Genomic DNA, 144,179 nt, shown 5'->3' with positions numbered 1-144,179 from the left:
AAACAAAAATCAAAACAAACGTGTATCCAATGAGCAGAAAGGGGCAGGGCTTGTCAATATGGGCGGAGAGTATTCAGTGCGCATGTGTGACATTAGCAGAAAGTGGTTTTAACATTGACATGGAGGATAAAAACAAAGAAAGCGAAAAAAGGCTTATGATAAGGCAAGAAGTAGGACGTGTTAATATAAGATCAGCTTTCCAGCACTGGAGAGAACTGAAGGAGCAGGAATTTGGCCACATATTCACAGACTGGAGTTTCCCGAGTCAATAACTCTCGAGCTAAACGCTGTTACGTATGTATGTGTGGGTGGGGCTATCAATACAGGGGTGGGACCCATTTGGGTTAGGGGAGTGTTTGTTTTGGTGATTTCAAATGTCAACATTGGCTTTCAAGAATCAGAGACCCTACCTTTAATGCAATGTACTAAATGTCTAGCCAGAACCTTTAATCTGAATTCAGAAATGTTAAATATAAGATCTCTTGCACTTGATCTTTGTGCAATTCTTTGACAACATGGACCATGCTATTCTACTTGATATTGTAGAGGGCCGAGAAATAAATGTAAAGAAAAATAGACACCCCACAAAATAAAATTGTAGAGACATTTTTTTGATATGTACCTGATGATGTTCTGCGTATTATGGACTCATTAATATACTGTTGGACTTATCTTTAATTGTCATTATCCTTGTACCCTGTAGAGGGCGTATAGCGCTTCTGAGAAATTAGAGGTTGCAGAGCTCAGGTCAGAGTTCATTAAACATTGCAAGAGCTCGCAGCATAAACGTGTCTTTGTTATTTCTCTGCAGGGGAGCAAAAATATGGTTTGTCAATCACTTAAAATGACATTAAATGAGTCAGGATGTTGTTGTTATGTATGATATTGCCGAAAAATGCAATTACTTTGGTTTAAAAAAGTTATTTTGTTAGTTTATCCATAATTAAATTGTTAAATCCATGAATGAATGTGCAAAGAAACAGCAAAAGATAAGCTAGTATGGACACAAAGTGAGTTTGTAAATGTGTTTAAAGAGTTTTATATATGGATTGTGAGTTTGGAAAGAATTATATGTGAGTTTAATGTGAATTTGGTTCAGAGCCAAAATGGCGGCATGTGACAAATAGTGAAACACAATGGCATGTTTAAAGCCTGTTTAATAAAAAGAGGTAATAGGCACTTATGCTTTGTTCATGATTATGAGAACTGTGAATATGTGAGTAAAGTAAATGGAAACAGTTGTGATTTAAATTACAATTCATAATATGAATATTATATGATGTGATTACATTTATTTAGAATATATGATGCAGTGTATTGTTCACATTGAGGATTTATTGAGTTACTGGTACAAATATGGACTTTATTTGCAAAGAGAGGATTTATTTGAACATATGGACTTTTGAATACATAGTTGATTAGAAATGTATTTTCCTATTGTGTTTTTTTTTCTGAAACTGAATAGTTTATCTGAGAGAAAAGAGAAATAAAGGTCAAAGTTCATTAAACATTGCAAGAGCTCGCAGCATAAACATGTCTCTGTTATTTCTCTGCAGTGTTAGACATTCAACTTGCCCCTCTGGGGTTCTCTGGCCTAGAGCGGGTAACAATATTCTAAAAAATGTTGGTGTTAAAGGGACAGCCCTTTCCTGGCCCAGGTCTTATTTGTAGATTCAATTCAATATTTATTTGTATATCACTTTTTACAATTGACAATGTCTCAAATCAGCTTTACAGAACATAAACATAGAAAAAAATATTAATATAAAGAATAATATAAAGAATAATATAATACAAAATTCAAGATTAATATTAGATATATTTAAATGTGTATGTGTTTATCCCCAATGAGCAAGTCTGAGGTGACTCAGGTGACTGTGGGGAGGAAAAACTGCCTTAGATGGTAATAGAAGAAACCTTAAGAAGAACCAGACTCAAAGGGGAACCTCATCCTCATCTGGGTGACACTGAAGGGTGTCATTATAAATATACAGTCTGATAAATGTTCTATTGATGAGGAAATTCTTGTCCTCGAAGATCACATGGAGTTCACATCTCCTCTATAGTATTGCAGAATCCAAGTGGAGCTGGTAGGTCTCTAGATGTCACAGGATCCTCACAGAGTTGGCCTCATCTCAGTGGAGGTCCAAAATGTTCATGGCACGGAAGACAATTGGAGCAATTCGGATGAGTAGAAAGAGAGAAGCAGTGGAGAGCAATTAAGTAGCTCTCTCTCTCTCTCTCTCTCTCTCTCTCTGTCAAGCTACTGCATACACACCACTCCTCAGCTACAGGTTTTCTGAGATCCCTGTGTAACCACTTCTTTTTTTTGGATCTTCCTGATCCATCTTGATGCCCTAGCCCTGGTTGGAGTCTTGTAACTTGGTAGTGCAATCTGCTGGGGATAGAACTACATGGACAGCTTGTGACATATCGGACTACAATGGATAGAACCACTTGGAGACTTGTATAATGGTTACCTTTGCGCTCAGTTCTTCATCTGTAAAAATTTGAAGACATTTTCAGGAATTAATAAGTTTATTATAAGTCTATAATGAACTCAGAAATGACCCAGACCTATTAGTTTCTCAGTTGGATGATTGCACTGTGCACATATGCACTTTCCTAGGAGGATGCAGAACCTCATCAGCCTCTCATTCATTGTAGTGGGTGATTAATTGAAGCTGGGTAGAAGTCCCCTAGCTAAGGGTGACTAGCCTTTGTCTCCGAAGGCTTACCTAGCAGGGTAGCAGGGCTGTGGCTGGCCATAAACCCTACCAAGATACCCTACCAAATGTAGCCTTGTGTAGGTTAAAATGTAGCCAAATGTAGGGGAAAACTTTAGAATGAGAGCGTGAACCACAACTTCAGCATTAAAGCATATACAGTACAGTGAAATGAATAGGTGATGATGAGGTGACATAGCTGCAAAGCTAATGCTAAGGCTCACTTCACTGAAAATGAGAGACTCAAAGCAGTTTCATCAGTACCTTGCCCCATACACAAAATGAGCTCCATAGACACTCAAATTCTTTCACTCAACCTTATCACAGCGTGTCTTCTTAGAGCTCACTTTGTGCACAGGGACATTGCCGTGCTAGAACAGTGTGAAAGTATGGTGTGAGTGGGTAAGCTAGCATGGTTTGGTTGCTAAATATTTTTCACATGCTCCACTATTAGATTAGATTAGATTAGATTAGATTCAACTTTGTCATTACACATGTACAAGTACAGGGCAACGAAATGCAGTTTAGTTCTAACCAGAGTGCAATAGTAGCAAGTGCAGGATATACAGTTTGTACAAGATTTAAATAAGTTAAGTGGTGATATCAAGGAATTTACAGTTGTGTTCATACTATGAACAATATACAGATTTACAGAAGGATATGTGCTGTAATAAAATATATGGCCATTACTATAAACAGTAATTTACAGATTTGTATGTTCTATGAATATAATATACAAATGAGTATATATGTGTTATGAACATAATATACAGATGTCTATTACTATAAACTAAAATTTACAGAGGGAATGTGCTATAAACAAAATATATTAATACGATAAACCGAAATATACAGGAGGATATGCACTATGGTCATAATATAATATATTGCTGTTATTATGAACAGAAATTAGGTGTGTATATATACAATGGTAAGGCAATGGTTAGCAGCAATGCAAAAAAGGAGAGCAAGTGTGCAAATGAGCATGATTTTATGTAACAGTCCATTAGTGCAATAACGAATTGTGGGGTGTGATTGATCAAATGTACAAGTGATCAGAAGTTTAGTTTAGACAGTCCATTAGCACAATAGCATAGTTTAAGGTGTGTGTGTGTGGCAGTAGAGTGAAGGACAGTAGGATCAGCGAGTGGCAGAGTTCAATAAAGAGACAGCTCTAGGAAAAAAGCTGTTCTTTAATCGGCTAGTCCTGGTCTGGAGGCACCTAAAACGCCTGCCGGAGGGCAGAAGTGAAAATAGTCTATGGGCAGGATGAGAGGAGTCCCTAAGAATGCTGCAAGCTCGACGCAGACAGCGTTTCTTGTGGATGTCCTCCATGCCTGGAAGTGGAGTTCCTGTGATGCGCTGGGCGGTTTTCACCACCCGCTGCAATGCCCTGGGCTCTGCAACAGAACAGCTTCCATACCAGACTGTGACACAGCTGGTCAGGATCCTTTCTATTGCACAGCGGTAGAAGTTCACCAGGATATCCGAGGAAAGCTGATTTTTCTTTAGTGTCCTCAGGAAAAAGAGGCACTGGTGAGCCTTCTTGACAAGCTGGAGGTGTTGGTAGTCCAGGACAGGTTCGCCGAGATGTGGGTTCCCAGGAACTTGAAACTGGAGACGCGCTCAACAGCCATCCCATTGATGTAGATGTTGTCATGTGTGCCTCTTGTCTCTTTCCTGAAGTCCACAATGAAGTTCACTGGAACAATGGAAGTGCATTTAAAGCAAGTAGGAACAGCTGCTTGGGCAAGAGACAGGTTGAAGATATCCGTGAAGACCCCAGCAAGCTGTTCAGCACATGCCCTGAGTATGCGTCCAGGGATGTTGTTTGGTCCAGCGGCGTTGTGTGCGCTGATCTGGCTCAGTGTGTTGCAGACATCTGTGGAGGAGAGTATGAATGGAGGGTGGTCAGCCGAAGGTTTGAGCTTGGTGGCAGTTTCTCTGTTGTCTCTCTCAAAGCAAGCATAAAAGTCAAACTCATTCAAGAAGAGGACATCAGTGGCAGCTGGGGTGGAGTGGGGGATTTGTAATCACTGATGGCATGGATGCCTTGCCACATGCGTCGAGGGTCAGACATGGAAAAATGCTCCTCAATCTTCCGCTTGTAGCAGTGCTTGGCCTCTTTGCTGCCCCTCCGCAGGTTAGCCCTGGATGTGCTGTAGGCCTGTGCGTCGCCTGATCTGAAGGCAGTATTGCATGCCTTCAAGAGGAGGCGCACCTCCTTGTTCATCCATGGCTTCTGATTTGGGTATGTGATGATGTGTTTCTGAGTCGTAACACTGTCTTTGGTGGTATTGATGTAATCCAGTACAGAGGAGGTGTAACAGTCAATGTCCGTGTGAGTGTCACTGGTGGCCTGAGATGCAAATGTACTCCAGTCTGTGTGTTGAAACTTTTCCTGGAGTGTGAAATCTGCTTCTGTGGGCTAGACCTTGATGGTTCTTACTGATGGCTTCACTCGATTGATGAGCGGTGCATATTTGGGGGTGAGGAACAAAGAAAGGTGATCTGACTGTCCTAGGTGTGGGAGGGGGGTCACAACATAAGCCCCAGCCATGTTTGTGTATACATGGTCTAAGGTTTTGTTCCCTCTGGTGTGACAGGAAACATGCTGGTGAAATTTGTGACAATAAACGCAGCTTCCTGATGAACAGTTTGTTGGCCGCATAAGGTTCTTTCATAGCAAGCTTAGTATCAGCATCGGGGGGAATGTAAGCTGCAGTTACAAAGGTGGAAGTGAACTCCTGTGGTAGATAAAACGGTCTGCATTTAACCATGAGAAACTCCACTTTAGCTGAACAATGTTTCCCAACAATAACAGAGTTCATGCACCAAGCTTTGTTAACATAAATGCACAATCCACGGCCTCTGGTCTTACAGGAGCCATCAAATGTCCTATCCGCCCGGAGTGTGTGTCATCCCGCTAAATCAATAGCGTTGTCCGGAATGTCGCTCGCAGCCATGTTTCCATGAAAATCATCACATTGCAAATTAACAGTTTCATGTTGAGAGTGATGCTGAGTCGTATCTCCACCATTTTGTTCATCAGTGACCGAACATTGGCAAGAAAGATGCTGGGTAAAGAGAGCCGGTGTGGTGTTAGCTTTAGCTTAGCTTTCACTCCACCGCACTTCCCCGCTTTTGTTTATGGTCTCGACGACGCCTGCGAGCACTTCCACCCGGCCGCGTAGAGTGAGTGGAATCGGGTGTTCTGGCTATCTCAGGAAGGAGTTGAAGATTGCCAATAAAACAGTCGGAAAGTCGCAAACCAAGCTTAGGTTTCTATTTTTGTGCTGTGACACTGGAGACAACAAAATGTTAACCATTTCTACAGAATATAAAGGTTGCATTGGTATTTAAGCAAAACTCGCACACAAACTGTTGCTGAACTTTAACAACTGTGACATGGTAAAAAAAAAAAAACACACATTGTCATCATGCTGGTGTTTAGTTTGAGATCATCTCACACTAGACGATACATGGGAAAGTTAATGGAAACAACAAACCTGCTTAAATTGTTTCAAAATGTGTTTTGTGCTTAAAATAGAAAGCATGAACTAATGATTGGAAGGTCATGAGTTCGAACCCCTAGTCCACTACGCTGCCACTGCAGGGCCCCTGGGCAAGGCCCTTAACCCTCAGTTATATAAAATGAAGTACAATTGTAAGTCACTCTGGATAAGGATGTGTGCTAGATGATGTAAATGTAAACTGATATTTTAATATAATTAGTGAAGTCCTTTAGAAAAATCTCTGGCAATTAACATGTTATGTGTTAATGTTTTTAAATAGAAACACATAAAAAAGGTCACTGTCATATTTGTGGAACTTGTTAGTATTCTAAAAATCATTTAAAATAAAGGACTTCTTCAAACCTTTTTAATCTGATCTAATGCTCAGTGTCTGAAATTTAATTTCAGGTTAAACAGCCACATCTCATCAGTAATGTTGGAATTTTTATATTCAGCCCTCTTTCACTTACAGGCTCTTAATATTTCTAGAAAAGTTCATGTTTTATTAATCTGAAATAACTTTAAAATGGACCAAAACAGTGATCCACAAAAAGAAAAGCCTAATTAAAAATCTTCAATATCAAAAACAATAATATATTTTTTTTTAATTTTAGAAATCATCTGCACTATTTCAAGAAAAAATGCTGCAAAAAACTGAAGGCTTCAGTAAAAAAATATAATTTCTCTATTTTATTTTAACTTGAGCGTAAATGTCTTCATGGCTCTTGTCTCTGGACGTTCTGGAGGATGAAGGTTTTTTTTAGCAAAACTCACAGCTGCATAGTTCAAGACATCATCAGCAGCAGCAGTCTGATGAAGAACAAGAGCCGTTTATTAATCGGAGAAGATTAAAAGACTAAAATAATGACTACACTGATATTTAGGTGAATAGATGTCTATTAAAATTCTCTGTGCATTCAGATGTGGATTTATGTAACAGAACAGAATCCCAGTTAATAGAAGACTGGATTACCTGATTGGTGGGAATTTGATGGTTGCTTAATGAAGCATCTGAACAATAAGACACACAAGTAAAGATGAAATTCACATCATACAACAACTTTATACAATAACTCTATAAATAACAACAAATAAAAATAAACAAACCTTTTCTGTGTTTTTTTTTATAAAACTCCAAGCAGAAGTGTGATTACGATAACAGAGAATATATTGGAGGCTATTAAGGGAAGAATCCAGTTGTGTTCAGAGGTTGAGAGGTTGTTACTATGGAACATTTTGTTATAGACAGTGAAAGGAAACCAAATTATTACTTGTTTCTGGGCTACTGGATGAATCTCCTTGTGTAGTTCCAGATGTATTACTGTATGTCGTCTCTTTATCTTTACAGATAAATCAGAAAAGCAGCAAATAAACAGAAATGATACTAAATATAAATAAAGTGAAATATTAAACATTTAAATCATTTGTAGACATAATTCTGTTTAAAGTGTTGATCTGGAATTAGCAGGTTATCAGAGTAAAACTGTTTACCTTTAAATTGATGTGAACTTCACTACAGTTCCTTCCATTTCTCCACAGAAATATTCTCCTTCATCATTTTCTCTTGTTTTTTTAATACTGAGATCAAATTAATTGTCATTTACACTAATACTGAAACGAGCATCATTGAATCCTTCAACAAATTTGTAGCCCGAATTGTTCTTGTGTGGTTTTGCAAAAAACTGAGGTAATTTTCCTGAAATCTGTCTGTACCAAACTAACTGTCAGTAAATGAGTTAAATATGAAATATTATTGTTTTACTTTAAAGTTTCAGAAAGTTACTCACCAGCTGTGAAGAGAGAAAAAAAGCACAAAGAGCGACAAAGAGTCTGATCATCGTTCCTGTTCACACCAAGTGATCTAATGAGCTTGTGTGTTCAGTACAAAACCAGGTCCAGACTCAAATCATTGCCATGTTGCTCGATTAATTCCAAGTCTGAAGTCTTGTGTTAAACGCTGCTGACATGTCGAGTAGGATGAGGACAGATGACAACTTGGCTGATCTAGCAGCATGTAGTTTCTCAGTAACAGTTTACACTCGACCACTAGAGAGTCAGCGATGTTCATAGTGGACTTCTACTGGAATGCCTACAAATCAGATCACGCTTCCTTCCTGCTCGTGCAAACTTAAACCCGCTCTCAGAACCAAACAATGCTGGTGGTACAGTTTAGATTGCGTGGACTAGGACATGTCTGGGTCTGACTTTGGTGATGGAGCTTTACTCAGATACCACAAAGTTCCATTAGGAAAGTGTTTTTTTCACCTTGTTCTCTTTTGTTCTTTCTTTTCCTCTGGCTGATATTTGTTGTTTTTATTGCTGACTGTTGACTCGGTTTTTATAATTACTGCAAATTCATTTTAAAAAGCCTTCATTTTGACCTTTGACCATTTTTTTGCCACTTAATATGTCAGTGTTACAGAACTGTTGTCTTGTTGTGTTCTACCACATCAGTAGTCTTTCTAAAGTCAGATGTGGTTTCTGACACACACACACACACACACACACACACACACACACACACACACACACACACACACTGATGGAACACAAACAACTCAAACTAACAGCAACCTGAGGCCATTAAGGTGTGAAACTGTCAAACCCATAGACTCATGCCGCTATATATGTTTGAAATGACAGTAAAAGCTTCTCATTTACCACATAAAGTTGCTGTTAAAGCTAAATTTCTGACAGAAAGTTACTGTTAAAGCTAAATTTCCGACAGAAAGTTACTGTTAAAGCTAAATTTACCAAAGAAAGTTATTGTACAAGCTTAATTTACCACAGAAAGTTACTGTTAAAGCTAAATTTACCACAGAAAGTTACTGTTAAAGCTAAATTTACCACAGAACGTTACTGTTAAAGCTAAATTTACCACAGAAAGTTTTGTTAAAGCTAAATTTACCACAGAAACTAATTGCTACAGCTAAATGTACCACGGGCGGTTATTGTAAAAGCTAAATTTACCACAGAAAATTATTGCTAAATTTAAATTTACCACAGAAAGTTATTGTAGAAACTTAATTTACCACAGAAAGTTATTGTTAAAGCTAAATTTACCACAGAAAGTTACTGTTAAAGCTAAATTTACCATAGAAAGTTAATGTTAAAGCTAAATTTACCACAGAAAGTTACTGTTAAAGCTGAATGTACAACAGAAAGTTATTGTAGAAGCTTAATTTACCACAGAAAGTTAACATTAAAGCTAAATTTATGACAGAAAGTAATTGTTAAAGCTAAATGTGCCACAGTTTATTGCTAAAGCTAAATGTACCACGGGCGGTTATTGTTAAAGCTAAATTTACCACAGAAAGTTACTGTTAAAGCTAAATTTACGACAGAAAGTTATTGTAGAAGCTTAATTTACCACAGAAAGTTATTGTAGAAGCTTAATTTACCACAGAAAGTTACTGTTAAAGGTAAATTTACCACAGAAAGTAATTGCACCACAGTTTATTGCTCAAACTAAATGTACCATGGGCGCCCACATGGAAAGAATCTATATGTGGATATATGCGCATATATGAAACCTATATGTGGCATATATGCACATATATGCTGCATAAATGCACATATATGGCAATATATATGCTGCATATATGCGTATATATACTGCATATATGCTGCATATATGCGTATATATGCCACATATAGGTTTCATATATGCTGCATATATGCACATATATGCTGCATATATGCGTATATATATTGCATATATGCATATATATGCCACATATAGGCAAAAGTGAGGTGCATATGCTTCACATATATCCACATATAAGCCCTATACATACAAGATATGTCTTCTATATAGCTAATGGCAGGATCATTTTGTAGCTCATATCTCATTTTGGCAACTGTGGATCCATACTAATGCTTTTCTTGCGTCTTATTTCTATAACGTTATTTATACTGGCAAGCTCAGATCGACCGCTACAGCGTCGCGTAGTTGATGACGTTATCCGCATGCGGCCCATTTTTGGCGCCGAAAGATAGTGGCTGGGAGTAAAATGGCGATAAAAGCGGAGAGCCGCTATGTCCTACTTGAATGGACTAAGGGTGAGGATAGAGGGGTCCATAGTATCTTTGCCCCTCGACTGTGTCCGGAATTTTTCAGTTAGAGACTTTTTTGAAAGGACTGATAAAACCAAGAAGCTGGAATGGCGAAAAGGCCGCCAACCGGCCGGTGCACCGAGCCAGAATTATTCCCGTGGCAAGTAAGTTACACACAAACTTTACCTGACGTTATGTAGTTAAATACCACATTAAATGGTTTTGCTCATACTTAAAGATGTATAAAATGAATTTTGCTAGGTACCTGAATATAGCTTAGCTTTCATGTTAGCCGTATGCTAATTTGCTTTAGTCCATGTTAGATTTGGTAAACATGATTAGACAAACGTTTGCAGTTCAAGATAACATTTAAATTTTATTGCACCAGAACTTGAAAAAACTCTCCAAATTAAACTGATCGAGATGGAGAAAGATGGCACACAATGGCAAATAAAACGTCCTCACATCCCAAACAAATTACAGTGAGCAGCGACAGAGAAGGCTTCAAAGAAAAAGGTAACTGACTTGGTTATCTCTCTCTCTCTTGTTTCTTAATGTGTAGGCATGTGTGTAGATTTGTAATTGTGTCATCTATGATGATTGTATGTGCTTTGTTGACAAGATCTATATGCAAGGTGGTGTAAAATAAGTTAATAAGAGTTGGGCTAATCAGTTTGTTTCTCTCTCAAGGTTGACAATAAAAAGGGAGGGGGGCTTCCAAATACAAGCACCAGGAGGAGGGTCATGACAGACTTTCAAAGAATAAGGTACACTACCAGTCTGCATCCTGTGTGTGTTGTTATATTACAATACATTCATAATGAGTAAGATTTTTAATGGGGATAGGGGAATCTTATTTGTATAGTGTTTTTTATAAGACACAAGTCCTGATGAAACCTATAGTATAATAATAATAATAATAATAATAATAATAATAATAATAATAATAATAATAATAATAATAATGTCTTATTATTTTGTCTTCTCTAGATGGAACGCCTCGGTATTCCCCCGGAAGAGCTGGAGGAAGTGCCTGGGGAGAGGGAAGTCTGGGCATCCCTGCTTAGACTGCTGCCCCCGCGACCCGGCCCCGGATAAGCGGTAGAAAATGGATGGATGGATGGATGGATGGATAGATGCTACGTTGAAGAAGTGGCCGGCAGCCAGCCGAGGGCAGATAGGCACATCTATTAATTTGAAGCTCACGGAGCTGAGAAGAGCAAAAAGATAATTTTTTTTTCTGTTCAGTTTTTTGTCTTATTTTTGTTATTGTACTATTTGATTGTTCTTGTAAATACATAATGTACAGTACATTTCTATATTTTGGACTTTTATTTATGGTGCCTGGCAGGGTTTTTTTTTCTTATTTTTGTTCTTGTACTATATTTTTTGTTTTGTACTATTTGATTGATCTGACGTAAATAAATAATGTACATTTCTACATTTTGGACTTTTATTTATGTTGCCTAGCGGCTATGGATTTTAATTTTACTATTATATAGGTGAACATATAGGTGCATAATATACGTGCATATATGTACCTATATAGGTATATGTATGCACGCATCCCAGTCAGCAAATTTCCTTTGGCCCAGATTTGGGCCAGATAAACAGCTGAGCTGTGGCCCAGATTAGTTTGTGTTTGTCGGCCCATATATGGCCCACATCTCCTTTGCCAAAACTGAACCAAAGCAGAGCCATTAGTTTACTAAGCATGAGCCAAATGTAATTTAAGTGGCCCAAATATGGCACACCTCTTTTTTGTCAAAACTGAACCAAAGCAGTGCCACAAGTCCACCAAAAATGAGCCAAATTTAATTTTATGTGGCCCAAATATGGCACACCTCTTCTTTGAAAGAACTGAACCAAAGGAGTGCCATAACTCCACCAAACATGAGACAAATAATACAATTTAATGTGGCCCAAATATGAGCCTTATATGCAATTTTAGTATGGTTGAGTTCTGTTAAAATCTATTGGCCCATATGTGCCACACATGCATCTGACAGTATGTAAAAGTCTTATTAACTTAAAAGTAAATGAAACACTCAACAACAAATGTACTCAAAACAATTTACTTCAAAACAATTGTTTAAATAATTACAGCTTTAAGAGTAAACATAAGAATACATTTAAGAATGTACTTAAATTGAGAACTTAAATTGAGAAATTGAGTTTTGATGTGCCTAATGAGGATTGGCATTGTCTTGTTGGGCCTCGTGTTTCTTCATTCGCTCCCTCCTACCCCCTTCTCGGTCTCTGCAATAAAGATGAATTTAAATAATGCTAGCAGCAATACAATATGGAAGTTAAAAAAGACATGCATGACTTTCAGTGCATAAGAGAGATTCCAAGGGACCGTCTGCAAAGTGCAAATCCCGAAAAGCGAATACTGTACTGTCACCAAATTCAGCTCACACATCACTGATGTCCTGATAGTTTTACTACAACACTTACTTGGGGGAAATATTTTCATATAAAAAAAAACACAAAAATGATAAAAAAAAAAAGACATTTCTCCCAAGTTGACTGTTTTTAGTATTCGCTTTTCGGGTTTTGCACTTTGCAGACGGTCCCTTGGTTCGCACATAGAGACTTGTATTTTGTCCACCTCGGATGAAAGCTGATTTTTAGGAAAATTGGATTGTAGCTGCCTCTCTACATTACTACGATAGAAAAGAGGTGTTATTTGTGTAGTAACAGTGTTTAGCTCAGGAGTTATTGACTTGGGAAACTCCAATCTGTGAATATGCGGCCAACTTTACTTAAGTACACAAATATGGCCACAATTTGGCCCATATCTGTATAGCCACGCCACATCTAGGCCATATGTGCCAGATAATACCCACATGTGGCCCAAATGTAATTGCTATATGGGATATATGTGGGCATATATGAGCGCATATATGTACATGTATGCGCGCATACATGTACATATATGCGCGCATATATGTACATATAATATAGGGAAACGGCCAATTTTATATATGTCACATATATCAAAAACCTATATCAAAACCTATATTGAAACATATATGTTTACATAGGTTCTTTCCATGTGGGCGGTTATTGTTAAAGCTAAATTTTCCACAGAAAGATGTTGTAGAAGCTTAATTTACCACATAAAGTTACTGTTAAAGCTAAATTTACCACAGAAAGTTACTGTTAAAGCTAAATTTACCACAGAAAGCTTATTGTTAAAGCTAAATTTGCGACAGAAAATTGTTGCTAAATTTAAATTTACCACAGAAAGTTACTGTAGAAGCTTAATTTACCACATAAAGTTACTGTTAAAGCTAAATTTACCACAGAAAGTTATTGTTAAAGCTAAATGTGCCACAGTTTATTGCTAAAGCTAAAAGTACCATGGGCGGTTATTGTTAAAGCTAAATTTACCACAGAAAGTTACGGTTAAAGCTAAATTTACCACAGAAAATTATTGTAGAAGCTTACATTACCACAGAAACTTACTGTTAAAGCTAAATTTACCACAGAAAGTTATTGTAGAAGCTTAATTTACCAAATAAAGTTACTGTTAAAGCTAAATTTACCACAGACAGTAATTGCTAAAGCTAAATGTACCACAGTTTATTGCTAAAGATAAAAGTACCATGGGCGGTTTTGTTAAAGCTAAATTTACCACAGAAAGTTATTATAGAAGCTTAATTTACCACATAAAGTTACTGTTAAAGCTAAATTTACCACAGAAAGTTACTGTTAAAGCTAAATTTACCACAGAAAGCTTATTGTTAAAGCTAAATTTACGACTGAAAATTGTTGCTAAATTTAAATTTACCACAGAAAGTTACTGTAGAAGCTTAATTTACCACATAGTTACTGTTAAAGCTAAATTTACCACAGAAAGTTACTATTAAAGCTAAATTTACCACAGAAAAACGTTTTGTGAAGATACGGCATCACGTCCGTTTTGGCGTGCTCGCCACCATGTATGTTGCCACGGTATACGAGAAGGCATTGGTCTATCAAAAAACTTTTGATAACTTTTTGTCTCGGGTGTCTCTAGATGCTAGATACCAAAGGACATGCAAATTAGACAAACGGTCTAGGAGGAGTTCGACAAGGTAGGTTTTACGGAAAATTCAAAATGGCGGAAAGGTATCCATGATGGAAATGATGTCATATGGTGCATTCGAATCGGCATGAGCAAAGGATCCAAAATATGCAAGAACTGTGTCTCTAGGCCTTACCAGTCAGCAGTTATGAACATGAACATAATTGGATGTTTGGACTGTTGGTGGCGCTAAAGGGTTTGAGCTAGACACACCGAATAACTTCTAAGACTGGTCTCTACATGTGTGCCAAATTACATAACTTTCCTACATACGGTTCTATGGGCTGCCATTGACTTCAATGGAAGAAGAGGAATAATAATAATAATAATAATAATAATAATAATAATAATAATAATAATAATAATAAATATAGCTGCAAGCAGCCATTCCGGGGTCAAGCCGATCATATGCGCTCAGAACATGTCGCTGATGAACCATACCAAGTTTCGTAGCGATATGGCATTGTTTTTAAAATCTCGTTGCCACTAGGTGGCGCTGTCACAAAACGTTGCATGCACACTCAGGTCATGACTATAATGACATATACCAAGTTTCGTGTCGACATGCATAAGTTTTGCGAACATACAGCCTCACGTCTGTTTTGGCGTGCTCGCCGCCATGTATGTTGTGACGGTTTGGTATCGTTTGACTCAGCATGCCTCAAGGAGTCTAACAACACCTACTTCATGATTTTAGACTAAAGTTTGCAGTAGTTATAAGCAAAAATATCTGTTTTAAAAATCTCGTGACCACTAGGTGGTGCTCTCACGAAACGTTGCATGCACCCTCAGGTCCTGACTATAATGACATATTCCAAGTTTCGTGTCGACACGCATAAGTTTTGCGAAGATACAGCCTCACGTCTGTTTTGGTGTGCTCGCCATCACACAAAATGGCCGTCTGAAAACTATTTGGTATCCTTTGACTCAGCATGCCTCAAGGAGTCTAACAACACCTACTTCATGATTTTAGACTAAAGTTTGCAGTAGTTATAAGCAACAATATCTGTTTTTCAAATCTCGTGGCCACTAGGTGGCGCCATCACGAAACATTGCTTGCGCCCTCAGGTCATGACTATAATGACATATACCAAGTTTTGTGTCAACACGCATAAGTTTTGCGAAGATAAGGCCTCACGTCTGTTTTGGCGTGCTCGCCACCATGTATGTTGCCATGGTATACGAGAAGGCATTGGTCTATCAAAAAGCTTTTGATAACCTTTTGTCACGGGTGTCTCTAGATGCTACATACCAAAGGACATGCAAATCAGACAAACGGTCTAGTAGGAGTTCGAAAAAGTAGGTATTACAGAAAATTCAAAATGGCGGAAAGGTATTCATGAGAGAAATGATGTGATGTGGTGCATTCGATTCGGCATGAGAAAAGGATCCAAAATATGCAAGAACTGTGTCTCTAGGCCTTACGAGTCAGCAGTTATGAACATGAACATAATTGGATGTTTGGACTGTTGGTGGCGATAAAGGGTTTAAGCTAGACACACCAAAGTTGCTAGAATAACTTCTAAGACTGGCCTTTACATGTGTGCCAAATTACATAACTTTCCTATGTACGGTTCTATGGGCTGCCATTGACTTCAATGGAAGAAGAGGAATAATAATAATAATAATAATAATAATAATAATAATAATAATAATAATAATAATAATAGAAATAATAATGATAATAATAATAATAAGAAAACCGACAATAACAATAGGTGTCTACGCCCCTTCGGGGCTTGACCCCTAATAATAATAAGAAGAAGAAAACCGACAATAACAATAGGTGTCTACGTCCCTTTGGGGCTTGACCCCTAATAATAATAATAAGAAGAAAACCGACAATAACAATAGGTGTCTACGCCCCTTTGGGGCTTGACCCCTAATAATAATAATAATAAGAAGAAGAAGAAGAAGAAGAAGAAGAAGAAGAAGAAGAAGAAGAAAACCGACAATAACAATAGGTGTCTACGCCCCTTCGGGGCTTGACCCCTAATAAGAAAACCGACAATAACAATAGGTGTCTACGCCCCTTCTGGGCTTGACCCCTAATAATAATAATAATAAAACCGACAATAACAACAGGTGTCTACGCCCCTTCTGGGCTTGACCCCTAATAATAATAATAATAAAACCGACAATAACAATAGGTGTCTACGCCCCTTCGGGGCTTGACAACTAATAAGAAAACCGACAATAACAATAGGTGTCTACGCCCCTTCGGGGCTTGACCCCTAAATATAGCTGCAAGCAGCCATTCCGGGGTCAAGCCGATCACATGTGCTCAGAACATGTCGCTGATGAACCATAGGGTTTGAGGTAGACACACCAAAGTTGCTAGAGTAACTTCTAAGACTGGCCTCTACATGTGTGCCAAACTTTCCTACATACGGTTCTATGGGCTGCCATTGACTTCAATGGAAGGAGAGGAATAAGAAGAAGAAGAAGAAGAAGAAGGAGAAGAAGAAGAAGAAGAAAACCGACAATAACAACAGGTGTCTACGCCCCTTCGGGGCTTGACCCCTAACAATAAGAAAACCGACAATAACAATACGTGTCTACGCCCCTTCGGGGCTTGACCCCTAATAATAATAATAAGAAGAAAACCGACAATAACAATAGGTGTCTATGCCCCTTCAGGGCTTGACCCCTAATAAGAAGAAAACCGACAATAACAATAGGTGTCTACGACCCTTCGGGGCTTGACCCCTAATAAGGGGAATGCATATAATATCAGGGAATTATCCAACACAGAAATAAATAGTCGCAAAAAAATAAATCCCACCAAAATGTCAGAAAAATAGGACTGATCCACAAACGAAATAAGCAGAAATACAAAAAAGGGTCTCTGGCCGACAAAGACAAAAATGAGTAATCCAAAAAAATAACAAAAGGGAAAATCCACGATTTGACACACACCCGGCTGAAATGCAACACGGGAAATGAAAGTGAAACTTACAGGCAGGAAAGGCATACACGAGCGGTAACACGATGAGACAATCTGGCAAGGAGACAATCTGCCAACCAAAGAGCAGGCCTGAACGGGCTTGAGGCGAGACACATGGAAAGTAGGATGTATATGTAAGCTGCTAGGAAGCTTGAGACGTACGGCTACTGGGTTGGGTATCTTGGCGATGGGGAATGATCCGACAAAGCGAGGAGTGAGCTTGCGACAAGACCCCTTGATAGGAAGGTCCTTGGTGCATAGCCATACCCTTTGGCCGACACGGTACTTAGGTGCCTGACGCCGGTTGCTGTTAGCCCACCGGGCATAGTTCTGTGAGGACTTAAGAAGCACCTCACGAGCTCTTCTCCAGGTGTGACGGCAACGTTTGGCTAGGGCGAGAGCAGAGGGGACAGAAGCCTTGAATTCTTGGGATGAAAAAAGAGGTGGTTGGTATCCATAAGCAGCTTGGAACGGAGACATGCCTGTGGCTGAGGATGGCAAGCAGTTGTGGGCGTACTCCACCCATACTAACTTTGTGGACCAGGACTCAGGTTGCTCAGCACATAAGATGTGAAGACCTGCCTCCAAATCTTGATTACAACGCTTAACCTGACCATTGGTCTGGGGGTGGAATCCAGATGACAGGCTGACTGAGGCCCGCAGTAGTCGACAGAACTCTCGCCAGAATCCTGATGTGAACTGAGGTCCTCGATCAGAAACAATGTCCCTAGGCAAGCCATGCAGTCGAAAGACGTGCTGGAGGAGGAGCAGAGCAGTCTCCTTGGCAGAAGGGAGCTTGGGCAATGATACAAAGTGCACCATCTTCGAGAACCGATCCATTACAGAGAGGATGGTGGTCTGGCCAGCCGAGGGAAGTAATCCAGTAATAAAATCCACAGCAATGTGAGACCACGGTCGACGAGGGACAGGAAGATGACGAAGGAACCCAGCAGGTGGAGTATGAGAGCTCTTATGTTGAGCACAGGTGGTACATGCCCCCACAAACTGGCGAACGTCCCGGCAGAGGGTGGGCCACCAGAAACTCTGTTGAACGGTTCAATTCAATTCAATTCAATTCAAGTTTATTTGTATAGCGCTTTTTACAATAGACATTGTCTCAAAGCAGCTTTACAGAACATAAACACAGAGCAGAAGGTAAACATAATTAATGATAAAGGAAATAACGAATAATAAAAGAAATAAGAATTAACAGAATAAAAATAGACAGAACGGTTGCCAAGGTGCGGGACACACCGGGGTGACAGAACAAAGGAGAGCAATGACACCCCTGGAGAACCTGGGAGCGTAGACTATTGGGGACAAAAAGTCTGTTTGCAGGACAATTGCTGGGAGTGGCTTGCCCAGAGGTGGCCTGACGGACCTTCCTCTCGATATCCAGTTGAAGAATCCGGACGGTCACTGAAGTGGGAAGGACACTTTCGGTGCTACAATCCTCCTCTTCTGGGGAGTATAAGCGTGAAAGGGCATCAGGTTTACCGTTCTTGGATCCTGGACGATAAGACAGGGTGAAGTTAAACCGGCCAAAGAAGAGACCCCAGCGAGCTTGCCGTGCGTTCAGACGTTTGGCCGTTCTGAGATATTCCCAGTTGTGGTGGTCGGTCCAAACAATGAAAGGTTGATTTGCCCCCTCCAACCAGTGATGCCACTCCTCAAGGGTTTAACAGCCAGAAGCTCCCGGTCCCCAATGGCATAGGTCCGTTCTGCTGGGGTGAGACGGCGAGAGAAGAAGGCACAAGGGTGGACCCGATTGTCCTTGGATGACTTCTGAGAGAGACCAGCTCCTACTCCCTGATTAGATGCATCGACTAAACGATAAACTGGAGGGCTGGATCAGGTAGAGTCAATATGGGGGCAGAGGTGAAGAGCTCCTTGAGCCTATTAAAGGCCAGCTCGGCCTCCGAGTTCCAGGTGAAGGTCTGAAGAGTGGAGGTGAGCCGAAGGAGGGGGGCGGCAACCGCACTGAATCCCCTTATAAATCGCAGATAAAAGTTGGCAAATCCTAAGAACCTTTGAAGCTCCTTGCGAGACCTAGGGAGCGGCCAATCCTTGACTGCCGTAATACGAACTGGATCCATCTGGATGCTGCCTACTGAGAGAACAAACCCCAGGAAGGTGGTCTGTTTGACATGAAACTCGAATTTGTCAGCCTTTACAAACAAATGATTCTTCAGCAAGTGTTGCAACACGGTCCGGACATGCACTTGATGTTCCTCCAGAGAACGGGAAAAGATGAGTATATCGTCGAGATAGACAAAGACGTACTGGTTCAGCATCTCCCGCAGCACATCATTTACCAGCGCCTGAAACACCGCCGGGGCATTAGTGAGGCCGAACGGCATGACAAGATATTCATAGTGACCAGTGGGAGTGTTAAAAGCAGTCTTCCACTCATCACCCTCCCTGATGCGCACCAGATGATAGGCGTTCCGGAGATCGAGTTTGGAAAAGATAGTGGCCCCCTGGAGAAGTTCAAAAGCAGAGGGTATCGGTTCTTAATTGTTATGGCATTAAGTGCCCGATAGTCGATGCAGGGTTGCAGTGAACCATCCTTCTTACCGACAAAGAAGAACCTGGGGAGGAGGACGGACGAATAAGACCAGCAGCCAGTGATTCCTGAATGTATGTAGTCATGGCCTTCCTTTCTGGCCCTGTGAGGCTGAATAGACGACCACGTGGAGGAGAAGTCCCGGGAAGGAGATCAATGGCACAATCGAATGGTCGGTGGGGGGGTAAGGAGGAGGCCTGTGCTTTACTGAAAACCCTCTTGAAGTCATGCTAAACAGGCGGCACTGAACTGAGGTCCGGAGAATCATTGGGGTCAGAGGAGGAACTGGGTGCAGGAGGCTGGAGACAGTGAGATTGACAATGGGTACCCCACTTAAGGACACACCCACTGCTCCAGTCCAGATGAGGATTGTGTTGGCAAAGCCACGGGAAGCCCAACATGACAGGTGTCTGAGGGGAAGCAATGACCGGAAATGACAGCCTCTCATGATGATGTTCTGCTATGGTGACTTGGAGCAGCTTGGTGCGATGAGTGACCTGATGGAGGATATGACCATCCAGGGCACGAACAATGAGTGAACAAGGCAAACGTTCAGTCTCAATACCCAGTTGATGTACCAGTTCACGGTCCATGAATTGTGAATCAGCTCCTGAATCTAAAAAGGCCGCCAAGTCGTGGGTCTGGCTGTCAAGCGTGATCTGAAGCTTTATTTAGAAGAGGCTTAGAGGGGACTGAATGCTGTTGGCTCACCACTGCCCCCTTGCTCAATGGCGAGCCCGACCTTTTGCCGGGAAGAGAAGGCCATATGCCCAGCCTGTCCACAGTATAGGCATAGTCCGTTGACCATGCGCCTCTCCTTCTCACTGGCTGGAATGTGCCACCGACCAATTTCCATTGGTATGGCAGAGGATGAGGGTTGTGGGGAATTTGGCAGAGGAGAAAAGCTGGGGCGAGGGGTAGTTCTCCAGACGTGCTGAGGAGTTCTCTCAGCCCTTCACTCCTAGATCCTTCGGTCGACTCGAGTGGCTAGAGAAATGAGATCATCCAATCCATGGGGTAGCTCCCGGCCAGCGAGTTCGTCCTTACGCTCAGGAGAGAGTCCCCGATAGAAGGCGTCATAGAGGGCCGGGGGATTCCATCCACTATCAGCCGCGGCTGTGCGGAACCCTGCATACTCTGCCACCGAACAGCTTCCCTGTTCAGTCTTGAACAGTGTCCGGGCCGCATCTTGCTGCGGGAGCGTGGTGTCAAAAACCCTCCGTAATTCAGAGGAGAGAGCTTCGACTGAGGAGCAGATGGGTGACTGCCGTTCTCATTCTGCAGTGGCCAACAACTTTGCCTTGCCAGACAGGAGGGAGATAATGTAGGAGCGCTCTGGAGGGCTCTGAGGGAAAAGAGGAGGGTTTGAGCTCAAAGACAACCGCACATTGCATGAGGAAGGCTCGCACAATCCTTGTTCACCATTGGAGCGTTCAGGAGGTAGCAGATGTGGCTCTCGGACCGGGGGCATGACTGAAGGAGTTTCGGGCGGTGTGGGGCTGAGGCAGCAGGACTGGAGAGAGAGCCAACACGTCGTATGAGTTCGTGAGTGGCTTTGGTGAGATCCTCTGTTTCTCATGGGCTGCAGAAGATTGTGATAGGTTCGAGAGAATAGTGGGCAAGTCTGGTGCTTCTGCTGTGTCAAAAATGCAGAACACATACAACTTCCACAAAAATAGATTTAATAAGGGGAATGTATATAATATCAGGGAATAATCCAACACAGAAATAAATAGTCGCAAAAAAATAAATTCCACCAAAATGTCAGAAAAATAGGACTGATCCACAAACGAAATAAGCAGAAATACAAAAAAGGGTATCTGGCCGACAAAGGCAAAAATGAGTAATCCAAAAAATAACAAAAGGGAAAATCCACGATTTGACACACACCCGGCTGAAATCCAACACGGGAAATGAAAGTGAAACTTACAGACCGGAAAGGCATACACGAGCGGTAACGCGATGAGACAATCTGGCAAGGAGTTTTTGCAGACCGCGTGCTTATATAGTGTGGCGGATTAAAAAATGGTGTAACCCGGAAGTGCCACAGCCATGCCATGTTTGGGATTTAGTGGAGCTATGCAGTGAATCTTATTATTTTGCCCATTTGCGTACTCATTTGAGGAATAATGAAAGTGCAATGATAAAGAAAACGTAGTCTTTATTGTATAGTCTGTGTATGATCGTTAACCTCATTCTCTGTTTTTCATAGTCATCTGATGTAACTTGTGTGCGCACTACAGTACTTCATGGCCTTCCAATCCTCCTGGGGGATGATTCTATGGAATTTTTCAGGACATGCTTTGTAAGTATATGTTGGTGTTTACTTCTTTGTTATTTGTGCTAATGCTAAATTGTGTATTAGGGTCAATTAGAATATAGATCAGATGAAGAGTACACAGTAGTTATTTGTCTCTTGACCTAGCCAGCATCTCAGCGATCACTTTCAATGTGCAGAAATGTAGGGAAGACATTACTAAAATAGTCTTTGTGATCATAGCCATTCAAATGTAGTTTGATGAAGTGACAATAATACTAACAGTGGAGGCTAACACAGAAGAGGATAACTTGTTGAATAAAGTTTGTTTTTCTGCAAGCAAAGTATTCCTGTGACTTCAATTCCTGGACAGTTTTAGCAATGTCTTTACTATATTTCCGGATGATGGAAGTGAAAATGATGTCCAAAACTGGGCAGGGAAGCTCAAGATATCATAATTGGTATCTTGTGTAAAACAACATAAAGGTAATTAATGCCAGAATTTACATTTTACAATCAACTTTCCCTTTAAAACAAGATCACACTTTCTTATGCTTCATGTGTACACAGGACACTGTTCCAAGGTATGGAGAAATTACCACTTTTACTTTTCTCTGTTTAGGATTCAGATGTGAATGTAGACCTGAGTGCAGCTGATGTTGGCCTGCTCACAGTTTTACCAGAAGACATGCCTGCCCAAACTCCACATGCTCTTAATGTCATTCTCGAGGGAAAAATTGTGGTTGGTGATATCCCAAACTAGCCACATGCTGTATGTCTTCTCTTTGCTTTGATCTATGCTTTAAATTTAGACTACCCAAAGACAATGAGAAGCACATTTGATGCTATTCAGAGAGTATTTCTGTCATTTGGAAGTAAGAATCTCAAGCCCAAACCTCAAACTCTTAACCCTAGGGTTAGATAACCCCAGGATATCTTGTTTTGTGTTCCGCAGAAAAAGATTTAATAGGTTTGAAATGACAACAGAACGAGTAAATGATGACAGAATTTTCATTTTGGGGTGACCTATCACTTGAATGTGTTTTTCTGCATGTTGCCTTTTTTGAAAAAGTGTTTTTGCCGTTATTTGATGTCAAGTATCAGTTATTGATTAGGGCCCCATGCTATTTGGGTAGAAGTATATATTTATATATTTAGGATTTCTTCTGCATTGTTCTTAAAACTCTGTTTATTGCTTATTAAAAAAATTCAGAGTTTTAGATTTGTGATTGGTGTCTTTTGTCTTTTCTGTTAGCAGTACTTAAAAAAAATTGTTCACTTTACCTTAAAAAACTTTGGAAACTGATTGCACATAGTTTTTTATGTTGTCATTATTTAAAATGGAATATTAACTTAACCTCTTCAGGACCTCGCCCCCTTTTTGCAGGTTTTTCGCCTACATGACCTACCCAACAAAAAGTGGTACAGCTCCCACATACTTTGACACACAGGGGTGGTCTCATTGGAAAGAAGAGATTCTCTAGTTTCAGAAACTAGTTTGATTGATTCTAGGCCTTACTAGCACAAAGTTACAGAGGCTAGAATGGAAGGTTTTCATTTCCGCCTGGGTTGTTTACCTGATAAACATTAATCTTTCTGGAACATGTTAGGGACCAAATAACAACTGAGGGTCATAGCCACATGTCTTGGCTTTCACCAAAAACAAATTCAAGTCAAAAGACTCAAAAATGGCTTCAATAAAAATATTTTTCTACAGACATGTTCGTCTGGTCCAGCGTTTTTGTGTACTTGTTTACTGTATAACTTTGAATTAATAGACTGCATGCTCAGTTTAAAAGGCCTAAAACATACAGGGCCTCTCTGTCTACAAGTCTGGTGTGAAAACAGGCCTGTAACTTGACACCCTGAGCTGTGAGAGTGACAAAAGTTCAAGGATTACGCAAGAATTCTTGTGCGCAGCTTTTTCACGCAGAACCAGGGAGCAAAGAGGGGGGTTGCAGCATATCGTTGGAATCGTCTGCTTATTGGCTAAAGAGCTGTATAGGTCCCGGCCTATTTCATTGCTATTGGAAGGAGTAATTGTCAGTCAAAGGCGGGTTCCCAAAAATGATGTCATGACATCATTGGCTTCCCAGCCGTCTATCTCTGCAATACAAGCACCGATTGGCTCAAGTGAGGGCTTGTTTGATTCGTTAGGTCCTGGGCTATAAATGTAAATTTAGAATTTTTGAATACCCCAATGAGAAGTTAGAGCGGCAAAACAAGATGATGGCGCACTACTGTTTCCAGTTTTCGGAACACAAACGGAATATTTGCGGCGCGACCAAAGCGTTTTGGATTAAAAGGCTTACAGATTCCAGTTCCTTGGACCTGTGTGGATTTTTGTGGAATATTTGTTTTGGAATATATTACCCCAGGGAAGAAAGGGAAGCGTCTAAAGGTAAGGGAAAAACCGGTCTAGCGCCACCTAGGTCAGTTTTCTCCAAAAAATTTTTCTAATAGTATGAAGGCTGTGAATCATATTATGCTTTGTGTGTGGGCTTAAAAAAATATTGAGAGTATAAACTTTACTAGGTAAATAGGTTTTTTTTGTGTTTTTAGAGGATTTGATGCTTTAAAGATGAAATGAAGCTTGTTTCTGGGTCATCCCCTAGTGGTCACTTTGCGGCCCGTATTAATCAGTATTATATATTAAATATTAATAAACATTTAGAAGTATATTAACTTAAATTTACTTATTATACTTACTTGATATTTATTAATAAATTTATTCAGAAATAATAAATTGAGCTTACCTGCAGCTAATTATTAACCTAACTTAGATTTTTGCCTTAAGTTTCCTTTGAAAAAATAAGGCAATCGGGTTTCCAAAGTTTTTTTTAAGTAAACTGAACTAATTCGAATTTACAGTGATATTTGTTTGGCTGAAGAAGTTGTGATTTTCAGCAAAAGTGCCTTTTGTATAAACTTTGCACTGACTAAAGAATTTTCCTTAAGAATTTTCTTTCTTTTTCACCTATGAAAGTTCTGGAGAGAGTTTCAGTTGAAAAGTTTTATGACCAACTGTCTGTTGTAGACATAATTGACTAAAGCAAAATCAAATTACTTTAACCACTCATCACTTCTGCTAACAGAACTTCTTGAAATGAATCTTAAACCACACCAATCTACTAACAGCAGTTCAAGTGGTAATGGAATATATGTTGGTGTTAATTCCTGTTTTCTATTTAGAAGCAGTAGTTCCCTCTCACTTTCTCTTGAAGTTAATGAAAACAGGAAATATAGCTTGTTACCAAGGAACCAACAAGAGTCTGTCCTGAGAAGTTTCCTGTTTCTGCTCACATAAAGCAGCAGCTTTAGATAAGAATGTTATAAAGGAGCCTCCTTTTAAAATATGAAATAAATGTTGTGTTTTTTCTATGGAAAGCTATATAACAATGCTAATTAGATTACTTACAACGTGCCATACAACGTGCCTCTCTCTGAATTATATGTTACTATAGCAACACTTCCATAATAGCACATTAATATTAATGCTGCAGTTGGACCTGCTGATATAAAGTTGAACTGCTGTTCTAGAGCTGAATCCCACACTGACAAGACATTGGTGACTGTTTTTCTAGAGCTTATTGAATCCTTTGTAAAATTCTCATTGCCTTTTTAAACGTTAAACAGTAAAAGCACTGGTGATGGTTGTAAATATTTGTAGCAGTCTAGCTTCGTTGTCAGATTTATTTACTAAGCAGGTGCTTACGAAAGCAAACTCCATTCTGTGTGACTCTCAACTCATCCCAGTCATGACGCATTCCAGACTTTGCCTTCAGGGTCTTTGTATGAATTTATAGATTTAGTTCATTACATAGCTTAGTGCAATTTGTGTGTTTTTTTTATTTATTTTTTTTTTACATTTGTTTGTGATGTTTTCTTTTAATGTTTATTACATGTTTAATACCTAATTGGTACGTTTGTCATTGTTCCTTTTCTGCAAAACAAATTGCCCCTAAGGGGGACAAGAAAAGGTTAGGTTAATTTAGTCAACCCTGTCAGACCAGTCGAGAGTTCCACAGCGCAGTGCTTATAATCCCAGTTCAAATTTAAAAAGCTGTTGGATGCAAAACCTCGTCAATAATTTGAGTAAAAGAGTCACTGATGCCATATGGATAGTTTATTGCACCTTTAACTATCCTCATGTGCAAGGTTACTCCAAACATGAATATATATTTGGAGTCTTTCTTGTTTCTCTTTAACTTCTTTATTTGTTGAAAACAAAGCACGCATCCAGAAGTATTAAGTAAATATATAAACTGGTGACCGTGGACAGTGTGGATTGTTTAGAGTGTCGATTTCTTGACTTCTGATTAATTTGCATCATTTTAAGTGTATTTGAATTTTGTTGCTGCTTGTAGAATTGCAGCTGAAGTTGTGCACATCAACTAACCATTAAAAAGCTTGATATATGTACATGTATATGTATGCTTTAAATTGCAATGAGTATTAGCAGTATGCTGATAATATTTTTATAGGTCAGTGATTGGTCAGTTTTCTGTAGTAGTCTGAGTTATTTTACTTCACTAATAATAATAATAATAATAATAATAATAATAATAATAATAATAATAATAATAATAATAATAATAATTGAATTATTTTTTATTTAACAAAGAACAAAGTTTTCTGTAAGAAGAAATATTTCATACTTTTGCTAACAGTGTGTTTCTGGCATGGGAGATTTTATATTGCTCATTAATAAAACTGCTGTTGTGTAAATCAGTCTGATCACAGGAATGAACACAAAATCAACAAACAACAATATTCAGAAGCGATTGCAATTTATCAAGACGACAAAAGAATTCCAAAATACGCTTTCAGCCAAAGGCCTCTTGAATTTGCATCCATCAAATCTGAGTACTTATCATAGAAAGTAGTTACATGTGTCTTTTTACTGGTGGTAGTTTAATAGAAGAATCATGTGCTTGTAATTTTACCAATTCAAGTAGTTTTCTTAAAAAAAAAAAAACAAAAAAAAAACCACAACTTACAAAATACATCACAGATTTTGCAAAAGCTGCAGCAAAATCAAGCCGTATATGAATAAAATACTTCAGGATATTTTGTTATTGGAAAAGAATAATTTTTTGGGTATCAACTAACACCAGGGATCTTACCATAAATGGCACAGGAGGAAGACAACAGGACAAAAACAAAGGATTCCACGCTGCTCAAGGCAACGCGGCTTGACTAAATACTAAATAATAATTAGACACATGAGGAACAGGTGTGGAGATGCAGGGCGGGGCAGACACGTGAACACGGAACGTAAACAAAAGGCTGAGTCCGGACAGTGTGTGTCTGTTGTAGACAGTTATACAAACAACATCCAACATGCAGAACAGTAGAATAACCAGTAAAACAAATGGAAAAACTGCAAAGTTTACTCTGAGATCGCAACACGGCCACCATGCTTGGCGCCATCTTGTATCATAGTGTTTACTTCAAAGAATGCAAAATGCCATTAACAAGTATCAGAAGTGTGTTTTTAAATGCTTGTCACTGGGATGGATCCACTGGGATGGAACCGTTTTTTTATATTTAGTTACAAAAATATTAAAGTAAATAAATATTTAAGATCATTGAAGGTGAAAAACTGGAGCTTAAGATTAAGTTTTGGAAGCTCTAAAGTAAAGTTGCGTTCTTTGACTCATAGTTTAAGCTAAACTTGTTTATAAAATAAATTTTTTGATCTTCATTAAACTTTGTTTATCAGAGAGATTTCAGCACACAGGACTGATAAAGCTCCAATGTATCATATCTGTAAAGTCATGTGACTCTTTGTAGCAGAGCCACATAAAGTGACACAATGTATAGGTGCATAACCATTGTTTATTACCTAATTGTGGGTACTATGTTCAGTTTCGTTTTGTGTGGCCTCCCTTTCTCGCTCTCACTAGACCACTCCAATGATGTCATGCGAGATCACTTTCCTTCCGTTTTTTTTTGTTCATATAGGGAAGTGGCTCTCTGGCATTCTGGGTGGTGAGGTAAATGGCGATAGGTGCACCAGCTGTTTGTTGTAAGGATTGTTCGTGTTTTTAGTGTGGATTTTCAGTGGTGATTTTGTGTCTTTGGCTCACTGTGGAATATTCTTCACTGACATTTTACTCACCGAGGACTCGGAGGACACTTCACACACGCAAACACAATTCACATATTTAGGGTATTTTTGTATATATTTGTAACTAGGATTCTTGTATAATACACTTTGATTTGTTTATATTTGTGGTGTGTCTTTCTGTTTCTTGGTGGAGTACTTTTAAATGGAGTGGTCACCCCATTTAGTGTACGGTTTGGCGTAAAATATACGTGGAACGTTACATCGTCACACCAGACAAGAATTCACTGTGAGCCTCACACCTCATTACAGATAATGAACCAAATGAGTTCACAGCTTCAAATAATCCAATCAGGTGTGAGTCTGGACCTGGATTTCTACTGAAGACACAAGTTCATTAGATCACTTGGTGTGAACAGGAACGATGATCAGACTCTTTGTCGCTCTTTGTGCTCTTTTTTCTCTCTTCACAGCTGGTGAGTAACTTTCTGAAACTTTAATGTAAAACAATAATATTTTATATTTAACTCATTTACTGACATTAAATATTAAACATTTTTACAGTGAAAACTTCTGACATCAAGGAGATTCACATGATAACAATAAAGCGTGGAGAAGATATAACTATTCAGTGTAACACTAACAGTGTCACAAAGAAAGATGATGTAGTTTGGTACAGACAGATTTCAGGAAAATTACCTCAGTTTTTTGCAAAACCATACAAGAACGAATTGGGATACAAATTTGTTGATGGATTTAATGATGATCGTTTCATTATTAGTGTAAATGACAGTAAATTTGATCTCAATATTAAAAAAACAAGAGAAGATGATGAAGGAGAATATTTCTGTGGAGAAATGGAAGGAAGTCTACTGAAGTTCACATCTGGAACACATCTGCAATTTTCAGGTAAACAGTTTTACTCTGATAAAGTGCTAATTCCAGATCAACACTTTAACCAGAATTATGTCTATATATGTATTAAATGTTGAATATTTCACTTTATTTATATTTAGTATTATATCTGTTTATTTGCTGCTTTTCTGATTTATCTGTAAAGATAAAGAGATGACACACCGTAATACATCTAAAACTACACAAAGCCGCAGAGAAACATGTAATAAATTGGCTTCCTTTCACTGTCTATAACAGAATGTTCCATAGTGACAACCTCTCACTGTTCATAAATCATACAATATTTATACAAGGTGTAGATTTATACATTGTGTGTATTTTCATCATTCCAGGTGAACACAACTGGATTCTTCCCTTAATAGCCTCCAATATATTCTCTGTTATCATAATCACACTTCTGCTTGGAGTTTTATATAAAAATCACAGAAAAGGTTTGTTTATTTGTATTTGTTGTTATTTATAAAGTTATTGTATAAAGTTGTTGTATGATGTGAATTTCATTTTTACTTGTGTGTCTTATTGTTCAGATGCTTCATCAAGCAACCATCAAATTCCCACCAATCAGGTAATCCAGTCTTCTATTAACTGGGATTCTGTTCTGTTAAATAAATCTACATCTGAATGCACAGAGAATTTTAATAGACATCTATTCACCTAAATATCAGTGAAGACATTATTTTAGTCTTTTAATCCACTCTGATTAATAAACGCCTCTTGTTCTTCATCAGACTGCGGTTGCTGCTGCTGATGACGATGATGTCTTGAACTATGCAGCTGTGAGTTTTGCTAAAAAACCATCCTCCAGAACATCCAGAGCCAAGAGCCATGAAGACGTTTACATTCATGTTAAAATAAAATAGAAATTATATTTTACTGAAGCGTTCTTCAGTTTTTCTCAGAATTTTTTCTTGAAATAGTGCAGAAGATTTCTAAACTGTAAAAAAAAAAAATATTATTGTTTTTGATATTGAAAGTTTTTAATTAAGTTTTTTTTTTTTTTTTTTTTTTTATGCACCACTGTTTTTGTGCTGCTCCGGGTGTGTGTTCATGTCTGTGTGTTCACTTTGGATGGGTTAAATGTAGAGAACGAATTCTGAATATGGGTCACCGCACTTAGCTGCATTTCACGTCACTTAACTTCTAAAATGTAAAAGAAAAAAAATAATTATTGTTTTTGATATTGAAGGTTTTTAAATAAGCTTTTGTTTTCTTGGATCACAGTTTTGGTCCAATTTTAAGTTATTTCAGATTAATAAAACATCATCTTTTCCAGAAATATTAAGAGCCTGTAAGTGAAAGAGAGCTGAATATAAAGATTCCAACATTACTGATGAGATGTGGCTGTTTAACCTGAAATTAAATTTCAGACACTGAACATTAAATCAGATTAAAAATGTATGATGAGACCGATGATGTGCAAGAAGTGCTTTATTTTAAATGTTTTCAGACTATTTACATTAACAAATTTCACAAATACCACAGTGTATTTTTTGTGTTCCTATTTAAGCTAATTTTAGCAACATGTCCATTGCCACAGATGTCTCTAAATGACATCACTGGTTGTATTAAAATTTCTGTTAAGTAGAGAATTAATAAACACATCTTACAGTTCAGCCCACAGTTGCCTTGTGTCATCATTTATAGCCCCAAAAAACACAGAATAAGTGCTGGTTTCCATTTTAAGCACTATACAATTTTCAGAAGGTTTGTTGTTTCCCTTAACTTTCCCATGTATCATCTAGTGTGAGAAAACTTTTTCAGAAATATTAAGAGCCTGTAAGTGAAAGAGGGCTGGATATAAAGATTACAACATTACTGATGATGTGTGGTGTAATGATACACACACTACTGACCAAGGTAAACAAAACAAATTGAGGCTTATTGAAGTCCGTGAACATATATATATCAGGAAAGAAAGTACAAAGTGCCAAAAGGTTGCAGCACACACAAACACACACAGGGGATATCACAGGAATCAGAGTAACTGAATCCTTAACTTGAGGAAGTAGATATAGGAGCGAATCTTGTCGGTCTGAAAGCGAGGATGAAGGAATAGTAGCTGACTGCTGTGAGACAATTGGGAGACTGGAGCTTGAATTACTGCAGAGAAAATCACTTTAGTACATACGAGCCTGTAGTTTCCATTGCTGTGGGGAGGTCTTTGAGGGGGATTATCCTTATGGACTTAGAAAAATGGCCGACCACAATGAAAATGCAGGTCTTACCCTCAGAGGCCGGCACATCTGTGACGAAATCAACCCCTAAGTGTGGCCATGGATGGGTAAGAATGGGAAGAGGATGAAGTTTTCCAGTGGGCAGATGATGAGGTATCTTGGTGGTGGCACAGACTGAGCATCCTGAAACGAACCTCCTGACATCTTGGGCCATCTCAGGCCACCAGAACTTCCCCTGGAGTAGTGAGAGGGTTTGACTGATGCCAGGGTGACCAGTGCCAACAGAGGTATGTTTTTGGTTGATGAGGGGCATGCATTGAGATGAAGGTATGAACTAAACATTGTGTGGACATTCCAGTGATGGATGGATGGTATTTTTCTCTTCAGGTACCCATTGAATGGGACTGACGATCGTGGAGGATGGAAGGATGGTCTCTGGTTGCTCAAATTCCTCGTCAAGCATGTGGAAGTGGGATAAAGCATCAGCTTTCTTGTTCTTCACTCCTGGATGGTAGGTGAAGTTGAAGCAAGTGAAGAACAAAGCCCAACGAGCCTGACGGGGGTTCAACCTATTAGCGTCTCAGAGATATAGTAAATTCTTGTGATCCGTGAAAACTGTAAATGGGGATTGGGTGCCCTTTAACCAGTGTCTCCATTCTTCCAGAGGAAGTTTTATAGTTAGGAGTTCGCGGTTACCTATGTCATAATTGACCTCTGCGGGGGTGAAGTTGCGGGAGAAGACAGGTGGGTTGTGACAGATCTGCCTCGACACCTGTTGTAATGGAGACTGACTTGGTGGTAGGGGCTTGCCACACGGAAGCTGTCTGAGTGTCTTCGCCGTTGCACAATCCCGGCAGCCCTGGACAAAACGGTTCACATCCTGCCTCATATTGGGCCACCAGTAGTGCTGCTGCAGCACGTGAGAGTCTGGTTCACAACGGGATGCCCCGTGTCTGGAGACGAGTGACACTTTTCAATCAATGTGGTCCTGAGTGAATGAGGGACGAACTTACGTCCAGGCGGACACTCTGGAGGAGGTGATGGAGTGTCTGGGATCTCATCCTCCTCGCTCCATTCAATTGGGCATGCGAAGATTTTATCCGCTAGGATGGGCTCGGGAGCTTTTCTTCTTGGTCTTTGGTGTTTCTCGAATAGATGAGGTTGTATGCACTACGAAGGTCAAGTTTAGAATATATGGTTGCGGCCCGGAGTTTTTTTAAGGCTGCGGGCACTAGAGGAAGTGGATAACGGAACTTCTTGGATATGTTGTTGAGTACCCTGTAATCAATACATGGGCGCAGGCCCCCATCCTTTTTGGAGACGAAGAAAAATGGAGATGCGACAGGAGAGGTGGAAGGCCGAATGTAGCCCTGAGCGAGAGCTTCCTGAATGTATTTTTCCATCGCCTCTTATTCTGGGATAGTGAGCGAGTAGATCTTTCCCTTCGGCAGTGGTGCATCCGGGAGGGGTTCAATGGCGCAATCCCAGGGACGATGAGGTGGATCTTTGATGCTCTCTTTGGACAGAAAACGTCACGAAAGTGATCATAATCCTTAGGCACAGAAACGGAGACGTTATCTGTGGGGCTCTCAATGGAGGTGCTGAAGACAGGAAGACTTGACGACTCTGGTTTCAATTTGGGGATTCCTGAGAAGCACTGTGGAAAACACCCATCGCCCCATTGTTTTATCTCACTATTTTCCCAGGAGAGTTCGGGACAGTGTTTATTCATTCAGTGAACTTTATTCATTCATGATGAACAACGCCCACCGTTAGTGTCACCTCGCTAGTACTCTGTGTCACTGGAGCTCGGTTAAGTGGTTTGCCGGTCAGTGCATGTACCTGTAGTCTGCGCGGGAGACTCTCGCGTGTCAGCTTCAGTTGGTTAGCGAGTGACGATGATATGAAGTTTCCTTCCGAACCTGAGTCGATCATAGCGGTGACAGAAATGGAGACATGAGGAAGAGAAATCTGCACTGGGGTGGTGAGAGGTGAAGAAACTGAGGGTTCGGTCTGAACCGTACTCACCAGGGCTCGAGTTGGACGGACTGGACATGTACAGATGAGATGATCTTTGCTTGCATAGTAGAGGCATAATCCAGCATTGAGGCGACGCTGTCGCTCTGGAAACGAAATCTGCGATGAGCCCAGCTGCATCGGTTCGGGTCTGGGCTGAGGCGTCTGGGCTGAGCTTTACCAGTGAGTAGTGAGATGATAAATGATACCTTGCTTCGCTCGGTGGGGAAACGAGAGGGTTGCATCTCGAAGATTAGAGAACACTGTAGCAGGAACCCTTTGCAGTCTTCCACGTTGCCGGAATAGGGCGCTGGATGGGCCATGGGAACCGTGACTACAGTGGTGTTGCTAGCCTGGTTGCTAGCTGGTAGCGCCGGTGGTGCCGGCACTCTCTGCAGCTCTTGCCTGAGCACATCAACTAATCCTTGGAGGACTTCCGTGGGTTGAGTTGACATGATGTTTGGTTGGTTTTAACGAACAGATGAAATCAAAACCAGTGTTTATTGATAGTTCAGGTCTGAGGTAAAGCTGCAAAGCTTGGAGACGTGGTGAAGGACGCTTCACCCGTGCTCCGATAAACACATGCTCGATAAGGAGTTGAATCTAGTAACGTGCAGATCAGGATCTGGAAACGCTACTTAGAAGAAGAATGAGAGAGTCGAGTTAGTAAGCATAGCATACGAGACTGGATGGTGAATGAAGGTGAGAGCGTGGCTTAAATGGTCTGTGAGCAGTTAGTGTAGAGTGACGGCAGGTGATGATTATCAGAACTCCGGTAATTGAGATCTGAAGGAAGTGTCGTGAGAACCTGGCGTATCCGTGATAGTAGATATAGACAATCACAAACAGATTCAGGAAGTCCCGGAACACATGGTCCATAATGTCTTGGAAGACAGATGGCGTGTTCACTAAACCATATGGCATCACCAAATATTCGTAGTGGCTTGTCGGGGTCACGAACACCGTCTTCCACTCATCCCTAGAGCAGATTCTTTTTAGATCAAGCTTCGTGAAGATCTTGCAGTCACATAGTTGTTCCAGGGCAGCTGGGATGAGGGGAAAGGGATAAAGGAACTTGGTGGTGATACTGTAGAGTGACAGTTGAGCCTCTGTCCTTCTTAGATATGAAGAAGAAGGTGGAAGCAGCTGGAGAGGTATATGGACAGATATAGCCTTGTGCAAGAGCTTCTCGAATGTACTCCTCCATGGACTTTTGTTTGTGCATAAATAGCGGGTAGATCCTTCCCCTGGGCACTGGTTTACCTGGTAGAAGATCAATCACGTAATCCCATGGCTTATGAGGTGGTAGCTGCGAATACGTCGGCATACTCCTGATATTGGACTGGAATCCTGATGGGAATATTATGGTGTAGTGGTACACACTCGTACTCTGGATATCGATGTACTACGTCGTAAAGGCAGTTGAGGGAAACAGGTCAACAAACAGTGAAAACTCCACCTCTTCCCTCCCTGGTTTCCAAAGAGAGCTCCAGGTGGTGTTGTATTAGCCATGGATGCCTGAGGATGATATCTGAGGTGGAATTCTCCAGAACCAGATGCGTGATATCCTCCACATGCAGCGCTCCCACTGTCAGCATCATGGGTCCTTCACTATGGTGTATGTGTAACTGGTGTAGAAAGGAAATTTGTTAATTTAACCTGACCTGTCTTTTTTTTCTCTGTTTCTTTAAAAAAAAAGAATGGTTTAGTGAACTCCACAAAATGTTGTATATAATTATTGTTCATAGGATGTAATATTAAAGTAGTGGAACCTTTCCTTGGGAATTTGTTTGGGAGGGGATGTTATTGGTGAGACACTTTGGTGGGGCTTCCTCGTGTGTGCCATGCGGTTGCCTCAGTCCGTTTCCGGATGAGGCCGATGACGCATGTCCTTCTCGCTTCTCCCTTCAATATACAAATATTGTGGTAATATTTCTTCTCTAAAATGCTTTGCCGTTAGGAGAATGTGATTTAATACCATAATGATTGATTTGCATTAGTTATGTTAAGGATGTTTTGGGTAATGTGTTTTTTTTCTTTTTATTATTTAACGAAATATACCACGTTGCTAACTGTTTAGCATTGTGTGTACTAGTGTGTACTGGTGAAGGAGAAGCTGACGCCCCGTGTCTCATCTTTTATTTCTTTTCTTACAGGTATGTTTAACAATAAGTTCTGGTTCAGTAGAAAAGATGTTTAGCTCATTGATCATTAATACTAGATGTGCATTGATTAGAGTGTGTTATAGAAGTGTTGGACTAAATGTATGTTGTCTGTGAGGCACGTGAAGCAGACTGCACATGGTACGGTATCGAATACATACATATATATATAATGTGTATTCTGTTTTATTCCATTCTGATATGTAATGTTTGGAAATATGGGTTACACATTATTATTATCATTATTATTATAAATACAGTATTATTATTATTTGTTCCATTTTGTGACATATAAGTGCTTGAATTGATGTCTGTTAATATAACATAGATATTAATGTGCTGTATTAGAGAATGTCAGATTTATATACCATAAGTTGTATACTTTATTTACATTTATATCATCCATCTCTGTTATTGTATAATGGTCAGTCCGTTTCCGGATGAGGCCGATGACGCATGTCCTTCTCGCTTCTCCCTTCAATATACAAATATTGTGTGTGTACTGGTGAAGGAGAAGCTGACGCCCCGTGTCTCATCTTTTATTTCTTTTCTTACAGTAAAAAAAGAGCTGAGTTTCATTGATTGGTGGTGTGGTCTTTGTATGTGTGTGAGAGTGACCGGTCCAGACACGTTACATATGTTGGCACTGTTTAATGGTTTGCCGGTGATGGAGTGGGCTTGGAGTGCCTTTGGAACTCTGATCTTTGGGATCTGAAGGGAGTTACATAGTTTCGAAGAGATGAAGTTACTGGCTGAACCGGAGTTGAGGAGAGCTGAAATAAAAATAGAGTGATGGAGAAAAGATATAACACTTGAGTTTGTAATGGTGAGTGAAGGGATAGCTCAGACTGGATAACACTCACCAGGTGTCGTGGTTGGCGAATGGAGCATGAGGTGATAATATGCTCTGAAGCTCCACAGTAAAGATACAATCTTCGATTAATTCTCCGCTAATGCTCTGACAGTGAGAGATGAGTGGAGTCCACCTGCATGTGTGTAGATTATGGAGGATTGAACTCTGGTCGGCTGGGAGAAACTGGTGGTAATGAAGGATTCAATCCGTTACAATATGCTGTAATCAATGCCACTTCATTCCACCCACTCACAGCAGCTTGGGTGCAAAACTTCAAGGCATTGTCAGTCACATTCATGTTTCTTTTTGTAAGTGATACAATTTGTCACTTGCCAAGGAATCAGCATCAGAAATATGAAAAACATCCTTGAATGTAGAGAGAAATAACGAATATAACTGTACCATTGGGGAGTTTTGTTGCCACAACGAATCTTCCCATTGGAGAGACTTCCCTCGGAAATGTGAAATGATTAAAGGTATTTTGGTGGGGTATTGCTACGGCTGCATCTCGAACACAGTGAACATTGAAGCAGAAATCTGGTGCAATTCTCCACCGAACCAAAGTAGGGCTGGCCATGGGGGATGCGCCTATGGTTGCAGAGGAAAACAGTGCTGTGACAGGTGTGGTGGTGCTGGATTGTAGCAATGAGCGAAGAACATCCACTAGTTCGCGAATAGGATTTGATGCTGGAATGTTCATCTTGCTTCCGGTATTAGGTTTGGTCTTCTTAGGTTTGGTCTGTTAGGTAATGATACACAAACTATGGACCAAGGTAAGCAAAACAGAGTGAGGCTTATTGAAGTCCGTAAACATATATATGTTTGAACGAAGAAAGAGTAGCCGATTGCTGTGAGACAAATGTGAGTAAATGATTTTTAGAGTATTTTTTCATTTATTAACAAATTTAAAAAGCTGTAGCTTTTTGAACTTGAGGTACTACCAAATAGCCTGCACCTTTTGATTAAAGTAGGCATGATGGATCATTAAAAAAACACTCAGGTACTGTGGCATGTGACCCTTAAGTGTGTTATAGGTTAGTAATAGTGTTTAATAATCAATATGATATTTGACTGGGGGCCAATGCAATTTCGATAAAATAGGGACTGCACTCTGTCTTTTCAGAGTTAAGCTGGAGGAAGTTAGTAAGCCTCCACTATCTTATGTCCTTCACACAATCTTCAATTTTGTTAAGCTGGTGTCTCACATCTGACTTGGCTGAAACATATAGCTGCGTGTCATCAGTATAACAGTGGAAGCCAATACCATGTTTAGGATTAGTTGCACCAACGGGTAGCATACTGTATATAGGAAGAAAAGCATTGGGCCTAAAAGAGAACTTTACCTTAGTTTGCTTTGAGTAGTCACCAATAGCTGTCCCTTTAGCACCAACAACATAGTGTGCTTTAACTCTCTCTATTTGAATATATTGTTTTCTGGTAAAGTTCCTGACTTTTGTGTACTATCTGTTTAACTCCCTTTGTTCTAGAGTAGTGTGATTTGAATTTTGTTACATTACATTTGTTACCCTTGGCCACAGAGACCTTCCTCATTATCATCTGTATGGACTGCACAGACCTACACCAAACTCACACACTGACACAAACTGTTAAATGCTGCTTACATGCATCATACTCTTTATATGCTGTTTTGCACAGTTTTTTGCTCTTTTGCACAAACTGTCCATCATTCCAGTCTTTTTGCACATACTATGAAATATTTCAGCCGTTTTGCACATATTGTACAATATTCCAGTCATTTTGCACATTCTATATGTGGCAGGAGGAGTGACTCTGATTACATCATGGTGCAGGTGCAGCATTAGCTTATTGGCAGCTCCACGGAGCTATAAAAACAGGAGTATGCACGGTTACCTGGGATGCGTCACTTGGTTACTTGCCGCGTCGCTAACGCGCTTCCGTCACTTCCCGGAACTAGATGCGAGTGCTTGAGATGGTAAGGAGAACGTGCTGTTGGTTGTTTTCTTGGCCATTGCATGTGTTTGAGTACGAGAAGTGCACTGTTTTAATGTGTTTAAGAGACGGCAATATGTTTGAAGAGCACTTCTGTCTTGACCCTACGAGTCGCGCTGCAATGTCTGTTTAGTATAGTCACAAAAATTGGGCATAGATTTTGGAGAAGCTGTGAGAACCTGACGCAGTGCTGGATCACTGTTGTACCAGCGTTTGCCATGAAAGATTCCGTTGGCTTTCTATAAAACGTTGATATCTGCGATTGGTACGTGCACATGCATTAGAATGGGAGAACATATCTAACAGAGTAACAGTCTCACTTTGTTTATTGGTGTCGTGACGACCTGTAATTATTCCAGTCGGCGTGCTCCGCGTTTGTATGACTGAAGTGCTGTCCTGTTTCCAGATCTGTTTCCAGATCTGTCTCCAACCGTGTTTCCAAACGTGTTTTCAACCGGGATCCAAACGGGTTTTCAGATCTGTTTCCAAATCTGCTTTCAAGTTTATCTTTTGTTTATTTTCCTTTTGTGGTTGTTCCATATTGTTTTGTCTGCTTTTAGTTCTACAATATATTATTTTTGAAGTATTTCATTTGAAATTTTGATTTGATTCTTTGGTTTGCTGTTGTTCTTCAGTTGCATTTGATTTTGTATTGCTTCTGGGGTTTGAACAGTTAATTTGGATTTTGTGATTCCTTATTTAAGTTACTTTCTATCCAACTGTATTGGATTTAGTTTCTATTTATATAATTTGGTTATAAAGTCTATTTCCTTTTATCTCTTTTACATTTTAATTTGTATTTTGTAGAAATTGATTTATTAGAGCAACTATTTATTCTTGTGAATTTAATTAATTATTTACCTTTTTTTTAGTTGACTCAGTCTTCAATGTGTCTGTGGTTGATAAGTTATCTTTTTCTTGGCAGGGCCTGAGCACTAGGGGCGAAGGACTGGTTTTTGGTGGTGGTATTTCCTCATGTGTGCTGTGACCATCTCACTGTGTATGTGGGTGTGTGTAAACAGTGAAGTGCAGTGATTCACCTATGAGCGTGGTCTTTTTATCTGCTTTCCTGTACTGATAAGCTCTAGTCCCTGTCCCTCAATTCGTTCAAGAAAGAGATCTGTAGCTCGTTTGGCTGAAGAAGGTTTCTTTATTTATTTTAATGTTTTAATGACGATGTCAATAAAGAGAACTTTGTATCATGACCTATGTCTCTGACTCTAATTGGTGATACGAACTTGCGCATGCCAGTTGTAGGTGTCCCTTTCAAATTCTTTGGGTGAAATTCCCAAGGTGGCATAGTCGAAACTGATATATCTCTTATTTGTATTTTAGTAATAAATGTTCTAGCACCTTCATACACCCCCCCCCCCTTACCGCCAAATATGCAATATTTCAGTCGTTTGCTGTTTTTGCACAATTCTATACATTATCTCAAGGACCTGCTGCTAAGAAACTATGTTCATTCTAGTAATATTGTTTGAACATTCTGTAATTCACATACAGTATTTACACTGGTTGGTGCTGTTTCTGTTTACTGTTTATTGTCTTATGAGTATTGTATTTTTTGTACTTTTTGAATGGTCTTGTAACTTTTTGTCTGCACTGTCTTGTCTGTCTTGTCCTGCACTGTTTGCACCAGGTTGCACAGTTGCACTTTATGTGCCTAGGACTAACTTACAAGTCCTTAGGCCTGTCTTTGTTTTACTGTATGTAGCACCCTGATCCTGGAGAAATGTTGTTTCATTTCACTATATACTGCATCAGCTATATAGCCTATGGTTTAAATGACCATAAAAGATTCTTGACTTGACCTGACTTGACTTGACTCTCATCTCTTCCCTTAACCATGGACGTTTTCTACCCAAGAAAACTTGTTCTGCTCCTTGGCTTTCAGATATGCTGTGCAGCAATCAAAGAGAGCTAATATCATCCGAGAGAAAGTGGAAGAAATCACAACTTGATGCAGATCTTGATTCTTACTATACACTCCTGGCCAAATTTTCCTGAGATGTGACTTAAGCCAAGACTACCTTCTACAAGGAAAAGCTTGAAGCTTTGGCACAAGACTATCAGAAGCTCCACAACATCATATCTTCTCTACTCAACCTTCCTGCTCCACCTTCTTCATCCTCCCTGACTGCAGAAGACTTCTTTCTACCATGAGAAGATTGAGGAAATCTGCCGGACCTTCACTTCAGCCCCGACTGCACTTTCATCTCACAGCCTGGATTCCCCCACTCCTTCGTTGTCTCATTTCTCAACTGTAGTAGCAGAAAATATTTTACATCGCATCCAGTCTTGCAATTCTAACACCTGCCAATTGGATCCACTCCCTTCCACTATGCTCCAGACCATCTCGCAAGACCTTTTGCCCTTCATTACCACTATCATCAATAGATCCATAGCATCTGGTCAGGTACCAACTACTTTCAAGAGAGCAAGGGTTATTCCCATCCTAAAGAAACCTGCTTTGGATCCATCAGACATCAGTAACTACAGACCGGTATCACTTCTCTCGTTTCTTTCAAAAATTCTTGAACGCATTGTCTATAATCAACTGTCTGTCTATCTCTCATAGAACAACCTTCAAGATCCCAACCAGTCTGGCTTTAAAGCATCTCATTCCACAAATTCAGCCCTTTTGGATGTGTCAGAGAGACTACATGCTGCTAGATCAGCCAAACTGTCATCAGTCCTTATCCTCCTTGACCTTTCAGCAGCATTTGATACAGTCAGCCACAAGACTCTCTTATCCACCCTCAAGAGTCTTGGGATTTGTGAATCAGCTTGGGAATGGTTTGGACGCTCATATCAGACAACATGGAGGAGTGTGACATCTGCTCCGTGCAGACTCTCCACTGGTGTCCCACAAGGCTCAGTATTGGTCCTCTTCTTTTCTCCCCATACATTCTCTTGGTGAAGTTATTTCCTCACATGGGTTCTCTTACCACTGCTATGCTGATGATACACCACTGCTATGCTGATGATAAACAGCTTCTGATTGGCTCTCAGCATGTCTGGCAGAAATATCTTCATGGATGACTGCTCATCAGTTAAAGCTCAATCCTAGCAAAACAGAACTGCTGTTCATCCCAGGTGATTCATCCCCAGGTCAGGACCTTGCTATATCCCTGCACAACATTCTGATCTCCGCTTCAGCCACAGCTCGCAACCTTGGGGTAACCATGGACAATCAACTTTCCTTTTCCTCTCATGTTGCTAATGTGCCTGGCTCATGTCGGTCCCTTCTCTACAACATTAGAAGAATTTGGCCATTTTTGTCCACACAGGCTGCTCAAGTACTTGTTCAGGCTCTTGTCATTTCAAGACTGGATTATTGCGATGCACTGCTGGCAGGTCTACCTATGAACGCAATTCGTACTCTGCAAATGATCCAAAATGCTGCTGCACAGCTTGATTTCAACCTGCCAAAGTTCTCACATACCACTCCACGGCTGCAATCCCTCCACTGGCTTCCAGTAGCTGCACGCATCAGATTCAAAACACTGATGCTGACCTACAAATCCAAAAACGGACCAGCTCCCTCTTACCTCCAATCTACCAGCACTGCTCAAATGGTTCCACCATCTCTCAGGGTAAGAGATACCACAAGACTCTTTTCTGTTCACCCAGTTTGAGCCCAATTTAGAGTAGTTGGTGATTACCATCAGCTTCTGTATTCAGACTCATGAATATATTATTCTGAATAATAATATGAATATTAATTCTGAACAATATTGAAGGTCATACCATTGTGTGTGTATATACATATATTCACTGGCTGTTTTCAAACGTGGTTGAAGACCTACTTATTCAGGAAACACTTCAACTAGCACTTCTTTCCCTATCTTTTGCATATATATATATATATATATATATATATATATATATATATATATATATATATATATATATATATAATATAAACAATCACAAAATGAGAACAAAATTAGACAGTTTTTCAAAACATACCATGATATCAGAAAATAATCAATGGAGCTTGTAATAAAAAATGGAGATCAGATGAGAATTACGAGAGCCGATCATGTACCATTAGCAGAGGTCAAAGGTCAGTAGTCCCCTGTCTGTCAGAAGATAAATGGATCAAGCACTTACATACTTAGTGATGCAATGGAGCACAGCACAGTTATTGTTACTGGCTGCAACAACTCTCTCTCACACCATGCAGTAGTTTCAGTTTACAGAAATAGCATTGTGGTTTCTGTGTTTCAGAGGCTGAATGTTGTTAGACAACAGCTCACATTCACTTATATTGGTCACATTACTAATATAAATGTCTTTATTTTATATTTAATATAAATGTCTTTATATTTTATCTTAGGTTAGAACCTGAAACTTGGACTAAGTTCATAACAATGTCTTTAATACATATCATGTAGAATGTAGAATGTAAAAAGCACTATTTAGACACAAAAGCACTTAACAACAGAGAAAGAGTTGGAATTATTTGAAGTATGAACTAAAACTGTTTTGGAAATATGAATCATTAAATGTTATAAAACATTAAAAATTATCTAGCAGAATGTTTAGACAAAGTGCTGCTGCAGTCTATGAGTCCTGTAGTTTCAGTACCTTTGATGTGGTCAAAACTTAATGGCCCCATGCCGCTGTTTGTTTGAGATGTTTGTGCTGTAGTTTCCATCACAACAGAGAGTGTGTGAGAGTTGAAAAAACTTGGAGTGTGAGAGTGTGTGTGTGTGTGTGTGGGGGGGGGTTTATTAATAACAGTTCTGTGGTTTAAAGTGAGAGATGCAAACAGAAGATAGAAAGATTTTAGACTTTTTTAAAGCCAGTAATTAAAGCATTAAAACAGAAGGTGAAGCCCAGCGACACATTTCATTATTGAGAAGCTTCAGTAATGAGTACAGAGAGAATACTTTCTACTAAAATTCTTTATTAAAAAGCACTTACAGTTTAGAAAGGCTACTGATGTGGTAATAAAAAAGGCATTATTTCTGTAACACTGATATTTTAAGTGCCAAAAAACATTAAAACTTAAACAAGTTTTAATTATAATAGTCTGCGACTAAACATACTCCTGTACTCCTGAATCTATCCATAACATCACCAGCCTTATGGATAGGTTTGTGCAGTCTGTTGGAATCAGCTACCTTTGGTCCACTGCCTCAGCATCCAACAGCAAAAAAGATAGCACTGGCTACCACAGACTCATAGATAATCTTCAGCATCGTCCTGCAGATAGATGAAACTCATTTAAACCCGCAGACGCTGCCTCTTGGCTGATGTTACTGGAACGCTTCATTTAGGAAGTTTCCATTTATTTTCTATTTAAGAATATTAGAAAGGTGTTCACAAATGTATTCAAATGGCCTCGCTGATTATATTCAGAAACGTAAATGAATGATATGTCCATGTTTATTCAAAATTAATTTTTATTTATTACAATTTCTGCTTAGTTTAGAATTAATAAACAAATCTTACAGGTGAGTCCAGGGTTGACTTGTGCCAACACTTACAGCCCCAATGAACAAATAAACTATGGTTATTATTTTAACAACTAAACACTTCCTCAGTTTTGAAACAGTTTAAGCAGGTGTGATGTTTCCATTAACTTTCACATGTATTGTCTAGTGTGAGATGTTCTTAAACCAAACACCAGCATGAGGACGGCGTGTGGTTTATACCACATAAAAGGTGTTAAAATGCAGCAGCAGTTTGTGTGCAAGTTTTGCATGAATAAGAATGTAACCCTTATCTTTTGTAGAAATTGTTAACATTGTTGTCTCCAGGGTCCCAGGAATAATAATAGAAATATCAGGCTATAATAGTGAAAAGGATTTATGTAGTGACCAAACCATGAGATGCTAGATTACCCACTCACACCATACTTTGACATCTTCCTCTAGAAACAGTTAAAGGTGAAAGTCTAGAAATGTCTAGAATGTCTTTGAATGATGTAGATTCCACTTAATTGGAACATAGACATAGTGTGTGAAGTTTAAGCGAAAGAACTCAAGCGTCCATGGAGCTTTGACCACAGTAACTTTCATGGTTTTTTACTAATCTTCTCATTTGCAGCCTGCTTCTGCTGGCTCGCCCTTGCTTTGAATTGGGAAACAGACTTGTGTGTAAGCCTCCCCTTCCCAGTGCATAATATCTTCACCAAGATGCCCGCCAAACCTCTCGGATTCCACACATGGTAACTGGGTGCAGTGGCATACAGCATGGAACCAGGAGGAAACATGAAATTCTATCATATGCTAATAGAAAACACATAACAGTTTAAAAAAAAAAAAAAAAAGATTTATTTAGCCAGCCTCCCATCTCCTCATTCCTACCCAAGCCCCGGGAAACATAATTCTGCACTCAACATAGTAAACAAACTCAATCTTGACCATGTCAAATATTTTACACTTGTTTGTGATCATTTTTCCATAAATTCTTCTGGAGCAGGTGGAATGGGAATTACACACCTGTTCACACCTCTAGTGGAGACCTCATCTGTCATGGTGAGGCAAAGGCGAGTGTTCACAGCAGGGCAAGACAGCAGACAGAAACATGGCAAAACATAGACAGACTCATTACATCATCACTCTTTGTATTTTTCACATTTATTTGTATTCATTGCTTTAAAGTCAGTTAGAATATCTGCTGAGTTCAGCTTTGCAGGTCATATTGGACCATATCTGGGTATTAACTCCACCATCGGTTCTCATTACAGCCACTGGACCAATCAAATCAGACCACAGCTTCAAATCATCCAATCAGGGGTTGACTCTAAACTTGGTTTTCTACTGAACTGTCTAAGTTCCTAACATCACTATCACTTTGTTTGAACAAGAACGATGATCACACTCTTTGTTGCTCTTTGTCTCTTAACATCAGGTGAGTTACATTTTTATATTTTTATATAAAACAATCTTATACAATTATAAAGTATAAATTCATGACATATTTGACTTTATTACTAAAAATTATTAAACAGTGTGTGTTTTTTTTCCCCAGTGAAACCTTCTAACATCAAGGAGCTTCAAGTTAAAAAAATAAAGTGTGGAGAAGATGTTACTATAAAATGTGGCGTATCCAGGGACAAAGCTATTGTTTGGTTCAAACAGAGTTTTGGAAAGGTTCCTCAGTTGGTAGGGAGAACAGTGGGGAAAGATATCAGACTTGTTGCAGAATTTAATGATGGACGCTTCAGTGTTAGTGATGTAAAATTATTTAATCTCAACATTAAAAATGTGACAGAAGAGGATACAGGAACATACTTCTGTGTAGAAATGCTAAACACTTCACCAGACTTTACATCTGGAACCCTTTTGGTTGTTGAAGGTAAACAATTTTACTCTGATAACCTGCTAACTATAACTAATAACTAGCTCCAGATCAAGACTTTATGCAGAATTCTTATGTAATTTTACAACACACATTATTTATAGTAATATTTTTGCTAAATTAAAGATGAGGAGACAAAACAAATTCCTCGAGCTGTAACGGTGTTGGAGAACGGAGAGTCGCTCACACTCCAGTGTTCAGTACAAGCCATTACTTCAAGCTGTGAAGAACCGAGCGTGTACTGGTTCAGACACGGCTCAGGAGAATCTGATGCAGGAATCATTTACACTCATGGAAACGCCAGTGATGAGTGTAAGAAGAGCTCTGAGGCTGGTTCTCCTCCACAAAGCTGTGTCTACACTCTCCCCAAGAGGAAGCTCACAACCTCTGGTAAAGAAACGCTCTACTGTGCTGTGGCTGAGTGTGGACACATCCTCTTCGGGAATGGAATTAAAGCTGCAGAGACAAGTAAGACTTGGAGAACATTTATGTTCCTTTTGATTAGTCAGGGACACTTACAGTGATACTGATTCAAATTTCTTTTGCTTTTAATCTTCTCAGCAAATATGCAGTGGATTGTTGTCTTAGCATTCTCCAACGCAATATGTGTTATCGTGATCATTGCTCTGCTTGGACGTTTACTTAAACTACAAAAAGGTTTGTTTACTTTTATTATGTTTTTAAAATTAATTTATCAGTATCACAAACAATTATGGCAATTAAACCTTACTGATGTTTATTACTGTTGTATAAAGGGGCTTCAAACGACCAACCAAATAACAAAAATCAGGTAATCCCGTGTTTTATCATCAATTTTAACATTTTGTCACATTTTAGACACATTTTACACACACACATGCACGCGCACACACACACACACACACACACACACACACACACACACACACACACACACACACACACACACACACATACACACAATCACATACATTATGGCATGCTGTGAAATGCTTTGACTGTCAATGTAAAAAAAACTAATAATAAAAATATTTAATAAATATTAAAAAGAAAAATAGCAATCGAATCACTTTTACAGTAGCAAAGGAAAGAAAATTTTAATATGAAAAAGTATTATAAATATGGATCAGTGGCAAAAAAATGTACACTGATGTCTCCTTAGAAAATACAGCATATAACTTTTTTGTAAATAAAAGAAATTTTATGAACAGTTCTTGTTCTTTATCAGGTCGCTGCTGAAGAGGTCTTGAACTATGCAGCTGTGAGTTTTGCTAAAAAACCTTCATCCTCTAGAACATCCAGAGCCAAGAGCCATGAAGATGTTTACGCTCAAGTTAAAATAAAATAGAGAAAGAGAAATTAATTCAGAATTAAAACACAACCAATTTTTAATTCTTAACTAAGACTAGTTAAGTAGTTAAGATTGTTAAATAATGAATGTACTAGTTTGCTGTAATTGTTTAAGACTAAAGCTTCTTATTTGTGGACTAAAGTTCTGTTTTTTCACCATTACAGACTATGTAATCTTCTCATTTGTATTTATTAGGATTTAATCAGTTGGTCTTTAAATTATATTCTGCATTTTTTCTGAAATTTATAAAAGCCTTACATTTGGAATGTTTTCTTAGCATTTTCTCTTAAAATAGTGAACCTGATTTCTAGAATTGCAATAAAACCCATAGTTTGATTTTAAAAGCTACCTTCATGACGGTTCAGGTCTCACATCAGGTCTTTATTCTTCTTTAAAACATGTCAGATGTGAGAGGATAAATAAATCTGTGGATAATGTAATTACTGTAAATGAGCTAAATCACATTTCCCAGCTGTAGGCAGTTTATAAGTAAATATAATGCACATTATGATGTTTAACCCACACAGATTTTCATAAATATGACATTAAAGTGAAATAAATCTAAATATTAATGTTAGTGATATTAGTGTTTACTGTGTTACTTATTACTGCTGAACCTGTAATTCAATTCCAGATACAACATTTTACAGTTTTTTTTAATCGCTAACAAGTGCTTACCTATACTTAAGATAATTTTTATAAACTCTTAACACAGACTTACACCTACAAAACACAATTGGCCAAATTGATAATTTTCCTCTCAAAAACACATTTTGTTAAATATATACTAACTCTCCATTTCAAAACAGAACACATCTTTCTCTGCACACACTAACTTTCCCGAAACACTGGAAATCTGACTCAAAATGAAATTATTATTTCAAAGAATAACACTTGTTTTCACTTCACAAGGTATATGCAGTCAATCAAAGTACACCAGGTTTTAAAATACTGGCTATTGTTGACATTAGAAAAACTGCATAGACTTTTATGTGTCAGGTAACATGCAATCCACCTTTTACACAAAATGTCTTAGTTGGGAACTGTATGTCCACATGTATAGTAATGTTCACATTCAAACGCATTCCAGTAAAAAGCAAATCAATTATTTTTTTCTTTACTGTTTACTTAAGGAGGTACAGTAGAAACACAATATAATAGAACAGAAAAAGTTTTACAGTATTGCTTACAGTGAACAAAATATCATATATAAGAGCATTCTGAAAAACAAAAAACAAAACAAAAAACAAAACAGCAAAAAGCCCAGATAAGAAGGGGGGAACTAAAAATAGCACAAAATTAATGTATCTAATCCCTGCGATCTTCAGGGTTAGGCCACATGTTTTCGTCAACATCACATCTGATATCATCCAAGGCGATGCACCTGGGTTAAAACCGCTTGGTACAGTATGTCGGATGCACCCTTGGCAATCTTGAACTGTGATGTCCCTGCAGCCAGCATCCATGGCTTCAAGGAGGGACATCTGGTCATGTGGCTGATGGTCATAAACCTTCCACCTCCATGCAGAAAAAAATGCAATACTTACCTGTTGGTTTGTTGAAAGATGCTAGTAATGGAGGCAACCGTTGACCGCCTCAGATTGGGTTGCACTCTTTCACCAGCCTCTCTTAGTGAGAGACCGTGGTTGATTACATGGTCAATGATAGTGGCACGAATTTCATCACTGACTACTGTTCTTGCAGCCCTTGGAATGCCACCACCAAGCATTCTTACACCTCTACGTTGCCCTCTCCTTGGGCCTGCTCCTGTTCCTGCACCTGCACCTCTCACTGCACCTCTTACTGCACCTCTCACTGTACCTCTCACTGCACCTGCACCTCTCACTGCACCTCCTACTGCACCTCTCACTGCACCTCTCACTGCACCTGCACCTCCTACTGCACCTCTCACTGCACCTCCTACTGCACCTCTCACTGCACCTCTCACTGCACCTGCACCTCCTACTGCACCTCTCACTGCACCTCTCACTGCACCTCTCCCTGGCCCTGCATCTTTCACTGGAGCTGGTCTTCTCCCTGGGCCACTTGCTCTTCCTCTTCCATGTCCAGACATTACAGTGTTTGTCTTTTTCTGTTTCTGTTTCCAAAAACATCACTCCTCAAAGTCCTCTATAGTAATAGAAAAAAATAACCCCTGGCACAGAGTCTAAGCCAGACTGGAATCAGCTGTGGTTGGCCCAATTCACCCAACATTCACCCAATTCACCCAACCCAATCAGCTGTGTGTCAATTATTCAATTGTTTGTTTATTATCAGCTGAGATATATTGTTTTTGAACTGATATCATTGCAGAAGCAGAGGTTTTTATACTGTATCTAAGGTTTGGAATATTGTTTTTGCTATTGTGGGATGTTGTGTGTTAACATTCGTGAATACTACAAAAACAATCCATAATTTTGTTGGGAGGTATAGCTTGTCTGTTAAGAAAATGTAAGCATTGTGGAAATGTGTTCACTGATTGCATATTGTGTGAAAACGACATGAAATGTCGTTTTCACACAATATGCAATCGGTGTGTGAAAACGACATGAAATGTGTGAATGGTATGGCCACAAAAGACTGATGCTGTGCTAATTGTGTTTAGAGTTTTGAAAATGTGACAACTGTTTGGACAAACACTTGTTAGCGAATGAAAAAAAACTGTAATACAGATTTTACTTTCATGACATTTATATTAAATCTATTAAATATTGCACGGTGCGATGAGTTAAGTCTCAGATTTAAATAGTATATAGATCATTAGGAACATAATAATTATCATTGTATCTAAAACACTTCCCTGAAATCTCACTGAAGAATTAAGTGTGAATGTGTTAAACATGTGATGATGTAATGTGGGGAAATATGTGGGGAGTCATTTAAATTATCGAACAGTAATTTTACTCAAACCAATAAATATTAGAATTATTCCATTTCTATTGTAATCATGTCCTGGTTAGATTCAGTAAAAATGTTTTAGTGAATCCTCAGAAGCTTCAGAGCCTCAGACATGTACTCTGTATCGTCATATATATTACTGTGTACTTTCAACAATTTTTAAAAATAAAGCATGTTAAAAAGAAATGAGTCTGTGACTGCATGTGAGAACAGAAAACAAAAAACTATAATTATTTTAACTCACTATGCAACTGAAACTGTATTCCTGATGTAACAGAATGTGACTTAATAGTGCCCCTGAAAGACTAGTTTAAATTGAGCCACAGCGCCACCCGCTGTCGGGAAAGAGGAAGTTGCTCAGCTGCTTTAAAATCTGCTTTGATGCATTTCTGAGAAAATCAAGACGAGAAAATCAAAATTTTGTATTTGTTCAAATATTTGTAGTATAGATGACACTTTTCCCCTTATATTGTCTGTTGTATTTGCAAATTGTTTTCTGTTTATTTGAGAATCAACTTTTCCTTTATAAAGAAGATTGCGTTTGCAAAATAGTTTCTTTAGTTTTGGCACAAATTTATCAATCTAAATGTCCCATGATCATTTTTTTTGTTACAATTTTTTATCTGTAATATTTAATATTGTAGGAATTATAATCTATAAAATAAGCTACAGTATGTGCATTTGTATCAATGTGATGGGGTGAAGAATGGCTATGGAAATTTGATTTAAATCGTAGTTTACCAGTCAGAAGGTGTGCAGCACCCTGTAGATGTGATCTCTGATGGGGTGCAGGCATCAGCATGAAATAGCCTAAGACGCTCCCAGAAAACATTCCAGTTATCAATAAAGAGTCAATTCTGAGCCTGACACCATTACTGTAACCATTCATTTAAAGCAAAAAGTCTACTGAAACTTTCGATTCCTCTCTGGTACGTCGGAAGCAGTCCAGACACGATGATCCTTGCCGTGGGCGATGTGCTATGAACCATCTCCACCAGGGTGTTGAAGTCCCTTATCAGGACTTCTTCAGGCTGGTGTCGTTCGTGCCGGCATGAAGAACCACAGCTCCGGTGTTCCTGCTCACGATCCAAGGTACCTGTGCAGCGACATCAAGAACACAAGCACTAGGTAAGCAGTGAGTGCGAGCCTTACCTTTAGTCACAGTAGCATGGACGTGGCGAACAATGGAGTCTCCGATGATCACAGCATCACGTTCCGTCTCACAAAGTGGGGCAAAGCGGTTCCGGGTAAGGAAGGAGGGGGAGAGGTCTTCGACCTGAGCCCGGCTCGCATCTTCTGCAAAAAATTCAAGTACAGGAAGTGAGAATCACATGCTCAGTCCTTCCCGCTTTTTTGATTGTGCTCCTCTCTTTTACGCTTCAGGTCTTATGGGATAATAACAAATAAAATATACCTGGCTTTGTCATCTTATAAATGAACTTGAACTTATATGAATTTCTCTTTTGTTTATAAATCAGTTTAACCCTATGCAAAATGCATATCAATGTTATAAAGAATATTTTTAATGTAGTGAAAAATATTAATATAGTGAAATAAAATAAATTCTCATGAATGAAAGACAAACACAAAATGTCCTGATTTGCTGGATAATCAGGTTATTACACTCAAAGTCAAACTGGACAAATTCTAAGAACTTGTTTAGTTAAAACTCTCTGAGAACAAAATCACTGCATGGATCAGAAACATACGCTGATGTAGCTCAATGTAGATAAATTCACATGGAGCTGAAATGTAGTTAACCTTAAACAGAAAGCTATTCTACAAACTCTAAATTCCTACTGAATTCAGACACTTCAGAAATGTTGATGCTGAGAGCAAAGTGTCCCGCTTTTGAACAAAAAGATCTTTTAATTATGAATATAAAAAATAAATCTGCGTTCAGTGAGACATGAAGTTAAAGAGATGTTTCCTTTCCAGACAGTAATGATGGCTGAAATCGCTGCATTGCTCTTCAAGGACTACGGCCTTCTGTGTCAGCATACTCCTCCGGAGTTCCAGTTTGCGGCGCTCACCCCTATTACCTCCTAACGCTTGCTGATATTCTGAGGCGAAAGGTGAGTGGATCAGTGTCACTGATTCTGTGTGTACTGTTCTGTGTGTACTGTGGTGGTCAGTATCATGTGGACCAACATGAGCTTTTCTACTCCCCGAGCTTTTTTTTTCTCTGATCACCTGGAATCAGATCACCTGGTGTTCGACCCTTTGGTTCACAGTATGTTACAATCTACACCGTTAACATTCATACATCACTTTTTAGTCAGAAGAGGATTATACAGAAGGATTTTTAAAGGATTTAAAATTTTTTCCAGGATCCATCCAAGGTTTTAAGTATTTAACAATATTTTTGGTGTATAATGAATGATTTATTTACGGTTATTTGCTCATTTTTCCCACATTGCCCACATATTAGAATATGTGTAAACACATAAACTGTAAAATAACACAAACATAATTTTGGGATAAAATAAATAAAATAAATGTGAACTATATTCAATGTTATCAGTATCAGTTTCAATGTTCTCAATAATCAGTTTGTAGGGGGCCATGTGCAATGTGAATGTTGTTATGTGAACCCGCGAGTAAACTTTGGTACAAGCCCAAGGATGCCTGAGTTCGTTTGCTCTGAAACTGTGGAGCACTACGATGAATGTGAAAGCCTCAGTTTGCACGTGTATAGGAAGTAGTGAAGTGAACAGAAGTATTCACCAGTGTATTGTAACCCATACTGTAACCCATACTTAGAATGTGTCTCACACAAACACACACACACACACACACACACACACACACACACACACACACACACACACACACACACACAAACTTCACCTTGGATACCAGCCTGGTTAAGCAAGCAGTTTAAAGGTGACTCTTATGATCCTTTTTACAAAAATATAAGTCTTAGAGGTCCAGAGAATGTGTCTGTGACGTTTCAGATAAAAATCTTATGAATATTAATCATTTTAATAAATATTCATTTAAGCTTAATTTTCAAAGTTCCATGTTGTCTCATAATTGCAGCACAAAAAATATCTAAATCAAATTAATCTAAATATTGTATTAAAATATTGTCTCAAGCAATGTGTCTTACACTTTTGTACACACAGAAACTCAAAGAGTTATCTTAAAGACCTTTGAGAAAACCCAGGGTGGGTGCATACATGCTGTAAGAAAACTGATGTAAGAAAACCGATGACAGTCATTTTGCAAATAAACACATCTGCAAATAGATGGATTTCCAAAGCAATGATTTCATCTTCTGCCTGCGGCACCACCCTGGTCTCTGGTCCTGCTCTGGACTCTGGCTCCGCCTCCGGCACCACCCTGGCCTCCTGCTCTGCCGGCGCCGCCCTGGCCTCCTGCTCTGCCGGCGCCGCCCTGGCCTCCTGCTCTGCCGGCGCCGCCCTGGCCTCCTGCTCTGCCGGCAGTAAACTGCTTTTGGATCCTCACTTGCCTTTCTCACCATGTCACATCGTGACATTATGTAATATTTGGGACAAACAAGCTTTTCACAATAATGGCCACTTTAGGGTCACACCCAGAGAAGACAACATCTTTGCCTAAAAGACTCACATGTAACTAAGAATATTTGGGCCATAATTGCTATTTTATTAGTGGCCCCAATACAGTAAAACTGCGGCTACTATATTACAGTAATTGTTTATTCCAGTATTTCTGCACAAGTACTATAAAACATACAGTACTTAAACCGGTCGGTGCTGCTTTTGTGTAATGTCTTGTATTGTTTGTTTGCACCATCTTTTTCCTGTCTTTTGTCTCACACTGTCTTCTTGTCTTGTGTCTCACATTGTGTACACCAGGTTGTACAGATACACTTTGTGTCTAGGACTAACTTACCTCAGTCCTTATGTGTTGTGCTATGTAGCTCCCTGGTCCTGGAGGAATGTTGTCTCGTCACTGTGTACTGTGTCACATATATACTGTATGGTGTAAATGACAACAAAAGCTTCTTGACTTGACGTCTTCGTGATCTGGGTGCTATCTGCGGTGTAACCTTCCTAAAATAGGCAGATAGAAAAATAACACAATTTGACTTCATATTAATCTTAATAATCTAAATATTAAGATAATTCTTATATTGCCATGCTGATTAATTTATTTCCCTCCCCTTTATTTATCTCTTTGTGTTGTTATTTAACCTGTTGTTTAGCTGTTTTTTTCAAGGTTTGTTTTTGCTGTCATTTTCCATGTTCGCGTGACATTTTTCCCTGTCTATGTTTCATGTTTTTATTAATAAATCCTGTTTGTTTTGTTATTCTGTCATTCCTGACAAGTCTTATTGTGTTTTTATTTTATTCATTATAGCCTCTACGGATAAAATAGTTATGTCACTCATCAAATTATTCTGTCTGAACACACCTGCATTCCAGTGGTGTTCCTTGTGTCACACACACACACACACACACACACACTCCTATTGTTTGAATTTGACAAAGATTTCATCATATTATTATTTCAGGCAGTTTATATCTATATCTGGGAGCTAAAGAACACCTGAAAGAATAATATTAACATTATATTTTAAAACTTTTATTCTTCTGTACAGAAGACGTTTTCTGCTCGTACTCCTCCTCTGCTGTAAACCGGTTTGTCATGTTTTCTCACGCAAGTCATGCAGAAGATGGAACAGAAAATTCCCACAGATTGTATTTCAGTTCGGTCAAACCTGATACATCAGACAATATATCAAATCTCAGATGTGGTTTTTGTTGTATTTTCAACATGGGTTCTTATTTCTATCACTACCTGCTTGGAGTAACCCTGATTTCTGGTATTTCGGTACTCTGTGTTGTTACACCGTCACTATGTGGAGCTTATTTACCCGGGGATATAGTCATCGGGATTCTCAGCTCAGTTCACTCAAAGCTTTCTAATGTTTATGCCTCGAATCGTCCGTACACACCATGTGAAGAGTGAGTATGAGACTGTAGTGTTATCCATATTAGATATAAAGTAAAATTTAGACTGTTGACTAATCCACACATTGTAATTCTCTTGTGAGTTATTAACTTTCTCCTTCTCTTGTTTTTTTTTTTTTTTCAGATTGAATCTAATATCCTTTGTACAGTCATTGGCAATAATCCAAACCATTGAGACTATCAATAACTCGAGTTTTCTGCCTGGACTTCAGCTGGGATATCTGATGTGTGATCCATGTGCATGTGCATCTAAAGCCTTACACTGTGTGGAGCACATGCTAGCAGTTAATGGGTCTCTTTCTGTTCTCTCGGACTACACAAACTTTAATTCACCAGTGAAGGCATTTTTGGGAGAAAGATACTCGGAATTATCTATTGCTGTAGCCAAAATGCTCAGTCTCTACATGATTCCTCAGGTAATACTGAAAAGTGGTACTTGTACACAAAATGTTCTGCTGTATGAAAAGTTATTATTTAAATCATTATTCCTTCTCACCTTCACTTCACTTTAAGGTTGAAGGTGTTTTGTCATTTTAACATGTTCTCAGACACCTTTAAAAACATTAACAGGTACCAGTTAAAATATTACAGTGGAAACAAGACACAAGTCTAGTCACAGTCTGATTGATTGATTAATAAGTAGACATATTTTAGACATAAAATATTAGACATTTAATGTATGGAGTCTATCTATCTATCTATCTATCTATCTATCTATCTATCTATCTATCTATCTATCTATCTATCTATCTATCTATCTATCTATCTATCTTTACACACACACACACACACACACACACACACACACACACACACACACACACACACACAAACACACACTCAGTATTATTGTTTATACTGTACAATATATTTAAGACGGCACTGCTGTGGGAGAAGAATAAAACTCTTCACAATGTGCTCTGATATGGAAATAATTCACATTTTTATTTGGAACAATAGTTTACACTTTTACCTGTTTACTAGAATAGCATTTTACTTTATAGTTTACTTATTTACTTCACTAGTCTAGCTATTTTTGATCCAAACAGAATAAATAAATTTAAAAAAGTATTTTCACATGTATTTTCCAGAATGTGGTTTGTCTGATGTCTGTTTTTGTGCTTAATTTGTCCATATTCATGTCTTAACAATTTCACAGATCAGTTGCACTTCCTCAGCACCCACACTAAGTGACAAGCTGCGTTACCCATCGTTCTTACGTGTTATTCCAAGTGACATATACCAGACACAAGCACTGGCAAAGCTCATGAGGCACTTTTCCTGGAACTGGGTTGGGGTGGTGACGCTAGACGATGACTACGGCAATGCAGCGCTTGAGAACTTTCTGCTGGCTGCAGAAGAAGTAAAAGTATGTGTGGAATTTAAACAAGTGTTACCAACCATTGATATACCTGAGAAGAGCATTAAAGAGGCAGCTGATTGCATTCGATCGTCCAGTGCCAAGGTTGTGCTGCTCATTTTAAGACCCTCACTGGTGGAAATGCTCTTTAAAGAGATGATTAGGACAAACACTACTCGTACCTGGATAGCCAGTGATGCCTGGTCTATGGCAGGACTCTTAATGAAGATGAAGGACATAAACAAAGTAGGAGATATCTTAGGTTTTACATTTGTCACTGGTGAGATTCCAGGCTTTAATGACTATCTCCTGAACCTTCAGCCAAGCTCAGGAGGACATAATGATTTCATCATGGAGTACAAGAATATGAGATTCAAATGTCCTCCTGCTACAAATTCTAACAGCACACGTCCACCTACTTGCAATGTGACCGACCCCCAGGTGATGAACGATGACTTCCTGCTCAATGTTATGGATCTCACTGCTACCTATAGTCAGAGAGTTGCAGTCTATGCCGTAGCTCATGCCATCAATGAGATTCTTGAATGTAACGAAACTGCCTGTCCTGGAGATACAAACTTTCAAACAGAGAAGGTAAATCAAGGTCAGGGAAGAGCTTTTACAATCAAATAGTTACCCAGCAGTTGATTATTTTCCTACAACAGCACTTCACTAAGTATTTTGTCTATTGTACAGCAGCAATTTATCAACAGTAATCAATGTAGAATGACCATGAAAGACGTTTCTTAGCTATAGACTGCATTTCTATATAAGTTTTAGCATAATTAGCGTATTGGAGACTCCTTCTATAAATGTTACATAAACATCTATTACCAGTAACTCTGCACTTTAATAAATACATCTTTTTGGCAGTTCTATTAATGTCTGAGTTGCTATTATAAATAATTAAACCTTGTCAAACAGAATTAAGCAGTGATTTGGGCTACACGTTATATGTATGGTGTTATTTTTCTTTCAGCTAGTGGCCATTCTGCGAGAGATAAACTTCACCCTTGACAACCAAACCTATTTTTTTAATAACAATGGTGATTTTGACAATGGCTATGACCTCATAATGTGGAAAAATACAGGAAATGGTCGAATATCAAGTGTGGTTGGAAAATACCTCATAAGTAAAAGAGATGTTGAGGTTTATGAGGACAATATCCAATGGAGCAACAACACGGTGAGATCAAATGAAATGTTATGCAATATGATGGGGAAAAAAAGGAATTTATGCATTTTCAATATGTAATATAATGTAGGTTTTTTTTTAATTTAGACTTAAATTAATTTAATTTAGACTTTCTTCTTTCCTGTTGAAGTAGATAAAGATGAACAAAAAAGAGCAGAAAAGTTTCAATTAATTAAGTAAATACTTAAGTAATCTGGTAAATGTTAGAAATTCTGGGATATGGACATCAGAGTCTGAATTGACTGAATAGTTAGATAGATAGACAGAGCAATAAGGCATAAAATTAATTATACAAAGATTTAAAGTACTACATTTAAATTGTGTTTTAAAATATTCTGTGCAAATCTGGATCTAAATCTAAAAAATGTAAAAGTAATAAATTTAAATGCACAGTGATACTCAACATGACTGGTCATGTGAAGCTATAAGAGCGGAAAGAATCCTTGCTATATATCTTACATCCTGTGCACTCATCCTGTGTGTTTAAGATTACATAGAATCAAGATTTTAGCGCTCGGGATTTCTCTTGATACATTTTGAATACAATCCTTTGACCAACAACTAAGAGCCTAAACCACTGCCCCTGACCAAAAGGTATCAGTCATCCCCGACATGTCCCCGAGCTTGAACTGTTGGGCCCTTGAGCAAGGCCCTTAACCCTCTATGTTAAAGGGGTGTTGTAAAATGGCTGACCCTGCACTCTGCACTCTGACTAAAAGCTGGTAAAAATGTGAAGAAAGAATTTCACTTTGCTGTAACTTATATGTGACAAAAACAAAGACTTCTATTGTAACATGTTGACATAATGTCCACAACAGAAAGTCAGGATGGGACTTATTTATTGCCCTCACCTTTTAATTGATAATGTTTAGCTAACCTCACAGCCTGAGCTAAGCCATATTTGACAGTTAGTACCATGGATGTGAGCCCTAGCAAGAATGACAGGATTCAACAATTGTATAGCATTTTAGCTTTAACCTTAAAGCTTAAAATGCATACACAATGAATTTAAATACTGATCTCCTTGAGAGCCCAGGACACACTGTGAAGTTGTTGTGCCAATTCCTTTGCTCAACTAGAAATTGCACAAAGCCAAAGGACATTATAGATAAACTAATAATCCCTAGTTGCCCCGGTTATTTGCCGGTTCTAAAAAACATATAAGGTAAAGTCTTAGCAGGATAAATAATTGTGCAATCTTCTCTTTTTCCATCTAGGTGCCCTGGTCTAGATGTTCTGAAACTTGTCCCCCAGGAACATGGAAGAGTGTGTCAGATGTTTCCTGTTGCTATAACTGTACTGTTTGCAGTGAAGGATTCTTTTCTAACCTGCCAGGTAAGTTGTCAGTTTGTGGCCTCTGGTTTGACTTAGAAAAGATCCTGAAATCAGACATTTTCCATTCCATTGTTGTTTTTTTCCACATAGATCAAGACACTTGTCAGAAATGTCCAAATGGGACAACTTCTCTTCCAAATTCCACAGAATGTCAGGAGTGGAAGGTCTGGTATTTGAAGTGGTCTGATCCATATTCCGTCGTGGTGATGGTTGGAACAGGAATGGGCGTAATGCTCCTGATCTTCTCATTCGTATTTTTTGTTTTACACAGGGACAATCCCATCATCAGAGACACTTTCAAATATTCTTGTATTATGAAATTCGGGCTTATTGTGAGTTTTGTAGGCGTCATCATTTTTTTAGGCAGACCAAGCATTAATCAATGCATAGCACAACAGGCAATGTATGCCTTTGGATATACGCTGTGTGTGTCCTGTATTCTGACAAAAGCTTTTCACACCTTCATAGCCTATATGGCCTGTGATCCAAACAAACAGCACAGATTGCAAAGGTTTGATAAGCCATGTCTCCTCGTAGTCCTCCTGAATGCTATTCAGGGCCTCATTTGCATCTTCTGGTTTGTATTTGATCCGCCAGATGTTGAGACGATTGAATCAAATACTGCACTAACCATGAGTCATCTCTGCACCCAAGGTGCATCTATGATCGCCTTTGGGGCCATGCATACGTACATTGCAGTTCTAGCTTTAGTGTGTTTCCTGTTGGCCTTCAAAGGCATAGATAAAGAGACTGACGTTATTGTTTTCAGCATGATCATCCATCTGTTGACTTGGTTTTGTTTTATTCCAGTCTTTATCACACAGCATGAACTGAGACCTATTACCCAGATCTCAGCCATCATGGTCTCCAATTACGGAGTCATCTTCTGCCACTTTGCCCCAAAGTGGTTTAAGATTATCTCAGAGAAGGCTGAAAATGAAAATGCATTGCACATCACTAGCAGCCAGTCAATAGACACAGTTTCAGATTCAGCAATAGGCTTTTCCATAAATGGTTCAGTGGATTCCTTTCCATTACCAAACCCAGTGTCTGCAACAATATCAGGCCCTGCAGATGTTGTGAATTACGGCTGGGAAAATGGATTAAACATCGGCAGCTCTGTGGACTCAATAAAGATACCAAGTACGGAGTTGCCAGAGCAGCTTAATATTGCAGATGTTGAAATTTCAGATTTGGATATCTTAAATACAAACATCTCAGAGGAGTCAATTCCAACAATGAGCACAATATCCACAGTCTCATGCAATACAGATGGTGGCAGTCGCTACTGGGATAATGGACTAAATAAAGCTGACTTAGAGGACAGTGCGATTACAGCAATAATGAATAGAGCACAAATCACTACTGCACTAGTCTGGTATCAGAATCCTGTTTCAATTAGACGAAGGAGAACAAGGAGTTTCTAAACCACTACATCAGTAATGTTGGTCAACAAATTAGTCATGAATATGCAGAAGGACAATGAGTTTAAAATATTCTAATCCTGCATTTTACCAGAAAAAGTAAAGGAAAATCCAGCATGAATAGGAATGTGAATATACTGATGTGATGTGCAGTGGTGAGATTGAGGTCTTCATTTCAACATAAAGAGGAGACATAGCGATGCTTTCAGTCTGATTTACATTTTTGTAAGCACATGTGTATAAAGTCATTCGATTTCTATATTTTTGTATTTCTGTAAAGCTGCTTTGAGTTTTCTGTATATGACAATATTATTCAATACTTTAACCATTTCTTTCGATGTATAAAGTTAACATGAAATGCTCATATTCATTTACAGATGTCTTATGCAGGAGTTTTATCATAGAGAAGAAATGTATTAAAACTGAGAAGCAAACTGCATGAGTCCATCTAAACTGATATTTTTAGAGCTTTTTTTTGTTTTGTTTTGTTTCTGTATGTATAAGGTCTTTCAACAAAAGTGGCTCAGAAATACAAACACATGCCCAGATCTTAGAAGACCTCAAGTGGCAAGTGTTCATGAGCTTGGGCTATGGGTTAAGTTATGAGGAGGTCAAGCTGCTTCTCTTCAACTGAGATTGAGACTCAAGTCCAGATAGAGGGAATCATGGATATTTCCAAATATCAATCTGTTTCACACAAAGCCTGTTGGTTTCTGTTAGATAGCTGAAGAAGAAGAAAAATTCACCTTCCAGCATGACAATGACCTGAAGCACAAATGAGTAAACTTTTCTTATGAGGTGTAACTGCACACATGCCTGTCTCCCAAGCAGGGCTATATCTGATGCTTTTGAACAGAATAACATCCTATCTGTGATTTTGACTGTAGTCTACATGTGTAGTTTGGCGACATCTTCTGGTTTGTTGCGGCACCTCCATATGATATTAGCACAGTTTTTGTGTTCTGTATATTTACAGGAATCTGCAGTCGATTAATGATTTTCTTAGGAATAACATTTGCTTCAGCACCCAAGGTTTAGGCTGAAGTTGACACTTGTGCCTGCCACATGCACATTTGTGTGCCAGCCTGTGTCAGTGTTGCTTGGCTTAACAACTGAACCAATAAACAGCGTGTCACTCCTGCTATCTCAGTGGTTATTTTTGCCACATTTTTTACACACTTCTTTAGAGGCAGGGCACGGTCCTGGCATGTGATCATGTCCTCTTATTGGCATTGCCATTTGTTTATGTTCTGCCAGTCTGCCAGTTTTTTCTCTGTGCAGGCTGAGCCCTTTTACATAATTGCATGTTCATGTGTTACTGATGTTGCTGCCATCGCTGTGACGTGTGCTTTTGTGATTTATTTAGCCCTGCATATGCTCTATGTTAATTAGGCTTTTTATCCCACTTCTTATACAATATTGTGTATTTTATTAACATAAAGACCCAGACAGTGACTTTGTGAGTTTTCTTTTACTCGCACGTGCACAACTTTTCCAGTTACAGTAGATGTAAGGAACTTACTAAATACATATAAACTGCAGGGGGTGATTTGGGATGGATCCATTCAGTGCAAAAACTACCATTTTCCTGATTTGAAACATTGGAGGATCTAAAATTCATTTCAATAGATTCAGGTCCAATTGGAGAACAGTATCAATGTGGGACTGGACATGTCACCCATTGAGCATGTTTGGGCATACACAACATCGTGTTCCAGTTCCTGCCAATATCCAGCAACTTTGCACAGCCATTGAAGAGGAGTGGACCAACATTTCACAGGCCAGCTGATACCAAACTGACTGATACCAAACATCCCCCCCATCCCCCAATATAAGTAAAACTGCACATTTTAGAGTTGCCTTTTACTGTGATCAGCCTAAAGCACACCTGTCCAATAATCATGCTGTCTAATCAGCGTTGTGATATTACACCTGTGAGGTGGATGGATTTTCTCAGCAAAGGAGAAGAACAATATTTGAGAGAAATAGGCCTTTTGTGTACATAGAAAAAGTCTTAGATCTTTGAGTTCAGCTCATAAAAATATATGGGGGAAAACAAATGTGTTGCACTTATAATTTTGTTCAATATATAATAGAGTGCATAATGTGAATAAAACCTTTTTTAGTTGGGTTTATATGACATATAATATAATTTTAATTAAAACTGTAAATATATTGTGAACTTTGGACAGATATGTTCATCTTCTATAAAGCCAATATAGTGAAAAGTCTTTCTATATTGAAAATTGTTTAGAAAACTCCTGTCCATGCTTTCATTCCTCATTACTGTTCTGCCAGAGATCTGTCTTCATAGATTTTTTAAAAATATATTTCTATATATTTATTTGTGTTTTAATGTTTTTTCTATATTATGTATTTATATTTATATTATATATAATTATATTTATTCTATATTTTTATATATTATTCTATATTATAATTAAAATTCTATTTTTCATAACACAGTCAAAAAGAGTATTTCATTGCGTGTGGTTCTGTGTATGATTGTGTCTGGACCAGAGGCGGTTCTAGACCCTTTTTTAAGGTGGCTCCAGCCCCCTGTCTGTGATCTCAGCCACCCTAAAACTAAAAGTATACTTTTTACTTTCATAAATAAACAAAATTATTTATCCGTTTTATCCAAGAGCGTTTTTTTTTACTTTGCTTTTACACGCGTGTGTTGTAGTCTTTCAAAAGTGCGTCTTCAGCTGTCTGCTTTATTTGAACGGAGAAGCACAGGTACGCGCAGCGTGCACGCGCAGTCAGAGCTGGAGGCGTTTATCTATAACGTTAATCGGCGGAAAGCCGCAAAGACGGCAACCAAAAGCAGTGAAATGTCACTATTCTTATTACCAGAGTTGTAGCACAAACAAAATATTAATGCAAACAATCAATTCAATACTAAATAAGAATAACATTTATTGATTTGGTCTTTGTCTTGTGAATATTAGTTTATTAATGACTGCATTCATTGGACACACTGTTTGTAGAGAATGCACACATACATGAACTGATTTGATTCAAGACTGGCATCATTACATCATGCATAAAATTTTGGTGTCCATTTTAACTAATACCATAACTTTTGGCTTACTATGTAGTCATATAATATATAATATAAAACTCTTCTTGTTAAAACCCTTAAAGATGAAATCCTAGAACCGCCCCTGGTCCGGACCAATAGAATTTGAATAAGAAACCCCCCCCCCCCCTTCTCTCTCTTTTATTGCATAACGACATCAAACACAAAATACACATTTTGTTCAATGCCACGTGAACAAGAGGTATCAGTCACACAGGTTACCGCTTGTCTTCTCTCTTATCTTTACTTTTATCTGAACTTTTCTGTTGCTGAAAAAAACAACAAAGCCGAAAGTGTTTGTCGTCTTCGCGCCACTTCAGTGGATGCTGAATGGTTTTCGCGCCACTTCAGTAGATGCTGATTGGTTTTCGCGCCACTTCAGTGGATGCTGATTGGTTTTCGCGCCACTTCAGTGGATGCTGATTGGTTCTCGGGATGTTAAGGCGTTTCTTTGTCTCATTGTTCTAGGAAGTCCTTTATTAAGTCCGTATAGAGCACACAATCTGATACACAGCTGTCTGGAGCAGGTAAGAATTTACACTTATAAAACTTATTAACTAGTCAGGATAAAGCAGCTTATTTTATTTTACTAAGTCTTTTACACATATAGTTTATATACAGTTAGTATTAAGGAACAAAAGCAGTTTTTCTGATTTGTTCTCCACGTCATATCAAATCAAATCAAATTTTATTTGTCACATACACATACATACAAAATTATGACATGCCGTGACGCTTTTTTACATCTGTCAAGTATAAATTAATATTCAAGTATAAAAGGAAAAAGGAATGCAACTTGGGATAAAAAAAAAAAACTAAAAGGAGGTAGATAAATAACGTTTAAACTATACAAAATCTATATAAAATATGAAAATATATGTGAACAATAGTGTATATGTGACCGTATGAATAAGGTACGAGTGGTGATTGACGCTCATGACCACCAATCAGTGTCGAGCAGGCACTATTTAGAGCGGGTTGGTTTTGAGCCTGGGAAGCGTCACGTCCGTATCCTCCCCTTTTTCTGTTACGATAGCATTTCAGCCTTTCTTTTCATCATTGTGTGTGTCCCTGTCGGTTGGTGTTCGGATCTGTTTACTGCCCACCTTTCAGCGGGTTATTTCAGGGCTGCGTATCCTGAGCGGTGAATTGATCCTCGTGAACTCATCTATCCGCACTTGGAACCTCTGCTGCTGCCGTCTGGTTTCTGGGATAGTTTTAACTGACCTGCTCTGGTCTACTCTGGGGTGGACGATCGTGTGTGGGGGGTGGTGTGGGGGTGTGGGGGTGTGGGGGGGGGTGGAAGTGTGCGGTTGGATAACTAACCCTGGTGATCACCTCGGTGGATAACCCCAGCCCTGTATTTAATTGTGATATTTTGTTTTGTCTGTTTAGAAGTTGCGTAAAGTGGTTGTTTATTATTTCTTTCATTTGATCGTCGTTATTTGTGTATTTGTCTGTCACTGGACCTTCTTAACAGTGAAGACATCTCTTCTTTTTTTGTTGTTGTTTTTGTAATGTTGGTTTGAGCTGTTAGTAAGGGCTCTTTAGGATTGAGCATATTTTAAGTGAGTTTTTATTTTAATTGCAAGTATTCAATAAACGTTGTACTTTTTATATGATGCCCACGTTTCTTGCCTACACTTATTTATAAGAGAATCGAACTTGTGTGTTCTGATAACAAACACTGGGGTTTACTTCTATTTCCTGGGTTTAACCCTCCCAGGTGGCGCAGTCGAATTGGTTACAAATAGATAAACTTGGGTTTGTGTGTGATAAGCTGTATAGTTCTCACACCTCCTAACACACCACACCGCTCCCACCACATGTATACATAAATGTGTTTTTATGATTGTCTTTAAAGTGTATCTATTTGGAGAGGCTCACATTATATGCAAGTATGAATAATAATAATGTGCTTTTTCTGAATTATAATCACTTTTGTGGCATCAATAATCTGAAAACGTGCTTAGATTGAAGTAGATTTAATTGTTTTTGGTCCTAAAACATCTTCTTACACAAGTAATAGTGAAACAAGGGTGCCAAATGTGCGCGTGCGTGACACCGACGTGTACAAACACCATTTTTAAAAAAATGCCTCAGGCTTGTTTTTGGGATTTTTTGTTGTTTATTTTTGTTTGATGCGACGACCAATGAGTTGGGTGCTTTTGTTCACATGCCTGGAGCTGCTGGAGCTATAGTAGAACACCAATTGGGGGTGCTCAAGTGCTCTTTCTGGGCGCACACTGACACCACAGGCATGATGGATGTAGAGCTGCTGGTCTCAGTGGTGACTGCAAACAAAAATCTCGTTAAGAAGTAAGAGATAATAGTTGTGGGGAGAAATTACAGATCAATTAGATAATATTTGACAAGTGAGAATCAGAAGCATAAAGCTGCACAGGGCCACCTTGTGTACCAGAATATTTCTCTTTTTCATTAAACGCCACCTAGCATTAGGGAGTGAATTTGCACGTTCACTCGGCTCATAAATCACCTGAGTGTGGACAAGGCCCTGAATGTGGGGCACAAGCCTTTTTCCTCTGGGGTTTGAAGCCTTTCTTTTCTTTAACATTATTTGTCTAACAAGCATTTGGCCCTTTTTTCTAAATAAAACATAACCTAGTACCCTGATAGAGGACAAGTGCAGTGTTAGAATGTGCCCCACAGTGCAAACATTAACACATGACATCTTAACATTCCCCTCTCCTAATTTAATAAATAATATAATTAATTGAAATAAAGTCTTACAACTTACTCACTTTAGGTTGTGCCCTGATGTCCACTAACAAAAATACTGTATTTAATCTAGAACATTTCCTCATGGGACAAAGTGAATGTATATGTAAATGTAAATAATTACTTTGACACTGCATTTGTTTTTTCATTGATCCCACTGCAATAGTTAATTTCACACGATGGTTTTTGAGACAAATCCTTTTATTTTATTCATATTATTAATTATACATTTAATAAAGTACATTTAAAAATACATACATAATACATAATGCCTCGATGCCCAAGATAGGCACAGGCTCCCCGTGACCCGAGAAGTTCGGATAAGCGGTAGAAAATGAGTGAGTAAGTGAGAGTGAGTAATACATAATAAAATTTCTTGAAGCAAAAGTCCAGAAGATCATAATGTCTACACTGTAAAAAAAAAAAAAGTTGAGTTAACATAAAATAATAAGGCAACCTATCACAAGCACTTTTATGAGTTTACTGAACAAACAGGGGAAGACCATGCAACTCAAAGTATTTTGTTAAGATCCTTAGTTCTCACAACATATTGTCAAGTTTACTTAACAAATAACAAAACAAAATATTTTTTGTTTACTGAATGCAATTAGGACAGATTGATCCATTATGTATTCATAATTATTTTCATATTTAAAATTTAATAAACCACAACAAATTTCTCTCCCTCTCCATTTTTTAATAGTTTGTCCAAAACATAACATTACATGTATATTATATGACATACATGTTTTCTGTATTAGGCATGTTTGTACTAAACTTCAAATGTTATCAAACATCATTGGAAAACTTTGTGAACTGTATGAAAACTACAACATTGTTTGTTTCAACATAAAATGAAAGATGAGCTTACAAAAACAAAGTAATATTTTGTCTAAAAACCCAAAACAGACAAATGTAAAAGAATCTGAGCAAAACCTCTAACCACACTCCAGTCAAACAGTGTATAAAGTATTCTTATTCAACTGATTGCCAAAGTACATAAAACAGCCAAAACAAACATTAATAAAAGCATCAGAGTAAACTCAAAGGTTCAAGGTTCAAGCGTTATATAGCATTTTGTATTATTTTGGCAAATCAACATTGAGAATACATTAACACTGCATCTGAATAAACCTAAACACTTGGTAAAGTAGGATATGTAACAGTGTATCAGAAAAAATAGTTTGTACCAGTACAGCCAGATAAAAACAAAAAAAACTCAACTCAAAACTATTCATCAAGGCTGCAAAATCTGAATCAAATGATACATTGTTATAAAGAATAATGTTTTTTTAAATACTTAATTACTAAAGTATAATAGCAACAATCATTGTCCCATTTGCCATAGCTTCAGTGACATCTGCAAAATCGTCAACTACAACAATTTTAATTTTAGTGACTGGACTCTCACAGAGCAGGTACCACCAAGATCCATGAAGATTTTCTGAATGAATTCAAAAGTATATTTCAGTTATTTTGGGTATTCCATATTGAGTGCATACAAGAGACCGAACAAGTAAGCAAAGGTTTCTGGCAGATCTGGTATATCCTGTAGAACAGTGGCCTCTTCCAGGATTATTGCATAGTTTATCACAGTGGCCAGTGAACCAGGAGTGCCAACATCATCTTCAACCACAGTGAGGACTCCGATCTTTACCCCTCTGGTGCTGTGGTCTTCAGGGTCAGTGTTCTAGGAGATTAAGTAATAGGAGGGGGCATTAATTGACATGTAAACGTAATTACTAATTGTTATTAGTGCCCGTGCAATGGTGGTGCTTGCAGCTTTATTATTTTTATAATGTGCAAACAAAATGAACAAATGTAATGCTAAGCGTTCTACCAAATTAGAAATAAAGTTTGAAAAGGGCAACTTGCCAGACACATCTTGAGCAAGAAAGCCGCATTTTCACACAGAACAAGTGGCAGTCCCTCAAGAGCTGCTCTTTTTCGTTGAGTGACAATATCGCTGACCTCAAAAGAAGAAAGTTGCTAAAGGGTGCAGATGCTTTAAGAAGTCTTATGGATTAAACACAGGAATCTCAAATTGAGAGTAAAAAGGATCATTTTTGATTAATTGCACAATGCCTTTACAGTGGGGAACAAATGAAATTGTATACAAATGCAATTATATAGTTTATAATTACTATATAATTATACAATTACTAGGTTGTACTCGATGCACTTTATGTAGCTTGTGTTGTGTTTTTGCTCTATGTTGTTGTTTAGTGTAGCACCAGGGTTTTGGAGGAACGTTGTCTCATTTTACCTGTGTACTGTGTACCACTGTGTATAGTAGAAATGACAATGACTTGACTTATTGCTAAAATTAACCAGTTCAATTGGATTCCCATAAAACATAGACCACGAAAGAGCACACTAGCTTTAATGACCCTATTCAGGAATCTGTTTGTACTTCGGTATTTTAAATATGTACATTCATGAATCTTAAAGAGTACCTGCTCATCCAGCTTGTCCAAAAGTGTCTTCATTTCTGGACCCAATGAATCTCTCCTTTTTCTGTAGAGTTTCAGGAGAGGTGCTGTATATTTATCAAGTGACTCGCTGAACTTTTTTAGGAGGTCTATGTTACAGATCCTTAAAAACTCCATGCAGATCTACAGTATTTAGAAAAAACAAACAAAAAAAAAACAATAAAAAAACTATATATAATCAGAACATTTTCCAATATAAATATATAAAAAGGTCAGAATTTCCAATAATAAAAATTATATCAACAACTACAAAGGTAATGTTTATTGCTATCATTCATTACTTGATTGATAACCAGAACATAATTGCCATTCAGTTACTTACTTCTTCTTTTACAAAAAGTCCAGGCCATCTCTCTCTAATGTCTTCTACTAGTGGCTGAACTTCAACAACTTCTTTGCGGCGAAGAGAAAAGGTTTCTTTCATCTGTCTGTGAATGACTGTCAAGTCCAGTTTTCTTTTCTTCATTTCATTAATCGTAGCAAGTCTCTCCTTTTCAAGTGAATCTTCTGTCTGGCCTTCAGGATGGTTAGGCCAAAAATTTACCTCTGCTCTTTTAGGCTTTTTCATGTAGACCCGTTCTGTCATACCCCAAGATTACAAGATTTTCTTTTACGGTTAACACTAACTTCAGAACAACCAGCTTCCCTTAGTTTGGCCCAATAATTACCAAGCTTAAACTTTATACTCATTACCCATCCATCCCAACCTGTGCGTTTGCCAGGTTCTGTAACACAAGAGTGTTTCTCTACTAGAGCAGCGGCAACCGACTGGATCTCATAGGCATCAGGGTAGGCTTTGATTTCAAAAATGACCTGCGCAATCTTGTCCAGAATCTGAGACTTCATATCTCTTGGGACATTCAGTGGCTTCTTTGTCTCCTGGTAAACCTCGTTGGCTTTACGCAGCCTGAGTTCGACATCGAGGGAAAAAGTAGGTATGTTAAATGTTGATGGCCACTGTTCAGCACTTCTTAGGTTTCTTAACACAGATGATTCAGGGCTTCAATCACTACTTTCACAGCTCGACAGGCTTGCTGTATCAAGAGAAGACACTGAATTAAAATCTTCAGTGTGCTGTGTAGGAGATACCTCTTCCCACAGAAGACGTAAGGTTGCCTTCTCTGCTGGTAGCTCTTTGATATCATTCAAGTTACAAGGTTCATTGTTAAAGTCTGGGTCTTCAAATTGTAGTGAGAACTTTTCATTTTCTATTTGTAACGTCTGAATAAGGAAAGACTTCAATTGGTCCACTGACTGAGGCCTCTGAGGAAGCTCAACCCTCCTGATGTTGGTAGGGGAAATGTGAACCCGCAACAACATACTCTGTTCAGAACACACAACCCAAAATAAAAAAAGAAGTAATCATAAATGTACAAGAATACATTCATAACATCTGTGGATGGACCCTAGAAAAGATAATCTATTGAGAGGAAAACATTTCATGTCTGAACAAGAATACAGACAAAATTGTTTACTGTTATCAGCCCCTAATGAGTTAAAAACACTTTTGGAGTCACAAACACTTTCAGACCAACATTGTATGCTGTTAATGGATGAAAGTCATTCAGCATGTCAGGATCAAGAACATGAATGTCACTAAAACTGCTTCCCTTTATCTCAAATGATCTGAAATGCTCAAGATACCAGGATGACAGTTTTGTGCAAAGGAATGACACTTTTTGGGAGGTCACTACACAGTTCAATATTTTGACAAATTCTGGCAAGAAACTACATTGTCCTGCAGAGATAATCATGCCAGCTCTATATCGAACACCATGCAAATGAATATCAGAGGATAGAGACACTTGACTCATGTTTGGATAACTTCTCTCAATCACGGTCCTAATTGATGCTTCCAGGGAAGCAACTGTGAAAACCTTTGCTTTCGCTACAAATACCGTTTGTTTAAAAAGGTCCTCACCATCCATATAGTAAGCCATCATTTGTTGATGCTTTGTGGAAAGTGTCAGTAGAACATTCTTGAAGTTATGAGTGTCATGGACTACTTTTTTAAAGTAACTGTGCTTCGACTCGAAGCGCATTGTCCATAGTGACACCAATGGTCCAAAACAACGATTCAAATGTGGGTAATGGTTAATGAAATGATGTTTTGGACGTAAAGAAAAGTTTGGAAAAGTTTCAGTGAGTAAGTTTTGGTGATCTATTATTTTGCTTTCCATGTAGCACAAAGACTCCTCTGAAAGCTTTGAAGATAGAACCATCTCAGTTATGACTTTCAGGTGACGTTAGAATGACATTAGAATCTCACAAGATGGTTCATTTTGAGGGATTTTCTGACCAATTATTAGAGGTAACAAACGTAAAAGTGTCCAGTTTTTGTGTGCGTTTCCACCTACAGTACCCTTGGAGAAGCATAACTTAGTTAATACCTTTGGCTTGTTAACCCTGTCTGAATCTTTGTACGGGAATGAGTTAATGTGATTATTGAGCTCATCAAATGAAATGTTTCCTTTTGAAATCAAATCTTTCAGGCACAAAGACAACTCAATAGGCACAACACCTTCCAAAAAGTCATGTAATGCATCAGGTGGGAAACCTGTGACAGGATGAAAAAAAGACAAGTGCTTGCTTAGTGCACATTCCCCTTTCACACCACTTACATGTTGCACTTTCTGCACAAAGGAATCATGTTCTTCTACAGTTCTTAATTTGAAATCACTCATCTCAGTCTGACCAGACTTGACTTCATGATTTCTGATCATGCAAAATCTACAAAAATTGTCTGAATTAAAGCTTTCTTGAAAGCCTGCCAAGCTATGGGCACCTAGATTATCAGCACATACACAAAAGATTGTTCCTTTTACGTATTGACTCAGAGCAGGGACAAAAACTCCTGTTTGCTCCAAAAACTTTACATCTTTCAGCAATGGATTAAGAAATTTATCATATCCAAAGTGCCGAACATCATCACTCTTACCAAGGACAGCAAGCTGAATGGAATAAAGACTAGAACGAAATTTGGGAGGCAAGTTTAGAATGACCCATTAAACGGCAACCATCTTGTGAATTTTTCTTGAAGTGCCCAAGGGATTGCAAACTTCAAATTCATCCACATACAGTCCCAGAGATATTGCAAGGTCTTTGTCACACAGAAGTCTGTTCTGTTTGAAGTAAGAAACATCTTGGAAAGACTCAAAATGTTCAGGATAAGACTCTCCACTGAACACAATCTTATCCAAAATATCTTTATGACCAAGTTGGCGTTCCAATACATGATATAAAGACACATAAACAAAGTGATTTTTGTGTGTTCTGTCATAGAGATACTCTGTTGGCTCAATTATAGAGAAGTGCTCTTTGAAATACAAGTTCCTTCTATGTTCTGTAGATAAACTACCTTTTTCTTTTGTAATCAGGAGAAGAGGATTGGTCTCAAAAATAGCACTGCTAATTTCCTGGAGGATACAAGCATCTGCATCAATTTTGTGGTTGAAAAAAATATTTTTGATGCTTTCAACAGCAAGAGACTTGGAAAAGTACAATATATCATGAATTTCCTCAATAATGCTATGAATGGCACTCTTAGATACATGCAAGACTGTTTGCATTTTCAAAAACAGAGAGGCCAGTTTGTGCTGTAGAGTTTCAATATCCACACTCTCATAACCAAATTCAGTTGCCTGCAGAACAGATTGTGAGGGCTGCTCAACATCATCATGACTGTCATCAAGGTCTGTATCAGTGTAAATGTTCTTAGTTACAGTACTGACTGAATTTCTTATATCTTTTGTTGTGTTAGTTTTGTGATTCCTACTCTTGTGAGAGGTAAAATTTGTCAGCTTGTTGGTTTTATACTCACAGCCAGAAAAAGGACACCGTACAGATTCATGACTCCTTAGATGTCCTCCAAGATGTCTAAAAAACTCGCTTTCACTACAAACAGTTTCAAACTCACACAGCTCACATTTGAATTTTACATTGACTTGCCTAATAGTTCTGGAGGTGTGGCTGCGTGATAAATGTGATTTTAAAGCACCCGATGTCCTAAATGAGCAGACACAATCTGAGTATAGGCAGGGCCAGTTTGCCCCTTTGTGACCTCGTCCATGATGAAGCCTGTAATGCTTTTTACCAAGACCTCTGTATCAGGATTTGAAAATTTACAATATTTGCATTGCATTACTTCCATATTTTTCTTTCATTAGTGAACTACTAATTTGCAAAAACATTTGTTTCAGCAATTTCACACTTTTTCAATGTAATTTCAAGCTCTCATTGCATTACTTGTGGACTTTTTTTTAAAATAAACAAATGACTCGTTTGAATTCGCTATTTGTTTCAAATCCCAGCATTCAAAACTCTAAATGAGGTACAAAGCTAACATAACTGCACGGAATCAGTAACAAGCAGCTAAATTCAAATAGATAGTTATTTTGGTACACCCACATCAAAGCTTACAAGTCAAAAATTATGACGTTAAATTAGATGATAATTAAAAAATGATTAATACATAACTTACGTATGACTCATGCTGGACTGCTTTGAACCGGCACGCTTCTTCACATCAACAGTACAATAGTAAAAGAGATTAGGGAGTTAGCTTGGTAGCACATCACATATTAAATAAAAAATATGAGTTATTCGATTATGAAAATGATTGACACTTACCTGTGACTCAGCAGAAACAAGTGGATTAATATGGCGCGATGATGCCCTTTCAGGAACCCCCGCAGTTGAAATCTCAAATTGCCATGCGCTCCACGTTCATAGTGCATATGCGCCAACAAGAATCGCACGCTTTAACGCAATTTACATTTTAATGTAAGTTCAACAAAACATTTTTAGTATTGTACAGTTTTCAACATTGAAGCAACATATTTGTTGAATAAACTAAGTATTATTCCTGAGCATTTCAAATAAAAATATTTTAGTTCAGTTTACTTTTAAAATTTTATCTAGATAACTTTTAGTAAGGTTTTTTTTACAGTGTAACTAGTTAGTGTGATATATATTTAAGTAGCCTAGTAGTTGTATCAACATCTGCAAGCATTCAATACCTGACTGTCAAATCATATAAATTCCGTACAATTCAAAAACTTTTTCACAATATTTATTGTCACGTAACATAGAACTGAACATATGTATTATTGTAGATATGTATAAGGTTCTCTCATTAAATAAATAAAAGTATGGCTACATTTCAAAATAAGAGAAAATAAATAAAATGTGAAAACTATATATTTAAATAAAGTGCTTAACTTTCCCTTTTATATCCCTCTCCCCCACTTTTTGTTCGGTGAGAGAACTGAGCTCTTGCTTGGCTTGCCAGGATTTTAAACCTGGGCTTGAATGGAGTCAGGGCCGTTCTCATACACACGTGGAGGTGCTCATTACTGAGCCTGGAATGATATTTAGTTTTGATTATGTTCATTGTAGTGAATGCTGCCTCACAGTTGTATGTAGTGCCAAACATGGTCAGGATGTATAGGGCTACTTTCCTCAGACCTGGGAAATCTGTCTCAGGGATGATTTGGAGCCAGAAAGTAGAAGGGTCAGTTCTTACAAAGTGCTCTTTCAGGGCCACATCTGCTTGGAGATCTGGAGAGACCCAGCATTTACCCATTTAAAATGTTGTGTGACATCTTTTGAGAACCCCCTGCCATCTGTGATGAGAAACAGGTTCTGAATGAACATGTTGAGCTGCTGTCCAAAGCTTAAGCTGTCAAAACGGTTGCTGAAGTTTACAGTCAGCTTATCAATAAAGTCAACAAAAGAAGAAACACAGGCACAGAGGACAGATTGATGAATGATGCAATGGTAAGCTATGAGCTCAGGATTGTCCTCTTTCAGCCTTGCTACAGCTTCTTTCTCTCTCCCTATCATAGCAGGGGCTCCATCTGTGGTTATTGAGACCATTTGTTTTGGCTCTATTCCTCTCTTTGATAACATCTCCTTAATGGCCAGATAGATGTCTTCTCCTCTTGTACTGGTCTGAAGGGGAGTGACACCCAACAGGTCTTCACAGAATGCTTTCTGGTCTGTGTTGAAAAATCTGACATACACTAACAGCTGAGCATTGTCACACATGTCAGTGGACTCATCCACAGCTAAGCCTACACACGATGCCTTATGCATGGCTTCATCTAGCTGGGTTAGCACATCCTGAGCTAATATTTTACTTTTCTTTGTGGCAGATGATGCCAACATGGGTATTTGCTTTATTTTATTACAAAGCTCTTGTGGACTAGATGCTAATAAAAAGTTTTTGTTTTCCCTCAAGTAGTGTTTCAGCTACTGCACTCATGCAAGCAACTCTGAGGGAACACTCATGAGCACGTTGTTGGGCAGTAAATGTGTGACTCAGGATCCTGGTGGACTGGTCATATTTAGTGTGAAGTGGGAAGTATGAACAGAAATGAGTCTGTCCATTCTGGATTAAATGCTCTATTTTCGCTGTCCACGTTTCTTTTTTGGAGAGAGCCATTTGTTTTTATTCTTACTTTCTCCGTCTCACTTGACTGTTTCTCTCCCTTTCTCCATCTCACTCGACTGTTTCTCTCCCTTTCTCCGTCTCACTCTTCTGTTTGTCTCCCTTTGTTTTCTACACGTATCGCTATCTTTCTTTCCCGTGTAACTTTAATTCTCTCTCATCAGTCTTGCACTTCTGAGTCGCAGTGTACTTCAGGAATGCAGAGACTTGATTGGCTGAGTGGTATCACATGGGATGGCTTAACCCGTATTGCAATTGTTCTGTGCGTTTCCACTACCATTACTGTAAAGATTGCAAAAGCTGTGCCGGTTAAAATAAAAGCGCTTCGTCAAATTTTAAATCATAACCTTTTGTATTGGCTGTAGGTTTGGGTCCGGATTGGACCGCGGCCTGCCTGCCTATGTTATAGACAAATCCTGACAGGGTAGACTCATTTAGACTGATGTAGTCATTTGGTTTAAGCCAGGTTTCAGTAAGGCAGAGTGCAGTAAGTCTGTTATCTGAGATTATTTCATTTACAATCAGTGCTTTGGACACAAGCAATCTAATGTTTAGAAGCCCACACATTAGGAATTGATTTGTTTGCCTATTTGACATTCTTCTGATTTAACTGTGATAAAGATTATTTGTAGATCTTGTAGTGAGTTTATTTTATGATTTCACTGTTCGGGGAACAGACATGGTTTCTATAGAATAGGCTCTATGTGTATCAGTTAGTAGAGATGAAAATTTGCTATCATAATTGTGACATTAGTTATAAGTTATAATCTTCTTGTCCAAAAGGAGTTCCACTCCAGTTCTGCTGGAGTGCAGACCATCAACATAGGAAAGCAACAAAGAGACACCATGATTTTAATCTTTCATTTAAAGCAAATAGATGACTGAACCTCTCAATTCCTCATTGGTACGTGGGAAGCGGTCTTCAAATCAAATCAAATCAAATTTTATTTGTCACATACACATACTGTACATACAGGGTACGATATGCAATGAAATGCTTTATGCAACTGTCAGGTATAAGAATAAAAAATATATGAAAAGTATAAAAAAGCAAGAAATAAAATAATAAGTATAAACTATGTAAGAAAACTATATAAGAAAACCATATAAAAATATGAAAATATAGATGAAGAAATAATGTATATACATATGCATAATATGCATATACATAGATCTATATGGTATTTGAAGATTGTCCTTAAAGTGTCCAGGTGCAATATGGTGTGTAAATAGTGTATAAAATGGCACTGTGCTGTGCAAGTCCAGAGTTAAAGTGTCCATAGAATGTCCAGGTGCAGTATGGTGTGTAAATAGTGTGTGGAGTGTATAAAGTGTATACAGTGGCACTGTGCTGTGCAAGTCCAGAGTTAAGTGACAGTGACAGTCCAGAATTAAAGTGTCCATGCAAAAAAGGGGGGGTGCAAAGAACAGTGGGGAGAGAGGTCCATTGCTAGATCCTGGGTGTCTCCTGGTGTAAACTCCGAATGGCCTGCGGGAAGAAGCTTTCTCCTCATCCTCTCTGTGTTTGCTTTCAGGGAGCGGAAGCGTTTCCCTGAACGCAACAAAGAAAAGAGTCTGTTGTTGGGATGGATGAGATCTTTTGCAATCTTCCTGGCTCTGGTCCGGCACTGCGTGCTGTAGATGTCCTGCAGGTCAGGGAGCTCAGTGGGGAGGGTATGTTCAGCTGACAACACCACCCTCTGGAGGGCTCGTCTGTCCTGCATGGTGAACCAGGAAGTGATGCTACCCATCAGGACGCTCTCGATGGTGCAGGTGTACAAGGTCTTTAGCACCTAAGAGGGTAGTCTGAAGTCCATCAAGCATCTCAGATGGTACAGACGCTGCCGGGCCTTCTTCACCAGGGTGTTAATGTGAAAGGACCAAGACAGGTCCTGTGTGATATGAACACCAAGGTACCAGAAACTATCCACTCTCTCTACTGGGGTCCTGTTGATGGTTAGAGGTTGGTATGACCGCTCCTGCTTTGTGCTGAAGTCCACTATCAACTCTTTAGTCTTGCTGACGTTCAGGAGAAGATTGTTCTCCTGGCACCATCTCTCCAGGTTTTTAGTCTCCTGTAGGTAGGCTGTTTCGTCGTTGTTAGAAATCAGGCCCACCATAACAGTGTCATCAGCAAACTTGATGGTGGTGGAGTTGGAAGTGGCCACACAGTCATAAGTGTACAGTGAGTACAGCAGGGGTTTCAGAACACAACCCTGGGGGGCTCCAGTGCTGAGGGTGAGGGTGGATGATGTATGTTTGCCCACCCATGCAGCTTGTGGTCTGTCTGTCAGGAAGTTGGAGATCCACTGACACAGCGGCAGGCTGAGTCCCAGGACCTCCAACTAAGAGGTCAGCGTGGAGGGAATTATGGTGTTAAATGCTGAACTGTAGTCCACAAACAGCATTTTCGCATAATTCCCTTTTCTACAGTCCAGGTGGCTCATCATGGTGTGGAAAAGATGAGCAATGGCGTCCTCAGAAGAGCAGTTCTGGCGGTACTGTAGTGGATCCAGTGTGTCTGGTAGTGATGAAGTCTCTGACAAGTCTCTCATAGCACTTCATCACTACTGAGGTCAGAGCTACAGGGCGGTAATCGTTGAGGCAGGCAGGCTGGGGTTTCTTCGGGACAGGAACAATGGTGGACTGCTTGAAGCATGAGGGGACAACAGACTGTTCCAGTGAGAGGTTGACATGATGGTCCTCGTTGTGGGTGATGAGCTTCCATGAACAGTTCCCATAAGTACCACCCATGATGACTCGCCTCGTTTCCTTCTCAGGGATTCGGGTTACAAACATAACCTATAGTAGTTTATATGTTAGAATAATATTTTTTAAATAATGAATCAGATAAATAATGAAGTAATTAAATAATAAAGAAAATTAAGTGTATATGTAGCTTTAGGCAGGTAATTGAATACAATGTGATAATGTTTCGTTTGGTTTTGTTCATTAATGTGCTGTGATATAGTTATAACATTTTTCTTCTTTTTCTTCTTTAACAGTCAACATGGCAGAAGGAAAAAAAAAGTTTCTGATGGACCACAGAGAAGAAATAATACAAAAGATACGGAATCCCATTCACCTGGCTGATGCTCTGCTAGGGAAAAGACATATTCACAATGAAATGTATAAAAATATAAAAAAAATTACAACCGAGCAAAATCAAACCCGTGAAATTTTTGGCTATCTCAATAGCACAGTTCAATATGATGGCTTCTATGATTGGCTGATGGAGAATGAATCAGACATGTTTGAAGAACTGGGTAAAGCCTCTTCACTGTACCTCATAAATGCTCATAAATATCTGGAACTAAAGTTTTAGTAACACGCATTTTATTAATATGAGTAATATAAGTTTTACTGAGTTTGAAAATGTGTGAGAGTTTTCTATTTACATCCCACAGAAAACAGGGACCCCGAGGGGCCACAGAGTAAGTTCTTGAAATATTTCTATTAAAGACTTATATTCAGAATCAACATTTTAAGTCCAAAATATTTATGTCAATATTTAATCAGGAAAAGTTTCTCATATTCAGAGTTGGATTATGAAGCTGATTAAATTTAATTTTTAAATAACTCTTCATTCTAAATATTAACACTGAGGGTAGAAGGTTTTTCTGTAGTTAAAATATCCAAGATGAGATTTTTTTATTAGCATCAAGTCAACTGTCATAATGCAATCAGTCTTAAAATATCATTTGAGTTGTAATGATCACAAAAATTAGAGTTTTAATCCACACATTCTTTAGCAGTGTACAGAATAGCACTTGATCCAGCACATCCTATTATTCAACATTCCATAGAGGTCAAGAGGATCTTTATTTCTGTATTATTTCTTTATTGTCATTTGTACTTGCATGCAATGTATTTCTTCTTTAGTTCAGTTTTCTCAGGTATAATGAGGGAGTTGGCATAGTAAACAATATAAAACAACAATGAGAAGGTAGTAGGACATAAGAAACAACAAAGCAATTCAAGAGAAAATATAAAAGTCACACACTAGAGACATCCATCCATTTTATACCACTTATCCAGGGCTGGGTCGCGGGGGCAGCAGTCTAAGCAGGGATGCCCAAACTTTCCTCTCCCCAGTCACTTCCTCCAGCTCTTCCAGGGGAATACAGAGGCATTCCCAGGCCAGCTGAGAGACATAGTCCCTCAAGCGTGTCCTAGGTCTTCCCCGGGGTCTCCTCCCGGTTGGACATGCCCAGAACACCTCCCCAGGGAGGCGTCCAGGAGCCACATCAGCTGACTCCTCTCGATGTGGAGGAGCAGCATTTCTACTCTGAGCTCCTCACCCTATCTCTAAGGGAGCGCCCAGCCACCCTGCGGAGGAAACTCATTTCGGCCGCCTGTATCCGGGATCTTGTCCTTTCGGTCATGGCCCAAAGCTCCTACCCATAGGTGAGGGTAGGAACGTAGATCGACTGGTAAATAGAGAGCTTTGCCTCGAAGTACTCCTTCCACCGTCCGAGGATGTCCCCAGTCGAAGTCAGAAGATTCGGGGGGGGGCATTCCACCCAATCACGCCTCTCCAGGTGTCACTGTCGCTGCCCACGATAGCGTTGAAGTCCCCTAGTTGAATGATTGAGTCTCTGGTCAGAGCACTTTCCAGCACCCCTTTCAGAGACGCCAAGAAGGTTGGTTACTCTACACTGCCATTTGACGCAAGCACAAATAACAGTGAGAGACCTATCCCCGAACCGAAGGCACAGGGAAACGACCCTCTCATTCAACCAGGCTCGATAGGACTCCTTCTTCAGCTTGACGGCATCCCTTACTTCCGTGGTCCACCACTGGGTTCGGGGATTGCCACCACGACAGGCACCGGAGACCTTACGGCCACAGCTCCGAGCTGCCGCATCGACAATGGAGGTGGAGAACATGGTCCACTCGGACTCAATGTCTCCAACCTCCCTTGGGATCTGGTTGAAGTTCCCCAGGGGGTGGGAGTTGAAGATCTCTCTCACCGGAGACTCTGTCAAACGTTCCCAGCAGACCCTCACAGTACGTTTGCGTCTGCCAAGTCTGTCCAACTTCCTCCCCTGCCATCGGATTCAACTCACCACCAGGTGGTGATCAGTTGACAGCTCCGCCCCTCTCATTACCCGAGTGTCCAAGACATACGGCCGGAGGTCAGATGAAACGTCCTGGTGCCATGTGTACTGATGGACACCCTTATGCTTGAACATGGTGTTCGTTATGGACAAACTGTGACTTGCACAGAAGTCAAATAACAGATCACCACTCGGGTTCAGGGCGGGGGGGGGGCATTCCACCCAATCACGCCTCTCCAGGTTTCACTGTCGCTGCCCACGAGAGCGTTGAAGTCCCCTAGTAGAACGATGGAGTCTCTGGTCAGAGCACTTTCCAGCACCCCTTCCAGAGACGCCAAGAAGGTTCGTTACTCTACACTGCCATTTGACACAAGCACAAATAACAGTGAGAGACCTATCCCCGAACCGAAGGCACAGGGAAACGACCCTCTCATTCACCGGAGTAAACTCCAACACATGGTTGCTGAGCTGGGGGGCTATGAGCAAGCCCACACCAGCCCGCCTCCTCTCACCGCGGGCAACTCCAGAGTAGTAGAGAGTCCAGCCTCTCGCAAGGAGTTGGGTTCCAGAGCCCAAGCTGTGCGTGGAGGCGAGCCCAACTATCTCTAGTTGGTATCTCTCAAACTCCCACACCAGCTCAGAATCCTTCCCCCCAGCGAGGTGACATTCCATGTCTCTAGAGCCAGATTCCGTGTCCGGGGATTGGGTCGCCGAGGCCTCCACCTTCAACTGCCACCCAATCCACATTGCACCAGCCCCTTGCGGTTCCTCCAGCAGGTGGTGGGCCCACAGGAGATCGGCCCCACGTCGCTCCTTCGGGCTGAGCCTGGCCGGTTGCGCCATACCGGGCGACATCTTGGACCTTGATAGTAAGCTTCTCATAAGGGGTATTTGAACTGCTCTTTGTCTTGCCCGTCACCCAGGACCTGTTTGCCTTGGAAGACCCTACCAGGGGCAGAAAGCCCCAGTAGCTCCTAGGATCATTCAGGCATGCATTCAGGATCATTCAGGGGTTTGTGTGCCTGAACACTAGAGACAATAATAGCAAAATGAGGATGGGTTTTGTTTAGTAAACTTCCCTTATTTTAGGATAAAAATCATCCTTGAACTGCCACCTTAATTTGGTGGAGGAGTTTGTGTGCCTGAACACTAGAGACAATAACAGCAAAATGAGGATGGGTTTTGTTTTGTAAACTTCCCTTATTTTAGGATAAAAATCATCCAGCGAATTCCAAAACAACTGAAAATAGTTTACAGTCATTAAAACCCCCAGCAATATTAAAAATGGCACTTGAACCTCTCTTTTGAGGTTTTTTTGAGGTGTAATGTGTTAATGTGTGTATCACCAAGTGCCAACTGCATGTCCACTAGTGGGATGTAAACAGAGGTGATAAAAATAGCATTGAATTCCCTCAATAGGTCGAAAGAGCAGCATTTCAACATCAGTGATTCTATATCTGTATAAATATATTCTAGAAGTATGTTCAATAACAAAAACTGAACTGTGTGTTTCTCCTCATTTAAGCTGATAACATGCAAGATCAGAAACATTTTACACATTTTAGTAAAACATTTTAGTCAAATCATTGACGTCTGTAGTAGTACAGCCCTTTGAGTTTGTTGTTTTAGATGGTACGTTTATCTTTGTTTTAGTTGTCTCATAATTTTATTTATTTTCTTATACAGGAAAACGTGCAAAACTCAAGAATGTGGATGAAACGGATAATAAAATTACAAAACGTCCTGGTAAGTTTAGAAGTTTTATTTATGCTAAAAATTACATTAAACCATTATTTAATGTTGTTTTTAGATGTCTGTAAATGAAATGTTAAAAATTCCAAATTGTTTTTGTTTTCATGGCAAAAGGTTTTCAGTGAAAGCAGATAAAATATTCTTTATGTAAATTGTTTGCCTTATTTGGGTTAAAATTATTATGAATGGACAATAAGCTGTTTTCTTTCTTACAATACAACAAAAACAATAACAAAAAATAAAAAAAAAATCTGAATCTGAAACAGATCTCAAGATGATATCCACCTTCCCCAAACTGGAACACTGGGTCTCTGACCCCAACATCAACCAAAAGCTGCTGTGTGGACTAGAGAGAAAGCTTACTGGTGGGAGCATGGAAGTTTTGAAAAAAGAATTAAAAGAACAAGAACCCAAAAATTCTTTATGCTTTAATGCTGACAATATTGATGAAATACGGAAAAATAAGGAACTTGACACATTTCTCAATACAACAAAGGATGCAAAATTCCCTAAAATCACACTTAAAATGTTTTTTAAGAAATGTAGAAAAGCTCAAAGCTCGACTGATCACAAAAAGAATGTGGACAAAATTGATGTTCAGGATATTCATACTGATGAGATTGAAGAGCAATCTCAAAGATCAGATTTGTCAAGGCATAAAGATGTTTCTCCTTCTGAGCACCAAAATGAGCTATTCACCAAAAACGAAACGTTACTAGAAGATGGACCTGGAAGAACAGACATGCAGGATGCACACATTAGAGAGACAGATGAGGAACCTCAAAGATCATGTGGACCAAATGGCTCAAGGTATGATGATGGCTTTCTGAAAAAAAATGAACCATTCACCAAAAAAGAGACTCCAATAGAAGATGGACTTGGAGGAACAGACATGCGGGATACACACATTAGAGAGACAGATGAGGAACCTCAAAGATCATATGGACCAAATCTGAGGCAAAATGAGTCAGAAAGATGTGGAAACATGATCATGCAGCAAAATGTGCAAAAACAAATGGAGGTTGACCCTGAGCATTTTTATTCAAAGCAGCTGCCGGAGAGCAACATAGGCTCAGTTGAAGATTATACACAAATTAGTAGTACAGAGAACTTAGCAAAATATACAGACACAACCACACTAACTACAAACAAAAATATTGAAGATCAGCTTAAAGCGACACAAAGGAGGGAAAAGTCAAAATACCTGAAAAAAAAGAAGAAAGAAGAGAAGGATAATCTGCTTCATGACTGGGCACTGAAACAATGTGATGGCTCTAAGGAAGAGTTAAGGAAAATATTTGACCAGATTTCAATCATAAACATGGTAGAACACAGTGATAAACCATGTTTTATTGCTGAAAATGTCATGGTGTATAAGGACTCAACTCCTGAGAGCCAAATTATCTTTATTGCCAATGATAATACTTCCACCAGCACTAAGACCTTGGTCCATTATCAAATGTTTGTGTGCAATATTAAGAAAGCAATAATCTTAGGTCCTAAAAAACCTACTGAACATCAGATTGAATATGATGAGACCAAAGTGCCTATAGATAAGTGTACAAGATTTGTATTTGAAGCATTTGCTCCCATTCTTGCAATGTTCAAAATGATTCAGAAGGAAGAGAATTTGTACTTTCTCGTCTGAGTACAGTAAAAAATCTAAAAACTTGTAAATGAACACTGTAAATATAATGAATGCCTAAGGATGAAAAGCAAATAATTCTGAAGGTGTAAAAAGAGATAAATCTATCCAAGGCATTACACAAGCATTGGGCATAGCAGGTGCATGTTATGGACAGCTTGGTCTATTCCCTGTCTGAACACTAGGGGGACATTTTAGCAGGCTTTGTTTGTCTTGTGCCATGTGCTTTTGTTTTTATTTTGTGTATCATGCTTGTTTCCCCCACCCTATCCTTTATCTGTTCCTGCCTCTGCAAAACTGTTCCTTGTGTCTCAGTAACTGCCCTCCCTATATATATACACCTGTGTTTTTGTGTATTGTTAACTGGTTTCTGTTTTAGATCATTTGTTTTCCATGTGTTTTGTTTTCTTAATAAATCCCCTTTACTTTATCTCTACAGTTGGGTCTGGATTTTATTTGTAACATCCTGTTTTCCCAGTGATTAATTACATTTACATTTTGCACCTTAATTACTTTTGCTTATCATAATACTGTTTGGTTATTTGAAGGAGATTTTATTTGTAATTTTCTTTTATTTTACTTTACATATATTACACACATCTATCTGTATTACACTACTTTTAATAAAAACAAGGCCTCCCATTGTGAGGACCCTGAAAAGACAAGAAGGTCTAAGTCTGACTCCTTCATTTAACCCATAGGCCAAGCTTGTGAATACTTGCCACTTAAGGTCTTCCAAGGTTTGGGGATGTGTTTGTATTTCTGAGCCACTTTTGTAGAGCGTTAAAAACCTTATACATACAGAAACAAAACAAAACAAAACAAAAATTTCTAAAAATATCTGCTTAGACCGACTCATGCAGTTTGCTTCTCAGTTTTAATACATTTCTTCTCTAGGATAAAACTCCTGCGTAAGACATCTGTAAATGAATATGAGCATTTCATGTTAACTTTATACATCGAAAATAATGACTAAAGTATTGAATAATATTGTCATATACAGAAAACTTACTACTGATACGTTAAAAATTGTTGTAAACAAGTCTTCCTAAACACAAGTCTTTAGTTAGAAGTCTTTATTTTTAATAAATTATTTAAGTTAATCTTGTGTGGCTCATGCTTCATCCTATGCAAGTGTCCACATTCAATGAAATGAAATTTTATTTGTATAGCACTTTTTACAATGATATCGCAAAGCAGCTTTACAGAAATATAAAAATATAGAATTCAAATGACTTTATTCATTATTAAAATGAAAAAAGTGATGGCAATAAATAAGTCTTATCTTGACTTTCTGTTGTGGACATTATGTCAACATGTTACAATAGAAGGCTTTGTTTTTGTCACATACAGTATACATTACAGCAAAGTGAAATTTTTTCTTCACATTTTTACCAGCAATTAGTCAGAATGCAGAGTGCGGGATCAGCTATTATACAACACCCCTGGAACATAGAGGGTTAAGGGCCTTGTTCAAGGGCCCAACAGTTCAAGCCCCAGCACTACCAATCAAGATTTTAGTTGTCGGGATGTCTGATACCTTTTGGTCAGGGGCAGTGCTTTAGACTCTTAGTTTATGGTCGAAGGATTATATTCAAAATGTATCAAGAGAAATCCTGACTGCTAAAATCTTGATTCTATGTAATTGTAAACACACAGGATGACTGCACAGGATGGAAAGTAAGATATATAGCGAGGAGTCTCGCTGCTCTTATAGCCTCTTTCCGCTCTTATAGCTTCACGTGACCAGTCATGTTTAGTAACACTGTGCATTTAAATTTATTACTTTTACATTTTTTAGATTTAGTTCCAGATTTGCACAGAATCTTTTGAAACTTAAATTTAGTACTTTAAATCTTTGTAGAATTAATTTTATGCCTTATTGCTCTGTCTATCTATCTTTTTGGGTTTATCTTTATCTACTTCAATAGGAAAGAAAAAAAATGTAGGTTTTCAGCCTTCAGTTTGAAATGTAGATTTTGCAAAGATCATATGTGGAATTATTGCACTTTTTTGTGACTGCAATGAATTATTTAATTCTTTAAATTTGAGTTTTCTTCATTTGATTGCATTTATTGAGTTTATTCTGCCCATTTACATGATCTTTGATTTTGTTCATTTGTTTAAATTTTTTTTATATGAGATACAAGAGGGTCATTTTTGCATTTTTATCTGAAATATAAAGCACTGAGCACTCAGCACTGCTGTTCTGACAGGATACACAGCTATCATATGGATGCATCCCAGACCACTAAACACATTTCAGCCTAAAAACAGACAACAGACTGGACTCCAATTTCAGGAAAACGGGATGTCGTTACAAATAAAATAAACTGCAGAGATAAAATAAAGGGGAATTATTAAGAAAACAAAACACATAATAATCTAGGGTTAACAGAATTGCTGTTTTGCACTTTTTGTGACTCATGGTACTGATATTTTGCTAATATTCTTCTTTTTGTAGCTTATTTTTATATGAGATTAGTTTAATTTTTGCATTTTTATCTGAAATGTAAAGTTGTACAGTTCCATGTTTGTATCTTGGAATACATGTTTTTTTATGTACTGTATCACTGTGCTGTGTTTGATTCCATTTTTTTTTTTTTTGAGCAGTTAACAGAGCCTTTAAATCTCCTTTTCAACTGCTTTACAAGACACAGTAGATAGTCCTCGCTTTAGGTGAGCTCACAAAATAGTTAACTAAAAAGTGGTAAATGGTTTTTAATTCACTGAATTAATCATGATTTATATTAGTAATATGTGATTATAAAGCATTTAATAACACTCAGTTACAGTATATCTTAATAATTACTTACACTTTCTAAATGATCTTATGAACCACAGACACCCCTTAAATAAGTGGTTTATGACAGAACTGTTTGCTAATGAAGGAACAATGCTTTGTAAATGATTAATTAAGCATTTACTTATGCTTAACTAATGCTTAATAGTGTGCAGTTATTATTAAGTGTTACCAAAGAGACATATACACAATGAACTGCATGATACTATAAAATGCATGACAAACCAAGCAAGAAAACACCCGTAAAATTTTTGGCTGTCTCAATAGCACTCTGTCACTTTGTCTGCTTCTATGATTGGCTGAAGGAGAAGGAATCAGACATGTTTGAAGAACTGGTTAAAGCCTCTTCACTGAACCTTATAAATGCTCAGAAATATCTGGAGTTTTAGTAACATGCGTTTTATTAATATGAGTAATATAAATTTCACTCAGTTTGAAAGTGTGTGAGTTTTCTATTTACATCCCACAGAAAACAGGGACCCCGAGGGGCCACAGAGTAAGTTCTTGTAATATTTCTATTAGAGAGTTTAAAAGTCAACATTATAAAAGTCCAAAATATTTATACCAATATTTAATCAGGAAAAGTTCCTCATATTCAGTTTTGGATTATGAAGCTGATTAAATTTAACTTTTTAACTCTCCATTCAAAATATTAAAACAGGGTACCAGATTTTTCTGTAGTTAAAATATTCAAAATGGGATTGTTTATTAGCATCTAGTCCACTATCATAATGCAATCAGTCTTAAAATACAATCCGAGTTTTAATGATCAAAATAATTAGAGTTTTAATACACACATTGAGGTAATTTATACTGACACACATGTGTCACAGACAGAAGACAACAGAGACAGAGTTTATTGATAGTGGGTAGTGAAATGAGGTGAACGATGGTGAAATAGTGCAGACTGCAGACGAAGCTCCCACACACACACACACACACACACACACACACACACACACACACAGGATCATTGGAAACAGACCCACATGGATTAGCTTCTTGGGAGGACGATGAACTTGGATTACTACTGCATAAAGAGAGATAAAGAGTCAGATTAGTAGACACAGCGTGCAATAGCAGCTAGCATGTATGAGACCAGACAAGGTGTGTGTGAGTGTTTTTTATGTGTAGTGGTAATGACGGGTACCAGGTGATGGTGATCAGAACTCAGGTGATGTGGATCTGGTTTGCTGAGTGAGGGGAGAACCTGGCGATTCCATGACAGTACCTCCCCCTGAGGGTCCGCTCCTGAGGACCGCTGCAAACTCTGGCGCTGAGGTGGGCGGCCTCTACTTCGGGGTGCGGGCTTGTTGGGGTGGGCATTGTGGAAGTTTGGGGTCCAAGATGTTGTCCTTGGGGACCCATGAACGTTCCTCTGGGCCAAATCCCTCCCAATCGACAAGATACTCTAACCTGCCACCTCGGCGTCTGGAGTCCAGCAGGAGTTGCCAGACGGTGTACATGGCGTGATCATCTCTGGGGGGGGGGGTTCATGTGAGGGGAGAAGGAGAGACAGGTGAGTGATACATTTTTAGTGAAGAGACATGGAACACTGGGTGAATCCGGTAGTGCGAGGGGAGTTGGTTATCGGATTGACCTCCTTTACGACAACGAATGAGCCAATAAATTGGGGACTCTGCTTTTTGCAGGGAAGGCGTAGGTGGATATTCTTTGTGGACAGCCAGACCCTGTCCCCGACCTTGATGTTGGGTGTCAGGGCATGACAAACATCCACCTGCTGTTGCTGGCGCCTGCCAGACCCCAGCAGGTGATGATGCGCTGAGTTCCAAACCCTCTCGCTCTCATGGAACCAGTGCTGGACAGACAGGACTTCTGATGGCTCATCTGTCCAGGGGAACAAGGGATGTTGGTAACTGAGCACACACTGACACGGGGTTAGGTTGGTGGTCTGCTGACGTAGAGAGTTCTGTGCGTACTCGGCCCATGGGAGAAACTGGCTCCAAGAGTTCTGGTGGTGATGGCAGAAGGTTCAGAGGAAGCGGTTAATCTCCTGGATCTTCCGTTCAGTTTGGCCATTGGACTGTCTGTGATAACCTGAAGAGAGACTGATGGTCGCATCTAGGAGCTTGAAGAACATTTTCCAGACCCTGGAAACAAACTGTGGACCACTGTCAGACACAATGTCTCCGGGCAGGCCGAAATACATGAACAAATAACATCTCTGCACTTTCCATGGCTGTGGGCAAACTCTTAAGGGGTATGAGTCTTAACATCTTAGAGAAGCGATCGACTACCACAAAAATGCAGGCATTACCTTGTGAGGCTGGGAGGTCCATAGCGAAGTACACTCCAAGATGCGACCAGGGATGATGAGGAATGGGTAATGGGTGGAGTTTTCCACTGGGAAGGTGTCGTGGTGTCTTTGCCATAGCACAATCCTTACACCCCCTCACGAACCTTCTGATGTCCTGAGCCATGCTGGGCCACCAGAAGCAATGTTTCATCAGCGAGAGGGTTTATTGTATTCCGGGGTGACCAGTGCCTAGAGAAGTATATGCCTCAGTGATTAAAGGAACATGATGAGACAATGGTACATACCTGTGACCTTCTGGGCAGCCCGGTGGTACTGGTGGTGTGTTCGGGATCGTGTCCTCCTCGCTCCACTTGATGGGAGAGACAAAGACCTTGGACGGCAGAATGGTTTTGGGAGGCGTGTGGTCATTTTCGGGTAAAAACATCCTTGACAAAGCATCAGCTGGGCAATTTTTGTGTCCTGGAAGGTAAGCAATAACACAATCAAAGTGAGTAAAGAATAGGGCCCACCTGGCTTGTCTGGCGTTCATCCGCTGAGCTTCCCGGAGATACTGGAGGTTCTTATGGTCCGTCAGCACTGTGAAGGCAAGCCAGTGTCTCCATTCCTCCAATGCTAACTTGATGGTCAGGAGTTCACGATCGCCGATGTCGTAATTCTTCTCTGCCGGGTTAAACTTGTATTAGAAGAAAGAGCATGGATGACGAGTTGGAGGTTTCCACTTTTGCTGCGAAATAACTGCTCCCACTCCAGTCGACGACGCGTCTACTTCCACAAGGAACGGCCTCTCTGGGTCTAAATGGGTTAGAACTGGTGCTCCGCAGAAAACTTGTTTTAGATTATTAAATGCTTTATCCATTTCTGAAGTCCATTTGAGCAGTTTTGGCTTACCTCTCAATGCTGACATAAGAGGAGCTACGATGCTGCTGAAATTCTGAATGAAACGATGGTAAAAATTTGCAAACCCCAAGAATTTCTGTAGGTCCCTGATTGTTGATGGGGCCGGCTAGTTCTTAATGGTGTTCACCTTCTCCTCGTCCATGCTGACACCTTTAGCTGAGACATGGTATCCCAGAAATTGGATTATGGGTTTGTGGAACTCACATTTGCAGCCTTTAGGAACAGGGATTGTTGACGCAGCTGTTTCAGCACTTCCTTCACATGTAGGTGGTGCTCGGCAGAGCTTCTGGTAAAGATAAGAATATCATCAATGTATATCATCATATACAGGTTCAGCAGGTCTCGGAAGATGCCGTGCGTAAAGTCCTGAAAGAAGTGGATGGAGAGTTAACAATGCCATACGGCATGACCAAATATTCCCAGTGGCCTGTAGGGGTCACAAAAGCGGTCTTCCACTCATCTCCTTTCCGGATTTATATGAGATTGTAGCGCTGCGAAGATCTTGTTTGGTGAAGATTTTGGCACCTCGGAGCTGTTCAAGAGCTGATGCAACGAGGGGGAGCGGATAGCGCAATTTCTTGGTAATTTGGTTCAGCTCTCTAATCAATACAGGATCGTAACCCATCATCTTAGGGTGATGCAGTGGGGGAAGTTGACAGCCATATATACCCTTGAGCCAGCTCTTCCCTGATGTACTTGTTCATGGCCTCTTGTTCGGGGATCGTCAAGGAATAGATTTTTCCTTTAGGCACTGGTTCACCCGGAAGGAGGTCAATGGCACAGTCCCAAGGCCGGGGAGGAGGTAGTTTCGATGCTCTCTTGGGACAAAAGACATCTTTAAGGTGGCGTATTCTGGTGGGATAGAGACAGACACATTATTCTGAGGGCTTTCAATAGAGGTGCTGCATACCTTAAGTAGCTTAGGAGGATGACAAGGTTTAGGGATTTTCTGAAAGCAGCAAGGAAAACAATGGTCACTCCAACACTTCACTTCACCAGTGTCCCAGGAGAGCTCCGGATGATGCTGCATCAGCCAGGGTCTTCCCAGCCCTCGGAGGACGAATGGGACAGTCACCAATGGAATGCCTCATGCTCACACAGTACAGGCAGAGACCCTGGGTCAGCTGTTGATGACGTTTTGCTAGGGAGATCATGGTGGAGTGGAGCTGCATGGGTTCGGGCCCGGGAGGAGGTGGTTCTGGCAGGTGAGTCTGGGGAAGTACATTTGGGGTGCATGATAACATATGACTTTCCGTTCGAATGGCTCATTGGATGAAATTCTCCAACCCCATGATGTCATCGAAGGCTCATAATTGAAGACAAAGTTCTGGTTGTAAGCCATTACAGCAAGTTGTTATAAGCGCTCGCTCATGCGTGCGGAACTGCAGAGAGTAGTCGACCGCCGAAGATTTTCCCTGTTTAATATGATAAACTTTATCACGCACAGTTGTATCTCCAGCAGGAATACCAAATACCTCTTGGAAATAGGTAGTGACTTCCTTGATGGAATATAAAAAGGATCCGTCTTGATGCCAGATGGACTCTTTTCCGTTGAGTAATGAGATGATAAAGGAAATCTTGCTGTGATCTGTGGGAAAACGAGATGGTTGCATTTCAAAGTTCAAATAACACTGGAGGAGAAATCCCTTACATTCTTCCACGACGGCTGAGTAGGGCGCGGGGTTGGCCATGGGAACCGTGGCGACAGTAGCACTGTTCGTCGCGGGGATCTGGTAGTGCGACGGTTGTCCCGGTGTCTGTAGCAACTCCTGTCTCAGCATGTCGACCAGTCCTTGGTAGGTGTCCGAGACAAGTACGAAGACAAGTTTGTCGGTCTGGTCTTCTGTCACACACAGAAGACAATCGAGACAGAGATACGTCAAAATAACAGAGTTTATTGATAGTGGGTAGTTCACCATCATATGAGGTGAACGATGGTGAAATAGTGCAGATGAAGCTCCTACACACACACACTGGATCACTGGAAGCAGACCCACACGGATTAGCTTTTTGTGAGGACGATGCGTGCAATAGCAGCTAGGGTCTAAGAGACTGGACAAGGTGTGTGAGTGTCTTTTATGTGTAGAGGTAATGACGGGTGCCAGGTGACGGTGATCAGAACTCAGGTGATGTGGATCTGGTTTGCTGAGTGAGGGGAGTACCTGGCGATTCCGTGACAACATGTCCTTCAGTGACACATTTTCGTTTTCGGATTCCCACTAAGGAATGTGTCCTAGTTTGCATGGGTTAGTTTTGAAAAGACAAGATCAACTATCAGAGTTGTTCTTACCTTGAATGCAGGTGTCCTTCGAAGTCCCTCGGTCTTCTAACAAAGGATCCTCTTCAAGTTCTTCTACTTTATCTATTGTTTGAATCTTTAAGTAATGAAGAGGTCAAGCTGCTTCTCTTCAACTGAGATTGAGACTCAAGTCCAGATAGAGGGAATCATGGATATTTCCAAATATCAATCTGTTTAACACAAAGCCTGTTGGTTTCTGTTAGATAGCTGAAGAAGAAGAAGAAAGCTTCCAGCATGATAATGACCTGAAGCACAAATGATTAAACTTTTCTCATGGGGTGTAACTGCACACATGCCTGTCTCCCAAACAGGGCTATGTCTGATGCTTTGGAACCCGAATAACATCCCATCTGTGGTTTTGACTGTAGTCTACATGTGTAGTTTGGCGACATCTTCTTGTTTGTTGCGGCACCTCCATGATATTAGCACTATTATTGTGTTCTGCATATTTACAGGAATCTGCAGTTGATTAATGATTTTCTTAGGAATAACATTTGCTTCAGCACCCGAGGTTTAGCCTGAAGTTGACACTTGTGCGTGCCACATTCACATTTGTGTGCCAGCCTGTGTCAGTGTTGTTTGGCTTAACAACTGAACCAATAAACAGTCTGTCCACTCCTGCTACCTCAGTGGTTATTTTTGCCACATTTTTTTACACACTTCATTAGAGGCTTTGCCATTTGTTTATGTTCTGCCAATCTGTTGTTTCTCTGTGCAAGCTGTGACCCCTTTTTCATAATTGCATGTTCATACTGTTGGAAAAAAATCTTAGTAGAAATAATTAAAATATTATTCCTTACAATACTATAACCAAAGTAAAGTATTAGGCCTTGCAAAATATTACAATTGCTGTCATAAGACATGTAGGTGATGTTGTAGGCCAAATATGTTTATTGCAACCAGATTCGGGGCTGTTAGGCCTAGTCAGTCTGAGCACATTTGTAATAACAACTTGTTATGTAGAAGGGAAAATACCATTGTTCCCAGACCTTAGCTCATAAATTGTTATGGAAAATGAAGAACACCATGGTTCTCAGACCTTGGTCCATAGCAATAACATGTTATGTAGAATGAAAAAAACAGTGGTCCACAGACCTAGGCCCTGAGAACTAAAGGGAGAAAAATCCATAAATGGGCATGTGGTGCTCATAAACTTGTTGTGCAGACTGAAGAAGGCCCAGGTGTTTAGTCTGAGGTCATGAAAAATAAGGGAAGGAAAATCCATAAATGGTCATATGGGTGAAAGGTAATGGGAAATAAGGGGAAATTGGGTCAGTGTATTTAGAAAACATAGGAGATGATTCCGGTAAATAAGGTGATATGGCACCTGGGCTCCTAGGAGCGCCAGGGTATATATTGAGAAGATATCTGAGGTTTTTTTTTTGGTTCTTCGGGGGCGAAGGTGTGTGTGTGCGTGTGGGGGCGCGCGCACGCGGGCGCGTGCCCGTGTCCGCGGGTCAAGGTGGGTGGTTTTTATTTCTGCAAGGACGTCACGAGAGTTCTTGTTTTTCTTGATTGATTTTGCATGACATGCTCTTTTTAGGGGTTTTCATTTGTTACTTTGAATTTGGCAATTTGTTACTTTTGATTTGGCAATTTGTTACTTTTAATTTGGCAATTTGATACTTTGAATTTGGCAATTTGTTACTCTGAATTTGGCAAATTATAATTTGTTGGCTGATTGACCATAATAAAGAAGTTTGCTCATTCTCATCCAGGTCTGAGGAGTTTTCTCAGTATTTTTGTAGTAATTATAGAGTTAACAGTGAAATTTAACTAAATGCCTAAGAGAAGAGATCACCCTGTGATGTGTCGACTTGGAGACCGGCTCTGAGTTCCGACATATCTAATGGCACCCCAGATGGGACTTCAAAGGGGCTAGCTTGACCTGTGTCCGGGACCAGGACCACTCTCTCTGAAGGGTCACAGAGGCCGGCCATAATATTAAGGTAAGCAGACGCCTGTTATATTCGAAGTCTGTGCGTAGTGAATCTGTGACTTGAATAGGGAGGGGTGGCCCTGGGAGGCGGACAGCTGCCCTTGAAGTCAAGAACTCTTAAGGGTGAAATACAGTATAATAACTGGATGAAATAGGAAATAGATAAAGTTGTTTTGATTTGTGACTGTGTGAGTGGCAGGGTAAAATCTCATGTGCGGATTCTGTTGTGAGAGGCACACACACACTTAGACAGAGAGAGAGGTGTGTGTGTGTGACAGGCATAATCTCATGAGTGAGTTCTGTTGTGAGAGGCACGCACACGGAGAAAGAGGGAGAGGTGTGTGTGTGTGGCCGAACAAAAATCTCATGGGTGCATTCTGTCGTGAGAGACACACACACGGAAAGAGCGAGCGAGAGACAGAGTGAGGGGTGTGTGTGTGTGTGTGTGTGTGTGTGTGTGTGTGTGTGTGTGTGTGTGTGTGTGTGTGTGTGTGTGTGTGTGTGTGACAGAAAAAAACTCATGAGTGAATTCTGGTGTATACATTTTTTTACTTACTTATATTTTTGGTATTAAGGATTGAAAATTCCTGTGGCGTACCGCCGGTGTGTATATAACTCACAGCCGGGACTGAACGGGCAGGTGGTGAAAACGCGTTGGCCCTAGATACCGCTGTCCAGCGAGACAGGTCTGCTTGGTAGGGCTTGGTAGGGCTTGGTATGTGTTTCTGATGTATTTTACTTTGCACAGGCATTGAAGAGAAGTGGACCAACATTCCATAGGCCACAATCAGCAACCTAATCAGTTCCTCTGACTGATACTGACTGATACCAAAACCCCCCCCACCCCCAATATAAGTAAAACTGCACATTTTATAGTTGCCTTTTATTGTGACCAGTCATATAAGCACACCTGTGCAATAATCATGCTGTTTAATCAGTGTCATGATATGTCACCTGTGAGGTGGATGGATTATCTCAGTAAAGGAGAAGTGCTCACTAACACAGATTTAGACAGATTTGTGAACAATATTTGAGAGAAATAGGCCTTTTGTGTACATAGAAAAAGCCTTAGATCTTTCAGTTCAGCTCATGAAAGGGGGGGGGGGGTTCAAATGTGTTGCACTTATAATTTTTTCAGTATATAATAGAGTGAATAATGTGAATAAAACATTTTTCAGTTGGGTTTATGTGACATTAAAATAAACTTAAAAATATAATTTTATTTAAAACTGTAAATATATTGTGAACTTTAGACAGATATGTTTCTCTTCTATAAAGCCAATGTACTATAGTGAAAACTCTTTTTTTATTGAAAAATGTTTAGAAAACGATGTGGAAAGTGTGAACTTCTGTCCATGCTTTCATTCCTCATTAATGTTCTTCTATGAAGAGATCTGTTTTCATAGATTTTTTTAAAATATATTCCTATATATGTATTTGTGTTTTAATTGTAATTCTATATTATAATTAACATAGTATTTTTCATAACACAGTCAAACAGAGTATTTCATTGTTTTTGGTACAGTGTATGAGTCAGCAAACGAATCTAGCCCAGATTCATCTGGCACAGCTGGCATTCATCCGGCACTGGCATACAGCATGTGGGCCAAACATGGCCCGGTAGTATTCGGCCCAGATGTCAAGTATACATATGTGGGCCACATACGTATGGCCGATCTTAACCCATATTTAAAATCCATTTCAAATACATTTGAGTAAAATCCCAATGTTTGCATTCACAAAGATATTTCCATCTTTCGGTGTCTAATGCCTTCAAGTTAATCCAGGCAACAATAAAGATTTATATTTCTGAATTATGAAAATCAACTGTAATTGTTTGATTTCAGTTGATAAGGTTTTTGCGATTAATTTAAAACCTCTTATGGACCTCCGCCTATATCCATTGTCCAACAAAAACTGGTACAGCTCCCACATACTTTGACACACAGGGGTGAGCCTGATCTCATTTGAAAGAAGAGATTCTCTAGTTTCAGAAACTAGTTATACTAGTTATACTAGTTATACTACTATATAACTTTGAAATAAAAGGCTGCAGGCTCAGTCTGACAAGCCATAAACAAGCATAGACTCTCTCTCTATCACTCTGGTGTGAAAACAGGCCTGTAACTTGACACCCTGAGCTGTGAGAGGGACAAAAGGTCAGGGATTACGCAAGAATTCTTCTGCGCATCCAGTTCATGCAGACACAGGCAAAGAACATACGGCATGTCATATACCGTTGGAATCGTCTGCTTATTGGCTAAACGGCTGTATAGGTCCCAGCCCATTTCATTGCTATTGGAAGAAGTAATTGTCAGTCAAAGGCGGGTTCCCAAAAATTAGGTCATGCCACCATTGGCTTCTCAGCCGTCTATCTCTGCCATACATGCACCGATTGGCTCAAATGAGGGCTTATTTGATTCATTAGGACCTGGGCTATAAATATGACGTAGACTTTGAATTTTTGAATATCCCAATTAGGAGTTAGAGCGGCAAAACGAGATGATGGCGCACTTCTGTTCCTTGGCGCACCACAATTCCTTGGACCTGTGTGGATTTTTGTGGATTATTTGTGTTGGAATATATTACCCCAGTGAAGAAAGAGACACGTCTAAAGGTAAGGGAAAAACCGGTCTAGCGCCACCTAGGTCAGTTTTGTCCGAAATTTTTTTCTAATTGTATGAAGGCTGTGAATCATATTGTGCTTTGTGTGTGGGCTTAAAAAATTATTGAGAGTATAAACTTTACTAGGTAAATAGGTTTTTTCGTGTTTTTGGAGGATTTGATGCTTTAAAGTTGAATTGAAGCTTGTTTCTGGGTCATCCCCTAGTGGTTACTTCTACTTCCCGTAAGAGGTTAAACTTGTAGACCAATAACCACCAATTCAGACAGTCTAAACATTTTCATTATATTTAATCCTTAGCTAAACCTAAAACTGGGCATGCGCACATCAGTATACCGTAATTTTTGTCACACTGTATAATAATAGTAAAGGTGTAAGATAGTAGTAAAGATTTTGCCAGAATTTGCATTACAAATGAGAAATGTTTGGCTATTTTGACTCAGGCCCCAAAAAATAAACTTTGTTTTATTATAAATTTAAATATTTTCTTAAGCAAAGCTTTGTGGTCTTTTTAAGAGATATAGAACATTAATTTGATTTCAATATCTACTGATAAAGCAACTGTTAAAATTTCTACTGTACTAAAAGTTTTTGTATAAGGAATTTTATGTAAAACAATGGCCCTTTTTTATTTATTTTATTTATTGATTTATTTTGTATTGTTTTTTTTTTTTTTTACTGTTGTATGTTTGCTGTTGTCTTTCAAGTATCACCACTGTTGATATTTTGTACTGATTTGTATGTTCTTGTTTTCAGCAAAAAAAATAAAAAATACTGTGAAGGGTTGGGGTAGGTGTAGACTTTAATAAAACAATAAATAGGTCGAATTTTTTTTTTTTTTTTTTTTTACCGGAATAACTTTTACCCAGCGTACACCAATCATGATTTTTAAAACCTGGAAATGTGAAATTGGCCTATCAGAGCAAAGTTGGTCAAAAGGCGGAATTATAATTTGCAATGCTTCATGGGATTGCAGTTTTATTTACCCAGATAGCCGTGACATATTTTATTTGTTTCAGATCGAATATTACACATGTTTTAGTTCAAGTTTTAGATGGTTGTTATGATTCAAGGCTTATAACACTTTAAGCAACAAATCTCCAACTGGGAAAAGTGAATGAAAATACTCCAGGAACTGTCTGTTGAAAAAGTGGGCGGATGCAGTCTTGCTCAGAAACAGCCACTCGCACTAAACCCGGTGTGACACCCCGAAATCTGTGACCTTAGAGGGCGCTGTTGCTAAAATGCAGCTTAAAATAGCCAGTCTAGATACGTTCGCTACGTAAACAGAGTAAATGCAAAATCTTGCGTAAATCTTGTTGCGAGAACGCGCCAAGCGCCGTGAACGTTACATTCAACACGCACGTACTGCAAAGAAACAGTGGGGGGGGGGTTTAAAATAAAAAAATACATCCGTACGTGTATGAATGAACGGACAACGGCAAAAAAAAATTAACCAGCATGGACTCAAACGAGTGAACTTGTTTCAGTAGCACGTGAACGCAGATTTAATCATTTTAATGTTATTTGGTTGGAGCAAATGTCTGTAAAACTCCATATTAAATCAGTGAAAATTATAAATTTTTGTTTGACCAATATTTTAGAATTTAATTCATCGTGTATATTGCATGTTATGTCGTTGATTACTTTTCAATTAATTGTTCAGCCATGATTGAATGTATAAACAGTATTTCATTAGGTATTACATCAAACAGTTAAAATCACAGAAATCAAATGTGGTTTTAATTAGTTTGATTAGGTTTTTAATTAGTGGTTTTAATTAATCATCAAGCTTTTTTGCTTTTTCAGAAGAGGCTGAAAAAAGCTTCTCTTTTTCTGGTATTTGATTTTCATTATAGTCTATTAAAACTTTTTAATAATCTTTTTTTTAGGAGGAAAAACGAAAGGCTTCAGTAAAGACACAGTATGGAAAAGGTTTGGAAGTACAATGATAGGAGCAATTCCAGAAGGAAGGCACTAAGATTAGTCAGCGAACGTCTCTAGACTGGCTATTTTAAGCTGCATTTTAGCAACAGCGCCCTCTAAGGTCACAATTTGGAGTTAAGTGTTTGTGTTGATGATTCAGGGAAATCAGAGATGGAAATTAGTGATGAAGAAGGTGCCCACCAGAATATTGAGTTGGATGTTGATAAGGAAATACACGAAGAGACTGCAGCTTCTGGTGAGGACCACTCTGATCTTGGAGAACCTTGTAGTCACAGAGAGAGAGTGACTTGCAGAGTTCACTAGCAGATTGGGCAATTGAATTTGGAATTTCACTAATTGCTTTGTCAGCACTTCTTACCATTCTCAAAGTCCATCATTCCTCTCTGCCTAAGGATGGAAGAACGTTGCTGAAAACAAAAACACGCTACAGCATTAGCAGTATAGCTGGTGGTGTGTTCCATTATTGTGGAATTCTAAATTCTGTTTGGAAAATCCTTGATAAAGTTTGGCATACTGTACCAGACAAACATGTCTTCAAATTACAGTTGAATTTTGATGGACTACCACTCTTTAAGTTAATAGTACACCGTTTTGGCCGATTCTTGGTTTGCTGCAAGGTCACACTAAGGCACCTGTGTTGATTGGACTCTTTTGTGGTACTTCAAAGCCAAATTCTTTGGCTGAATATCTTTATAATCTGGTTCAGGAGCTGAAAATGTTGAGATATGGGTTTCTGTTCAGGAAGAAAACTTTCTTTTTGCATGTTGTTTCTGTTGTGTGCGATGCCCCTGCCCGAGCCTTCATCCAAGGTGTGAAGTCACACACTGCATATCGTGGATGTGAGAAGTGTCACCAAACAGGTGTTTGGAAATCAAATCGAATGACATTTCCTGAGTTGAATGTAAAGCGCAGAACTGATAAGAGTTTTAGGCAAGCAATTGATGAAGAACACCACATCCAACACTCACCGCTTACAGACATTGGCATTGACATGGTCACTTGTTTCCCACATGATTACATGCGCCTGGTTTGTCTGGGTGTAATGCGCCGTCTCTTAGACTTGTGGATCAGCACCACTGGTCTCTTGCACTGTCGCATATCATCCATTCAAGCTTCCATGGTGTCAGATAGACTTATTGCCTTGAGAAACTACATTCCACGTGAGTTTGCTCGAAGGCCTCGGGCACTAGCAGATCGATGTAGGTGGAAAGCAACAGAGCTATGCCAATTCTTGTTGTACACTGGTCCAGTTGTGCTGTATGATGTTCTACAGCATCAAATCTATGACAACTTCATGCTTTTGTCTGTAGCTGTGTACATATTGGCATATTGCCAAAATTTTGCATGAAGATGAATGACCTTGCAAATACTCTGTTGCTTTCATTTGTTGAACACTTTGGCCAGCTTTATGGTAAAGAGTTTTTGGTTTACAATATTCATGGCCTTGTGCACCTCAGCGAAAAGGTCAAAATCCATGGCAATCTAGATCCTATATCAGGATTCCCCTTTGAAAATTTCTTAGGAAAGCTCAAAAACTGGTTCGAGGGCCTTGCAATCCTTTGACTCAGGTTATGTGTAGATTGTCAGAGATAGAAAATAGAAAGTACAGTTGTGATGTTCAAGAGGCAATTCAAAAATTGGATAAAGAACATACAGATGGGCCAGTACCTGAGTGCTTCTTGCAACAAGCTCGTCAATTTAAAGTTCTTGCGATTGATGATATAGTTGTGAAGCTCAATGAGAGAGATTCTTGTGTCAAAATCGACAATCAGTTGGTTTTAGTCCAAAACATTGTTGAGGATGAAGGTGCAGTATACCTTGTGGGCAATGAATATAAACAAGTGGATCACTTCTTTAAATATCCTATTGATTCAAAGGAGTTGGGAATTTATGTGGTTTCCAACCTCTCCACAAATGTTCGGTGTTTCATGACAGGAAAGACACTTCAGAAGTATGTGAGATTGCCATTCCGAAACAGATTTGTTGTTCCACTCCTGCATCAAGAGAAATAACTCTCAAGTTGCTTTTGTATAAAATTCGGCTGAGGAATACAATTCTTTGTCTCTTTAGATGTTTCACATTGTTGTCTTTGACAAGACAAATGAGGTTGAAGTTGTGCCTTCAGTCTGGATTAAAAATGTAGAGTGCATGTGGCCTCCAAATAAAAGTGATATAACAAAAGCTGTAAAATCGCAAGAGAGTCCAGGAGATGATTGGAAGCCCCATAACGCCAGAATTATTTTCACATCATGTGAGTTATGTTTTGCCACCACTTCCTTTAAATGAATTAATAGTAATTTAATTTAAAATCACTGCTTTACTTTTTACATTTTTTCTTTTTGTGATTCTACTTTTCCAGTTGACTACAAGGAAGCAAGACGTAAACCTTTAGCTGTTGATCACACAGACATTGATCAGACCGATGGAGGGAACTCATTACATTTCAAAGAAAAAGAAAGTAGGGTTTTGGTTTCTTTGTTTGTATTAGTGTTTTGCACTACATTTAAAAATAAAAGTATATTTTGAAATTGATAAATGTGTTGTTAGACCCAAGAACATTCTTTTCCCTGGAGAAGATGATGATAGTGAGGTGGAAGGACATCAGAAAGAACCAAAGTCAAAAAAATGGTAAGAAGCATCTGCTTTTTATAATGATAATTTATTTTACCACAGCAGATAAATGACTGACATTTTGTACTTTTAAGCAGAAGGTATTCCATACCTGATGCTCCAAAAATCGCTAGACAACACAAATTAGACCCAGGAAAGCCAAGCTTCCCGAAGCTCTGCCACAGTACTCCTGACCTCCCTAATGATGAGATGAAAAGTCAAGAAAAAGGTAAGAAGTATCAGCCTTTTTAAATTACAGTGCATTTTATCACCGCTGTTAAAGGACTAAGATATTTTGTACTTTGCAGGAGGTATGCCTTACCTAATGCTCCAGTGATCACTAGGGAACAGATTTCTCCTGTAGTAGACAACCTCCACCTAAGTGGCCAAAGCAGTCCTGACCTTCATTCACATGGTCAAGGCAGTCCTGACGTTAGCTCACATGGTCAAGGCAGTCCTGACGTTAGCCCACATGGCCAAAGCAGTCCTCACTTTCGTCCACACAGCCAAATGAGTCACAACCTTCACCCAAGCTGCTACTACAGTCCTGACTTGTATTCAGATGGTCACAGCACTCCTGAGATCCACTCAAGTCCTCAGACCAGCACTACTATGTTATCCTCCGGCTGGCATGTTCGCTCTGAAAGCTGTACATCAGGTAAATCAAGCATTGAGACCCTTTCAAGGCATGCCGACGTTGAGGTCAGAAAAACAGCCCACAAAATTAAGGAGATCCATAAAAAAAGGTACTCTGAACCTTCAAGGTCACACCACACCAGGGACATCCTGCAAACATCCAGTCACCAAATTTGTGAGTATATTAGTGTTTATCACTTTTCACACAGAGAATGCACTGATTACGGGATTAGCTTCAGGATAATCTGATTTTGGTTCATTCACATTGCCAGTGATTTTATAATTGACGAGCTTGTTGCGAGAAGCACTCTGGTACAGGGCCATCCATATGTTCTTTATCCAATTTTTGAATTGCCTCTTGAAAATCACAACTTTGCTATTTTCTCTCTCTGACAATCTACACATCACCTGAGTAAAATGAGTATAAAGAATAAAAACAACATTACATGTGCATTTATTTGGGACACAGCAAACAGTGGGATCACTGCATAGCCGCTGGTTTTAAAGAGGAAGTGTTTTGTGCACATCATGTGACAGGATGTGACGAGTAATGTAGGAATAAATAAGTGTTGTGTAATGTTCTACTAAGCTCAAGCTTGATCACATAAGGAAAAACACTGCATATTCTTTGTACAATTTCTATAAAGAAAAACTATGCTAGTCATGTTCCCATGAAATGATTAATAACATAAACACACAGTCTGTTATGTTTTCAGTAACCAAATGTGACCTTGGTAATCACAGCTATGGCAAAGTGTGACCAGAGAACATAATGTAATCACAGCCTGATCTGCACAAAACCCTTCCTCTATAAAAGTATCAGCTATATAGTGATCCCAATGCTTGCTGTGTCCCATGTGAATGCACGTGTAATGTTGTTTTTCTAATTATTAAATAATATGTCAACACCAATGGCATTTTGGTAAATAATTGCAATGCATTTTTCTCATAGGTTTCTGAATTTGTTTACTATAATGTTAGGTTGGGTGTGTGGCAAGTAAAATTTGGACAACAAAAAACTACTGTCCGTCTCTCTCTTTTTTCCTTTTAGTCCTTCTTCGTAATGTATTAACAAAACAGGAAATGCTGATGGACCAATTGCGAATTATCTTTAAGACTCTCCAGTGCATGCAATCAAGTCAGGAGACAGAGATAGGCCTGGGTCGAAATTTATTACCACTCAAAGATCTCAGTTCTCTTCAGAACATGGAGGACAATCTGCAGAGTATTCCTGACCTCCATAAGCAATTGGTATGTGGGCATTTCATTTTATAACATTCAGACTTATTTGGCTAGCTCTTATTTTCCAAATAAGCCTTTTTTTTCTCTTCTGCTTTAAGGTATATTTAACCCAAAAATCCTTAGTGTATTCCTCCTTTTCAGATGAATACATTTGGAGTTATATTTGAAAATTTCCTGTATCTTCAAGCTTTATACAGTAATTGTGATGAGTAGTCAGCATAGAGTTTGGTTGGTTAAAGCCTAAAAAAGTGCATCCATCCATCATAAAAGCAATTCACATGGCTCTATGGTGTTAATAAAGGCCTTCTGAAGAAAAACAGGGGGGCACGGTGGCTTAGTGGTTAGCACATTTGTCTAACACCTCCAGGGTTGGGGGTTTGATTCCCGCCTTTGCCTTGTGTGTGTGGAGTTTGCATGTTCTCCCCGTGCCTCGGGGGTTTCCTCCGGGTACTCCGGTTTCCTCCCCCGGGCCAAAGACATGCATGGTAGGTTGATTGGCATCTCTGGAAAATTGTCCGTAGTGTGTGAGTGAATGAGAGTGTGTGTGTGCCCTGTGATGGGTTGGCACTCCGTCCAGGGTGTATCCTGCCTCAAAGCCCGATGACACCTGAGCTCCCCGTGACCCGAGAAGTTCGGATAAGCGGTGGAAAATGAATGAATGAATGAAGAAAAACAATTTTTGTAAGAAAATATCCATATTTTCAACTATATAAACTAATTAATAAATGATTTCAGGTAAACACACTGGCTCTTAAAGGTGGGACAGACGTTCAGGAGTGTGATTGGAGAATCATGCATGGACTGTTTACAAACTCCTTGGCGAGGAAAGTTAACATGAGAGGAGTGAATGGAAAGACTGGCTTCCTACGCCTACAGATACGAGATGTTGTGATTGGTAAGTTGCCATTTATGTCCAATATATACTGTCATACTTTTAATAAACACGGGGAGGAAGAAACAATAATTAAAACGGGAAGGCAGGTATACAGGAAAAGACAACACAGCAGTTTATCTTGAGGTTCTAGGTGCAGTTTTTCTTGTAATAATGTATTTTATTCAATATCCACGTTACCTGTTGATGCAAAAGTCAATTACACGCCATGTGTGTTTGTGTTTTTCAGCGGCTGTGAGGCGTAACCGTCTTACATCTGAGGCAACAGAAAAAGAAATCGATTCCACAGTTAAAAGATGGCTGTATCTGGCCCCAGACAGAGATGGTGGCCGAAAAGAGAGAATGAAGAACAAGGTGAGCGGAGAGAGTACGACTGGTTAACAGACTTCAGGAATGGATGTTCAAAAGCTATGTCCAGAGTGCAAATTGTTTGTTGACAGAATCATTAATGTTTCAGAGTTATTTGAAGCGTACTACTTGTTACTGACTATAAAAGTCGATGCTCAAGTGGTATTTATGTGAAGTGAAACTTGTTGATGAATAGAAACATGGATCAGTGTTATAGGTTGAGTAAATATTGTTACTGAACAGAAACATGGACATTTAAGCGTCATAGTTCGAGCAAATTTTGTTCCTGACAAGAAACATGGACGTTCAAGTGTTATACATAGTGTGAAACTTGTTAATGACCATAAACATGGATATTCAAGTGTTATAGGTACAGTAAATCTTGTTCCTGACCAGAAACAGGGATGATCAAGCGTTACATTTAATTTCATGAACAAAAACATAGCGGAGAACTTCTACTTGTTTTATTTTTGCTTTTATTGTAAATGCAGAACTGACGGGGTGGTATCTTATAGAGTTGTTTATACAAGTGTATATGTCAGGTTTCAATGTTTTGATGTTAAATATAATAAAATATTTGTTCAGAATACTGTCGTTGTTGTGACTATTCATTTGGGTGTCGTGTGTATCAAGTGGCCTGGTTATGTTTTTCTTTAAGGCTGACATCTGGTCCAGTGTATAGGACCATAATAGGGCCAGCTATGGTCATACAGGTGGGTGAGATATGGATCTGTCATGGCCCTTTTATGTCATATTTTGACCTGGCCCAATTCAGGGCCAGTTATGGGTATTTAACTTGGCTGAGACTTGGGCCAGTCATGGCCCATGTGTGGCCCTTGTCTGGAATCCAGACCTGGTCCACACTAGGACCGTAATTCATTGCGGTATGTGGGCCAAGCAAAAGCTGGTTGTGTGGCCCGGAGCTGGGCCAGAGAAAAATTGCTATGTGGGTAGAATTTAAATTAGAACATATATTTATATGAAAGCTTGTCTTCTCTCTCTCTCTCTCTCTCTCTCTCTCTCTCTCTCTCTCTCTCTCTCTCTCTCTCTCTCTTTCTCACTCTCTCTCATTTTTTTTATTGCATGCGACAGCAAACACACAATACACATTTTGTTCAATGCCACATGAACAAGAGGTACTGTATCAGTCACACAGACAACCGCTTGTCTTCTCTCTTCTGCACTTTTCTGTTGCTGACAAAACAACAAAACGAAAGTGTTTGTCGGTTTTCGCGCCACTTCAGTGAATGCTGATTGGTTTTCGCGCCACTTCAGTGGATGCTGATTGGTTCTCGGGATGTTAAGGCCGTTTCTGTGTCTCATTGTTCCAGGAAGTCCTTTATTAAGTCCGTATAGAGCACACAATCTGATACACAGCTGTCTGGAGCAGGTAAGAATTTACACTCATAAAACTAGTCAGGATAAAGCAGCCTATTTTATTTTACTAAGTCTTTTACACATATAGTTTATATACAGTTAGTATTAATGAACAAAAGCATGTTTCTGATTTGTTCTCCACATGTCATATCAAATCAAATTTTATTTGTCACATTAAGGAAAAAGGAATGCAATTTGGGATAAAAAATAAAACTAAAAGGGAGTAGATTAATAAAGTATAAGCTATATAAAATCTATATAAAATATGAAAATATATATGAAAAATAGTCTATATACATAAATGTGTTTTTATGATTGTCCTTAAAGTGTCCATGTGCAGTTTGGTGTGTATAAAGTGTGTAAAGTGTTTTATCTATTTGGAGATGTTCACAATATATGCAAGTATGAATAATAATAATAATAATAATAATAATAATAATAATAATAAACTTTTTCTGAATTACAATCACATTTGTTTCATCAATAATCTGAAAACGTGCTTAGAATTACACACAATGCTTTTTGAGACAAATCCTTCACAATGTGCATTGTTGGAATCAGCATTTTATTAATTATACATTTAATACAATTGAACACGACTCTTTAAAATATCCTACAATCAACGCTGTATCAAAACTGACCAAGTTAGTGTAGTGTGAAAGAAAATAAGAAAACTCTTTAATAAAACCAGTGTAAGGCCCTGGGAATATATATATATATATATATATATATATATATATATATATATATATATATATATATATATATATATATATATATATATATGTTATTAAGAACAAGCACTTCAAATGATTTAAACCTGAATCCTGTTCTCTGACTAACAGAAAGAAGATTGCTATAGATCAACATCACCTCCATGACCTTATAGACATATCCTGACAGGATAGACTCATTTAGACTGATGTAGTCATTTGGTTGAAGCCAGGTTTCAGTAAGGCAGTGCAGTAAGTCTGTTATCTGAGATTATTCCTGTAGTGCCAACCCATGATGATGCGTCTAATTTCTTTATCAGGCATCTGGGTTACAAACATAACCTATAGTAGTTTATATGGTATAATAATGTATTTAAAATAATGAAATCATATTAATAATGAAGTAATGAAATAAAGTAAGTAAATGAAGTGTATATGTGGCTTTAGGCAGATTGAATTGAATACCATGTGATAATGTTTCGTTTGGTTTTGTTCATTAATGTGCAGTGATATAATTACAGTATAACATTTTTATTCTTTTTCTTCTTTAACAGTCAACATGGCAGAAGAAAAAAAGAAGTTTCTGATGGACCACAGAGATGAAATTATACAAAAGATAAGAAATCCCATTCAACTGGCCGATGTTCTGCTAGCGAAGGGACTTATTGACAATGAACTGTTTGGTACTATCAAAAGCAGTGAAACCAAGCAAGAAAAGACCCGTAAAATTTTTGACTGTACCAATAGCACAGTTCACTTTGTCTGCTTCTATGATTGGCTGAAGGAGAAGGAATCAGACATGTTTGAAGAACTGGGTAAAGCCTCTTCACTGTACCTCATAAATGCTCATAAATATCTGGAACTAAAGTTTTAGTAACATGCATTTTAATAATAATAATTATAATAATTATTAATAATAATTTTGAATAATATAAATTTCACTGAGTTTGACAGTGTGTGAGAGTTTTCTATTTACATCCCACAGAAAACAGGGACCTCGAGGGGCCACAGAGTAAGTTTATGAAATATTTCTATTAAAGGGTTATATTCAGAATCAACATTTAAAGTCCAAAATATTTATGTCAATATTTAATCAAGAAAAGTTCCCCATATACCTCCTAGGTCCTCCTAGTTGGATTATAGAGTTGTTTAAATTGAATTTTTAACTCTTCATTCACAATATTAAACCAAGGATAGCAGATTTTTCTGTAGTTAAAATATGCAAGATGGGATTTTTTTTAGCATCTAGTTCACTATCATATCATATCATCAGTTGTCATGATCACAATAATTAGAGTTTTAATCTACACATTCTTCAGCAGTGTACAGAATAGCACTTGATCCAGCACATATTATTAGTCCACATTCCATAGAGGTCAAGAGGATCTTTATTTCTGTATAATTTCTTTATTGTCATTTGGACTTGAGTGCAATGAATTTCTTCTTTAGTTCAGTTTTCTCAGGTATAATGAGGGAGTTGGCATAGTAAACAATATAAAACCACAATGAGAAAGTAGTAGGACATAAGAAACAATAACGCAATACAACAGTAAATATAAAAGTTACACACTAGAGACAATAACAGCAAAATGAGGTTGACTTTTGTTTCGTAAACTCCCCTTATTTTAGTATAAAAATCATCCAACGAGTTCCAGAAGAACTGAAAATAGTTTACAGTCATTAAAATCCTCAGCAATAATAAAAATGGCACTTGAACCCGTGGTCTTGTGTATAATGTGGTATTGTGTACTGTATATCACGTATGTCCAACTGTATGTCCACTTGTGGGATGCAAACAGAGGTGATAACAATAGCATTGAATTCCCTCAACAGTGCAGCATTTCAACATCAGTGATTCTACATCTGTATAAATATATTCTAGAAGTATGTTCAATAACAAAAACTCACAAGAAGATCAGAATCACTTCACACATTTTAGTAAAACATTTTAGTCAAATCACTGATGTCTGTAGTATTACAGCCCTTTGTGTTCTTTGTTTTAGATGGTATGTAGTTGTCTCAGAATTTTATTTATTTTCTTGTACAGAAAAATGTGCAAGACTCAACAATGTGGATGAAATGGATAATAATATTACAAAACCTCCTGGTAAGTTTAGAAGTTTTATTTATGTTAAAAAATGACATTAACTGTTATTTAATATTGTTAAAATTTTAGATGTCTGTATATGAAATTATCACATTTCTAAATTGTTTTTTTGTTTTGAAGGCAAATTGTAAATTGTTCATGTTTTCAGTGAAAGCAGAAAAATATTCTTTATTTATCTAAATTATTTGTCTTATTTAGGTTAAAATAATTATGAATAGAAAATTTCTAAGCTGTTCTCATTCTTACATTACAACAATTTGTTCCTGAAACTGAAACAGATCTCACGATGATATACACCTTCCCCAAACTGGAAGACTGGGTCTCTGTCCCCAACATCAGCCAAAATCTGCTGTGTGATTTAAAGAGAAAGCTTACTGATAAGAGCATGGAAGATTTGAAAAAAGAATTAACGGACAAAGAACCCAAAAATTCTTTATGCTTTAATGCTGACGATATTGATGAAATCAGAAAAAATAAGGAACTTGACACATTTCTCAGTACAACAAAGGATGCAAAATTTCCTAAAATTCCACTTAAAATGTTTTTTAAGAAATGTGGAAAAGCTCAAAGCTCCACTGATCATGAAGAGATCATGGACACAAGTGACGCATTAGGAAGCATTGTATATGGATCTTTATTAAGCTCAAGTTTAAATGACGGCAATTGTCCACTCAATTTCGAGTGCAGTCCCAATGGGGACATGGATATGAAGATTCATGACAATAAAGACAATGAGTTGGAGTCCAAAACCACTGAACAGCAACATGGGGGATCAGTCATCCAAATGCACCATGAGGTTAAAGCTGATGCAACATCACAGGAGCCTATGGCCAGTCAGGATATTCATATTGATAAGATGGATCAGCAGTCTCGAAGATCAGATGTGTCAAAGCATAAAGATGCATCTCTACAAGAAAAGGAACAATTCAGAAAAAAAGAGACTCCATTAGTAGATGGACTTGGAGGAACAGACATGCAGGATATAAACATTAGAGAGATGGATGAGGAACCTCAAAGATCAGGTGGACCAAATGACTCAAGGTATGAAAATGTATCTCTGCAAGAAAATGGACGATTCACAAAAAATGAAACTCCATTAAAAGATGGATTTGGAGGAACAGACATGCAGGATATAAACATTAGAGAGACAGATGAGGAACCTCAAAGATCATGTGGAAGAAATGACTCAAGGTATGAAGATGTATCTCTGCAAGAAAATGAACGATTCACCAAAAAAGAGACTCTATTAGAAAATGGACTTGGAGGAACAGGCATGCAGGATACACACATTAGGGAGCCAGATGAGGAGCCTCAAAGATCATGTGGACCAAATGGCTCAAGGTATGAAGATGTATCTATGCAGCAAAATGAAAGATTCACTAAAAAAGAGACTCCATTAGAAGATGGAGTTGGAGGAACAGACATGCAGGATACAAACATTAGAGAAACAGATGAGGAGCCTCAAAGATCATGTGGACCAAATGATATAAAGCATGAAGATGCATATGTGAGGCAAAATGAGTCAGACAGATGTAGAAACATGAATATGCAGCAAAATGTGCAAGAAAATATGGAGGTTGACCCTGAGCCTTTTTCTTCAAAGCAGCTGCAGGAGTATACACAAATTAGCAGTACAGAGATCTTAGCAAAAGATATAGACACAGCCACACTAACTACAAACAGAAATGTTAAAGGTAAAGCTACTCAAAGGAGGGAAAAGTCAAAATCCCTGAGTAAAAAGGAGAAGGATAATCTGCTTCATGACTGGGCATTGAGACAATGTGATGGCTCTAAAGAAGAGTTAAAAAAAATATTGGAGCAGATTTCAATCATAAACATGGTAGAACACAGTGATAAACCATGTTTTATTGCTGAAAATGTCATGGTGTATAAGAAGTCAACTCCTGAGAGCCAAATTATCTTTATTGCCAATGATATTACTTCCATCAGCACTAAGACCATGGTCCATTATCAAATGTTTGTGTGTAACATTAAGAAAGCAACAATCTTAGGTCCTAAAAAAACTACTGAACATCAGATTGAGTATGATGAGACCAAAGTGCCTGTAGATAAGTGTACAAGATTCGTTTTTGAAGCGTTTGCTCCCATTCTTGCAATGTTCAAAATGATTCAGAAAGAGAATTTGTACTCTCTATTCTGAGTACAGTAAAAAATTTAAAAACTTGTAAATGAACACTGTAAATATACTGAATGCCTAAGGATGCAAAGCCATTTTGAAGGTGTAAAAAGTTACACGTACGTATATATACATGTTATGGACAGCTTGGTCTATTCCCTGTCTGAATACTAGGGGGACATTTTAGCAGGCTTTGTTTGTCTTGTGCCATGTGCTTTTGTTTTTGTTTTGTGTATCACACTTGTTTCCCCCACCCTATCATTTATCTGTTCCCGCCTCTACAAAACTGTTCCTTGTGTCTCAGTAACTGCCCTCCCTATATATACCTGTGTTTTTGTGTATTGTTCCCTGGTTTTTGTTTTAGATCATTTGTTTTCCATGTGTTTTGTTTTCTTAATAAATCCCCTTTACTTTATCTCTGCAGTTGGGTCTGGATTTTATTTGTAACAACATCCCTTTTTCCCAGTGATAAATTACATTTACATTTTTTATTTTACTTATTGTAATACTGTTTGATTATTTGAAGGGGATTTTATTTGTAATTTTCTTTTATTTTACGTTACATATATTACACACATCTATCTGTATTACACTACTTTTAATAAAAACAAGGCCTCCCATTGTGAGGACCCTGAAAAGACAAAAAGGTCTAAGTCTGACTCCTTCATTTAAAGATTCAAACAATAGATAAGATAGAAGAAATTGAAGAGGATCCTTTGTTAGAAGACCGAGGGACTTTGAAGGACACCTGCGTTCAAGGTAAGGACAACTCTGATAGCTGATCTTGTGTTTTCAAAACTAACCTGTGCAAACTGGGACACATTCCTTAGTTGGATTGTGGAAATGTTTCCTACGCAATCCGAAAACATGTTTCACTAAAGACATGTGCGTCAGTATTAATTACCTCATTGTGTGGATTAAAACTCTAATTATTATGATCATTAAAACTCGGATTATATTTTAAGACTGATTGCATTACGATTGTCATTAATGCGTGATAAAAACAGACCCAAACGCAGGATAGCAAAATAAACAGGGTTTAATAACAAAGAAAACACTAAACAGGACACGGACTGAAGACAGGACAAGACAACAGTAGATTCCGTGCTGCACAAGGCAACGTGGCACAGTTAAATACACAGGGTAATCACAGTAGGAAACAGTCGTGTAGACAGGGAGGAGCAGACGAAGGTGGGGCAGACACGTGACGAGGAATATAAACGCATGCACGTGGCCAAAGTCCAGGCTGAGTCCTGACATCAGCACTGCTGTTCTGACAGGATACACAGCTATCATATGGATGAATCTCAGACCACTGGACACATTTCAGCCTAAAAACAGACAACAAACTGGACTCCAATTTCAGGAAAATGGGATGTCGTTAGAAATAAAATAAACTGCAGAGATAAAATAAAGGGGAATTATTAAGAAAACAAAACACAAAATTATCTAGGGTTAACAGATTTGCTGTTTTGCACTTTTTGTGACTTATTGTACTGATATTTTGCTAATATTCTTCTTTTTATAGCTTGTTTTTATATGAGATTTTTATACGAGAGGTTTATTTTTGCATTTTTATCTGAAATGTAAAGTTGTACAGTTCCATGTTTGTATCTTGGAATACATGTTTTTTATGTACTGTATCACTGTGCTGTGTTTGTTTCCATTTTTTGTTGAGCAGTTAACAGAGCCTTTAAATCTCCTTTTCAACTGCTTTACAAGACTAAAGCCCTATTTGGACGGGATTAGTTTTACATGGGGGCGTGGAGTAATGCAATTTTACCTCAGGACGTCTGTAATATTAATTGGCCAATTCGCACGGGACAAGACATCTCAGTAAAACTAGCAGAAGTGGGAGGGGTAACTCGCTTTACGCACCACAGTAACCTCCTTGTCGTCATGTGCGTATGACATTGCTTCCTGTTATCACGTGCGCAAACAGACAACTTGGTGCCTCCATGCTTAAAAAACGCGCCAAAAACTACTTTTAAACAGAAAATGACGGAATTTTACCGTACATATTTACAGCAGTTCTATTCGGACGGGATTAGTATTACCTGAGGTAATTATTCCGGACCTTTTTACAGAAGGTAAAAGTCACCGTAATCTTTACTGACATTGTCCATAATGATTACCGAGATGACACATTCGGACGGGACTAAAATCACCGAGAAACTCTGGTAATAATTACTTTACCCCCACGTTCCCACGTAAAACTAATCCCGTACGAATAAGGCTATAGAAAGTCCTCGCTTTAGATGAGCTCACAAAATAGTTAATTAAAAAGTGGTAAATGGTTTTTAACTAACTGAATTAATCAAGATTTATATTAGTAATATGTGATTATAAAACAGTTAATAACACTCAGTTACAGTATATCTTAATAATTACTTACACTTTCCAAATGATCTTATGAACCACAGACACCCAATAAATAACTGGTTTATGACAGAACTGTTTACTAATGAAGGAACAATGCATTGTAAATGATTAATTAAGTATTTACTTATGCTTAACTAATGTTTAATAGTGTGCAGTTATTATAAAGTGTTACCAAAGAGACATATACACAATGAACTGCATGATACTATAAAATGCATGACAAACCAAGCAAGAAAAGACCCGTAAAATTTTTGACTGTCTCAATAGCACTCTGTCACTTTGTCTGCTTCTATGATTGGCTGAAGGAATCAGAAGGAATCATGTTTGAAGAACTGGGTAAATCCTCTTCACTGAACCTCATAAATGCTCAGAAATATCTGGGACTAAAGTTTTAGTAACATACATTTTATTAATATGAGTAATATAAATTTCACTCAGTTTGAAAGTGTGTGAGAGTTTTATATTTAAATCCCACAGAAAACAGGGACCCCGCAGGGCCACAGAGTAAGTTTTTGAAATATTTCTATTAAAGAGTTATATTCAGAATCAACATTTAAATTCCAAAATATTTATGTCAATATTTAATCAGGAAAAGTTCCTCATATACAGACTTGGATTATGAAGCTGATTAAATTTAACTTTTTAACTCTTCATTCAAAATGAGTGAGAGGGTACCAGATTTTTCTGTAGGTAAAATAAGCAAGATGGGATTTTTTTTTAATATCTAGTCCACTATCATTGTAATGAGTCTGTCTGTGTTTTGCCCTGCTATTAATTGTTTGCTCCGCCCACATTTGTTACCATGGACACTAATTGCACTCAATCTTTTCCCCGGGTCTGTTGTCTTAGTCACTGATTGTCTCCGCATTGTGATTGGTTCCTGTTTGCTATATCTACTCTGTTTGTTCACTTCCCTGGTGTTATTCGTTGTGGTACAGTATGTTGTATGTTTATGTCTATGTTCCTGTTTCCTCACACTCACTGCTTTGCTCAGTGTTCTGCCCTGTTTTGCCTGCTTGTCTGTCTGCTTGTTTCTGGGTTTGGATTAATAAAAGTTTGATCTGCATTTGGATCCTCACTCGCCTTTGCCTAATCATGACAGCTGAGGATGATGAGAGTGCATGTGTCTCAAAAAACAGTATTTGACCTTATACAAGAAAGGTATCTGAAAACAAATGTTATTTACTTCCCTCGAGGGTAAAGGCTTTATACTAACTGCACACCATTAAGCATTAGTTAAGAATGAATAAATACTTAATTAATCATTTACAAAGCATTGCTCCTTCATTAGTAATCAGTTTATAAATGCTTTATTCTTGATCAAAAAAATTACAATATTTACATAGAAACCTTTATTACAAGATACAAATATGGAACTGTACAACTTTATATTTCAGATAAAAATGCAAAAATAAACAATGATCAAAGATCATGTAAATTAGCAGAATAAACTCAACAAATGCAACCAAATGAAGAAAACCCAAATTTAACTGTGCTGTAATGTATATCTGATAAAAAATAATGCCTTCTATTCCAACATGACATAATGTCCACAACAGGAAGTCAGGATGGGACTTATTTATTGCCCTCACTTTTTTAATCGATAATGTTTAGCTAACCTCACAGCCTGAGTTAAGCCATATTTGACAGTTAGTACCATGGATGTGATCCCTAGCAAGAATGACAGGATTCAACAATTGTATAGCATTTTAGTTTATAGATAACCTTAAAGCTTAAAACGCATACAAAATGAATTTAAACACTGATCTCCCTGAGAGCCCAGGACACACTGTGAAGTTCTTGTGCCAATTCCTGTGATCTACTAGAAATTGCACAAAGCCAAAGGAAATGATAGAAAAACTAATAATCCCTAGTTGCCCCAGTTATTTGCCAGTTGTAAAAAACATGAGGTAAAGTCTAAGCAGGGTAAATAATTATGCAATCTTTTCTTTTTACATCTATTTTCCCTGGTCTAGGTGTTCTGAAACTTGTCCCCCAGGCACATGGAAAAGTGTGTCAGATGTTTCCTGTTGCTATAACTGTACTGTTTGCAGCGAAGGATTATTTTCTAACCTGCCAGGTAAGTTGTCAATTTGTGGCCTCTGGTTTGACTTTGAAAAGATCCTGAAATCAGACATTTTCCATTCCATTGTTTTCTTTCCACAGATCAAGACACTTGTCAAAAATGTCCAAATGGGACAACTTCTCCTCCAAATTCCACAGAATGTCAGGAGTGGAAGGTTATCACACAGCATGAACTGAGGCCTATTACTCAGATCTCAGCCATCATGGTCTCCAATTACGGAATCATCTTCTGCCACTTTGCCCCAAAGTGGTTTAAGGTTATCTCAGAGATGGCTGAACATGAAAATGCATTGCATATCACTAGCAGCCAGTCAATAGACACAGTTTCAGATTCAGCAATAGGCTATTCCATAAATGGTTCAGTGGATTCCTTTCCATTACCAAACCCAGTGTCTGCAACACTATCAGGCCATTGTCACAGACAAGACAACGGAGACAGATATACGTCAAAATAACAGAGTTTCTTGATAGTGGGTAGTGAAATGAGGTGAACGATGGTGAAATAGTGCAGATGAAGCTCCCACATACACACACAGGATTACTGGAAGCAGACCCACACAGATTAGCTTCTTGGGAGGACGATGAACTTGGATGACTACTGCGTAAAGAAATATAAAGAGTCAGGTTAGTAGGCACAGTGTGCAATAGCAGCTAGCACGTACAAGACCGGACAAGGTGTGTGTGTGTGAGTGTCTTTTATGTGCAGTGGTAATGACGGGTGCCAGATGACGGTGATCAGAACTCAGGTGATGTTGATCTGGTTTGCTGAGTCGTGTCCCCCCCGAGGGATCCGCTCCTGGGGACCGCTGCAAACTCCGGCTCCGAGGTGGGCGGCCTCTACTTCAGGGTGCGGGCTTGTTGAGGTGGACATTGTGGAAGTCATGAAGGAGTTCGGGGTCCAAGATGTCATCCTTGGGGACCCATGAACTTTCCTCTGGGCTGAATCCCTCCCAATCAACAAAATACTCTAACCTGTCACCTCGGCACCTGGAGTCCAGGAGTTGCCGAACGGTGTACACGGCGTGATCTTCTTTGAGAGGGGGGGCTTCTTCACCAGGTCCTGTGAGGGGAGAAGGAGAGACAGGTGAGTGATACACTTTTAGTGAAGAGACGTGGAACACTGGGTGAATCCGGTAGTGCGAGGGGAGTTGGAGCTCAAAGGTTACCGGATTGACCTCCGTCACAATGATGAATGGTCCAATAAATCGGGGACTCAGCTTTTTGTAGGGTTGGCATAGGCGGATATTCTTGGTGGACAGCAAGACCCTGTCCCCGACCTTGATGTTGGGTGTCGGGGCACGACGAACATCCACCTGCTGTTGCTGGCGCCTGACAGCCCCTGCAGGTGATGATGCGCAGAGTTCAAAAACCCTCTCGCTCTCCTGGAACCAGTGCTGGATAGACAGGACTTCTGATCTCTCTTCTGTCCAGGGGAACAAGGGAGGTTGGTAACCGAGCATGCACTGAAACTGGGTTAGGCTGGTGGTCTTCTGACGTAGAGAGTTCTGTGCGTACTCGGCCCATGGGAGAGTTCTGGTGATGATGGCAGAAGGTTTAGAGGAAACGGTTAATCTCTTGGATCTTCCATTCTGTTTGGTCGTTGGACTGTGGGTAATAACCTGAAGAGAGACTGACAGTCACATCTAGGAGCTTGAAGAACAATTTCCAGACCCTGGAAACAAACTGCGGACCTCTGTCAGACACAATGGGTAACGACTGGGAAGATGTCGTGGTGTCTTTGCCATAGCACAATCCTTACACCCCTCACGAACCTTCTTATGTCCTGAGCCATGCTGGGCCACCAGAAGTGATGTTTCAGCAGTGAGAGAGTTTGTTGTATGCCGGGATGACCAGTGCCTATAGAAGTATGTGCCTTAGTGATTAAAGGAACACGATGAGACAATGGTACATACGTGTGACCTTCTGGGCAGCCCGGTGGTACAGGTGGTGTGTTCAGGATCGTGTCTTCCTCGCGCCACTTGATAGGACAGATGAAGACCTTGGCTGGCAGAATGGTTTCGGGAGGCGTGTGGTCATTTTCGGGAGAAAACATTCTTGCCAATTTTTGTGTCCTGGAGAGTAAGCAATCACAAAATCAAAGCGAGTAAAGAATAGGGCCCACCTGGCTTGTCTGGTGTTCATCCACTTACTGGAGGTTCTTATGGTCCTCCAACACTGTGAAGGGATGCCGGGCACCTTCAAGCCAGTGTCTCCATTCCACCAATGCTAACTTTATGGCCAGGAATTCCCGATCGCCGATGTCGTAATTCTTTTCTGCCGGGTTAAACTTGTACGAGAAGAAAGCACATGGATGACGAGTTGGAGGTTTCCCCTTTTGCTGCGAAAGAACAGATCCCACTCCAGTCGATGACGCGTCTACTTCCACAAGGAACAGCCTCTCTGGGTCTGGATGGGTTAGAACTGGTGCTTCACAGGTGCTGTTTTAGATCATTAAATGCTTTATCCATTGCTGAAGTCTAAGGGAAGCTACAATGCTGCTGAAATTCTGAATGAAACGACGGTAGAAATTTGCGAACCCCAAGAATTTCTGAAGGTCCTTGATTGTCGACCGGGCCGGCCAGTTCTTAATGGCCTTCACCTTCCCCTCGTCCATGCTGACACTGTTAGCTGAGACATGATATCCCAGAAATTGGATCATGGGTTTGTGGAACTCACATTTTTCACTGCTTAAGTGTTAAAGTCATATTTTATTGTTTATGAGGTTTCATTAGGTGACATCTTGCACTCAGCTCAGAATCTGGTGTGGATGTTGACCAACACCTTAAGTGTTGGACAACAGAAAATGAGGAACCAGTCCAATATCAGTGGACAGTCAGCACAAGAAAGAAGGTCCAAGTCAAATGGGCAGTCAGTGCAGCAGGAAATGGCTAGGTGTGTGTGTGTGTGTGTGTGTGTGTGTGTGTGTGTGTGTGTGTGTGTGTGTGTGTGTGTGTGTGTACACTGGTGGAATATACAGTTTTTAAAGTTTAAAAAAATATTACATCACATATATAAGTGTGCATGTGAGTGTTCTCAATGTTCTGAACTGGCTTAAAAGTCAGTTCAGAACATTGAGAATAAAAATCCTTTTTACAGTAGGTCATTTCCTGGATTTTTCAAGAAGGAAGTAAGGGTAAAAGGCGTTTTGGACCATATAAATGGAAATAGAAAAGCTTTTTGATAGTTTTTTCCTTCTTGACCAACAATATGAAAAGCATCAAAAGGAGAGACAGAATTACAGCTTACACTTGCAGGACTTGGGAGAAGATCATTAACTATAACCGAGAATATGACTCATTCAGAGGTAAGATTGATAATGTTATTTTTCTTGTTCTTTGTGTTTTTCTTTTATTTTTTGTGTTGGGTGAGTTTCCTCACTCTGTTTACTCTGCCTTTGATAATTAAGCTATCAGAGGTGCTTGTTAAAGCATATCCGAAATTGGCAAAAAATCTGTGGAGGATGGTTGCTGCACAAGTGCTCAGGTATGTAGGATTGTTTTGATTTTTTTTTAACCTCTTAAAACTTATGTGAATTGAAATCATACATTTTATAGCTATTGGATGGATTTTATCTATTGAAGATTTTTGGTGGATTGTCTATTTATATATTTCTTTATATATTTTGAATTGTAGGTGGAGGTGGGCAGCGGAAATTGACTGTCATCCCTCCTGACCCAGACGGATACAATGGACAGCAGATGAAAACCGTGATTTTTGTGGTTTCAGGAATTGAAGGTCACCAGATATTGAAAACTGTGATTCCAATATACTGTAAATTAAGTCTGGACAGAGAAGGTGAGAAAGATATTTATTGATCTATTTATGCATTAAATAATATTAATTTTCAGTTTATGGTATATGTATGATTTCTAAACATTGTTTGTGCATTATTTAACTCCGTATTTTAATGTCACATCAGACTGCTGAGTGCCCACTGTGCAAGAAAACATTTGACAGTGATGTTATTGAGATACATGCAGCCAACTGTGGATTACGGTAAATTATAAAATAGAGTTTAGTGTCACTTATATAATAATAATCATTTCAATTGTTCCTATGCAGCAATTTGAAATATTAAAACCTTTACTTTTTGTTTTTGTCTTATGTGCAGAACTGCAGAATATGATAACTTCAGTGACCCAAAAAATACATTTCAAAGGTAAAAATGGTATATTAAGAAACTGTTTATTTTGCTTTGCTGGCACATTTCATGTTTCATTTCTGTTTATTTCTATTACAAAGTTCTGGGGAGATTTTGAATTGGATCAGCAGGAAAGTTGATCAAAACAACACCTTTCCCATATGCATTTCTTGGAATGACATCTTCAGTAGAGGAATGCAGCAGTGGCAGCGCCAGAAGAAATCTTCACCGAAAGGCAGACTGATGGTTACCTTTTTTGGCGAAGCAGGGGTCAACTCTGGTGCTCTTAGCAAGGAATTCTTAACAGGTACAGCTAATTTAGTTTATTTTAAAATGTTTTATATTTTAAAGCAGACATTTTGTCAGATCAGATTTTAAATCGATTGTATTTTTTTTGTGGGTCTAGAAATGATTGCAAAGATTGAAACGACTGTTTATCGATGGTGTAGATAAAAAAGGGAAAAATCCAGTCTATTGTCTCAACAGCTTTGAGACAGATTTGATCATGCAACACTTTTCACATTGATAAACATTTTTGGTTGATTTTAAGATTTTGTTTTATCCACTGTGGTATTAGAAGTGCAGGAGAACTTATGGCTGTCAGTCTAGCACAAAGAGGACCACCGCCATTTTTTATTTTTTTTTTGCATGAGTGGTGTTTCCAATATCTTTGCTCTGGAGATTATGACAGTATACAGGTGACTACCAGTGATGTCACAGATTTGGAATTCTCCCTGCTCATTGTGAAGGTAAAATATTACCTACATATGTAAGTTTTATATAGTCATTTTTAAGTCTTAAAAGTAAGTTTGGGATTACAATAAGACCGTATTCTATTTCTCTGTATTTAGGTTAACTCAACAGATGACATGAGTGAACTTACTGATGAGATTTTAAGCTGTGGATACACTGGAAAAGTGTCTGCTGACATGAAAAGCAACATCATCAGGTTACTTTTTATTCTCGGAGTACAAAATGTTTTTATCTGCATTTGTAATCTTATGAAATGTAATATTACAGTTAATAACAGCAAGCATCAAGTTTTATCACACTCTGTATAGTTTTTAATGTTTTAAATATTGATGAAACTGTCAAATTGTCTCTAGAACCATTGTTTTACACTCCACCATGAGAGTTGTTCCAATGCTTGATCAGCTGCGAAAAGGCCTGCAGCTCTACGATCTCCAGAAAGTCATGGAAACTGCATTCAGACTTATGTCTACCACTGTTTGTCCCAGCGGGAAAAGATGACAGGGTCCATTGTGGTGATTTCACAATGAGGGCATGTTATGTGACATGCAAATAGAAATGCTAACACTATCTCTTTTATTTAAGGTGGATGCAGCCTTCATTCTTGAGAATTGCCACAAAGGTTCTGTGTAATACACCAAAGAAGGAAATGTAATGAACTTTTTCCAGGATTTCCTACAGGAAGTGTTTTCATTTCACTGCAAGATTCCACCATTTTTAAGGTGAAGCTGAACAAATGACTGCAGGTAAACGTATGCAGTGGATGACAGGCCAGAGGCATAAGCCTATTCTTCCCAGTGACCGGAAGGACTTCAACATCACTGTGAAGTTCAATCACGACTGTGACACAAATCATACACTGCAAATGCAAATATGGTATTTAATTAAAACTATTAATTTGACCTTAATCAGTTTTTATCAAACTTGTATTAACACTCGCTTTTAGTAAGTTACTTGTACTTTGAGGTTGAAAAATCTTACCAGCTCAGTCTACTTGAGTTGGATTAATTTAGAAAAACTACGTTTATGACCTGTGGGCATGCGCAGATCAGTCCTCTCTACGCTAGACGGCGATATTTTGTTCCCCCCTATGGCCCTGCCCTTCAATAGCTACTATTGGCCTATTGCTTACACAAGTCAACATAACCTGATTTGTACAGATCATATCTCCTGATACCATTAACCACTCCAGGTGAAATGCTTAACCCCAACCAATCAAGCTGCTTCATAGGGTGGGTCGGCGGGATTCGTAAATTTGCAGACATGTTACATCATGCCCACTGACCAGGTGGAGCTTGTGTTTATCATCATCATAACAGCGATTCTTGTGCTTGGCACACTCATTTGGTAAGTAAATATTTTACCCTTGTGCAGACCCCGTTTTGCTTCTGTACGTTAAGTCAGTGTTGTGACTTGCTAGTAATGATGTGTGTAATGTCGGCTAACACTAGCTAACTAACTATATTATGGACATAACGTGGCTATATTTTGATGAAACTTGGTCAATACTTTATTATTATTTCAATACGTAACTTCCTCTGTGTTGAAAATAGGTAACTTTAAAGACTTGTCACGTTAAAATTGAGGAAAAACTTTAGTGTAACAGTCGCGGGTGTGCTCGTCATGTCGTCGTGCCCACCTGCCATGCCAGAAACTTTTGTCGAGTACTGACTAGCATGATGACAGACTGATCCTGGCGTTTTGTGAGTTTCCTGAGCTTTATAACTGTTGTTTTATAAACTCAGGCAGAACATCAGAACAAGTCTTTTATTATAAGCTAGGCTGTAAAGTTAGGATTGTGCTAAATTAGCTAACTTTAGCTACCAACAATAACAGTCTGTGTTTATCAAAGACAGGATTACCACCGACATATGATTGGGGATATCACCACAGTCAACTAACTTAATTTTATTTTATTTAACACTCCGCACTTAACACTAGTCGATATTCGTAGCTGTGCCGTTTAGATGGTTACCATGTGTAGTACCCAGATCAGACTCGGTACAGAAGAGTGCCTCCCTGTCTGAAAACATCTTTACACTCAGTTTTTCTTAGCCTGTTATGATACGGAATGTATTTGCTGGCATACTCAGTGGCTTACATTATTCTTTAAGGTCATCTTGTACATATGTACATTTTATAACTGGGTTATACTGTAGGCCTATGTTACAGTTTTCACATGTACTTGTTTGTGAGTTGTGGTGAGCTATGGTTGTGGTAAATTGTTCTGTTTTTTAACTGTCCCCTTCCAGGCTCAAGCAGATAGTGATCAATCCACACATTCCATTGTAGCAATAAAAGGTATTTTCAAATAATAACTATATTATTATTGCATGCTAAAGTAAAAGTTATGCTTACATCAGAGCAAATTAAATCGTTCTTGTGTGTTAAAATTAATTCATCATTATAGTATATTTCATCATACAGAATATTTTGTGCATATTTTGAATGTCAAATATTTGATGTAATTAGTATTTCTGGACTGTCTCTTTAGATACTGTGGGTCCATCATACCCAGGACTACAGTTCCCTTGATGTCTAACCATATAAGAGTGTAACGTGTCTGTCTGTAGTTTCCCCTTGTTTCTGTCTGCCGTCTCTCCCTGATGTTAATTGTTTGCCCCGCCCACTCATTGCTCACCATGGACACTAATTACATTCCATCTCTTCCCCAGGTGTCTTGTCTTTGTCTCTAATCGTCTCTGCTTTGTGATTGGCTCCTGTCCACTATATTTACTCTGTCTGTTCACTTCCCTGTTGTTTGTGGTTGTGTTGGTGTTTGGTCTGTGTCGTTCCTGTTCAGTGTCCCGATCTGTTTTGCCTGCCTACTGTTTGTTTGTGTTTTGTTTATTAAAACCTTAAACTGCATTTGGATCCTCACTCGCCTTTGTCTCACCGTGTCACAAGCGTGACAGAGTCATTTATCATTTACCTTTTGTACTGCTGTGTTCACTTGTCTTGAAGTTCAATTATTAAAAGCTTGATAATTAGATTTTTTTCAAGGATTTAGTTTTTCCAATAGCTCTGGTATTTCAAGTCTGATACTGCATGTTAGTGTTTTTGTCTTATGTTGCTAGGCTTGATGCTAAAATGATCTTTTCTTTCTTTTCAGATTTTTCAAAGAGACCGTTTCATATGCAGTGGACGTGTAAGCACTGCACATTTTGTGCTGACAAGAGGGGCTACTTACCCTTACTTGCATTACCGCTTGAAACATGGGTGCCACACTCGAATATCACCACTACCATGCCTTCATAAGGAATGCCTGTGCACATTTAAATCTTTCAGTGCACTCAAAGTCCATTTATCATCATGGCACACTCAAAAGGACCTAGGGAACATGGGTGAAATTGCTTTGCATTGTCAGCTGTGTGACTTTGTGGAGCCTTGCACTGAAGCTGACTTTTTTTACCCATTTACGAAGACATTTGAAGCTGAAGCAAAAGGTTTCTTGTCCATATCAAGGCTGTAACTTTCAGAGCAATGTTTATTCAACTTTTAATGCACATAAAAGCAAAGAACATAAAGACCAAAATAAGATGGCATTCAAAATTGTCACATAATGAACTTGAGGAACCTTCACCTCATATAAATATTCAACCCGAGGATAGTGCCCATGAAACTAATGAGGTTGAGTTTGAGGTTACTGAGCTCAGTAAAGATGTGGAGAACTTGGAGAGTCAGTTGGAACATAATGTAGCTGCTCTTTTTCTGAAAATGTCATCAATTCTTAACATCTCTGAAAATGCCCTGCAAGAAGTTATACAGCAGATCAACCAAATTCATGTGCTTTCACAGCCATTGTTACATACATCTGTTGGAAAAATACTAAATCAACATTGTGGAGATGTTGAGGACTCTTTAGTGAGTGAGATAGCTAAAGTATTTACTGAGAATAATTCATTCCTGAAATTCACTTCTACTGGGGGGTCATTGTCAACCACTAGCAAGCGAACATCATACATTTCAAAAGAATTCTCAGTGGTAACGCCTGTTGAGATTGTCCTAAAAAATGACAGGCAGACAATTGTGTATATCCCCATACTAAAAATGCTGCAGACATTACTAAACAATGGAGACATTTTAGATAAGGCCTTGTCACCTGAGACAAATTTGGCACAAGGATACAGATCTCACAGGGATGGTTCCCGGTTTAAAGACAATTCTTTCTTGACAGAGGATGAAATCAGGGTTGCTCTTTACTTGTACATAGATGATTTTGAGGTGGCTAACCCCTTGGGAACCTCCAGAAAGAAACACAAGCTATGTGCCATTTACTGGGTACTTGAAAATCTACACTCTAATCTAAATATCGCTTCTCTTTTCATACCATCCAGCTTGCTGTACTTTTCAAGGTCAGCAGTCTCAAAGACCATGGTTATGGTGAAATTCTCCGCCCACTCATTCAGGACCTTGTTTTTCTTGAGCAACAGGGTGTATATGTTGAACAGTTAGGAGCCAGCATAAAAGGTACAGTATTATTTGTTGCAGCAGATAATTTAGCTGCCCATTCTTTGGGAGGGTTCTTTGAAAGCTTGACAGTAAGTCAGATGTGCCGATTCTGTATGGCCACACGGGAGGAAATACAACACAAGGAAGTGCGGACAGGCTCATTTCAACCAAGAACAAAAGAAAATCATGATAGAGAGGTGCAAGATGTATTGCAGGATCCTACCATGGCTCAACAATATGGCGTGAAAAGAAGCTGCCCACTTAGTGAAAGCTTGGAACATTTTCATGTTGTCAATGGTTATCCTCCAGATCTTTTGCATGATCTTCTGGAGGGTGTTGTTCCGGCTGAACTGGCCTTGTGCTTGAAGGCACTGATATCAAAGAGATACTTCTCACTTGAAATCTTGAATGTGGCTATTAAAAAGTTTCCATATACACTTTCAGACAGAACAAACCAACCCCAGCTCATCGCAAAGAACTTTGCTTCCAAAGCAACAATTGGAGGAAATGGTCATGAAAATTGGACACTCCTTCGCCTTCTGACACTACTGATAGGTCATCACATTCCTGAGGGGGATGAAACCTGGGAGGTTTTAATGAACTTAAAAGATGTAGTGGAATTGTCAGTGTCTGCAAACTTCTCAGAGGAGTCAGTGTGCTTTCTTGACTGCAAGATTTCAGAACATAGAGAGATATTTCAGAAGGTTTTCCCGAACGAGAAGCTACGACCGAAGCACCACTACATTGAGCACTACCCTCAACTAATTCAAACTTTTGGTCCATTGTGTGATGTGTGGACAATGTGTTTTGAAGGCAAACACAAGTTCTTCAAGAAAGTTGTGAATCACATTCAGAACATACCCCTTACTTTAGCGGTCAGACACCAGCATATGATAGCCTTCCATTTAGCTGCTACCTCCTTTTTCAAGCCATCTGTTGAAATTAACAAAGTGAAGTCTATAATTGTTGCTTCATTTCCTGAAAATGTGAAGAACTGTCTCTATCTCATGAATAACTACCAGAACACAGTCCTTGAAGCAGCTTCTGTTTGCATTGATGGCATTAAGTATAGTGCTAATATGGTTATTTCCGTTGGATCGTGCTCAGGGCTCCCAGATTTCAGACAAATAGCAAAGATTGTGGTGAACAATACAGACATAATATTTGTCAGCAGACTCATGACATCATGGTATAATGAGCATCGTCCACGTTCTCTGTCACTCAGTTGTCTGAACTAAATGATGTTTTCCCGATTTCACTTTACAGAGTTGGAGACAAGCAGCTTGTCACACTTAAATGGCACATATTATGCTGAGTGAGTCAACAGTTATCAAAATGGACCAGAGGTTGTTGCTGAGAGTCATCATCACTGAAGATGATATAAGGAAGTTGAGAGACCACAGTCCATTGAAGAATTCAAAGTGCAACTGTTGGATAAACTGTCACTGCAGTATGACTTTAAACTACAGTATGAAGTTCAAGACTTCAAAAATGCCCAAGACAAGAAATTGTAAAAAAGGAGCCTGCTGTACAGACAATGGTTGAACGATGGCCAGCACTCTTTACAGAGAGACAGGTAAGCTATTTTGATTCTCAACCAATAAAATAATGCAAATCAAAAATAAATTCAAGGTGTGTGGCTAGAAATCCAAACACTTGTTGGAATGTTAATACCTCTGCCACCTCTCCATCCTTACCCACCCCTCTCTGTACTTTTTCAGGTGTTTGCTGAGTTTAATAGAATCACCAGTAAGAATCTTGAGGGAGACTTCTTTGAGGCTCTGGACCAGTATGCCCCACGTTTCATCGAACTTTTCAAAACTAAAAAGGGAACTGTTGGCCAGAAACTCAGGGGGCTGATGCAGCACATGAGCTGGATGGTAAGTAGGTTCATTTTGCTTTTGATCTTTATGATAGTTCAGCAATCAAGTTCTAAATGAGCCGATCCAGACCAACCTATTTTATTTCCTGTCTGCTTGTGCATTGCAAATTACTCTGTTAACTGGTCTTTTTTCTCTCTGTGTATCATTAGACACCAGACATGACAGTACTTTGCTCTGTTGTCCTCAAAGGCATTCCCATTTTACTCAGTGATGACCCCAGTGAATTCTACAAGACCTGCTCTGTAAGTACTTGCACATAAGAAAATGTTTGGTCTGCATGAATATAAAACTATACCTATGTTGACATAGAAGCTGTAATTGTATCTGCTCGATATACAATATACATTTTGTTCAGTGACTACTGTATTTTGTATAGCAATTCCTCCACAACTAATCTGAGAGATATGTAAACAGCCAGTAAATAAAAATAACATTTTCCACATAAACGTTATACACATTCATTAATTTAAAATCTAAGGAGCAGGAGTCTAGGTTGAAAAGTCAGTGTCACTGTTCAAGAATGTATAGACCTTGTTGTATCTTCATAGCTTTAGTTTAACCATACCAAATATATTTTGTTTACTTTATTGTAAAAATCAAGTGTGAAAACATGTTTAAAGCCATATTCTCTGATAACATTACAACACTAAAAATAAATGTTTTAGAATAGTATAAATTGCAATGCTGAAGAATGTGTGTCTTTGTAGGATACAGCGAGAGACGAGGCCCTAGAACGCATCAGTGTTGGTGTGCCGACAGTTGTTAGTGAAGATAGTCCTCAAGAGGGTCAAAGCTCAGTGGACCTCCAGCCCATCTCCACTGCCATCATTCTGGAGGGAGGTATTGTCATGGATCATATTAAAAACTTGCCTCAGGCAGTTTGTTTTTTGGGCTTACATATGCATTGCATTTGGATTACCCAAAATGCATGGCAAATACACTCAACTTCATTCAGACTGTGATGCTTGGACTGGGAAACAAAAAACTCCCACCAAAACTGTTAACTCTGAAGAACAGTCTTCTGGGTTAGAACAGTAAAGAGCCATCAGCTGTCAGATAGCACTTTGTAAGCTTTGCATCCATTAATGTTCTCCTTTTATCAGAGAAAGTTTGATTCTTTCATGCAACTGTTCTCACTTATTTACGATCACAATTAAAAAAAAAAGAAAAATTCCATTGAAGTCTGTACCATGTTATGCAGGTATGCTAATGGTGGAAATAATGTTGTTTGCAAAGAGTTGTTAGTTGTTATTAGATGATAATGTCAGAAAAGAACCTGGCAAGAATGTCTTGTTCACATTTGTATTTTGGGAACACTTTTAATAATTGTAATGTAGTACAAATACAAACCCCAAGGAGTGATGTTTTTCTTTTTGTTGGTTTAATCTTTGGACTGTTCAATTTGGGAAACAAAAGCATTTGTTGTATTTTCAGTTTTTGATCAGAAATGCACTGATTTTGCATGCACTGAAGTCCTGTAGTTATCAGGTGTTTACCTGTTTAATATTGGGAGACTTATTAGCTCACAGAAATATGGTTTTATTTTTTATATTTTTCCAAGTCATTTTCTACAGTTAAATCAAACAACAACTTTGTTGTTTAGCTGCTGTTTTATACTTGAATGTGCATTGAATAAATGTCGTAATGGAGCTGAACCAACCCAGTGAGTGTTCTTTTAAAGTATATGTTTGTGGTGCGTTTGCCTTTATTAGACAGTAACAGCAAAAATAGATAAGAAATGGGGGAGAGAAAAGGCCACAGGTTGGACCCAAACCTGGGCAGCTGCAACAAGGACCCATTCAAGGAAATTGTTTTCTTTAAGTGAACTTGAAAAATGAGTGAGCAGAACTAAAAGTGTCAAGTTGTAGGTATTTAGTAATTCCAAGTGGGGTTAAATTTATATCAATCCACACAAAATGAAAAAATTAAGTTAACACTAAGCATGTCTATTAAGTTACATGAACATAAAAAAAAACGTGTTAGTGGTACTACTTGATTTAGTACTGCACACTTAAAATAAACAAGCTTTTCTAACTCACTAATCTTAAGCTTACTTTGCTTAATTTTTTGGAGGCAACAAGTCTGCATACTTTTTTTAAGTAAGGTCAACTAATTACATTTTACAGTGTAGTGTGTTTTCCAACTGTAAGTGCATGTACACGCACAATTACATTTCCTACAGCTCACCTGAAAACACTGAATGAATTTAAAAGCATAATGGAAACAGCTATGAAATATGGAGAGTCATTTGATAATGTTTAAATGTATTTGATGGGGAAAGCATGTTGAAACGGCAACTTTCAGCTTCTCGTTGAGTCATTGTTTATTGGAACAAGTAAAACTGTTCTGTTGACAATATTCAATTCAATTTTATTTGTATAGCACTTTTTACAATTGAGATTGTCTCAAAGCAGCTTTACAGAACATAAACATAGAACAAAGGGTTATAAGAATAAAGATTAATATTAGATAGATTTAGCTCACAATGTGTATGTATTTATCCCCAATGAGCAAGTCTGAGGTGACTCAGGCAGCAGTGGCAAGAAGAAACCTTGAGAGGAACCAGGCTCAAGGGAAACCCATCCTCATATGGGTAACAATATTTGTCCAAAGAATGTTTGTGTTAAATAATACAAAATCATTAACTGTTCTGATTTTCATTTACAAATTACTTCTCATACAATTCATTCATTGTGCTGCTCTGTGTTAGTTGAAATTGTCAAAGTATGTACACAATTTGTAAAATAAATGTTTACAATGGTTTCACACGTTTGTGTATTTTAAAGACTTTCAAAATATTGAACCAAAGAGATATAAATATGTCTGCCATAACAGTCAGATATTGCAAGAGGATTAAAGATGGATTTTACTGTTTCCATCAGAGCACGAGTGAGTGGGCAGTCAATTTCTGGAACATGAACTCCAACATCATCTTCTGTGATGCTGTCAAACGTTTCCTAGTCTGTTCCACACAGTTCCAAATTCTAAAATGAAATAAAAACAAATTACTTCCTGCATCATCCAAAAGCACATTTTGACTAAAGGCATAGAAACATCAATAAAAACAAACCTGGAAATTCTCTTCATCATCACCAGATGAGCATGTCCCATTATCCACATCTGGTTAGGGGTGAGCCCATTTTCAGACCGTAACGGATGATTGTCCCAGCCTTCAGAAAAAGTGTGGAGGTCACGCTTCAGACGTGGGAGGAACAGATAATGTGCACAAAACACATGAAGGGAATCTGACAAGTCCAACATGCCATCTTCCCCAAGGCTTTGAAGTATTTCTTAATACAGGTGAGTTACGCCGAGCCAGACGCTTCGCCACAGGCATTCGATTCTAGAGAATAAAAAAATGTATCAATTATAAATTAAACAAAAAGTTTGCCATCCTAACTTATTACCTCTGATTATGCACGCTTTTCCCAGAAATGAAGCTTCCTCTTCCGATCCCTATCACACGAAACATGGTTTCTGCAATTGTCACATTTTCCATGCCTTCACCCCGGACCCTAAAATGAAGGGGCGGAGGGAGAGGTTAAATCTGCTTGACTGCCATAATGTTTAAAAGAAATAAATACAAATGAACATGTTTAATACTCATCTGTCCCTCCCGAACCTCTAACAGAAGTGAAATGACTAATGGCTAAAATTTACTTTTTTTCCAAGTAATACTTTTTAATCGAGAAATCTTTTACTGTTACATTGTGTGATTAATGCATAATACAGTTTAAACCTTACACATATCACTACACAACATAACACTTGCTTGTCCACTTAAACCTAGGTATTACAACACGGTAAACAACTAGAATGAAATGAATTACTAATGTCTGAATCTTACTTTTTATCCCAACTCTGGCACATGCACACACAATCACAGCATATGACAGACTCGTTCCTTCTCTGCATATATTGAAGAACACATGTCAATAAATCATTAAGCAGTAATAATATTGCACTCATGTCAGTAAAACATGCATGTACATGACCAATGAACACCTTTTGTGAAATTACGAAGAGTGAACAACACTTAAGTCTGGTGCTCCGCTCTCCCAGAAACACACAGAAGGCCTACGAAGCACTTTCTCCCCTCTGGATTAAACAAAACAACGGCATCTCAAGATCACTGGTGAACATAAAATTATACACCAAACTGAGTCAAAACTGTCTCTTATAGTGTTTACATTTAACCACGTACGCTTCTTGGAGAAACAATTTCGTGCTTTTCCACACCACACGAGATGTTTCCCAAGCAAACTCGCTGTCAATCCACCGTAAATCCGCCAAATACACAATCATCCGGATGACAGAAATACTCAATAGGTGTTTAACTCACAATAGTTTTCTATTTTGTGCTATATTTCTATTTCCTTGTGCTATATGGCTAAACTCTCCACTGCACGTGCACCAGTTCGAACATGTTGTAACGCGCGCTGTTCACCTGAAACAACCAAACCTTTTCCGGTCGTATTACAGTTCTGTTTCTTAAAGGGCCAGCGTCACATTTTAGCAATGTACGACACTCTATGTCTCACGCACACTGTAACTAAAGCTTAATTATTAAAACACACTTAACTATTAATGTAAATGACATTATCTTTCTAACCTGGTTACACCAGTGTTTAGGAAGACTTGTTTACAATCATTTTTAACATATCAATAGTAAGTTTTCTGTATATGACAATATTATTCAATACTTTAGTTTTTTTTTTTTCGATGTATAAAGTTTGTTTGCTCATATTCATTTACAGATGTCTTACGCAGGAGTTTTATCCTAGAGAAGAAATGTATTAAAACTGAGAAGCAAACTGCATGAGTCCGTCTAAACTGATATTTTTGGAAAGTTTTTTTTTTGTTTGTTTCTGTATGTATATGGTTTTTAATACTCTACAAAAGTGTCTCAGAAATACAAACACACCCCCAGATCTTACAAGACATCAAGTGGCAAGTATACACAAGCTTGGCCTATGGGTTAAGTTATGAAGAGGTCAAGCAGCTTCTCTTCAACTGAGATTGAGACTAAGGTCCAGATAGAGGGAATCATGGAAATCTCCAAATATCAATCTGTTTAACACAAAGCCTGTTGGTTTCTGTTAGATAGCTGAAGAAGAAGAAAAAATCACCTTCCAGCATGATAATGACCTGAAGCACACATGATTAAACTTTTCTCATGAGGTGTAACTGCACACATGCCTGTCCCCCCAAACAGGGCTATGTCTGATTCTTTGGAACCGAATAACATCCTACCTGTGGTTTTGTCTCTAGTCTACACGTGTAGTTTGGCGACATCTTCTGGTTTGTTGCGGCACCTCCATATGATATTAGCACTGTTATTGTGTACTGTATATTTACAGGAATTTGCAGTCGATTAATGATTTTCTAGGAATAACATTTGCTTCTGCACCCGAGGTTTAGCCTGAAGTTGACATTTGTGCCTGCCACATGCACATTTGTGTGCCAGCCTGTGTCTGTGTTGTTTGGCTTAACAACTGAATCAATAAACAGTGTGTCCACTCCGCCTATCTCAGTGGTTATTTTTGCCATATTTGTTACACCATTATAGGCATGGCACTGTCCTGGCATGTGATCATGTCCTCTTATTGGCTTTGCCATTTGTTTATGTTCTGCCAGTCTGTTTTTTCTCCATGCAGGCTGTGACCCTTTTACATAATTGCATGCTCATACTGTGTTTTCTGATGTTGCTGCCATCGCTGTGACGTGTGCTTTTGTGATTTCTTTAGCCCTGCATATGTCAATGGCCTTTAGAAGTGTGAGATCTGATGTGGACAGCAGTCATTCCCAACGTCAGTAATGGTGAACGCTGTTTTGTGTCATATCATAACACATTCATATGTGTGTCTTTGCCTGCATGCTCTGAGTTTGTGTGGTCCCAGAGCTGATGTCACTCAAAGACAGTATTCTTTCGAGGGGCACAGTAGTTCTGATATACCACAAGGACCTCTGATCATTTGTTACGTTGTGAATCCTCCTATTTAATCCCAAGCGAGTTGTATATGTCTTGTGCCTCTTCTCCTATGCATTGCAGTAGTACAGAAATCTGTCTTGACTCTAGTTTATCCAACAAGCCGGAGGCAGTGAGGTGCAAATTAATCTTTGTACCCACTTAGGACAATTTTCATCCATGTTCCAGGTCAGGGATAAAGGTGGCAGCAGATGAAGCATTTCCATCTTGTCCATTAAGGGACGGGCCTGTTACAATAATCTGGCACTGCTGGTGATACTGTGTCACTGTTCACTCATGTTGCTGTGATCCTCCGACACCTTTTGTCATGCTCAATGTTAGTTAGGCTTTTTATCCCACTTCATATACAATGTTGTTTCTTTTATTAACATAAAGACCTGGACAGAGACTTCACAAGTTTTCTTTTACTCGCACGTGCACAACTTTTCCAGTCACAGTTACAGTGATTCACACACAGTAGATGTAAGGAACATACTAACTAGATATAAACTGCAGGGGGGTGATTTGGGATGGATCCATTCACTGCAAAATCTGTAGTTACACTGTAAGAAAAGATACACCATATCTACTCAATAAAAATGAGGCAACAGATTACAAGCAATATTATTAATTAAATTTCACAAGGATTGGTATTGAGTAAATATTAATTAAAAGAGACCCCTAATAGATCTCCATTTATTATGAGTAGATTTGAATAGAAAACAGTACAGAATTAATTATAATCTAAACAAAAATATTGAGTGGATTTGAAAAAGAAACTCCCTAATGTTTAAATAGTACTAATAAAAATTAATTTAATTCTACATATCATAATTGAGTAATCATCTACATTAATCTGCACATTGATTTCAATTTAATCAATGTAATTGATTAAATCTAAATATTCTTTTCTTATGAATAATATAGCCCAGAAAGAACGTAAATACTCAAATAAGAATTTTATTAACAATTTCATTCACTTTTGTGCTTTAGACACATTGTAGCACATCATTGCACACTGCAACGACAGTCTCATTTCAAGCCAGAAGTTGGATCTTGCATTTCAAACCAGACAGAATGCTGACTTTAAACTATTTTGTAAAAACAAAAATAAATGACATACAGAATGGTGATGAGTCCATAAACCTGATTCCATGCTTATCCACTAAATTAGGTCAATAATGATATTAATTTGTACGGAGTAAAAAACATTTCGTACTTTGAACTAGAAATCTCACTGACATTCGTGGAGATAAGAGTCCAAAGGAGTGCTTACTTACAAACATAGCACTTTTCACATGTGCAATTCCCAAGCTCTGTAGAAGCTAAACATTGTGTAGCAAAACATGTACACTGCAACTGCAGTCTAATTTTCAAGCCAGAAGTTTGCTCACGCATTTCGAACCAGAACGTTGAAAAGGACAAAAAGCTGATACTCCATAATGGCATGTGCCAAAATCTAAATAATAAAAGTGCAAATTGAACAGTGTAAAATACATTTGTACTTTGAATGTACAACAATTGAAATGTCACGACATTCGTAGGACAAAACAGTGCCAACTTACAAACATTGCACTTTCAAATGTGCAATTCTCAAGCTCTGTAGAAGATGAACATTGTCCATCCATCCATTTTCTACCGCTTATCCGGGGCCGGGTCGTATATATATAAATAATGAACAGGACCGGTGACAAAGGGCAGACCTGCCGGAGTCCAACATGCACCGGGAACAAGTCTGACTTACTGCCGGCAATGCGAACCAAACTCCTGCTCCGGTCATATAGGGACCGGACAGCCCTTAGCAGAGGGTCCCGAACCCCATACTCCCAGAGCACCCCCCACAGGTCACCACGAGGGACACAGTCAAATGCCTTCTCCAGATCCACAAAACACATGTGGACTGGTTGGGCAAACTCCCATGAACCCTCCAGCAACCTGGTGAGGGTATAGAGATGGTCCAGTGTTCCACGACCAGGACGAAACCCGCATTGTTCCTCCTGAATCCAAGGTTCGACTATTGGCCGAATTCTCCTCTCCAGTACCCTGGCATAGACTTTTCCGGGGAGGCTGAGGAGTGTGATCCCCTGTAGTTGGAACACACCCTCCGGTCCCCCTTCTTAAACAGAGGGACCACCACCCCAGTCTGCCAGTCCAGAGGCACTGTCCCCAACTGGCACGCGATGTTGCAGAGGCGTGTCAACCAAGACAGCCCCACAACATCCAGAGACTTAAGGTACTCAGGGCGGATCTCATCCACCCCCGGTGCCTTGCCACCGAGGAGCTTCTCAACTACCTCAGTGACCTCAGCTTGGGGGATCGACGAGTCCACAACCAAGCCCTCCGCCCTCTGCTTCCTCAATGGAAGACATGTTGGTGGGGTTGAGGAGATCCTCGAAGTACTCCTTCCACCGTCCGAGGATGTCACCAGTCGAAGTCAGCAGATTCCCACTCCCACTGTAAACAGTGTGAGCAGGGCACTGCTTCCCCCTCCTGAGACGACGGACGGTTTGCCAGAATTTATTCGAGCCCAACCGATAGTCCTTCTCCATGGCCTCACCGAACTCCTCCCAGACCCGAGTTTTTGCCTCTGCAACCACCCGGGCTCAAGCTCACTTGGCCCTCCGGTAACTATCAGCTGCCTCCGGAGTCCCCCGAGCCAACCAGGCTCGATAGGACTCCTTCTTCAGCTTGACGGCATCCCTTACTTCCGGGATCCACCACCGGGTTCTGGATTGCCGCCACAACAGGCACCGGAGACCTTACGGCCACAGTTCCGTGTGGCTGCATTGACAATGGAGGTGGAGAACATGGCCCACTCGGACTCAATGTCTCCAACCTCCCTCGGGATCTAGTTGAAGCTCTGCCGGAGGTGAGAGTTGAAGATCTCTCTGACAGGAGACTCTGCCAAACGTTCCCAGTGGACCCTCACAGTACGTTTGGGTCTGCCAAGTCTGTCCAACTTCCTCCCCTGCCATCGGACCCAACTCACCACCAGGTGGTGATCAGTTGACAGCTCCACCCCACTCCAAGACATACGGCCGGAGGTCAGATGAAACAACCACAAAGTCGATCATTGACTTCCAACCTAGGGTGTCCTGGTGCCATGTGTACTGATGGACACCCTTATGCTTGAACATGGTGTTCGTTATGGACAAACTGTGACTAGCACAGAAGTCCAATAAGAGAACACCTCTCGGGTTCAGTTCGGGGGAGCCGTTCCTCCCAATCACGCCCCTCCAGGTGTCACTGTCGCTGCCCACGTGGGCATTGAAGTCCCCCAGTAGAACGACGGAGTCCCCGGTCGGGGCTCTTTCTAGCACCCCTCCCAGAGATGCCAAGAAGGTCGGGTACTCTACACTGCCATTTGGCCCATAAGCACAAATAACAGTGAGAGACCTCTCCCCGACCCAAAGGCGCAGGGAAACGACCCTCTCGTTCACCGGGGTGAACTCCAACACATGGCTGCTGAGCTGGGGGGCTATGAGCAAGCCCACACCAGCCCGCCGCCTCTCGCCACGGGCAACTCCAGAATAGTAGAGAATCCAGCCTCTCTCAAGGAGTTGGGTTCCAGAGCCCAAGCTGTGCGTGGAGACGAGCCCAACTATCTCTAGTTGGTATCTCTCAACCTCCCGCACCAGCTCAGGCTCCTTCCCCTCCAGTGAGGTGACATTCCATGTCCCTAGAGTCAGATTCCGTGTCCGGAGATTGGGTCGAAGGGGCTCCTGCCTTCGACTGCCACCCAATCCACATTGCACCAGCCCCTTACGGTTTCTCCTGCAGGTGGTGGGCCCATAGGAGATAAGATGTTTTGTAGCATTAACATTGTGTAGCACAAAAGTCTATACTGCAATACAGTCTAATTTCAAGCCTGAAGTTTGCTCTTGAGGGACTGGACTTTGTTTGAAAGCTTTGAATCATCCAGTTCCAAGAAAAGTTTTTGGAACACCTCAAAAGGTGTACTTCAGCTGTCTGGGATAATCGAGATTCAGCGCGTAGGTCAAGCCAAGGAGGACAGAGCAAGCCCTTGCAATATCTCCAAGTCCTGTGATGACTTCCATGCCCTCTATGACGATCCCAATGTTCTTTGGGCTGTTGCTTGTAGAAGCTCCAGGCTTTGGGGTCACAGTAATGGCCATTATGACTTGTTCAAGTTCCTCCAAGTTCCCAGTGTCCTGCAACATTAAATTGTTATTGTCTGAGTATAAAACTGTCAGAAATATATTGCAAGCATATCACATTACTAGAAAATACATTTAATATGTACTTTATAAAAGTATACTTTTAGTGTATGCACAAAATGTACTTACAGTAAACACAACTATAATTTGTGCTGTAATGCCTTTTTAAGTGTATTTCCATTAGAATGGAAACATAGGGGAACAGACTTTGACACAACACCAGCTCGCGAAACTCCGAATATCAAACTAAACACCGCTAATCAGATATGAAACAGTATTCTGTTACTAAAATGTTTTCAGATACTTTTAGTGTATGGTTTAGCTGTAAAATGAGAGTGTTTTTGCCATTTGAATTTGAATTCCTCCCCTCCTGCTACGTTAGCTAACTAACTTGAGTGCTAGCTGCTAATAGACAGACTTCATGTGGATTTAGCTAAGTTAACTTCACATTTGCAAGTTGCAATAAAACAGTGAAACAACAGAGAGAAGTTATGTTACCTGTCTCGGGAAGACGATCTCCACACACGAGAAGTAAAGCCAACGGAAGTGCGCCAAGTGCCGTCTGAAATATAAGTTGCTTTTCCAGCGATAACCCCAAATATTGCTCTTTATGGGACCTTAAAATAAAACCCAATGTACTCATTTACGCAATTTCATAAAAACATACTGAGGATATGATATTAACGCAAAAAACCTAGGAACCATGATAGTGAAAATGCTAACCCACATCCTTCAAAATAAAAGTTTGACTTCGATACATATAGTAAGAATTCTTCCAAAATGTATGATGCTGTGTTCATATTATAGCGTAACAACATCACACTATAGCCTTCCAACACAAGCTAACTTTGTGTTGCTGCTGAGTCTCTTTTTCTGTGATAACTCATTTTATATTGTAATATACCACTACATGCGTTCTTCTTACTAGTCCAGTGATAACAAAAGAAGTTTTCTTACCTAAGTCAACCAGTTAAATTTTGCAAGATGAGCAATGTACAAGAAAATGAATATTCACTGTCTGTAGCCTACTCTCTTCAAATGTCTTATAGGCCTGCTGCATTTCTTTTCTTTTTTTTTTTTTTTTTTTTTAAAAAAAGGCGCATTTTGACAGGAAGTGCTTTTCAATTAAAATTTGCCTGATTACATTAATTTGAATTCACTCAAAATTCTATCCATTTGGGATTAGATAAATATAATGCTGCAATGGGTAGATTTTATTCCAAACATTTTTATTTGAAATGTAATTAAATATTTGCCTCAAAATCAAAAACACAATTATATTGAATACATTTTAACCAAAAACATTAATTCAAACCTACATGACCACAGAATCATTTCTTACAGTGTAATTAATCTGTATCAGGACATGAGATAAAAACGGTTTATGTTGAACCTAAGTTGTGGCTTTCCTCACCACATCCTTCGAGCGTTTACTTTCTCACCCAGATCTCACAACGGATTAAATTCTTGTTGAGGATGTATGTTTCACAGCAGAAATGCTGACTATTATAAAACTAAAAGCAATGCTGTTTCTGCTATCAAGGCATGTTGGAAAAAGAGCTGAACTGTAATAGCAATTAAATTATTAATCCATTGTTAAGCGATTCCTCATTACTGTTCTACCTGTCTTCTCCTGTCTTGAGATCTGTCTTCATAGATTTTTTGTATATAAATATATTTCTAAATATTTATTTGTGTTTTAATTGTAATTCTATATTATAATTAAAATTCTATTTTTCATAACAAAGTCAAAAAGAGTATTTTACTGTGTGTGGTACTGTGTATGATTGTGTATGGACTAATAGAATTTGAATTAGAACTTATATGTAAATAAATGAAGCTTTTCTTCTCTTTTCTTATCTGTAGTTTCCTGTTGCTGACAAAACCACAAACCTGAAAGTGTTTGTCGTCTTCGCACCACTTCAGTGGATGCTGATTGGTTCTCGGGATGTTAAGGCCGTTTCTTTGCCTCATTGTTCCAGGAAACATAATGAAACATAAATGTGAAACATAATGTTTTTTGTCCTGCACTGTCTTTTGTCCTGCACTGTCTTGCTTGTCTTGTCCTGCACTGTTTGCACCAGGTTGCACAGTTGCACTTTATGTGGCTAAGACTACTTACATGTCCTCAGCCCTGTCTTTGTTTTATGTAGCACCTTGATCCTGGAGAAACGTTGTCTCATTTCACTGTGTACTGCAACAGCTATATATGGTTGAAATGACAATAAAAAGCTTCTTGACTTGACTCTTGAAGTCCTTTATTAAGTCCGTATAGAGCAAACAATCTGATACACAGTTGTCTGGAGCAGGTAAGAATTTACACCTATAAGACTTATTTGACTAGTCAGGATAAAGCAGCTTATTTTATTTTTATTTGATTAAGTCTTTTACACATATAGTTTTTATGCAGTTAGCATTAATGAACAAAAGCAGGTTTTCTGATTTGCTTTCCACATGTTTTCCCTATTTGGAAACGCTCACATTATATGCAAGCACGAATAATAATAATGAGCTTTTTCTGAATCATAATCACTTTTGTGGCATCGATATTCTGAAAACGTGCTAAAGATGATGTAGATTTAATTGGTTTTGGTCCTAAAACTTCTTCTAATGCAACTAATAATGAAACAACACTTTGATGCCTAAAGGCTTGTTCACAACAGGATGCGTACATTTAAAACCTCAAGACCAAACAAAGGGCCTCAGTTTCTTTCCACAAGCCATCAGAATCCTCAATAACTGAACTGAACTCTACCGAACACACACACACACACACCCACACACACACACACACACACACACACACACGCACTCACACAAACACTCACACACACACAAACACAACTGTATGGACTGCATAGACCTGCACCAAACACACACCCTTCCAATATACACCATGTCTACAGCACCACCATATCAAACTGTTTACATGATGTTTTTACACACAGTTTCTGTCCCACATTTCAGTTGATTGCTGTTTTGCACTCATTACAGTACATCATGTAACTGCTGCTATAATACTAATGTGTTTATTCTTACTAAGTCCTTATCTCTGTCTTGTCTGTCTGTCTTGTTTGTCTTGTCCTGCACTGTGCACTCAAAAAAATGATTCTTTCATCTTACTTAATTCAATTATGGACAGTGGTTCCACACAAGCAACTTGTGTTTCATTAACATTAATGGAATGTTTTGAATCTATGTAAACTTCATGTGTTGTGACAACACAACAGAATGGGGATGAATCTATGTAAAATAGTAATGTCCAACCAAATCAATGGAATTGCTTCCTTGTAACTTAAATTGGGTAAGTTAACTGGACATAATTGTGTTTATTTAAAATTGGTCAAACAGTTTCATTCAACCAACACAAAAAGATTAGTTTCAAATAACTCAATTAAATTATGGACAGTGGTTCTATCCAATTGTTTTTTGTTACTTTTACTCAATGATTTCTATTTAAAGTTACTCCCTTCAAAACAGCATTTGTTTGTGTGTGATTGGCTTGTAGAGTAAAAAAAAACAACCCACAAAGATATGTAACAATTTATGAAACTGTATTTGCCAAACTTGCAGTAAACAGTGTTTAAAACAGCATGCTCAGTCAATATATTTAAGCATGTGCAAAATTATCAAAAAACTCGGTTAACAAGATAACTACAATTAAATAAAATACATTTACAAGAAATAAAAAAAATAAATCCAACATGTGAGCAAAATGTCCAGATGGTAGTGTGTGTAACGATGTCTAACAATGATCAAATGCCATATCACTGCTAAAATGAACTAGACATCTTTTATGGCAATTAACAGATGAACTAAGCACCAAATAGGCAGCTTGAAAGTATATAAATTTTGAACATGTACATAAGTGACCTGCACTCTTTAGTGTTTGCACTTTATTTGACAACTTATTGCCATCAAGCTCCATGATCAACTTTTGAAGTGCTTCGAAAGTGTACCTCAATTCAGGAGGGTAGCTTAGATTTAGTCCATATATTAGTCCCATTATCATGGCTGCTGCATATGGGACACTGCAAAGGTTTTGAAGAACCTTATGCCCCTCCAACACCACTACAACATCTCCTAGGCTATCTTCCATTTCTGCACCTTCAAGCCGTGTGACATACTGTAAATCCCCATCACAGTCTTCTGGATCGCCTCCTGTGCAGTGGCATTGACTGTATCCTAGAGTGGATATATTTAAAAAACACATTTCTCTTAAATTCCTGTTTATCAGCTTAAAAAAAAAAAAGCATTTAGAATCCATTTTAAAAAACATATACTTGCAAAAAACTCCTGAAACTGTCTGGTAGGTTCTTCATTTAGGTAGGCACAAAGAGCTTTGATTATACACTCTCTCTTCACTTCGATGTCATCAGTCTAAGGATTTTCAAGTAAAAACAAAGTGTTAAAATTCCAGGCTGTTGTGCTGGGGTAAGTTTGAGATAAACTATGCAGAACATTGTCCATATACAGTAGTGTTATACTTGAAACATCTGTCTGACTAGGACTCTTTTGGGACTTGTGGACTTGCAAAATGGGTGCAATTTCAACGTCTGACTAGGACACGGTATGTACTGCTTTGTTTACGTCTAAAGGCCAACTCAGTATTGGCAGAAGCCGAACACATGAGCAGAACAAGGCATACATGTGATGCTGACACAGGAGTTGGCCAATAATGAGCCAGCATTCGGATAAAAACAAGTCACTCTGCACTTGGTCAAGTGCAATGGTCAAAGTTTTTGAATAAAGTCGTTATTTTTCTTTTGGGGCATAAGTAGTATTCCTGTTGCTTCATAACTTTAAGGTTGAACCACTGCAGTAACATTGATTATTTTAACTATGTTTTTCACAACATTTATGAATGTCAAAAGGTGCAATGATGTTGCTGCCTACCAGACACCCTCAGATTTAATTAAAAAATATCTTAATTTGTGTTCTGAAGATGAACAAAGGTCGGGTTTGGAACGACAGGGTGACTACTTAATGACAGTAATTTCACTGTTTGGGTGAACTAACCCTTTAATACTACGGTTTTGTTGAGCGTAGTTTTTCATACCTGTGTAGTGGGCACCAAGAGCTGTTTGATTTTTGTCCAATTACTCCTCCTCTGTTGGCAAAGATCTTCATCAGCTTTCCAGAGTATCCATCCAGCTTGGAAAAGAACGTTGATGCCAATGGAATTGTTGTAATTCTCTCAAATTCTGCACAAATCTACAAACACATGAAAAGTAATTTGTTACCAAAACACCCATATAGTCTAACAACAAACAAATTTCAAACTTCTGTTTTGAAAAGAGCAGGCCACCTGATTTTGAAGTCTGAAATAAGTGGTTCCTTGATCACCTCATGCCTCCTAATTGAAAAAGTCTTGTCCATGAGCATTCTTACAGTGTTCTCATTGTTCTTCTTTTTTACTTCAATCAGAAGTGTTTTTATGACTTCCTTGAGAGTTTTTTCAGTTTCACCTTGTGGACACCATCTTAATATAGTGACTAAGTTTATGCAACTGGCCCACTCCAGGTCTTAATGGACCAAAAAGGACCAAACTCAAACACGACACCAATAAAAGCAGCTGAGCCCAGAATATGAACGCAATGCGTTTAGTTACAGGTTAAGCGATTTCCTCCCAGGTTTTAAATGCTTAACATGGCTATTAATACTGTGACAGTAATATAAATTCCAAATTCTGTACACACCTCCTTAATAGCCAAAACCATTAATTAATTAACCCAGAACATGAACACAATGTGTAACTAAATGCGTGGCATTCATATGCTGGATTCATTTGCACGAGTTGTGCAACGTTACTGAGTTTTGTCTTTTAATATCTGTCTTAGTGCATTAGGCCACGCAAAATGATTTTCATGTAAGTGTTTCGGAATGTCCCTTGCTTAAAGGCTCATTTCACTACTTCGACTGAAAACAATTTTTAATGTTAATATATTGCAAAACGAGGTTACAGGAAGACACATAATAGGGTTATAACAATCAAGCACTTTCCACAAGTAACAAATAAACACAAGTAACAAATAAATGCGCATCTTTCAATCACATGAAATCATCCATTAATGATGCAAATTTCACACAATATTTGATAGTTAATATATTAAAAGCATCCCACAGCATACTTTCCAAAACACTAACAGAAATTAAAGACTTTAGCTTTATATTAACTTTATATTTTCTTACCTCAATGGTACTTGTGATTATTAAGCATAATGGAACATGACACATTTTAAGTCAATTAAATGCAATACAATATTGTTTTGGTGGGGAAAGAAATGTATGGGTGTTATTTTAACAAAACATATTGGGGTAAAGCCAACAGTGCTACAAAACCATTTTTTGAGTGTGTATACCAGGTTACACAGATACACTTTATTTATCTAAGACTAGCTTAATAAGTCCTTATAGCTCTGACTTTGTTTTATGTAGCACCACGATCCAGGAGAAACGTTGTCTTATTTCACTGAAACAAAAAAGTCTCGACACAGCTGTGTACTGAAACAGCTTGACAATGTGCGCGTGACACTGACGTGTAAAAGCACCATTTTAAAAAAACGCCTTGGGCTCGGTTTAGTTTTTTTTTTTTGGTCTCAGTGGTGACTGCAAACAAAAATCTCTATAAGAGGGAGTTGTTATGGAGAGGAATTGCAGATTAATTAGATAATTTTTTACAAGCGAGTGTCAGAAGCATAAAGGTGCGCAGCGCCACCTTGTGTACTGGGATATTTCTGTTTTTCATTAATGCCATTCACTCGGCTCATACTGTAAATCACCTGGGTGTGGACGAGGCCCTAAACGTGGGTCACAAGTGTTCGAAGCCTTTCTCTTCTTTAAAATAATCTGTCTAACATTTAACAATCTGTCTAAACATTTGGTCTTACAACTTTCCCACGTTAGGTTGTGCCCTGATGCCCACCAATAAACATACCATATTATGTTCTGAATTTAAAACCTGTTCTATTTAATCAAGCACATTTCCTCATGGGACAAGGTAAATTTATATGTAAATGATTAATTTGACACTGCATTTGTTTTTCATTAATCCCACTGTAATATATTTTATTTCACCCAATGATTTGAGACGAATCCTTTACAATATTCATTGTTTGTTACGACCCCGAGTTACGTCTAGGGAGTCCTCGGAGTCAGCGGAGTGATGACCAATGTGGAACAGACTAACTGGTTCAGTGTGATAATTACTTTAAATTGCTGACAACAGTAATGACGTGGGCGGTGTCACGATGTGACACGGTGAAACAAAAGGCAAGAGAGGATCCAAATGCAGATAGGACTTTACTGGACAAAAACAAGAAACAAACATACAGGCAAGCAAAACAGATCAGGACACGGAACAGGAACAGAGAACAACATGAACCAAACACCTACAACGACCAACACCAGGGAAGTGAACAGACAGAGTAGATATAGTGGACAGGAGCCAATAACAAAGCAGAGACGATTAGAGACAAAGACAAGACACCTGGGGAAGAGATGGAATGTGATTAGTGTCCATGGTGAGCAATGAGTGGGCGGAGCAAAACAATTAACATCAGGGAGAGACGGCAGACAGAAACAAGGGGAAAACACAGACAGACACATTACAGGCGGACACAATGCTTGTGCTGAGGTTTTTCTTTACTGTACAAAGTGGCAATTGTATTTACAATAATATATACACATATATACAAATGGTTTGTGCTTCTACAAAAGGCGGGGCTGGAAACTCGGTGGCACCAAAGGAAAGAAACCAACAGAAATTCAAAACCTGCTTACCTAACACTGCTTTATATTAGTCACGCTCATCTACAAACAAAAGTGAAACCAAAATCCTAACTACGCTATACTTCCCTCACTAACTAGAATACAGGGGGAGTCACCACCCCTTACCTGAGGTCTCTAGACATGGAAGTATACTACGTGGTGAACAATGTATGAGCGCGCTCCTTCTTCCCTCTTCCAGCCCCGTACGTAGAACAATATTAAAAACCACGAACATAAATCGCACCGGCAAAATACACAGCAGATCACTTTCTAACAATTCTCCAATAACTCTCCAACAACTCGCCAACCAACAACCCAACAACGAGTTGATACAACGCTTTAATGGTTGCCGACTTATTTCGGGGCAGTGTCCGTACG

General features: G+C 38.9%; 7 protein-coding genes and 5 long non-coding RNA genes across 20 annotated transcripts in view; 10 read left to right on the top strand and 2 right to left on the bottom strand.

The window, feature by feature from the left end:
* The first annotated feature begins 29,435 nt into the window (after positions 1 to 29,435).
* Positions 29,436 to 30,727, top strand: LOC125139036. The gene is made up of 3 exons (XR_007138147.1): positions 29,436 to 29,555; positions 29,652 to 29,689; positions 29,853 to 30,727. It is a non-coding gene; the product is annotated as an uncharacterized LOC125139036 (long non-coding RNA).
* Positions 30,728 to 35,087: 4,360 nt separating this feature from the next.
* LOC113656731 lies at positions 35,088 to 36,906 on the top strand. The gene is made up of 3 exons (XR_003443989.2): positions 35,088 to 35,240; positions 35,410 to 35,470; positions 36,034 to 36,906. It is a non-coding gene; the product is annotated as an uncharacterized LOC113656731 (long non-coding RNA).
* Positions 36,907 to 43,124: 6,218 nt separating this feature from the next.
* Positions 43,125 to 48,089, top strand: LOC113656724. Its single transcript, XM_027168104.2, has 6 exons — positions 43,125 to 45,170; positions 45,291 to 45,617; positions 45,747 to 46,088; positions 46,182 to 46,277; positions 46,376 to 46,410; positions 46,828 to 48,089. The coding sequence occupies exons 1-6, from the start codon at positions 45,131 to 45,133 to the stop codon at positions 46,945 to 46,947; spliced, it is 960 nt and encodes a 319-aa protein (XP_027023905.2). The 5' UTR covers positions 43,125 to 45,130; the 3' UTR covers positions 46,948 to 48,089.
* A 6,434-nt stretch (positions 48,090 to 54,523) lies between these two features.
* On the top strand, positions 54,524 to 60,126 carry LOC113656723 (G-protein coupled receptor family C group 6 member A-like). Its single transcript, XM_027168103.2, has 6 exons — positions 54,524 to 54,803; positions 54,934 to 55,225; positions 55,969 to 56,763; positions 57,149 to 57,355; positions 58,582 to 58,699; positions 58,790 to 60,126. Exons 1-6 carry the CDS (start codon positions 54,613 to 54,615, stop codon positions 60,124 to 60,126), a joined length of 2,940 nt encoding a protein of 979 aa, XP_027023904.2. The 5' UTR covers positions 54,524 to 54,612.
* A 3,458-nt stretch (positions 60,127 to 63,584) lies between these two features.
* Positions 63,585 to 85,502, top strand: LOC113656727. 2 transcript variants are annotated; one of them, XM_027168105.2, is made up of 5 exons: positions 63,585 to 63,732; positions 77,893 to 78,153; positions 78,295 to 78,321; positions 81,634 to 81,693; positions 81,966 to 85,502. In XM_027168105.2, the coding sequence occupies exons 2-5, from the start codon at positions 77,898 to 77,900 to the stop codon at positions 83,345 to 83,347; spliced, it is 1,725 nt and encodes a 574-aa protein (XP_027023906.2). In that variant the 5' UTR covers positions 63,585 to 63,732; positions 77,893 to 77,897; the 3' UTR covers positions 83,348 to 85,502. The 2 variants fall into 2 exon arrangements, with proteins under 2 accessions (XP_027023906.2, XP_047657945.1); XM_047801989.1 differs by lacking the exon at positions 78,295 to 78,321.
* A 12,709-nt stretch (positions 85,503 to 98,211) lies between these two features.
* LOC113643317 lies at positions 98,212 to 104,447 on the top strand. Of its 2 annotated transcripts, none has more exons than XM_047801993.1 (8): positions 98,212 to 100,381; positions 100,490 to 100,588; positions 100,678 to 100,758; positions 100,839 to 100,969; positions 101,049 to 101,551; positions 102,428 to 102,627; positions 103,354 to 103,513; positions 103,740 to 104,447. In XM_047801993.1, exons 5-8 carry the CDS (start codon positions 101,251 to 101,253, stop codon positions 103,889 to 103,891), a joined length of 813 nt encoding a protein of 270 aa, XP_047657949.1. In that variant the 5' UTR covers positions 98,212 to 100,381; positions 100,490 to 100,588; positions 100,678 to 100,758; positions 100,839 to 100,969; positions 101,049 to 101,250; the 3' UTR covers positions 103,892 to 104,447. The 2 variants fall into 2 exon arrangements, with proteins under 2 accessions (XP_047657949.1, XP_047657948.1); XM_047801992.1 differs by having other exon boundaries at positions 100,836 to 100,969.
* A 685-nt stretch (positions 104,448 to 105,132) lies between these two features.
* Positions 105,133 to 110,607, top strand: LOC113643334. Its single transcript, XM_027147525.2, has 5 exons — positions 105,133 to 105,248; positions 106,503 to 106,763; positions 106,934 to 106,960; positions 107,996 to 108,055; positions 108,334 to 110,607. Exons 2-5 carry the CDS (start codon positions 106,508 to 106,510, stop codon positions 110,214 to 110,216), a joined length of 2,226 nt encoding a protein of 741 aa, XP_027003326.1. The 5' UTR covers positions 105,133 to 105,248; positions 106,503 to 106,507; the 3' UTR covers positions 110,217 to 110,607.
* A 7,969-nt stretch (positions 110,608 to 118,576) lies between these two features.
* Positions 118,577 to 119,411, top strand: LOC113643332. Its single transcript, XR_003440767.2, has 3 exons — positions 118,577 to 118,655; positions 118,771 to 118,818; positions 118,902 to 119,411. It is a non-coding gene; the product is annotated as an uncharacterized LOC113643332 (long non-coding RNA).
* A 2,933-nt stretch (positions 119,412 to 122,344) lies between these two features.
* LOC125139090 lies at positions 122,345 to 127,578 on the top strand. 4 transcript variants are annotated; one of them, XR_007138212.1, is made up of 4 exons: positions 122,345 to 125,578; positions 125,724 to 125,882; positions 126,075 to 126,127; positions 126,593 to 127,578. XR_007138212.1 is itself a non-coding variant. In XM_047801991.1 (4 exons), exons 1-4 carry the CDS (start codon positions 125,540 to 125,542, stop codon positions 126,615 to 126,617), a joined length of 276 nt encoding a protein of 91 aa, XP_047657947.1. In that variant the 5' UTR covers positions 122,345 to 125,539; the 3' UTR covers positions 126,618 to 127,573. The 4 variants fall into 4 exon arrangements, 2 of the variants coding, with proteins under 2 accessions (XP_047657947.1, XP_047657946.1); XR_007138211.1 differs by having other exon boundaries at positions 126,035 to 126,127; positions 126,593 to 127,577; XM_047801991.1 differs by having other exon boundaries at positions 126,593 to 127,573.
* Positions 127,579 to 128,356: 778 nt separating this feature from the next.
* LOC113643329 lies at positions 128,357 to 130,353 on the bottom strand. 4 transcript variants are annotated; one of them, XR_007138215.1, is made up of 5 exons: positions 130,076 to 130,353; positions 129,891 to 129,983; positions 129,733 to 129,794; positions 128,956 to 129,400; positions 128,357 to 128,869 (listed from the first exon to the last, which is right to left on the bottom strand). It is a non-coding gene; the product is annotated as an uncharacterized LOC113643329 (long non-coding RNA). The 4 variants fall into 4 exon arrangements; XR_003440766.2 differs by having other exon boundaries at positions 130,090 to 130,353; XR_007138214.1 differs by having other exon boundaries at positions 128,956 to 129,228; positions 129,293 to 129,400; positions 129,891 to 130,352.
* Positions 130,354 to 135,908: 5,555 nt separating this feature from the next.
* LOC125139095 lies at positions 135,909 to 136,709 on the bottom strand. Its single transcript, XR_007138220.1, has 2 exons — positions 136,530 to 136,709; positions 135,909 to 136,025 (listed from the first exon to the last, which is right to left on the bottom strand). It is a non-coding gene; the product is annotated as an uncharacterized LOC125139095 (long non-coding RNA).
* Positions 136,710 to 138,284: 1,575 nt separating this feature from the next.
* The window catches only part of LOC113643326, a 16,670-nt gene continuing 10,775 nt past the window's right edge, over positions 138,285 to 144,179 (top strand). Inside the window, exon 1 of the mRNA XM_027147516.2 lies at positions 138,285 to 138,340. The gene's annotated coding sequence lies outside the window, so the exon portion shown is untranslated. The remainder of the gene's footprint in view (positions 138,341 to 144,179) is intronic.

Source organism: Tachysurus fulvidraco, chromosome 16 (assembly GCF_022655615.1).
Source record: "Tachysurus fulvidraco isolate hzauxx_2018 chromosome 16, HZAU_PFXX_2.0, whole genome shotgun sequence".
NCBI lineage: Eukaryota > Metazoa > Chordata > Actinopteri > Siluriformes > Bagridae > Tachysurus > Tachysurus fulvidraco.
Note: the sequence above shows the minus strand (reverse complement) of the source record. Positions and strands in the feature narration are given on the sequence as shown.

Excerpts from the sequence above, each read along its gene's own strand:
- LOC113656727 (XM_027168105.2), top strand. The coding sequence starts at position 77,898 with ATGGCAGAAGGAAAAAAAAAGTTTCTGATGGACCACAGAGAAGAAATA. Across the intron at positions 78,154-78,294 it reads AGACATGTTTGAAGAACTGG|AAAACAGGGACCCCGAGGGG; the intron begins GTAAAGCCTCTT and ends TACATCCCACAG. Across the intron at positions 81,694-81,965 it reads TAAAATTACAAAACGTCCTG|ATCTCAAGATGATATCCACC; the intron begins GTAAGTTTAGAA and ends AATCTGAAACAG.
- LOC113656723 (XM_027168103.2), top strand. The coding sequence starts at position 54,613 with ATGGGTTCTTATTTCTATCACTACCTGCTTGGAGTAACCCTGATTTCT. Across the intron at positions 54,804-54,933 it reads CCGTACACACCATGTGAAGA|ATTGAATCTAATATCCTTTG; the intron begins GTGAGTATGAGA and ends TTTTTTTTTCAG. Across the intron at positions 56,764-57,148 it reads CAAACTTTCAAACAGAGAAG|CTAGTGGCCATTCTGCGAGA; the intron begins GTAAATCAAGGT and ends TTTTTCTTTCAG.
- LOC125139090 (XM_047801990.1), top strand. The coding sequence starts at position 125,540 with ATGGTTGAACGATGGCCAGCACTCTTTACAGAGAGACAG. Across the intron at positions 125,883-126,034 it reads TGCAGCACATGAGCTGGATG|ACACCAGACATGACAGTACT; the intron begins GTAAGTAGGTTC and ends GTGTATCATTAG. Across the intron at positions 126,128-126,592 it reads AATTCTACAAGACCTGCTCT|GATACAGCGAGAGACGAGGC; the intron begins GTAAGTACTTGC and ends GTGTCTTTGTAG.
- LOC113656724 (XM_027168104.2), top strand. The coding sequence starts at position 45,131 with ATGATCACACTCTTTGTTGCTCTTTGTCTCTTAACATCAG. Across the intron at positions 45,171-45,290 it reads TCTTTGTCTCTTAACATCAG|TGAAACCTTCTAACATCAAG; the intron begins GTGAGTTACATT and ends TTTTTTCCCCAG. Across the intron at positions 45,618-45,746 it reads AACCCTTTTGGTTGTTGAAG|ATGAGGAGACAAAACAAATT; the intron begins GTAAACAATTTT and ends GCTAAATTAAAG.
- LOC113643317 (XM_047801993.1), top strand. The coding sequence starts at position 101,251 with ATGAGTCACAACCTTCACCCAAGCTGCTACTACAGTCCTGACTTGTAT. Across the intron at positions 101,552-102,427 it reads AACATCCAGTCACCAAATTT|TCCTTCTTCGTAATGTATTA; the intron begins GTGAGTATATTA and ends TTTTCCTTTTAG. Across the intron at positions 102,628-103,353 it reads CTGACCTCCATAAGCAATTG|GTAAACACACTGGCTCTTAA; the intron begins GTATGTGGGCAT and ends AAATGATTTCAG.
- LOC113643334 (XM_027147525.2), top strand. The coding sequence starts at position 106,508 with ATGGCAGAAGAAAAAAAGAAGTTTCTGATGGACCACAGAGATGAAATT. Across the intron at positions 106,764-106,933 it reads AGACATGTTTGAAGAACTGG|AAAACAGGGACCTCGAGGGG; the intron begins GTAAAGCCTCTT and ends TACATCCCACAG. Across the intron at positions 106,961-107,995 it reads GGACCTCGAGGGGCCACAGA|AAAAATGTGCAAGACTCAAC; the intron begins GTAAGTTTATGA and ends TTTCTTGTACAG.